The sequence below is a fragment of the Cucumis melo genome, chromosome 7 (assembly GCF_025177605.1).
Source record: "Cucumis melo cultivar AY chromosome 7, USDA_Cmelo_AY_1.0, whole genome shotgun sequence".
In the NCBI taxonomy this organism is placed as follows: Eukaryota; Viridiplantae; Streptophyta; class Magnoliopsida; order Cucurbitales; family Cucurbitaceae; genus Cucumis; species Cucumis melo.
In genome coordinates this window covers 28,068,586-28,178,015 of record NC_066863.1, presented here as the reverse complement: position 1 = coordinate 28,178,015, position 109,430 = coordinate 28,068,586, and the positions used below count along the sequence as shown (strand labels likewise).

Genomic DNA, 109,430 nt, shown 5'->3' with positions numbered 1-109,430 from the left:
TTTCTGTAAAGATAAAATTAGTTTTATTTATCTTTTAGAAGAGAAAGTAAATTTGGTTCCAAAATTATATATTTTAGTTCTTATGTGTCTTTTTCTGTAAAGATAAAATTAGTTTTATTTATCTTTTAGAAGAGAAAGTAAATTTGGTTCCAAAATTATATATTTTAGTTCATATTCAGGGAGTTTTGTTTGATTAAACCATACACATGGATTGGATTGGATTCTATATGGAGATTAAATTTTAACTTTTGTCTAACGAATAAGAGCCAAATGTATGATTTAATGTTTCTTTTTTCATTTCGAACAAATAGATTATGGAAGATTGATCTTTAAAACTAATTATAAGTAAGATTATTTTGGGATGTGACCGAAGTCTACATGAGTATATAAATGAGAACAACGCTATCTCCATTGGTATAAGGTCTTTTGGTCTGGAACCAAAATCGAGGTCAAGACAAGGGTTTATGTCCAAAGTAGATAATATATAAAAATAAAAAAAACCTAATTTCCATTAACAATTCGCTTAATTAAACTTTACTATTTATTTGTATTCATATTCTTCCAAACGTTATTTCATAAATATTTCAAAACTAGTTTCTTTAGAGTCAAAATGGTAGGACACGATATACCACACACTCGTCTGGAACGTAACTTTAATATCCATCGAAAACTCTATCAAATTTTGATATTAAAGATATAGTTTATGTATTGACGAAGAACCAAAGATAATCTAATTTAACGATACATTTTAAGCAAATAGCAAAAAGTAGCTCGAGGGTATTTTTTTTTTTTTTCCTCATAAAATTGAGTGAAAAGAAAAAAGAGGAAAGGGTGGTGTTGTGTGGTGAAAGGAAATTAAAGAGTGGGTGTAGGGCATTTGTGTTGCAAAGAATGAAAGAGACATGCAACCCTCCGGGAACAAAGTCAAAGGCCAAAAACACACAACTTTGCCTTTTTTATAACATATTATTACACCTAAACAAAAACCATCCATCCAATTCAATCCAATCACACACGTGTGTCTATTCCCTATTCCCAAATTTTCTTGCAGAAACTTTTGGAACAAGAAGCGAGTGATTATAGTCTTAGATAATTATCGTAGTATATGTGTTTGAAGTGTAAACTATTTTAGTTTCACTTTAACAAAGAATAAAAAGGCGATAAACCTTAAATAGTAAATACCGTAGCAAATGAGGATTTTGAGATAGTACTTATAATAGCTAATTGAAAATTTTGAAGAGTATTTACCGTATCAGTAAAATGTGGTTATTGTAGTTTTACATCAAAAAAAAAAAGTCAAACTTCCAACTAAATGACTAAAAGTATAACATTTTGAAATCGATCGACTCAAATTGGACAAGACCTAAATGATCTATTATATGGATTTTGGTCAATTATTTTTCTTATCTAGTGTCCAATCACTCTTCCCCACGTGGGGAATACCTACAAATTCAAGTTTCTACCCAATGCTTTGGAACACTTTTTATTTCGTTTTTTAAATAATTCAGCAATCAATAATTGGATTCATACTCAATTTATTTGTAATTAATTTATATAAATTTGACCTTTGAATTAATTAAGAACTTCATTTTGTTTTTATAATCCAAAGATCAAACTTGGTCAATTTAAAAAAGAAATTCATTCAGTGTGTTTCTCTGGTTTTTGTTGCATAATTTATTAAATACATATTATGTAATTAAATTTATTTTTACTTATTAACCTAAACTTTTGGATTAATTATCTTGTGTGTATATATGGATGACCCTAACTCTACTCAAATTCTAAATGAATTTTATTAATATAACTTTACACATATTAATGTAACATGTACTCTTTTTTTTAATATTAAAGTACTTAATTAATACTTTGCCTATAAATTTGATTATTGTTTTTCTTTCAATATAATTTATTTATAATTGAATCTTAAGAATATATATATATATACACACACCATATGCTCTAATGATACAAATTAATTAACAACTTGATTTTGTCAATTACAAAATTTGCTCCGCTATGAGCAAAAGAACACAAACACTTGAGAATCGACAACAAAGAATTACGTTAACGTTGTTGACTAACAATGATTAGCTACATCTATGAGTAAAAAGAGAGAGAGATCAATTTTACTATTAAAGAGGAAAATTATTTCAAATTACATATGAGTAGACACTTCTAGAGTCAAAGAATTTACAAAATCGCAAATACCAAAAGTACTATAAATACACGAATACAGTTTACATTTTGAAAGCAGTCCCAAATTCGATGATTATATATTCTAAACAATTAGATAACAGATTCAAGACATTTCAACACAGAGATAAAAAGATATATAATAATTAAATAGTAGATCAGATTGGTGGATATATAGGGTACGCTTCGTACACGATACATGTTTAGTTTGCATTAATGTGAAAGAGGAGGGGAAATGTAGGGAAAGAAGAAAACAAAAGGATGTACTTTAGGGGTGAAATGAGAAGGGGGAGCCACAAGTAATAAAAGGAGGAGGCAATGGATGGGGGAGAAGAAGAAGAAGAAGAAGAGGCAAAGGCAGCCCAAAGGGTTGGCCTAAGCTTAGCTTAAGCCCACGTGCTACACATAAATGCTCTTCAGACAAAACTAATCCCACACTCTGCCCCCTTTCACCTATTTGCCTTCTCTCAAATCTTCTTCCCCTTTCTCTTCTACAGTTCTTCCTGTCTCCTTTTTGTTCCTCTCATTGTCCCCCCCTCCGCCGTGGCCTCTCCTCCGCCTCGGCCTCCATCTACCGTCTTCTCCCTCGGCTTTTTTCTCGATTACTGTTTTGTTACTGATCTATAGTGTTTTTTCTTGGGTTGGGTTGGGTTGCAAAATTGAGCTCTTGAAGAAGTTATGTACATAATAATAAAAGTACAGTGGTGGGTCTCAATTTGACTTAACAAAACTGACTTTGACTTTAGAACAATCAATAAAATAAGCAAGACTAAGATTAAGGACGTGTCCAAAATCCCTTTTCGAATTGGTAAACTCGAGATGCATTCCTTGAGTGGTACGAGGAGAAAACTTCCCATACGTTTTTCTTGGAGTTTTGTTCATTTACATCTATCTTAATGACTATTTATGGAATCATTTGTTAATTCAATGTTTACAACTATTCTAAGTTTGAGAACTCAAATTTAATATTAATGTAAATGGGGCTCAATTTTTACAATTAGCGATTTAAAAGTATAAATACAACTACTATTATATTCGACAGTTTTCGTTTTTGTTGTTCTCTTGAAACAACCAATTGAGTTACATTTTGGTTTGCGGTGATTTTAAAGTTGCAAACTTTTTAACATAAATGATACTAAAAGAAAAGGAAAAAAAAAACTATTTCTTTGTAGTTTGTTCAAATAATTCCCACACAAATCTGGCAAAAAGGAGAGAACAAATAAACACAAAGTTTCTATAAAAGAAAAAACAGCATAACAAACTCTGGCTCTTTTACACAATCAATTCAAATCTGGGAAGAAGTAGAAGAAGAAGAAGAAGAAGAAGAAAAAGATTGAATCCATCCATCTCTAGAACTGTTTCCCAGAAAAATGAGTCAGAAGCAAAAAGGAAAAAAAAAAAAAAAAGACATAAAACACACTAACAAAGATTGATTGTCAATGAGAATATTGACCTCTAAAAGGCTCCCAAAATGGTGTTTTCTTGCTGAAATATCTTGCCACAACTCTAGAATCCAGAATCTTTATAGCTTCTTCAGATTTAATGCATCTTGGTGTCTTGTATTGATTAACAGAAGAGCCTTGTGAAACACAAAAATCCATTAGAGCATCAAAAGCTCCGTGTTTCACCACTCTAATCTCCAATGGCCCAATTGATTTATCTTTGCTTCTACACCTTCTATAAACTGAATCCAATGATTCTTCAATACTTGAACAACATTCTTCCATTAAATCCACTTCAACAAGTTCTTCAAAATTCTCATAATTACTTCCTGATCTTCTCTTCATCTCCCAAAACAAAACATAATGCCCTGGAATTGATTCTGTATCTGCATAACTTGTATACTCTGTTAACAAAACCCCAAGTGGTTCAACTAATAATTTTGCCTTTGTTATTGCATTCAACAAATCATCTTCATTTGTTTTGTCTGTATCAATACTTAATACCACATTCCTTCTATGAATAAACTTGAATTGCGGTGCTTTGTTGTGGAAGCCAGTTACTTTTAGTATATCACCAACTCTATATCTGTATAAACCTGAACCCACCACCACCAGAAAAAAAAAAAAAAAAGAACAAAACAAAACAAAAAACAATGTGGGTCAGATCTAAAAATACAAAAAACAAAAAAGGGTTTCTTTTTTTTTATTTCTTTTTTTTTTTTTTTTTTGCTTACCTGTGAAAGTAGTGACCACCAATTCATAATATTGACCAAGTTTTACATCAACAAGATCAACTGTTTTGAATTCATCTTGAACAGAGGTGTTTGTTGTTCCATTGCAATGGGTTAATTCTCCATCATTTTTCTCCACAGGTAAGAATTCAAAAAAGGCCATATTTGGAAGGAGTGTATAAGAAACATCACTAGGTTTACTCAAAGGATTAAAATTAATCCCAAAATAACACTCAGAAGAAGCATACATAGTGGAAATTAGAGGAAGCCCACCACTATAAAACTCAAGAGTAGGAATATATTGAGCCATTGACCCAGTTACAATGACTTCAATATATTTAGTTTTAGGCCAAAGTTTCTTAATTATACCTTCCCATGATTTCTCACCACATAACCCATCAATCAAATCAGCCAAAACAGGATTTGATTTTGTAAGGATTAAAGAAACAGAAGCTCTACAATTTGGGTCACTAATCCATTGACTCAATTCCCCTTTTCTTATGTTATCACTCAATTCTTTCCAATAATCTTCTAAGAATTTGATAGCTCTTAAAAAAGCAGAAGCAAAAACTGCACCAACTCTTAAAACTTCATCTCTTTGTACTAACCCACAAAGCAATTGACAGTACATACTTTGTTTACTGTCAGAACAAAGGATTGTCTCATCAGGACTGGTGTACACATTGTACTTATTAAAAGGCCTATTTCTGAAGTTTTTGCTTTTGTAATAACTTGTCAAAACTGGCCTTGCCATTAACCCAGATGGGGTACTCATTTCTGGCTTTATAAACAAAAGATACATCCCTTTTCCTTCTTCTAAACCATCCACATACCTGAAAAAACAAAATTTCAACAATTTTGTTGTCTCTAATGTTATAAAAAAAACAATCAATCAATCAAAACAATAAAAGTTTACTGTTTTATTCATACTTGTTTAAAACAGGTACAAGGAGATTGTAAAAGAATGTCTTTCTGTCCAAATCTTCAGCTGTTGATGGCATCATCTTGGGCTGTCCTCCAGAAGTTCCTGAGCTGCAAGATTTCAAATTTTCGTGACGATACAATAACAAAGTTTATCAAAGAAACGAAAATGGTGGGGGGTTTTGGTATATATACCTTGTGAGAAGCTCAGTGATGGGTTGAGATGAAATGATGTGAGAAGGTTCACCATTGGCAATTCTTTCAATATAAGGCTTAATGTCTTCATAGTTGACAACAGGAACAGAGTGTTTGAAAGTTTGGAGATCAAGAGAATGGGAATAATGATGATTGTGGAGGAAAGATTTGAGATATTCTGTGTTGGAATTTTGTGTAAGAATCTTCCGAATCACTTGTTCTTGAATTTGCTTTGCATTTGTTGTAAGATCTTCAAGCAGCTTCAAACCAGATTCATTGTTGTTGGGATCAAAGTTTGGCAACATCTTGACACAGGAAGAAAATTTAGAAGAAGAACAACAACAACAAAAAGGATTGACTTTTAAATTTTGAACATTGCAATGAATGAAACAGCAAAAGGAAGGTAGCTTTCTTTTCCTTTTTCTCAATCAGTTCATAAGTATATAACTATAAACTGACAATTTTCACTATGCAAATTTTTTCTTTTTTCTTAAGGGGATTCATAAGTATCTGTAATGGGAGGGAGGCAGAAGGGGAAAGGATTAAATAACAGACTCTGAAGGGGGTGTGTTTTTTTTATATAAATAAAAATAAGGGGTGAGAAAAATTTACAAAAACGAAAAACAAAAAGGAAATGTAAGGGAAGAAGAGGCTATGGAGGTCCTACACATGTGGCCTTGTCTGCTAAACTGTGAATTATTTAAATATGTTTTAGAAATACAAGAATAATTATATACACACACACACACACACATATATATATATAACTACAGGTCAAAACTACCTATTAAGTGGCTATATTTGCAGATAGCCTCATGTTTCAATGATTTAAACAACTATATATAGGTGTTAGTGTATATAGAAACAGTTTTTGTGTAAGTTCATTCACTCCATTGTTAATCACAATTTTACTATTGATAAACTCTTTTTTGGTGCATGAATTTTTTTATCTAATTATCTAAGTTTAATCTTTTAAGTTCTTCAAATGGTTACAATAACAGATTTTTTACTTATTTTAATACTTACTTTTGTTTTTGGCATTAATGTAAAATAAATTCTAATCATTTTAGTAACTTAAAACTTTAAAACCTAGAGATTAAATTTAAAATAAAATTTAGTAAAATTGCAAACACTTTTTAAACTTAACTAAATTTGAAATTAAATTCATAACTTAATGATAAAAACGGAACCTTTTGAAACGTAGAGATCAAGAGATAAAGGAAGAATTACTAACAATAGCTAGCTTAGTTCAATTGACATCTCACAGACTAATAACCATAAGGCATTCATGGGGTTTAAATCTTTCTATTCTCAATTATTGTACTAAAGAAGGAAAAAAATAAGACTCAAAACCTAAGATCGTTTAAGAGAGTCTAGGTAAGTTTACAAGAGTATGTGACTTTTCTCGGGTGGGGGTTGGATCTCGTAGCTTTAAGATGTTGGGAAATAAATGTTGATTGAGTGAAGAATTGATCAAGTATAATTCGAACAATAAATGTGAGAGTTAGGTTAAAGGTGTTAGTTCCTTAGAATACTTGAATTTATAATATGTATGAATATAGATAGATAGATATATATATTATATATAGAGAGAGAGAGAGAAAGAAAGAAGAAGAAAAGGACATGATAAAGAACTGTCTTTTCAACCAAATAATCCAAGAAGAAAAAACGTATGCATATTGGCAATCATGGACATATCACTTTACAGCTCTCTCCTGCCTTCAATAAAACATACCACTTTTCTATTTCTTTTTCCATTTCCTTCTTTCATTTTGGATATTCACATCAATAAATACACTCCCAATATTTCGTATACAATAAAATAATAAACAGAAACTTGTTCTTCTTCAATCGAGAAATGATGAGGAGACTTTAGGGAGGGAAAAAGGAGCATTATTTTTGGGTCTGATGTGGAAAGGTTTACACACAGTTACATGTGAGAGATGAAAAATATAAGACCCACAAGAAGGAGTTGTTGTCTGCAAATTAATTAGAGAGATCATTTTGAAGTGCTTTATAAATATTAATTAGTATTGAAAAGTTAGTTAGATCGATATATGTTTGGTTTAATTGAACTGCTTAATTGTGATTAGGATTTATGAAGAATGTATGAATACTAGGTTAGGATTAGGTTGGGTTCTAATCACAATAACAGTGTTCCAAATATATATTTAAATCCAAAAACTGAATTCAATTATGATTAAGATCATAATAATGTTTCGACCAAAATATTCAAACCATCAGACAGACAATCCTGTGGGTTTTCATTAATTAATGAAAACTTGTTCTTCTTCAAGTCATCCCATTGTTTGGAACCTTGTAATTAAAGATATATATAATAAAAGTATTAACAATATATATGATAGTATAATTCAGCAATTCCACAAACTAAATCAATGGGTTTTTCTTATTAACTAAATTCGATATCATAAAAGCATCCATATGAATCAATCTCGACGATGAGACTAAACCCTAATTTTTTTCGAACTATAAAGTTCAAATTTGCCATTTAACCTTTTTTTATATATATTTGGATCGTGTTTTTCGGGTGCCCCATTTTATCCCTATAGTTTGAGATATTTGAAGTGCTATCTCCTAATTCCTCCGATGTTTTAGGTTCAAAAAAGTTGTATATAATTGGGTTGAACTCATTTTCAAGAATATTGTGGTTGAGTTAAAGAGATAAATGCAATCTAACTAACATAAAAGTATTTTTTTTTTTAATTATTTTCAAATATAAGAAAACAAGTCAACTTATTTACAAATACCAAAAAAAAAAATATCATTAACGTTGTCAAATGATAGATAAAGATCGAAACTACAATGACATTTTTTCATATTTAAAAACATATATTATTCGTAAGATTTATTTCTAGGGATTTTTGAGCGTGTGCTTTCGTGGTATATATAGAATGAAATGGGATTTGGTTAAAGAGAAATGAGAGGAAGAATAATAAATAACATGTGAATGCCAAAATGAAAGCTTCACAAGAAAGCAAAAGAGTTGCAATCTTTTACCATGAAAAGAAGAGAGATAGTATTGTAAGAAATGTTATATGCTTTTTTGATCATTTCTAAAAATATTTAATACGTAGTTTTTTTTTTTTCTTTTCTTTATTTTGAAAAGAAATAAAGAAATAAAGAAATAAATTATTTATATACAAAAGAAATAAAGAGGAAATTATTATTATTAAATATAAAAAAAGAGAAAGTCCAAAATGTACTGAAAACGTACGGGAAAGTGGAAGAGTTTTGGATGTTTATTGGAATATGGAAAATTAGGATTATACGATCACTCTCACTCTCTCGACATTTCAATGCTTTTTCTTCTCTCCCACATCACCATTTTTTTTTTTTGTACTCTTTCCCGCTTTCTTTTTCCTCTCCTTTCTAATTTTCAACACAAAATTGAACTCTTCAATCGTACTAATAAAATGCACCTTTTTTCGACGGTGTAATTATAGGAAGTCATTGTGCTTAATTTGAACAAATATTCTACGTCGGGTGGATGATTTGATCTCTTGGAATTTTTTTAAGAAGCATGTTGACTTCTTTGTGTAGGGGAATGCTCTAGGACCATCGGTTGTCCAATTTGGATTTTGAATCTTGATTTTGAATTTTGGATCATTGTGGTATTAATTTACCCTTTTTTTCTTTTCTTTCTTTCTAGATTTCGTTTTAAAATCGTTGTATATGGGTATGCTCTTACCTCTTTTAACACTTCAAATGTTGGATTAATTAAATTGATGATTAAGTTTAATGGTGGATGGTTTTTTAAAGAAAATTGATCTTACTAACTAAGAGACTAAATTAATTTCTTTATCGGAGTTTAAAAGTTTAATTGATAAAATTTCAAGTCTTGAAACGAAATTTATCCAAATGAAACGTAATAAATGGTGTAAATTAATAGACTTGCAAAATTTTAAAGTTTAAATTGATATAATTTTTAGTTTATAGTTTAAAATTGATTCAATTCCCAAAAGTTTAGAGTTATAAATTGGTATATATATATATATATATATATTTTTTGTTAAGAAACTTTTCTTTTTACCTCAAAAGCACTTTTCAAAATGTTAAAGAGTTTTGAATTTAGCTACTTTTCAATCTGTCCTTAATTTAAAAAATTTCACATATTTTACCTTTGAGTTTAAAATAAACTTCATTTAAAATAATTAAATTAACAATAGGATTTTTTAGGATAATAAAAAAAATATTTATACTTCAAAGAAAAAAAAAAGAACAATTAAATGATAACAAAATCATTGCAATTGGTTTTATCATGAATGGTAAATTTTAATTGAATTTTAGTGTCTTTCTTTTGAAATGCTAAATAAAATTATTAAAAAAACCCAACAAATAATAAAAAATAAAAAAAAATCCTCCATCTTTTTTTTTTTATATTATTATTATTTTAAAATTTCATGTCTAATATTCACACAAAATTAAATTTGTTCTGCCTTACATATTTCAATCTATAAAATCATATGTTTCAAACATTATAATTACATTTATCTCAATCATATTCATTACAAATTAACTCATCAAAGAATTTATATTATCTCTTTTATGGTTTTTATTTTTTTTAAAAAAAAAATTGCAATTCTAAAGATTTTAAACCACGTGCAATCGTGTCATGACCTAGATAACTATATGTGTGTGTGTGTGTGTGTATGATGTGTGGTGTTAGTTAAAATAAAGTTAAGAATCGAAAGGGTGTGTAGGAAAGACAAAAGAAGAAGCTAAACAACAAAATGAATAGGAATTAATAAATAAACTAAGGGGATTTCATTATTATTATTATTATAAGAAAATGAATATATAATGAAATTTCATCATTCAAAACGGGATTTGCTAGATTTTGCTTCGTGGGTGGTCTTCCTTGTTATTTAATTAAAGCAAAAATTTGCACAAAAGAACAAAAGTTAGAGTGTTATTAATTCAAAAAATTGTTTATATTATTAATTATTAATTTGAAAATAATATATATATATATATATATATATATATATATATATATAATACCACACAATAAACCCCTTGAAATGGGCAGAGAAGAAGGAGCAAAACAAGGGCTGATCCATTGCCAAAGTTTGAGGAATGCTTTCATCAAACTCTCTCTCTCTCTCTCAACATTTTACTCTTTTTTTTTTTTTTTTTAAATTTGATTTTTTAAAAAATTTTGAATAATAAATGAGAAAAAAGAAGAAGAAGAAGAAGAAGAAGAAGAAGAAGAAGAAGAAGAAGAAAAAGCAATAAATAGGATCTGGAATGGAGTTGACCCATAAGAATATAATAAGAAAGAAACAAAAATAAATTAATGATCCATCTTTCAATTTTTGTTGATTGTTCGTCGCCCTGTCGACAACCTTTATTATTAATCCAATTTTAATTTTTTTTTTTAATAATAATAATAATAGTAATAAATTCACTTTACATATTATGAAAAATAATTATAAAATCCCTCTCTATGTGTTTCCCTTTCAACTTCTCTTCCAACCCTATGATATCAATTAAACTCCTTACCCTCCATTTTTCATTTTTCTTATTTATTTATTTATTTATTTATTGCAACCAAACATTGTATAATTTTTATATTATTATCTTGTGTATATGTATTTAATGGTATTGTTAAGAATTTTTAGATTTATTGTCAAGCTCGTAGATTCATCGATGATGTCAAAACGAGAGGCTTAAGAGATTTTATTTGTTCAAATCGTCTTATCGTTATTTTTTTTATCCAATTTAGATTTTTTTGTATACTTTCGAGTTAACGGTGTGTTGATATGATTATTAATTTTACCTTTATTGTTATAAATTTTGAATATTTTGGTAATTTAGAGAGCTAGAAGCGAGTCTATATAAGTTTAAGAACGGTACACATTTATCTTGAATTTTGAATTTATTTTCTATATATATATATATATTTTTTTTTTTTACCTATCATGCTTGATTTGTTACTAAATTCATTTTGGATATTTGAAGTTAGCTTTCAAATAAATAATTTAAAATAATTAGGATGCGAAAATTTTTAAGGTTAAAAATAACTTTTAGTTCATAAATTTTTGAACAAGTGACAATTTAGTCTCTAAACTTTAGTTTGTGATAACTTATTCTCTGAACTTTCAATTTTGTAACAATTTAATTCCTAAATTTACTATGCAACAATTTAATCCTTAGATTTCAAAATGAGAAACGATTTAGTCTCTATCGTATATAAATGGGGTGAAAATTTAATGAGATATCTTTTATAAATCAAATAATAAACCGATTAAGAACCTGATTATTTTATAAGATAAAATAGGAAAAGACTGAGATTAAATTTTGACGAATTTTGTTTATATGTCCGAGACCAAAATTGTTACAACATTTAGTTTAATCTTTAATGAATTATGGGGATTGATTTTATTCTTTTGAAAATTGTATCATGGGTTTAACGATATAATCTTTTTTTATCGATGGATATATATTACCTTTTTCTTCTTATCTTCAACTTCAAGCAAACAAATTGACTTTTTTTCTTTTTTAGTAACATTTGATCTGATTTTGCTACTTTGCATGGCCTTATGAATACACATTATCAGTCTCTTTTTCCCTTTTGATTGGACTTTAATTTAACCCCAATATATATTATGGTTTGTGATATGACATTGTGTGTGGATATGGTCTACTCTCCTTTTGATTCAAGCCTTGGGAAAAAAATAAATCCTCTTGTCATAATCTAAACCACAACTTCTATATTATAATATGTTGATTTGTTATTGCATGTTTTGGAAAGATTAGAACCAACGATTAAGGGTTCTTTTAACACTTTTTTTTTTATTATTATTAATACGGTTTCTTTTAAAGATTTTATATAACATGTTTGAAAAAACCAAACACATTTATCTTTCGTTCTCGAGATATAATATTCCTACATCCTCTAATAATAAGACTTTGAAATAAAATGACTCATTAAAAAGAGAGAGAAAGTGAACCAGAACCAAAGCAAAGTATGAGAAAAAGCTCATAAATAATTGTAAAAAAATGCTTGGTGATGTCAAAAAAACTAAAAATGGAAAGTTTTGTTTTGAAAAAATCAATCAAGTGTAATTTTTCTAAAAAAAGATTAGGTCATCCATTCACAAATATCATTCCCTATAAAGACTCAATTTCATCCTATTTTCTACAAATTTCAACTCTCATCCTCTTTAATTATTTACTTATTTTTCTCATAGTCCATTAATTGGTCTTACCATTTGTAAATTTAGTGGGTAGAACATATCATAGTTTCAAGTTGTTAGATAAAAAAAAATAGTATCCCAATGTATATTTTCTCTCCAAAAAATAACAATAATAACAAAATAGCAAAACTATTGAAATTGAAGTTATGTATAAAATATAATAAAATTTTAGATTTCATTGATTGCAATCACTAAATAGACTTTTATCAATAATTATCAATGCATTAGTTATGGGTTCAAATCCCCAACTCAAAAAACATCAATTTTAAGAAAAACTTTGGAATTTTAATATTATAAGAACAATCAAAACTAAATAGGGATTAAAATAGTAAATTAAAAAAAGTGATTTTAATTAAAAAAAAAAAAAAAAGAAGAAGAAGAAGAAGAAGATAGTGATTATCCATTTTAATTCCAATTGCAATAATTAAATAAGTATTATTAAAGCCTAATCACATGGGGGAAGTCAATAAATAAATGACAACATAAACAATTTCTTTTCTTAAAATTTTGTGACAAATGATGAGAGTGTGGTCCAAATTATATATATATATATACACACACACACACTTGCATCCAAATTTCAAGACATTGACAAAAATCTCAAGATCCAAGACCCCAATTACATGGTTTATATATATATATATATATCATTTGATCAATAAATTTATGTATTTTATAGCAACATAAAAACCTATGTGTTCAACTATATATAATATGTGTATTAATTTGAGGAATTAATTCATGTAAATTTATGTATGAATAGTGCATTGGATCACATGAAATAATTAGGGCTCTATACTCTAATTAAATCATGACATATATTGATATATATTATTCTATATTTGGAACTTAATTTTGTGCACATAGAGGTCTCAATATGATAGTTAAATTTAAGGTTTTTTTTATTTTTTTTTGCACATGCATGGGGAAACATTTAAAAAGATTATTGATCTACAAAATAAATGTTGGGATGTGTACATGTGATACACATCAATTACAAACACCATCACATTCATGATATATTTACGAGGACAATATATGTTAAACCAAAAAGAAAGAAAAAGTCGTTTAGGGGCTCTTTGCTCCTAACTTCCGACGGGTTGAAGTAGATTAATATATTGAATCTCATTTCACGTTTAGGATTCAAATGTTTCCAACTATTATAACCTACAATTAATTTAACTTCAAATCTCTTTTTGTTACATTATTTACTAATTTTTATCAATTCTTTTTCATTTTTATAATTTTAATCTCAACGTTTCATAAATGTCATCCAATTAAAGTTTTTGTTTTAAGTGATCAATAAATCAAATCATATATTACTTAAAATAAAATTTATTAAAAAGGGTTTCTTAGTTAGGGAGAGAAAAATTGTTTAAAATTTAAAAGTAAAAGTTTATCATTAAATATAACAAAAATTCTATTATTTGAGGGGATGTATATTATGATGGGAAAGGGAGTCAAAATTGTCCATGGTTGCATGTGATTGATACAATGATAGATCTCTCATGGTTTTTGTAAGATAAGTCAAAAGAGGGTGTGAAGATCATTAATTTAATTTATTATAATTAGTTTAATTAATTAAATGGATTATATATTGAAATCATTATTTAATTTAATTAATTATTTTATTTATTTATTAGGTTTAGGTTTTTAATAATTATTTTATGTCATGGGGTTGACGATAGAAAAGAAATTTAGGTAATGTCATCCATTTGGCATATCTGCATGTTCTCTTTGTTTAATAAAACCCTATTTGAAAAATCTCATATACCAATAGGAAAAAAAAAAAGCATATTATAAAAAAACTATATGTGTGTATATATATATATATATATTAAAGTTAAGTTTCGTGGTAGGGTGACAATGAGAAGGGATGATGGGAATTCACATGGAAAGCTTAATACAATATAACTTTGGATAAAATAGAAAATACAAGTTTTTCTTCAACCTAATTAACATATTCAATTCAAAGTCACACTCACATGGAACTTATTATAGGATTGTTATTTTCTTTTTATGTAGCAATATGAAAATGAATTTATTGATAACATGTAACTTTATTTTAATTTTCAAACTTTGAAATCCTTAAAGTTTGAATATGGAATCCTATTCATCTTTCAAATTATATTATTTTTTAAAAAATAAATTAAAATTATATTAGCATTGGTTAATTAGTATTAATAATTATGTATTTATATTTAAAAATTGTGTACTACATTCGAGCTCTTGGGTCCGGTCTAACATGTCAATTCAAAGATAGCTCAAATGAGCTTGTCCTATGCCAACCCAAATTGAAAAAGAGAGATTTATATCCAATTCAATTTATGAAAAGGTTAGATTGGGTCGGATTAGTCAACCGTTAACCTCAAGTTGAGCTTGAATTAGCCTTTGGGCTTTGACCCTAATGATGAGACTAACCCATGAGTCTTCTTGGGCGAGTCTTCATGGTGTCAATACTTTGATATATTAGGGCCATTGTTGACATAGATATACTAGAGGGTGTCAATTAGGATTCTCGGGTAATGCACTTATCGACCCATAGTTTCATTCTCTTAAATAACTGGTAATGAAAAGAGGAACTCATATTGTCAATTATTTAGATTGGAAAGTTTTCTCATCTTTTCAATATCGAATCTCCTAAATTAAATACATGAGGTTTCATCTCAAAACCAATTAGCAGTTAGATGAGCGACCTACATAAATGTTATAAATTAAAGTATTGACACCATAGAAACTCTGCCAAAACGGTTCAAACTTTTAATCAAAATTAAGATCTTTAAAGATATATAAGGGTAGATTATGAAATTAAAAAAATTGTAAATTAAGCTTATTTAAAAGAAAAATAACAGTTATGGAACTAACTAAAAAAAACATCAAGAATAAAACTTAATCTTCGACGTCAAAGACCATCTAAATTTCAATCTCATTTTAAATCACTAATTCAATCCAAAAGCTTTATTTTTAGCTATGTCCTCTCCTTCCATCTCGCCCCCTGTTCATTGATCTTTTATTAGGCGGAATTCGGTAACCAGTGATTGATTGGAGTTTCTATGAAAGACAGGTACCAAGGAAGGGGCTTAACTTCTCTTATGCTAAAGACATAAGGATTGGCTTGGTAGGGTAAGAGCAGCCCTTGACTCTGTTCCTTCCTATAGGCCCATGAAGCCCAGCTCAGTTAGCTGGGCTAGAGCTATACAGCTTGTAAATGTCCAATGACACTAACAATTGTGTACTTATTTGATTTTTTTTTTCATATTTATAATTATTTTTTCTTAATTTATGTGTCTATTATAAAATTTTGTTTTATTTTATTATATTTAAAAAGATCTCTATTTAAAATATGATATGATATTTAAATTTAAAGTTGTATATACAGTAAAACAACAAGAGATAAAGTATTTATTTAGTTGTTGTAACCAAAATCAAAATTTGTGTGTGATTTTTAACCAAGTCCAAAGCGAAAGTAAATAGAGTACGTTAAATGTTTTTCTTTCAATTAAACTTGAGAAATTATTGTTAGCAAATTGAAAACCTATACATTGAAATCTTTGCTAATGGGGTGGCTAGCTGTTTCCAAAATAACCAAGATCAACTCCATAACCAAACTTTATGAATTGTTTGACTTTGTTTAAAATTATAGAATATTCCAATGGAATTGTGCACCTCGTGTGAGTCGGGTGAGGTTGCTATTGTACTCGGGGTGTCCAATAATTAATGTGCGTGGAGGTGAGTATTAAGGATTTCTAACTAATAGCACTTGAAATGTATTACACATTGCGTAACTAAATTCATGCTCATTATTAAGTTTAATGTGTTTATTTGATGATTATGTAGGTTTTGAGCACCTAAGAGATACAATCAAGTATTATGATGAAAACTAAGTTAAAACGGACGATTTAGTGTTATGACAAACCAACGAGGTTAAAGAGAATATAAAAATTAAATGAGAATGCACTGGTTGAATCATCACAACGTTGTAGCTCGCTACTGGATACTGAAAGACACTAGTTGAATAAGTGCATAGTGTTAGACATTATGCTATGGTACCACGATGCTACCAATGAGAGGGATTAGTGCATCATGACGAATTGATTGTAGGCATTTTATTTTTATTTTTTGTTAATAATGTTTTGTGGTTGTTGAATGTATTTAAATTTTTATGCTTAAAATTTATGGTTGGATGGATCACTCACCACCTATTCTTTGCTAGGAGAGATATTTGCATATGCTTTATGTGAAATGTAATTGTATGATAATGGCTGAGTAGCACAAATCGAAGCTGCTTGTGCCCCAATTGATAGACTAATTTGAATGGGCCAATTTAATTGAAGAACTAAATCAATTAGTATCGATTAGTAACTTAAGCTATCTAGGTTCTAATCATTTTAGTGAAGTCCTACTCTTAATGCAATTTTTAGTTCTTAAGTAATGAATTCAAGTACTTGTGAGCAAATGGGCTAAACATTTACATAAAAAAGAAATCATCTTTAGATATCCTACGATCAATCAAACAATTTGGTACCTCTAAACTTTGAGATAGGTTACTTTTGTGTTCCTTGTACTTTTACTTGCGAGACTTAATTTTTTTTTTCATATTTTATTCTCAGTCGAAGTAGAACTCCTCTCTACCGTTACTTTACATAGAAACTTAACTCATTCAAAACTATCATCCAAATTCTTTATCAACCAATAAATATAATTTATTTCGTTGTAAAAACATTAGACAAGTTATAAGTTAAAATAAGAATGTGTGCGATCAATTATGAGATTCCAATTGAATATGCTTTGGAAGTCCAAACATTACCTCAATGTGGTGCTTTTAAGTAGTCTAATGCGTTGTTTTCTACTCATATGTCCACGATAAGATATAATTATCATATGTATGTTTATATAAATATATATATATATCTATTTAGTACAACAATAGTGGAAAAGAAGGATCGCACGTTCTTCCTAGGTTAGATATGGTATATACATTTATATAAAGTTTAAAAGATATAATAAAAAAGTGGATTAAGGGTTTAATAATGTCCATCAATTGGGCATAAATTTAATAGGGAAGTTACATTAGAAGGATGTTTTAATGAGTATTTGGAAGGATATTATCAATTTATATTTAAATAACAAAAATAGGGATCGAAGTGGAGAGGAAACAGGTGGCCCCACTGGAAAACAGATCGGACGGATGAAATTTGTCCGAACACGTCAGAATTAACCCTCCAAGGAAGGCCATCGCGGCCGCGCCTTCCCAAAGGCCAAAGACAAGACTGAGATCATTTCCGTCTACGGCTGGCGCTAACGCCTTGACGCCCACTAAACTCTCACCACCCTCCTCCTCCTCCTCCTACCTCCTCCGTCAATATGATCCCGCCGGAGCTTCAATCCCGCTCATTTCGCCCTTACATCTCCGCCTCTACCAGCGCCCCTTCCTTCTCCTCCATCACCAATGGCACCACCTCCTACGACCAAAACCCTAGTCCCTTTCTCGATCGTCGTGCTTCTTCTTCTTCCTCTTCTTCAGCTTCTTCTTCCTCCAGATCCTTCAAGAATTCCCGTTTCTCCCCTTCTTCTTTCATCTACAACTCTCGTATTGCCATTGCTCTTGTCCCTTCTGCTGCCTTCCTTCTCGACCTCGGCGGTACTCCCGTTATTGCTACTTTGACTCTTGGCCTTATGATTTCTTACATCCTTGATTCTCTCAATTTCAAGCCTGGTGCGTTTTTTGGTGTTTGGTTTTCTCTTCTTTTTTCTCAGATTGCTTTCTTCTTCAGTTCTTCTCTTAATCTCACTTTTAATTCCATTCCTTTGACTATCCTTGCTGCTTTCCTTTGCGCCGAGACTAATTTCTTGATTGGTGCATGGGCTTCGCTTCAGTTTAAGTGGATTCAGATCGAAAACCCTTCTATTGTTCTTGCTCTTGAGCGTCTTTTGTTTGCTTCTGTGCCATTTGCTGCTTCGGCTATGTTTACTTGGGCGACTATTTCAGCTGTTGGTATGGTTAATGCTTCTTATTATCTTATGGTATTCAATTGCGTCTTCTACTGGTTGTATTCTATTCCTCGTCTCTCGTCGTTCAAGAATAAGCAAGAAGTGAAGTTTCATGGTGGAGAGATTCCTGATGATAATTTGATACTTGGTCCTTTGGAGAGCTGTATTCATACCTTGTATCTTTTGTTCCTTCCTCTGGTTTTTCACATTGCATCTCATCACTCGGTGGTGTTTTCTTCTGCTGCTTCCGTTTGTGATTTGCTGCTTCTCTTTTTCATTCCGTTTGTCTTTCAACTGTATGCGTCGACGAGAGGTGCACTTTGGTGGGTCACTAAGAATGCCAATCAAGTACACAGTATTCGGGTCGTCAATGGTGCTGTTGCTTTAGTTGTAGTAGTTGTCTGTTTGGAAATTAGAGTTGTTTTCCACTCCTTTGGGCGATATATTCAGGTGCCACCGCCTTTTAATTACCTACTTGTTACTATAACGATGCTCGGAGGGGCAGCTGGAGCTGGTGCTTATGTTATGGGTATGATCTCGGATGCTTTTAGTACCGTGGTGTTCACTGCTTTGGCTGTGATCGTCAGTGCTGCCGGAGCAATTGTTGTGGGATTTCCAGTAATGGTACGTCATTAACTTTCTATGATTTGAATATGTTGCATTTTTTTAATCCGCATACTGGGATGGATGGATTTTATTACACGTTTTGTGGTTGCAGTGCATCGAGATATATAAGTTTGATGGTGAATGTAGTTTTGCTGATACTTTTAAAAGTTATGTCGTTATTTCTTGAGGCAGGAAGCAATCTTTGGTTTTCTTCTCTAAAGGGGGAAGAATAACTCTGATTGAGTCAGTGGTGAGTGGAATTTCATTATACTACCTTTTCCATTTTAAGATGCCAATCTCAGTGAGTAAGGACATTGAAAGGTTTATGAGAGGGAGGGGCTCACTTAATGAAGTGGGAGGTTTTTTCGAGGTTTTTTCAAAGCCTTTGGAGAATAGGGGCTGGGCTTAGGTTTTAGTAATCTTCAGTTATATAACGAGGCTCTTTTGGCTAAATGATTGTGGTGCTTCCACTTGGAGCCTAATTCTTTGTAGCAAAGGATTATTGTAAGTATGGCCCTCGCCTTTTCGAATGGGCATAAGGTGGTAGCTTTAAGGTTTCTTGTAAGAGCCCCTGGTTAGTTATTTTTCTATGTTCTTTTAGTTTGTTAAAATCTTTATCGGGTATGGGTTGACTACTTATTTGTAACTCTCCGAGTTTAGGAGGGCTTGTGGATAAACTGAAAACACATCCAAATGAGAGGGATCTAAGGATATAAAAGTATGGTTAAGAAAGGTTTAAAAGAACTGAAAGTTATTACCTATACCAGCCAGGTGCACCATCTTTTTTGGTGGCTTAATCATAAAAACTTCATAGTTAAGCGTGCTTAGCTTGGAGCAATCCTATGTTGGGTGATCTTCTTGGAATTTTCTTAAGATGCATGTGAGTGAGGACAAAACATGCTAAGAAAACTTATTCCTTCATGCTGTTGCTGTTTGTTTGCTTTTATTTTTATTTTTATTTTTATTATTATTATTTTAAATGTTCATGCATCACCATGGTGAAATTGTTTAAAACTAGTCTTTCCAAAACAGTGGTCTATTCCTTGGTTTCAGTTCTCTCTATTAATCATGCCCCTTATGATCCATGTTTAGTTGACATTATTTGGAAAGTTAAGGTGCCAAAGAAAGTGAATTTTTATTTATTTATTTATTTTTTTTGGTGTGTCTTCTTGGGAAGTTGAATAACGAACTTTTGCCTCTGCTTTTCTCCTAGTTGGTGTGTTATGTGTAAAGGAGGGTTGAGAAAATCAAGTGCGTCTTTTTCTCCATTGTGCCTTTGCTTGAGACATTTGGGCCAGAATATTTAAGCTCTTTGGTATTCATTGACTTCTCTGAATGGAAATGACAAAGGTCTCAGTTCTCATACAGCCAATCTATGGGAAACCCATTTAAAGGAGATAGAGTGCTTTTTGGTTTTATGTTGTCATGTTTGCATTCTGGAGGATTTGTTTCTGGAGAAATTTGAGGGTCATCAAAGAGAGTTGCTCTAGTCTGAAGGAGTTTTGAGGTTCAATCTACCTGTTTGTTGCATCCTTTTGGCGTTTACTTTAAAAAAAAAATCATATTTATGATGCCATATATATCATGATCAATTGGGACTCCTTATTGTAAACCCGTTGGTATACAAGTGAAATCTGTTTCATTCAAGTAAATATTGCTTTTGCAGTTCATGTTTTTCTTAGGTTTGTGTGTTTTGTTTCAAGCTGGTGTGTTGTTGCTTGGTTCCTCTTTTGCCATTTGTGCATTTCATCTTTATTTTATGTTCAATGAAAATAGAAGGATGTCTTCTTTTCATAAAAGAAAAAGAAGAAAAAAACTCCTTGGTCTTTTGGGGATATCTCATTTCTTTCTTTCTTTTTTCAACTGTCTCTCTTTCTTCAATAGTCTCCATTTCTTATAAAAAATGAAGGAGCATCAAAACAAAATCTTTAACTTCTTTATGGCATGTTTGAACTACCAATCTTGTGCTTTCTGAATGTCATTCTTGACCAGGATGACGAAAGGGAAAGAACAAAAGAAAATGGGGCAAAGAATGAAAGATCATAGAAATTAGCAATGAGGAACATGAAGTGGTGTAATGTGAGGGGCAAGAAAGTGAAGTAGGCGGTGAGTGGGTGATTAAATTTAGGGGAGAAATAGAAAAGGCTGTGAGGAATAATGTTGTTCAGCTTGTCCTCGGGTTTGCCTTACCTCCAAGATCAAATTTATCAGGGGCCAATGTATTTGAAGTGTTGATTTTAAAACTATGTACACAGCTTCAAAAGACTTCCTTCAAAACCATCTTGTCTTAAAAATCTTGTGATTCTTCTCTTTCCAAATAAGTGAATGAGTCAAAAGGAGGGCTTTAATCGCATAGGTGAAAGTATCTTACCATTGCCTTTGATTCTAATGCTCATCCAAAAGCCAAGCATGCTCATCCAAAAGCCAAGCGTCCACCCAATTAGGATTTAGGAACATATTACTACAAACAAATTCCTTAAAGGAGAAGAAATTCCAAAAAGGGTCAAGGTTTCACCTGACAAGTTTTACTTGGTAGAAGGATCACAATGGTGCATTATTTTTAGGAGGCATCAGGATGATTTAAACCATTTGTTATGGGACTGCTGGTTCATGACCTACCTTTGGGATCATTGGCGGAGGTCATTTGTTGTTATGCACAATAGAGATGAGTGGTTCTTGTGTGAGCAGGTGCTCCCTCATCCTCCATTTATGGACAAGGGCAAAGTGTTGTGGCAAGCAAGTTTCTTTGCTATTCTTTGAGATATTTGGCTGTGGCAAAAAAAATAAGATGTTCAGAGGGGTTGAGGAATTGGGGAAGGAGGTTTCGCATGTAGTGAGGTTTAATTCATCTCTGTGTGCGTCAATCACTATGCATTTTTGTGATTATGTTATTGATCTCTCTTTTGAATTGGAGTCCTTGTAGTTAGTGTTGGACTTCTTCTATTTCGAAGTTTTTGTTTTTTCTTTTGTCATTGTATTCTTTCATTTTTTTTTTCAATTAAAGTTTGATTTCAACTTGGATAAGAAAAAAAATATAAATGAAGAATAATGTGATATGAGGTTCACCATCCATCCTGGAAAAGCAGCAAATCTAGGGGTATAAGGTCGAGTTAGGGAACTTTCTGCTGTTTCTAGGTAGTGCTTGAACTTCAATAGGAAAGCAACCAAAGAAACACCTCAACTCTCTCAGTGATTTTGAATTACCAAATGGAGTTTAGATTTAGTAAGGTGCATAAAAGTTGAATCAGTGGAAAACGTGTCTTTAGACTCTAGGAACCAACTTGCTCCACTTTTAGTTGGTCCAAATCAAGTTTTTTTAATAAACACAACTAACTGCCTAGCTCTTGATCAAAGAAGTCCTGATCTCACCCCAAATCCCAAACTTGGTGCTCGATATGCTCGCAAGTTGCTATGGAGGACTTTTTTTAGATGAATGAACATAGATATTGAGGAATATTGGGGAGAAAGGGGCTGAATCAGCCCAGGAATTCTCCTGGGAAGTTCATAATATTGAAGAATTGTGGGTATTGCTATTATTATTTATAAGATGATTCAAAAAATTCTTTAATCTTTTTGGCATTACTTTGAAGTTGAACCATTGGAACTCAGTGAAGGGGTTCTCTCCGTTTTCCCCCCTTGTATAGTCTTTGAGTACCAAATTTATGCTTTGTTCCTTTTTAACCTATACCTAAGGCCTTGGCTTTTTTTCACCTGCAAAGTGCATAACTTTATTTTTGTTGCCTGTATGCCATGAGATATTGAGAATTTGACATACATTTCTTGTTTGCTACCCGTAATCTTGCAGTTTCTCCCACTACCATCTGTGGCTGGTTTTTATCTGGCTCGGTTCTTTACAAAGAAAAGCTTGCCATCTTACTTTGCTTTTGTCGTGCTTGGGAGCTTGATGACTATGTGGTTTGTGATGCATAATTACTGGGATCTAAATATTTGGCTGGCTGGCATGTCCCTCAAGTCTTTCTGCAAACTCATTGTGGCTGATGTGGTTCTTGCCTTGGCTGTTCCTGGTCTAGCTATATTACCCTCAAAAGTTCAGTTTTTGACAGAAGCCTGTTTGATTGGCCATGCATTACTACTATGTCATATTGAGAACCGCTTTCTAAGTTACTCCAGCATATATTATTATGGCCTTGAGGATGATGTGGTTTATCCAAGCTATATGGTTATTATGACTACATTCATTGGCTTGGTCCTGGTACGCAGATTATTTGTTGATAACAGAATCGGACCAAAGGCAGTCTGGGTTCTCACTTGTCTGTATGCTTCAAAGCTGGCAATGCTGTTTATTGTTTCCAAATCTGTTGTATGGGTGTCAGCTATTCTCTTACTGGCAGTTTCACCCCCATTGCTCCTTTACAAGTAATTTACTGAACTTATTCTTAAAGATTTGTTCTTGATTCCATTTACCTTGATAATATTAAGACTTAAAACTTTCAATTGGGATCTTGCAGAGATAAATCAAGAACAGCCTCCAAAATGAAGGCATGGCAAGGTTATGCACATGCTGGAGTCGTTGCTTTAGCAGTATGGTTTTTCCGTGAAACAATATTTGAAGCCCTTCAATGGTTTAACGGGAGACCACCATCAGATGGTTTGCTTTTAGGGTGCTGTATTTTTATGGCAGGGTTGGCTTGCATACCATTAGTTGCTCTCCACTTTCCTCAAGTCCTGGTATTTATGTCTAATTTATTTCATGCCCTCTTTTCTGTTTACTCTGTAATCTCTCTAACGTGAACTTAATTTCAAATGTTTAAACAATGATGTGATTTGATGCTCCATATAAACAACTGCTATATATTATTTTTCCTGTTTTAAAGAACATTAATCAATCTAATATATATTACGAATTTGCATGTGTAAGACTGTTATTTCTGAGTTTGAGGTGGCAACTAAGTTCTTCCAAGTCTCGCCAGGTGATACTATCATAGTCGTTTTAGTGGTTCTTTGCTGTTTTTTGTAAACCATTTGTGAATTTTCTTGAAGCTCCCAAACTTTCTTAATTGGAACAGACAGTTCTTTTATTAGGAAAAAAACATTAGTCATTACTTTTTTGCTTTTGCTTTGAGCTGTTTGCCAATTTGTTTTTCTACGATACAACATTCACTAAGGAAATAATTGCCATTTTGCTACTTCCTTTTTTGCAGTCAGCGAAGAGATGCTTAGTACTAGTTGTGGCAACTGGTTTGCTATTTATCTTGATGCAGCCACCAATTCCCTTGTCTTGGACGTACCGTTCTGATCTTATTAAAGCTGCCCGTCAGTCCTCTGATGATATTTCCATCTATGGTTTTGTTGCCTCAAAACCTACTTGGCCTTCTTGGCTGCTTATGTTAGCAATTCTGCTCACTCTTTCAGCCATCACATCCATAATACCCATTAAATATTTTGCTGAGTTGAGAGTATTGTACTCCATAGCTATGGGTATTGCACTTGGCATTTACATATCTGCTGAGTACTTCCTTCAGGCAGCTGTTCTGCATATCCTTATTGTTGTCACCATGGTTTGTGCTTCAGTGTTTGTGGTGTTCACTCATTTTCCATCTGCTTCAAGCACCAGGGTCTTACCTTGGGTGTTTGCGTTGCTTGTTGCACTATTCCCTGTGACATATCTTCTGGAAGGGCAAGTAAGGTTAAACAGCATTTTAGGAGACAGCGTTAGAAACATGGGAGAGGAAGAGCAGATGATCACAACACTATTAGCAGTTGAAGGAGCAAGGACATCGCTGCTTGGCCTTTATGCAGCCATCTTCATGCTAATTGCATTAGAAATAAAATTTGAACTTGCGTCTCTCGTGAGAGAGAAAACTTCTGAAAGGGGTGGAATGAGGCACACAAAATCTGGTGAAAGTAGCATTGGTAGTCTTAACACAAGAACAAGATTTATGCAACAACGACGGGCTTCTTCCATGTCAACATTCACCATGAAGCGAATGACAGCTGAAGGAGCATGGATGCCAGCAGTTGGCAATGTTGCTACAGTGATGTGTTTCGCTATATGCTTAATTTTGAATGTCAATCTCACAGGTGGTTCAAACTATGCTATATTTTTTCTGGCTCCAATCCTTCTGCTTTTGAACCAGGACTCTGATTTTGTTGCTGGATTTGGAGATAAGCAAAGATATTTCCCTGTTACCATAGTGATATCAGCATACTTAGTCCTCACTGCAATATACAACATAGGAGAAGATGTTTGGCATGGAAATGCTGGATGGGGTCTAGATATCGGTGGTCCAGATTGGATATTTGCTGTTAAAAACTTAGCTCTTCTCGTTCTTACATTCCCAAGTCAGATCCTTTTCAACAGATTTGTATGGAGCTTTACGAAGCATACGGACTCAACACCACTGCTAACAGTGCCCCTTAATCTACCATCTGCCATCATGACAGATGTGCTTAAGGTTAGAATATTGGGGATTTTAGGAATTATTTATTCCTTCGCCCAATATATAATCTCCAGACAACAGTATATGTCGGGATTAAAGTATATTTAGACAGATTGTACTCTGTAGATTATGTGGTGCAATTTTCGAACGAGCAGTGCAATTAAGGTTCGTTACTCCAGTCTTTGCTGCTTATGGTATTTACTATTGCTTTTCCAAGGCCTTAATGATTTTGTTTTTCTTTCATTCTATAGGAGGCTAGTGATTTTTAAGAATATTCCCAATTGTCTAACCTCCTTGACGCATCAATGGTATCTCTCTTACATTTATCGGCCCAGCTACATGTTTCAATTTTGATTGAGCATGTTATATGATAACAATGTACTAGAATCGGGCCGTGCGTATTATGTCGGGGAATCTTGACATGCAACGCCACTAGGTTCTCAATTTATCGCCTGGACTTCGGGTGATTGGCTGATCTTTATCATGGGACACTTAATTTTGTTTCATGTATAACACATACGGATTCCATCTGACTGCTTGTTTATTTTCATTTAGAATCTGTTCATTCAGCACACATAGTTCAATTCCCAATTTTCTTTCTTCTGGAAGGTGACTTGCTTCCCTCATGGTTAGTTCTTAGGACCAAACTCTACATTTTTCAAGGAATAGTGACCAAACTCTTGCAATTTTTACCTTGCAAATAATAATAATTAGTTATGTAATTTGTACGACTGCGGTTAAAGATTGTTTTTCTTATTTGACCTTGAAATAACGCTGTACGTAACGATTCTGATTAACTCTTTTTCCGATAGATTAGGAAGAGAACAACGCGCAGTCTTTACCCGAATTGAAATAACACAGGATATGGCTTTGTAGTAAGTAGTAATGTTCATGTAGTTTTCTCATATTATGAGGACATCATAGATTTACTCTGACGACTTGAATCTGGATAATGAATAATTCTTAGCTTCATTATGCTTATTCCCGTTTGATTTCTCTTCATATTATGAACAATTGAAGGGACAAATACTTCGGTTATTATGATTATTATCCCAGGTGAGGGATATTAATTTATTGTCAAGTTCGGTTCTACTCATTATTTCTTTTACTGGGGTTTAAGTAGAACCCTTCGTTGTAGACGTCGCGACAACCTCACCCTCATCCTCACATTATCTTTGTGAGCTGTTCGTTCTCAACATCATTGTCAAAGGCTTGAAAAGTAGAATTGAGGAAAAATCTAATAGACCTAAAACTAAGAAGCAGCCGATCGACCTGGTCAATTCCACGTCTAACAGGACGATAGTTCAGTTCCGCAAAAATCAAACAATTGTGTCCAGCTCTAATGCCTATGATCTGATGTGAGAACAACTGATTTAGAATAATGGTTACCTATAAAGTCTTGGTAAAGTTTTTGCAATATTAAACTTGCTTTGCAGCGAACCAATTTGTTGGTTAGTTTTCTATTACGATCATCACCTTTTGTTTTTGTGGACTTCGATTATGTTAACGATAATGAGATTTTGAATCTTATATATATATATATATATATATATATATATATATATATATATATATATATATATATATATATAAAAGAAAAATAATTATAAATGACAATGCCCCTATATATAAGTCTAAAATTATTTTTTAAATTATGGATATTGATTAATTTTTCAATTATATGTTTTCATATAGAATATGATTCTTTTTATTTGAAAATTTGTAATGTTTTCTTAAATAGAAATTTGCTTCAAATCTTGAAAATTTTGAGAATTTTATTTGGTTTAAAATAAACAAAAGTGACTAAAAGGGAATTGTTATGGACACAACAAAAATTTAAGATAATATTAAACTTAAATTTGACTAATGAAAATTTGATGAATTTTTCTATATTTTGTAAGTAGTTTCAATATTTTTCTATTTTTGAAAATGTCAAAAAAATATATTAAAAGAAAAATATTCTAACGAGAATCCATTCTCTAATCTTTCCAGGAAAGAAGGGGGTGGGAGAGCCTTCTTCATCCCCACCCTACTCGTGGACATCTCTTATATCGAGCACGTTGCCCTTTGGATTGACTTATTTTGGCTGTAGGGTATTATCTTTAGCTCGAATTTTGCTAATTCTTTGGCCATGTTTTTTTTTTCTTCTTATCTTACGTTATTTACATCACTTGATCCAAAATCGTCTCTACTATCTATTAAATCACTTTTATAATACAATTGCGTTTTAGTAGTGCTATTATATACCAAAGATATTTTTGTTATTATTAGTTATCATTTAACAGTTCTCTATCAATTAAGAAATATATCTTCAACTAAGGGGAGAATACTTATTTGTTTTTGAAACGGTACTGTAAAAATTACTTTTTATAGAATATGTCTTGTAGTTTGGCTATGAAAGTGATTAGAGTATAATCTTTGCATACGATTAGGATGGTTGAGTAGTTACTCAAATTACGTCTCTACTAGTTTATTGAAGACTTGAATTGTCCATTTTGCTAGACTTTTCTTTAAGGGTCACCACTGAAATAATCTTCCTACTTTGATTAGTATGTGATTAATATTAGTAGTAGATAGATTCTCAAATTACCTCTCTACTACGACAAATTATTCTCACTCTATTCTCCACTTGATTTGGCTGCAAATGGATATATTGTCATTTACCTATAGAAATAAACATGACTTTCCTAGTAACATCGTTTATGAATATCATGGTTATGTTTACTTGATTATCGGTTTGCTATCACGTGGAATTTTGTCTATAGATTTTCGAGTTTACGTCTTCAAACGTCTTTGAATTTTTTTTAAATACTTTTTCTTTATTGAAAAGGATTGATCCGTAAACTTTTAAATATTTTATTTTAGTTACTTACGACCGTTTGGTAACCATTTTATTATTTTTTTATAAAAATTAAATCAATGAACTCTACTTCTTATTTATTTGTTTTTCTTTGTTTACTTCTTACCGATGGTTTGAAAAATCAAGTTAAAATTTGAAAATTAAAAAAAAAAAGATTTATAAGTTTTTCTTTGTTTTTTAAAATTTAATTAAGAAAGATGTTAATCATTGTAAAAAAGAACAAAATATGCTTAACTTTCAAGAAACCAAAAAACGAAAAGCGAAAAAGTTAGCAAATAAATTTTAATATATTAGTTTCATAACTTTCTAGTTTCCATTAATCATTTTACAATACTCAAATTCATTTAAATAATCTAAGATCAAGTATTCTAGCAAAAAGAAAAGGCTACATTAAGTTTTAAGATTTTCTTTCTATGAAAATTCTCACTATTTTAATCTAAAAATCAATAAATAGTGAGAATTTTCATAGAAAGAAAATCCAGAGACCAAACATCAATTTAAACTAGTTTTATAACTATTTGATTTTATTTTACTTTTACTCCTACATTTTTACATTACGTTCATAAGTTTCTCAATGTTTTCAAAAATCAATTTAAGTTTTGAATTTTTTTAAAAAATAATAATAAAAAAAAGAAACAGTTTTTAAAAAGGAAAATTGTACCAAACGACAAAAAAATTTAATAAAAAAGTTCAGAGTACCTCTTTTTTGCATGTTGCGAATATGACAAAGATGACAAGTAATTAATGATATCAGACGACCTATAAGAGGCCTATCTACTTTTAAATTTGTTATTTTTGCAATTTTTAAAAAATCTAGTGATATGAGCTTTATTAATATAATTTTCTTTTACTATTTTTCCAAACACCCCTTTTAAAAATCTGTTTTTGTTTTCAGATTTTGGTTAAAATTCTTCAATTTCTATAACAAAAGTGAAGACAAGAAAATAAACATAAATCTTAAAAACTAAAAACAAAATAGTTATCTAACTCACGAACTAAACAATAACTTTAAAGCAAAATGGGGATGGAAGTAAGGTCGGTGAGTATGATAAAATGTCGAAAGGTTTAGGTCCTTATAAAGAGATGTCATAATAAATATTCAAAGCTTCGATACATTAGGAAGTGATGCCCATGCAATTCCACATAATGAGACATCAAAATTCAAACCAAACCCACATTTTTAAAGTTCTATACTGCTCCCAAAATTTAATCCAAAATTTTAATACATTAATAAAATAAAACTTTGTAGTAGCAAACTGCTGTGAGCAATTAATTTCATCATAATTATTGCCAACTATATTTGGTTGGTAACAATAAATTCCAATGCTCTAACTCTGCTTCCAAACAGCTGCATGATCATGACATTTTATATTCTTTCTCGAAAAATCGATTCTCTTTCGTCAAGGTCGAACTCCTAATCTCAAAGTTGATAATACATTTTTTACTATCGTAAAAACGGTCGATATAGAAGAAGAAGTAGGTTTGATTTCTTTTCTACATTTCTAAAAATCAACTGTAACCAATTATATGGATGAACAATCTCACATTTTATCATGCATTCCATTTTCCATTATTCCTTCTCCAACCTCATGATCTTTCCTATATTTGTACCTATGAGCTGAGTACAAAAAGATGCAGAAATTGATGATACTCATCACAGTGAGAAGCCAGTAGAAGTAGTCGAATCGTCCAGTGTTAATATTTTGCGAAAGCCAAGAGGGATTCCTTCCGTTCGTACTCCCCGTGACAGATTTTATAATACTATTCAACAACGACGCTGCAAAGCAACCCAAACCACCTGCGAGAGCAGCATACGCCGATCCAATGCTCTTCATCGCGTCCGGGGCTTCCTCGTATAAGAATTCAAGCAAACCAACAATGCAGAACACTTCAGCTATGCCAATGAGACAATACTGAATGAGCAGCCAGTAAGCACTCAAATTAGGCATAGGAGACAAAAAACTTGCCTCATATCCACTTCTTACAGCAAAGTTCCTTCTATATCTCTCGAATGCCCCAGCCCAAGCGACCGACAATATCGAGATGGCTAGACCAATGCCAACCCTCTGGAGCTGAGACGCGCCATGTGGGTGCCCCGTTATGCGTCGAGAGAGCGGAACGAAGACCGAATAGTAGAGAGAAAGTATGAGAAATATGCTGAGGCCAGGGAAAACTGGCATACATGTGACAGGAAGTTTAAGACGGCCTATGTGAGTGTTCATTGTGTAAGCTTGTTGAACCGAAAGAGTGAGATATTCTGTTAGGACTAAATTGAGCATTATTGTGCAAGCTGGTATTGGAATTAGTTTCAAAAGAATCTTCACTTCTTCAACTTGTGTCACTGTGCAAAGCTTCCATGGACTTGGATTCCCTCCATCTTCCTTTAATTGTAGTGCGGCTTTGTCCAAACATCTGTAATCCATCGTTAAATAAACATTAAACTTTTAAAAACTTTTAACTAAAGCTCATCTGTAATCCATGTTAAATTGTGATATTGATGTGTTTTGAATAACGAACGGATAGTTTACCTGAAATCATCGGTGTGAAGGATCTTTCCACTACCTTTGATGGCGGATTGCTTTCCGGGAACCTCATACAAGCCAACAAACTCGCTGTTAGAAAACGAGGCATTTCTCTTCCTATATGCTGCTACAAGAACTTGAGCAACTCGCGTGAGAGGGCTACCTCCCGGCAACCGGTGGCGATACAGAGGAGTACCGAGAAAGAAGACGACATTAGAAAAGCCCATAGCTATGGCTAAAGAGCCAAAAGCAGCACCCCATCCATGCTGGATTTGTATGTAAACAACAGCAGTGAAGGCTATAATGGCTCCAACAGTAACAGAAAGGTAAAAGAAGTTGAAAAAACGATCTAAATGAGATTTGTAATCTTTGCTTTTTTCATCAAATTGATCAGCCCCAAATGAAGAAACACATGGCCTTATACCAGCAGCCCCAAATCCTGTCAAATAAAGGACTGTGTAAAGGTAAGTCATTTGCCATGATTTTGCTGGCTCACATCGGCCTAAAAGCAGTGATAACTGATCACATTTCGCTTGATTTGGTACAAATGTACTAATTGTAGCACATAGAGTTATTCCTACTAAGCCCTGCATTAGGTACAAAACCAAGGGTTTGATCAATTGAATATCTTCTCCTTATTATTATAGCTTTGAATGGAAGTTTATAAGATTTCGTATCATACCCCGAGATAAATGGTAGTAAAGATCGCAATCGTCCAATATCGACCAAGATATGCATCGGCAAGGAAACCGCCAAGAACAGAGGAGGCTTGTGAGATACCAAGGAAATTGTTAACTGCATCTGATGAAGAAGTGAATGGCATATGCATTACATAGAACATAAAAGCTACCATGTTCACTGAAAGCCCAAAATAAGCCATTCTCTCCGCCATTTCATTCCCTTGTAAACACAAACAAGATTGAATTCTTACATCTTTTTCAAATCAAAATAGTAAAAAGCAAAACAAGAAGTAGACTTATTTACTTATTTTGCAACTTTACTTACCAAAAATAAAGAAGGCTGCAATCCAACCACCAGTCTTTGAAAGATCAACAATAGGTTTGCCACGGATATTAACCGGAGTCGTTCCTCCGGTATAACCGCGGCCAAACGCCGTCCTCCGATCGTCCGATTCGATGAAAAACATCCCAAGTTTCTTCCTTTGAAATGATTCAGAATGTTCATCTAATCTACCTAGCACAGGTGTTTCATTCACCTCTTGAAGTGATTTTATTTCTCTACTTCCCATACTTCTAAGAAACAAAAAACACACACTTTCACTCACTATTTTGACACTAAATATAAGAATTGAAAAGAAGAAAAAATTTCTCCAAACCTTTTTGTGAGATTTGTCAAAAGAAGAATCTAATATCTTGCAGTAGCATCTGGCAGCTTCATTTCACATAGTGAAGAAAGAAATATCTTTGGTTATAAGGACATATTCCTTGACAGTTAGTGAGTGATTTTGAGTGCACAATTAATAAACATCCAACCAAACAAGTGTAGGCCACCACACAAGAAAATCAGAAACCAATCAATTTCTTTAGCACAAAGGAAAGAAAAGTCATCATTAAATAGGCCTTGATTTAAAGACAAAACCTCTCTCTATCTATAGGATTAGGATAGGAAGAATTGTTTCAACTGTTGTTGGACATTGGTTGGTTGGTTAGAAATTGATTTTCCATAATCGCAAACTATGGTATGATATGTTTTATTAGTCTCCCAGTGATCTTCAAATCATTAAAATTAATTTATATTCGATCGAAATCGATTTCATTTTAACTTAAAATTACTTTTGTCTACTGTTTCTTTTCCTTTCTACAAAAATATATATAGAAAAAAACGACGTATCTTAGTTTTCTAAATATTTATGAATCGTTTTCAACCCAAACATAGACTAAATAATAACCAACTTAGAGAGTTTGACATATCTTCTTACAAACAAATTATTTTTTCTAATGACTAAAATCGCTCTTACACACGTCTTTAGGGCAAAAGTGTAAACGGGTCGGGTAGTTTTAATTTAAATATAATGAGTTTATTTTGGGTATGGGGGGTGTTATGGAAGTGTTAAATAAATAATTAATGAACTAAAAGAGGAAAAAGGGAGGAATTGGAGAGTGCATTTATGGTTTGGGTAAAGATGTGGTTGAAGAAATATGAGAATTTATTAGAAATTAAATAACAAAATTCTCTAACAAAAGCTTTTATAGGGTGGAGGTTGGAAATGTTCATTTAATACCGACTTGTCTGTTAGCTTCGCCTCATTATTCAAACATCTCTTACACGCGCACACACACCTATACCCTATATCTTCACTTTAAATTCTTTCCATTACAATATATATCTCTCCCTGTATTTACTCTATATATTTTAGAAACGCATCGTAATAAATGTAATGGACGAGATTTGAACCCGAATCTCTTGTCCATATGTACATATAGGTGTCGCTTAAGCTAAGTTCATGTTAGCTATATATAACTATTATATTTGAAAAAGAACAAAAATGACTTGACACACAAACACATATGTTAAACAGAAAGCATAGATAATGACGGTAAGAAGAAAATACTAACAATCAGTAAACAGAGAAAGAAACACAAAAGTTAGTAATCAAGTTCGACGATAAATCATTGCATCTCAAGGTAGTGTGTGTCTAGAAATTTAACTTCGTTAAGTAATTTATAACGTGGTATTTATCTATTTTCTATTTTTCTTTGTTCAATTTTTATATTTTTAAAAATTCCTATATTATTTTAAATAATTTTGAGTCTTAAATTTTATAAGGTGTATGTTTATGTATTATAGCAAATTATGGGGCATTTTAAATATAACTTAATGAACCAAAATATTTAGAAAATATAGCAAATTCTTAGTTATGATCCAATTTCGGTCGTTTTTAACTTCATAAAACATTAAAAAGAAAAAAACTATGGAAAATTTCAAAAATTACGTATCAAGATTATTTATCAAATATGCTCAAACAATTTTTTTTTCATTTTCATGAGATCCATCCCTAAATTAGGTCAAAATTATGCAATAACTTTAAGTTAATTTTTTAGAACCAAAGTAAACCCATAGCTTAATAGAGAGTTAATTTAAACTAATAGATTACACAGTACCTAATACAAATGAATGCTAAATAAAGTCACACCCACAAGTAATTAAAGAAGCTAATTACAAAAGGGTGTAATAATCATGTACAAAATTAAATGACAACTAGAGAGATATATTATGTCTTGATAGGGAGTATTGGCTAAAAGTCTCACATAGATTCTTTCAAATATCATAGATATTATATGAGTGAATGTTGAGATTTCTAATAGTATGAAACATGTAGATATGTTTAAGGTTGTCGTTAATCATGAGTATGTCTATGCGTTTGCAAAACACACAAAGAGTCTAGTTAAATTAAGAAAGGAAAGAGAAAAATCGAATCTCTAAACTGTCAAAGAGATGATTCAACTACAATGATTTCTATGTGTTTGCAAAACTACAAACCTTATATTTTATTAAAAAATGACTAAAAAATGTTCGTTCTAACTTTTTTTGTGATAGATTATTTATGTAACATAAAATTTGGCCCCAAAATTACATTATCATCTAAATCGTCCACTAATCCTCTTTAGGATTTCGAAGATTTAAACCTCTAACGAATCGGTTTAGTGTATGTCTTGAAATGGTTTAACATTTCTAGAATCTATCATATTTGACTTAGGAATTATAACATATGGTATTAGACGTAAAGGACTTTTACTTTATTATATATTCATCGATATTTGGATTTTATTGATATTTTCTATACATATTTGTGGTCTACTTCTACCTTGTATTTTTTTATATATAATATTTTATTTATCTTTTTGATGTATATGTTCTCATTGAATTTTATTAATTAATTTTTCACCTATTTGCAAACCATGGAAAAGGCCTCCTAGAAGAAGCCAATTAAAGGGAACTCATTCAACTTAAATATTTTTGGACAATTCGTTAGAGTTTATTCGTTTAAGTACTACAACAAATTATTCTACCTCATTACACATTGATAATTGATAAAAAGAAATTAAGTACAACGTAGAAATGAGCCGACTGAATTAAGTTTCTATCTTTAGAGATGAAGGTCGTATCGCTAAAGATGAATGTCGTGTCAATACCACCAAGTCAAGTTCACTTCACAAGAAAAATTATCTAAAACAATTTCTTTTCTTTAAAAACGGGGCAAACCCAAAATGTATAGATGAGTTTTGGAATTACTTGAATTTGTTATTAAAATTACTAAAATACTATACTATGAGATTTAGATATGATTGTCACCAAGAGCATAACTTACTTGATACAAATATGTATACCTTTAATCAAGATGTTTGAGACTTGAGTTTTCCCCATCACACACTAGTAAACTAAAAAACACAATTTTGTTTACAATGGGCATATTTTGCTTTCTAAAAACATTTAGTTAAAAAATTAAAATGTTTAAGATGAAAACTATAATTAAGAAAGTGCGACAAAAATACTACAAATCAAATGATGTATTGAAACAAAGCTTTAATCTATAAAATCCAAAGACACATAGTTGAATATGACTAATAATTAAATATTATATCAGTGAATGATACGAAAACACGCAATAGTATAGTACTACAAACTTTTAGAATGAAACCAAAAATAAAATCACGAAATCATTAATCTTATTCTTAAAATAGTCATGCAAAAACATTTTCCAACCTTTTAGTTCAAAATTACAGAGACCTTGACATGAACCAATTTTTAATGTTGAATTTTTCAGCTAATTATTACATTTCTTCTTACTTTTCAACCGTCTCTCATTGCACCAATTACGTGCTAATTTGGAAGACATTAATTATAATTTTAATTAATTTTCTTTTACTAACATAGCGTGTTAGAACTGCTAATAATGCGTTGAAAACTTTGGTCTCATGAACTGATTTTGATTATGATCTCTATAAATTGAAGAACTCATACTGTGTTTAATTAAGGATTCATAGGTAAATTATATTAAAAAGTAAGAGTTAGTTATTAGAGTTTAATTAAAATTACAAGTGATCAAAAAAGAGATATCAAAATGGAAGCATTGATGAAGGTTGTGGTGGTAGTGGTGAGTTTGGCTTTGGCACTTTCCTATGCTCATGCAGAATCAGGCACTGCAACATTTTATACGCCCCCTTATGTTCGTGAGTACACATAAACGATATTATATATTCTCTCTCTTTTCTTCATATATATATATAAAGAAGAGTGTTGGAATAAGAATGAGGAATAATATGGGAAACATTTATATATTTTTGTAGCATCTGCATGTTATGGGTTTGAAGAGCAAGGCACAATGATAGCAGCAGCAGGTGATGGACTATACAACAATGGAGAAGCTTGTGGGAGAATGTATACAGTTACATGCACTGGGCGAACAAACTTGGGAGTTGAACAGCCATGCACAGGCAATTCTGTCACTGTTAAAGTGGTTGATCGTTGCCCTTCTCCTGGTTGCCAAGCCACCATTGATCTCTCTCAAGAAGCTTTCTCCATCATTGCCAACCCTGATGCTGGAAAAGTCATCATTGACTTTACTCAGTAAGCTCCTCCCCATCCATCTTGTCTCTTAACTCCCTAAACATTGACATATATATAACTTAAACGCGTTATGTTTAAGGTAACTTATTTTAGTGGGAGTCACCGAATTGCCAATTCATTCGTGGAAGAATAAAAAGAGAGAAGAAAAATCGATTCGAAACATGTTGAAACTTTGTAAATACAATTTGCTCTTGTGTAGATATATATATATATATATCTTTTTTATAACCATCTCTCCTCTCTAGCCCTAGTAGAGTTTTGTTATATAACTCAGCACCTGTTTTTTCTTGACTATTTTGTAGGGTTTGAAGAATGTCTTCATATGACATATCTATATCTACTAATGAGCAAGGAAGGAAATTATAGAACACATTTGCCTTCAATTTGATATTGTAATTTTACCAATAAATATAAGAAGACTATGTTTCTATGTAGCTTTATAAAAAAAAGGACGAAATAAATGCAAAGACCCTTACAACCGAATATATACTCATTTTAATATTATATATATATATATATATATATATATATATATATATATATTATCACATCGGTTTAGGTATTGTGTTCTCTCTAATCTCTCCTTTCATGCATGATTTATATTTTATATAATGATAATTCACTGTCTAATTTTGGAAATGATTTTGTTTAGAAAAGAATTTCAAAGGCTTAAAGTTGAGACTTCAGACACACGTTAGATAATTATTTGGTTTTTTATTTTTTAAAAATAAAATCAAACAAAAAATTGTATAGTAATTTTCTTTTGGTAAAACTAAAAAAAAAGTGTGTTTATAATTATTATCGACCACGACGGAATATAGACTCGGGGGATTTGAGTCCCTTCAACTTCATTACTGATATAATATTATTATTGTTAGCTAGCTAGCTTAGTGGTAAAATTGTTTTTTTCAACCTCTCTAGACCCAAGTTCAAGTCTCACTCTTTGGTCGTTTATGAGAATCCAAAAATATATTGAAGGTTCAATCATCCTCGTTTTGTAATATTGTTTTTACTAAATTGTAAAGCTCTGTCACATAATTTTTAGATCTACTACTAGTTATAATGGTGTTTTTGTTTTTAAAGAATAAAAAACAATTTTTTATGACTCTTTTAGTTTCAATTAATATTTTTTTCTTTGATTTTCTGATTTGCACATAAAGTAGACATTTCGGTGCCATGGGGCACACGAAAGGGTTATTTTTTGGTCTTCTCATTTTTTATTGATGCATTAAAGTTTTATTTTGATCCGTGTTAGCTCTATATCGTCATTAATGCTCCTTTCTAACTCAGGTGTTAGAAACCTATAAAATAATCAAATAACCCATAAAATACAGGAAAATTATTGAATTAAGCTTGAAATTTTGTAATGAAAATTTTCGTGTAAATTGTAAAATGTCAGACAATGTGTCCTAACAAGAATAGTAATAATAGTAAAAATGACAATGTATGAAACAAAGGGATTAAGTTTACTTATTAACTTTTTTTTTTTCCCTCTAAATAAGTATTAAGTAGATCTATTAACACTATATGTATAGAAATCTCCAATTTTGATTAATAATAATTTTTATTAGACGATTTAATTGACTGATCAAAGACTTAGAATTATCTTTTAAACTTAAAAATTACAACGTTGGAAAACTTCACGCCAAATAACACCTAAAATTTAATTTTTATGATTTTTTTATTTCTCAAACATAAATTTGATGGAAAAATTATAATTTTTCAATCATTGAATTTAAGATTAAATTATTAGTTTATTTCAATTTGAAGTTAGCATATCATGATAAAAAAACTACTACTTTTTTCAAATTAGTTAAAATGACAAAATTCTATGAAATTTTGTTTTAAAACCTAGTAAAATGAAAATATCAAATTATACCGTTATAATTGACAGTATACTAATTTTCATCTCAAACACATACTAAAATAATTATTACCACAAACATAAAGTGTAAATGTCTGTCTATGTTTGGCCCAATGATTTTAGAAGTAGGGGTAGGGAAGTATGATGTTACGAACTCTATTATTTGTTTGGTCTAAGGAGTTAGTGAGTTCCACTACTTTTACGGCATCAAAAGTTCACAACTATCAATGAAACTTTAGAACTCCTTGATCCTCACTATTCTAACTCCTTACCCCAAATACCATCTTAGAGTCTATACTTTAAATACAAATTATAGCAATACACAATTTATTATAGCTCACAAACTATAATAGCCAATCGAACTTTAAATAATTTTGATGTAATTATTGCCCAAACATATAGAGATATTCTTAAAACAACAATTTAGTCTTTAAAATAAGGGATTTTTGCAAAAAAAATATTATGAAAATAGAGGCAATGTAACTAAATTTTCTAAATTACAAAAGTATCAAATTTATAGCCCGTAGCCCTCTAACAGTCATCCGATGAAGAAAATAAAAAAGCTATGAACTGTTTTTTCCTTAATTTTTTTGTTGTCGTTTCGTCTGATTTCCGTTAAAATGAATGAGAATTTTCCATAATTCAGAAAAAAACACAATTTCCCTCAAAATCTGAAGGGCCTTATAAATATATCCTCTTTCCTCCGGTCGACACCGTCGATTCATCTCTTCCCTTCCCGTCTGCCGCAACCCTAATCGTCGCCAGCGGCGTTTTCAGAGGCTACGTTTACGGGTATTTCGAAGCTTTCTTCCATTAGTTTCGTGTTATTTTTCTGTAGTTATATCAATTTTACCATCCGTGTCGTTCTTAGAATCATGGGTAGTTAGTCTCTCTTCTGCTATTTCATTTGAATTTTCTTAATTTTCTCGAGTTTTGATCTTCGATTTTTTCTTTCTTTTGGTTCTTTTTCAAAAGAAAATTTCATTTATTGAATTGTTGTTCTTATTACTGATATGAAATGGCTGTTGGAATCTTTATTATTTGTCTGCTGCAGCGATATGTTGTCGAGGGATGATTTAATGATGTCAAACATATATGTTTTATCTTGATGGCTATCGTGATTTAACTTTTGGTTTTATCACGTTAAAAAGATCTATTCTCACAATGGCTACCCTCTTTCCATCTTCCTTTCATTTTCCTTGAAAGCATTTTATTCCATTTAGCAGCGCTGCATTTGCAATAACTTCATCTGAATCCTACCCTGTACTACATGAATTGGTCCTCTGAAAGTTTCCTGGCCAGTAGTCATCTTTTAAGCGTTCTGTATACATTTATTCATCCTTTTTATTTACTGATGTGATTTCCCTTAAAATCTAGCTTGCTAAAGTAAATGTTCTTGGTGACTGAAGGCGGTTGTGGGGTTATCCTTTTTTTTTTTTATTCATCAAGTTTTGGGGCAGTCACTGCTCAAATATGCGAAAATAGTTACTCCAAGTATGTACTTCCAATGGTGATCTTCAAAGAACTTTTAGGTGATCTTTTTGGGTGTTTACTGTTTAGTATTAAACTATTGAGTCTTTTGACTGTTTAGGTAGAGGACTATATTTATATAAAATTTATGCGCTCTATAGACATATTTTGCATATATCTATCTATTTATTGCGCCTTGCTCTAGTTAGGTGACACATTTTTGTTGCCACCTGCTGAAGACGCACCTCGTGCTTTGAAAACACTACTTTATGATGGTTTCCAGCAAACATCATTTCTAAAATTGTTTATCTTCATCAAGTAGGAAGAGAAGAGGCTGAAAAATAAGAATATTAGTGGCAAGCGAAGAGGAGAAGAATAAAAAGAACAAAAGACAAGAGAGTGAAGGAGAAAAGATGAGAGAAAATGATGGGTAATGGTCTACCCTCACCTAAAAAACAATCGGTAGAAGTAGAAATGAAATATTTGTGTTGTAGATCTTATGATTAATAGGGGTTGTATCACATCATTGCTTTTGTTATTTATTCTAACTTTTTCATGAAAAGGATGTAAGATATGAATGAATGGTGGGCAGGCGTTGTTTGTATTTTAAACTAAGGAGTCTAATTAAAAATCTAAATAAGGTCTACTTGTGAAGAAAAGTTCAAATACTTGGCTCTTTTTATTTGGGTGAAATACACTTTTAGTTCTTTAGTTTGAGGATAAGTTTCTACTAGTGCTTAAGTTTCGAGACGAATTGTTTAGTCCTTAATTCTCTCCTTTTCAAAGGACCAGTGGTTGACTAATCAAAGGAATGATTTGGCAGTTAAGTTGATTTTTTATATATGAAATAGAAAATAGAACACACCAAAAGGAAAGGGAATTAAAGAAAAAGATGGTCCCTAACTCCTTTCATGGTCAAAGGAGGTAAGAATGTTCATTTATCTTCTTCCTCAGATCGGAGTTGGATTTTCTGTTTTTGCAAGGGTATGCATCACCAAATTACATTTTCTACCAATATGCTTGAAGGTGATATCCATGAAATTTGTTGCAAGCCTTGACTCACACCTATTGCTCAAACAAATGGATTTCTTTGAAGTCTCCATCTCTCCATTAACGTCGCACCAATGAAGACTATCGACTCGACCCAAATGGGTTGGTTAATAACATCATTGTTGGTAAAACTTTCAAGCCTTCAATAACAACTTTAATTTCCAAAAGCTCATTAACTTTCCATTAATATTCATTCATTAATCTCCCCTTTGTTCAACTTGGGAGCTTTTACAAAGTACTCCACTTTCTATCCAATGTGCGTTTCAAATCATTAAGTAGTTCAATTTAGTTATGAGCTTCTATTAGAAAGTGATAATTGCTGTCATTAGTAGATAACCAAATTTCTTCATCACTAGATAAAAGCATAAATGTGAATTTACTACGTAAATCGTGAATGTAGAGAATAAATTATTTCTACTCAATCTATTTTGGTTTCCTTCACGAGTTCAAGAATATCAATCTATTGTGAATTTGTACATGTTACAAGATCTGGGTTTCCAAGTCTTGAAACAAAATGTTTCAATTCAACATTCAAACAAGGAAAAAACCAAATGAATTAGGTCATAGAAATTGAGTACTTGATGGATTAACGAAAGGTGATATTCAAAAGTACAAGAAATTTGAGCTATGCGAGACACGCCTAAATGTCAAGTACTTAAAGAAAATAATTGGAAGGATTGACTAACCAATGGAACGAGAGGAGAGTGAAAAGTACCTTGAGGTGCAAGGAGAAGGAGGCAACAGAGATGTCATGGCTCGTTTTGGAGGTGGTGGCGGCTTCAATGTTAAGTGTTCAACCCAACATTGATGCCCTCTAATGGCATAATCATTTCCACGGAAAAAGAAAGGGAAAAGCAAGGTAGTCTACACATAACATAGAATAAGATCTGATTAGCGCAAGTTGATTGCCAGCTCATGGGACCTTTCAGAACCATATTGCAGTGGTTAGGGAGTAAGTTGTCAAATTTTGGAAGTTGGGGACTACATAGATATCTATCTTGAGGGACTAATAGAAACTTATCCTCAAACTTACAAGACAAAAAATGTATTTTACTTATTATCTTAGGATCTAACATTGGTTTAGCTTCACGTTTTGACTATAAGACTTCTGTAATATAGCTTAGAGTAATGTGATCCATGTTTAGAGATTAATCATGTGTCAATGTTCCCCTCGATTGAATATCTTGTTGCATGATGGAGGGGCTAAAACAATGCATGATGTCCTTTTTGGCATTGTTTTGGTGTGACATGAGGTGTTTGAAATATCTATTCTAGGGTAGAGAACATATCAAGCTTGATGTGTTTCGCTCCTGGCGATCTTTTGGTGTGAATTGGCGATGCTTAATATATATCTAAGATAATTTAGATCTTTTAAATACTTAGAGGTTTCACACCATGGTCTTCAAAATGCTTTGGAGTTGCTTTTGCCATTAGCTTTCCGTTTGCTAAGTTGAAAAAAAGATGATGCAACCTTTTTTAAAATTGATTTTATACTACTTCAAAGTTCGATTGCCAAGGCCCAAAAGCTTAATGTTACTTTTTAAGGTGGAGCAAAGCTAATTAAAAATAACATGTGTACACTCTCCCCTTTCTTTTTTGCTCTCTCCTACTTCCATGCCTAGCTGCTCTACCTCATCCCTTTTCTTACCTAGTTGACCTTCCCTTTTCTTGCTTCTTCTAAACTTGAAACGACTGAGCACAGGAAGTTGTTATCTAGCATTTGCTCGTCGTACTGGTTTGAGGTTGTTGCTTGGTCTTTGCTTCTAATTTGGTTCATCACTCTTCTAATTGTCTCGTTTTTGGCTACTGGATTTAGTTTTTCATGCTTGAGCGGTGATAGAATGTGGAGACATAGAACAATATGGGAGGAAGGGAAGATATGAACAAGGTGGCTACTAAAAAGCTCTTAGTGTTGCTATTTGTCATTGTTCGTGCTCTAGCTTTTCTAAGTTGCTATTCAATCTTGCTTTTGCTTGATTGTTTGCTAAATGCTCATTCGTTGCTCATGTTGCTTGTTGTTCTCCAATATTTCTTCAATATGTTTGAAAAGGGGATGAGAGGTCTAGTTTGTTGTCCTTTAGAGGTAGGAAGAGTAGAGAATGATTAGTAAGCCGAAGGGATGAGGAGCGACGAGGAAGGTTATCCAATGGAAATCTAACAATAATTATCTTTAGCACATAAATTTTATTGTGATCTACAATCGTCTTAAAATGCCTTGTCACCTTTTCGTTAAATTAGCTAGCACAAAAAAGTTATCATCACATTAATTTGAAGCATTTTAGAAATCTCACGGGTTTTGCTATAATTTTTGAAGATCTAGAACAAGTTCATCATAAATAAATTTGAATCAAGTTCATTTGTGAAACCTCATGGGTTAATAATGTATCCCCAAGCTCTTTTTCTAAAGATATTTTCTTGTAAATATGCAACCGTTTTGATTGTTTAAGCTATGGCAGTCATCAATGACGAAGAGGAGAGGGAAAGCGTTGAAGGGTAAAGAACGCTTGAATCATTCAAAAAAAGGTGCTAATAAACTTATTAATAAGAAGAAGGCAAGGAAGATGAGCAGAGCTTCCACTCTAAAAGTTGCCCATACTGCTTCAAGAGAAGATCTTGTTAATGGTCCAACTTGTGCTTCAGTTTCAACTTCAATCCCTCCTGTTGATGATCGGGAGAAGCACGAGAAAGTAGAGGGGAACGAAGGCACCTCTGGATTCATTTTTATGTGCAATGGAAAAACGAAGCCGGAATGTTATCAATATCGTGTTTTTGGCTTACCAAAAGGGAAAATTGAAGTTGTAGAGAATATTAATCCTGACACGAAGCTATTTTTGTTTGACACTGACTTAAAGCTTCTTTATGGAATCTACCAAGCTACCAGCAATGGTGCATTGGATTTGGAACCAACGGCTTTCAATGGGCAATTTCAAGCGCAGGTAAGAAAGACTACCCTTATTTAGATTTAAAATAAGATGGGTAGTTTTTTATAAAACTGAGATTTATGCAACCATTCATGCTTCTTTTCTTTATTGAATATCGAAAAACTTGAGTGTATAACTCGATGTGTGCAAAATATGCTAACTTTTGTCTTCAGCAAGGATGGGGAGGTTTGAAAACTCAAGTTTACAACTTGATATGTTATCTTATGGTGGAAACCCTCGTTGTTTAGTGGCAAGGGTTCCTTGACTAGTTCAAACATCTCACTTGAGAGTTTTGAACCAAGCATATCATTGGAACTATTTAGTTATCATGTTAGGCAATACTTTTTTGCCTTATGAATTAAGCATGTAGTGTCTGTTTTGCAAACATTTGTGTTTCATTATGCATTGGAGACACATCAATTGGTTGGGAGCTCTCCTAGATCTACAACCTTGATCAAAATATCCCATAGGGTTTTTTCTCATGTTATCTTGGGCTTCCTTTAGGAGGTCATCTAAGGGCTATGACGTTTTGGGACGTTGTTTATGAGAAAATCCGTAGGTGGCTTGCTACGTGGAAGAAAAGCTTTTTCTTTAAAGCAGAAGGTTGACTCTGATCAGATTCTCGTGTTAAACGACATTCATGTGTACTACTTTTTTCTTTTTTGGGATTCCTAGCTTGGTTTATAAGAGTTCAGAAAAACGTATGAGGAACTTCCTCTGGGAGGGTATTAACGGAGGGAAGGGGTCTTACTTGGTTTACGAGGTGGCGGTGGGAAGGCTTGTGCGTCAGGGTAACAGAGCATTGTTGGCTAATTGGTCGTGGTGCTTTACCCTTGAGCTTGAGGCTTTGTGGTGTAAGATCATTGTGAACAAGCATGGTAACCTTCCTTTTGAATGAGTAGAGAAAGGGGTTAAAGACATACATCGAATTATGTGGAAAGATATTTTGTTGGAGTGTCCTACTTGTTCTCGTTATGGGAGATGGTAAGGACAATTTTGTTGGAAGGATCATTGGGTGGGGGATAGAGCTCTTTCTTTTGTCTTTCCTCATTTGTACTACTTATTTTCCTTGAAAAACCGCATGATCTCTGATTTTCGGGGTTTTGAGAATTTTGTGTCTATCTCCTTTGGGTTCTGTCGTCATCTTTCCAGTAGGGAAACGACGGAGGTTGCCTCTCTTCTTCCTTTATTAGATTATTAGATGCGTGCACTTTTAGGGCGGGGTGGAGGGATGCTCATATTTGGGAGTTTGAATCCTAGCGAAGAGTTTTCTTGTAAATCCTTCTTCAGGTTGTTGGATCCCTTTCTTATAGGGGAATCTGTATTTGATGTGATATGGAGGATCAAGATACCTAGGAAAGTTATATTTTTTATTTGGCAAGTCTTGCTTGGTCGTGTGAATACTTTTGATCGGCTTGTTAGGAGAACTTCAATTGTGGGGCCTTTCTTCTGTATTCTCTGTCGGAAGGCTGAGGAAGACCGAATCATCTTCTCTAGGATTGCCAATATTCAAAGACTTTATGGAGCTTCCTCTTGCATGAGTTCGATGTTAGATTTGTTGGGAAGAGAGATGTTTGTGTGACGATTGAGGAGTTCCTCCTCCATTTGCCTTTCGGAGAGAAAGGCCACTTTCTTCGGTGGGTTGAGGTGTGTGCGATTGGTAGGGATATTTTGGGGGAGGATTGATAAGAGTTTTAGAGGTAGGGGCAAGGATTCTGGTGATGTTTAATTTTTTGTGAGATTTCATGTGTCCCTTTAAGCTTTTGTTTTGAAGCTTTTTTTATAACTATTTTCTAGGAAGCATATTACTTAGTTGGCTCCCTTCCTTTAGTTGGGGTATTTTGTTGGGTTTGCTTTTTGTATGTCCTTGTATTTTTTTTTTCTTTTTTTCCTTACTTATTTTGTTCCTATAAAAAAAGAATGATTTCTAAAATCAATATACTATAAAATTAAACAAGGCCAAACATGCTTTTTATGAATTAAAAATAGAGATTGAATACACTAGTGTAGGTGACAGGCAAGTGGGGGTTTTATATGAGTTTGCATAAGACCAGATCATGAAATAGTAATCACTAGATATAACTCTGTTGACTAGTTAAGTTTCTATTTCATTACACACACAGTTAAGAAAAAAAAGGTGTGCGATGTGTCCATTTCTTACATTTTCTGAAATAACTGTCTCATGTTTTGTTGTGTCATGCGTGTCCATGTCCATACAGCATGTCCGCGAAGTGTGTTTCTTACATTTCTAGAAATTACCATGTCATGTCGTGTTCGTGCTTCCTAGATGAAAGTTATGATGGGGGAAGGTAACCCTATCCAAAGGAAATTACAAAATATTTTCAATGGCCCATAGGAGAAAATAGGCTGTAGTTGTAAAATAAAGGTGACGATTTGCATGAAATTTTTGTGATAGATTCAAAAGGTAGTCTGGAGCATGAATGGATATGTTTTGAGGCATTAATAATGAAAATGAGTGAAAGACAATTCTATCTGGTACTTTCGAAATAATTCCAACTTTATTAACTGGAAACTTGGTGTTTGGATATCCTTTATCTCATACACCTTATTTCTTATTGATGGAGGATTGAGTAGGCTAATTTAGCCTGTCTAGGCCAGAAGGTCTATGACTTTCTTCCTTCACTAGGGTGCAAAAAATTGAAGTGTGTCTGACTATTGATCCGGGTGGATGTGATTTCCATTGTTTTGTTTGTTGCTATTGGTGGGCAGTGCCTTGAAGAATTGTTAATTTAGTGCTTCAAGTCTTATTCTGGGTTTGTATCACGTGGCTGTTTATGTTCCTTTTGACTTTTAATGGATGGGACGTATGCATCAAAATATCAAATTGATTATCTATCGTCTTGATGTTCTCATTGACTTGTTTTTTTTATTCCTTTGGTTTTTCTTATGTAGGTGAAGTTTAAGATATTCAAGGATTGCTTGCCTCTTCACGAGAGTGCTTTCAAACATGCTATTAAAGACAATTATGAGGGTCATCGAAAATTTAAACAGGAGCTCAATAGTACACAGGTTATGTTATCCAAAAACTCTATGTTTTATTGCTTTCGGATCTAGGATTCATATAAATGTCAAGCAAATGTTTATTTTTATGAAGGAGAATGCTTATTATAATTTGCTGAGGCTTTTTCTTATAATGAAGGTGAAAAGCCTAATTTCCTTGTTCCGCCCAATCCCCAAGAAATCGTTTGCTAAGAGATCATATATTCGTCCAAATGTGGGGATCCAGTCATCATTTAAGTCTGCACGATCCAAAGAAGTGGCTAAATCATATCCTCTTGAGAAACCACCGTTTGGAGTGCATTACCTGCCGATCCTTGAGACAGGACCTCAACATGATGTCCGTGGGCATGACGTCCATCTGGGGAAGTACAATCCATTTGAACCAGGATTGCATGTCTCTCAGTCTCATTCACAACTGCAGCCTAGACTTCTAAGAACAGAAGCCCCTACCCGTCATGTAGAACCGTATCATCCCCGTTCAATTGAACCTTATCATCCTGAGCAGGCACATGAAGCATATTTTCCTGAAGGATCTTTTAGACACCCTCCAGAATCGTATGCAAGGTAATCATTTTTTATTGTCTCAAATATTTTCTTTGCTTTGCTTTGCTCTGGGTCACTCTGCGCATTTCTTGCTGCAAGTTGTCCAATTGATTCAGAATTCCTGCAGATGACAATAATTAGTGTGTGTATGAAGGTGCGAGACTGAGGGGCAATGATACTATTTCGAGTTTCTCGTCCACTTAATTGTTATCAACCTAAAACCTTGAGTGTTTCAAGTCGTATCATTTACATGCTGTCTGATGGTGTAGTATTTTTGGTTTTGTTAGATAATGTTTTGGTTTCTAATTTCGTTGGGGTACTAAATGTTTAGCAAGTTTAATGATGGTTTTTATTATATTATTTTTTTAAAAATATATTTGTAACTTCAGCAAAATATCAATAAATAAACCAAATGAATCAAAATATTTATAAAATCTCTCAAAATTTGAGATTCTATCAATGATGGACATCGTTTATAAGTGACATTGTTATATACCAATGGAAGTTTATCATTGATAGAATCTGAAATTGTGTTATATATTGAATATTTTCTAACAGTTTTGTCATTTACCATAATTTTCTGCAGATTATATAGAAATCGTTTTCTCATAAAATCAGAAAAACATACCAAATGGGTCTTTAAGATGTTTGATTTGGTGGGGGTAATATTGAATTCTTTTCTTTTTTATTTAGAACACTTTTTAGTGGAGTTTCTTGAGGCGGTCTAGATTTTTATTTAAGTAATTATTGTGCACAATGATTATTTATTATTTATGTCGTTGATTGCTTTGATCGTGAAACTCCTGTTACTGAATGCTGAATCATGTGGGGTTTGGGAAGACACTTTGCATCTTGTATATGAAAGATGGAATTTGAGATAACTTTGAGCAAGGTGTTTGTGGTTATGCTGCTATATGCAAGTGGGCAACTTTTTTAGCATTTTCTTCCTACCTTAGTTACCATCTATATAAATTGATATGTTTTTCTTTTTTAACTTCAACAGTATTCGCAATACAATTGAGACAAATAATGCAGACCATCCATTTGTGTATGGCCACCAGTATCATATATCACAGTTCATGTTGGATCGAGATGCTGCTCGCACAGATTACATTCCTGGTTACTATAGCCAAAGGCCGTCTTCTACAACTTTGCATACTGCTCCATTGTCACAATCACAGAGCGATGCACCATCTCCATATCGTCTACAGGACAGGTTGACATCTCCACATCTTTCTTACTATCCGACGGTGAGAGGCGGCTTGTTATATGCTAGTGTGCCACAAACGACAGCTTATAGTGATCTTAGATATGGTGAATCAAATTTGCCATCTTATTATTACTCTTCAGCTGCTACGAGGCTAAGCTATAGATGAGTAAGCCAGCCAATGTCAGAGCCTAAATTTAGTTGAAACCAAAAATACGTATGTTCATATTAATTCCATGTAATGAGAAGACTTGTTAAGTATACTCGATATTTTAACATACGTATTTGTGATAATGTGATTGGTTGTCAATTCTGTGTAGCGATTTGTTTTTTTTCTTTTCTTTATCTCTTTTTTTATAGAAAACTTTTGGTTGTGAATGATTTGAAATTTGTCATATTGCTAACATAGAGATACTTGAATCCTCATATTCTGTTTTTATCAATTTGTAGTTATTATCATTCTTTAAAAAAATAGCATCATATTTTTTCTTAGTTCGACAGTCGTCAAACCGAAGTTGTCACTTTTGCAACAGCTATCTATTGGTTGTGTATGAATAGTTTCTACTCAATTTAACTACCTGTATTGAGGCAGTTTGTGCATTTGTGGTATGTATTAAATTGAAATTAAATTTTAAAAAGTGAGATTGTATCTTAATAGTTTCATTATTTTGCTATTTTTCAAAGAAAACGGAAATCAAATCTTATCTTTTGTACTTCACAATAAAAGAAAGAAAAATAAAATATAGTAATTGGGCAGAAGTAAAAAATTATAATAAATGTATCAATTGGTTAATTATGAAAATTAGGTACCATTTGTGGAATTATGCCATAATCTTCTGAATTTCTTTCTTTAAGAAAATCTATGCCATTGACGTCCAGTGCATGAACGGAATTTTGAGTCAACTAATTTCCATATTAGATAAAAGGCTCAAACTTTCTTGTAGGGGTGCAAAAAACCCGACCGGGCCAACTCGGTCGGTTTGGGTTGAATTGGTTTACAACAATAATGGTACCGAACCGGTTCGGTCTGTTGGCGGTTTACCCTATTAGGTTAAAATTAAAGCAACCGGTTCTACCATCGTTCATTATGTTGGAAGCCGTCGTTCGTTCTCCTTCGTTTATTCTCCTTCGTCTGTCCGGCGTGGGTTTCGTTTTTACGGTAGACTCCGGCGTCGGTTGAAGATTTTGAGGTATTTTCTTTATTGTTGACGCGATTTAGTTTAATATATTATACTGTATTTCGCGATTCAGTATAATATGAAGCAATGTCACATTCTTTATTAGCTCAAACTAAAACAACTGAAGTAGGGTCTTTGTGTGAGTGATCTAATCGAAGTGGGGAATGAAATTTTAAGAGAAAGCCAATAAGCAGTAGTGAGGCGTGGAGTTATAGATACTCTTCATCAAGTTTTCTTTCAGATGAAATTTCAGTTGATGCTTCTCCTCCTCTGACTTCATCAAGTTTTCTTTTTGTCAGCGTTTGATTTAAATATGCTAGGTTTTTTACTTTTAAATAGTATGGTGAATGGGCTGCTTTCCTGTTTGGTATGAATTCCAAAGAATGATTAATAGGTATGGTTATTGAGTTCTTAGATACTTGGTTCTAGGAAAAATGACTTGAGGGTTGTATCATCAAGAATAGTGGAATATAAATTTTCGAAGCATCTAACAAATGCATTTGTATACAGAGGGTTTAGAAACCATTGAAATAAAGAACTTCATGAAATTAATTGTTGAAATCGTGTTATATAGAAATTGTTGAAATACCATTGTAATTGTAGAAAATCTTATGTAGAGAGAGTATAACTATTTAAATCTTTTTATGATCACCTTTATTTTAGTCACCAGCGGTAGGAGATGACCTGTGTATTTCTTAGTTAAAAAGATCCCAAATTGATAGATTTGGAAATGGTTGCTCGGATTAAGTTTGACTGTTGTGTATTATGTTCATCTATTCTCGTAGTCTACATTCTCTCCCCCTTACAATTTCTGTGAAAGCTATCGTCTTGGCTTGTAGTTCCTTTTCCATTTACTCTATAAGGGGTCATGTTTGGCTTGTTACGTCTAGTTTTTATTTGTAATTTTAATAATTGGGCTGATTAGGTTAAGTATCTTATAAACTTTAGAATACAATTTTGTTGCTTCTTATGGACAAACTTTGCACCACATTGAAAGATTGAGGGTCTTACCAATTTAAAGTCTGCATCTTTTTTGGCATTATACATGTAGTGCTCAATATGTATGGTACTCATGAAAAATCCTAATTTGAAGTATTTTTCTTGTTGCAGAGACAATGGGTCTACGATTATTTGATGGAAGTGATTCTGACAATGACAACTCAAAGATAGAAATTAATCAGGATTATGCTAAAAGGTTTGAGTATAACAAGAAGCGAGAGGATATTCAGCGTTTAGAGGAGCTTAAGAAGAAGGGTCTAATTGAAGACTCTGAATCAGAAAGCTCGGACTCTGAATCATCTTCTTCACAGGAAGAAGATGGCCAAAATTTTAGGAAGGACTTGAAGTTCTTCGATGCATTAATCAAGGTAAAGAAGAAGGATCCAACACTCAAACAAAAAGAAGCCAAGCTTTTTGATTCTGATGATGACAGCCATGGCAAGGAAAGTGATGACGTCAAAGGTAGTTTAACAGAAAAGAAGAAAAGCGGTATGTATTTGAAAGATGTGGTAGCGAAGCATTTGATTGAAGAGGGTCCTGAATTCAATGATGAGAATACTAAAAATGTGAAGGTTTATGATAAGGAGCAAGAAGAAATACGCAAGGCATTCTTGGAGGCAGCCGAACAAAATGAAAATGATGAGGAGGAATTGTTAAAAGTGAAGGAGAGAGGTGCAGTGGAAGAGGAAAAAAATGAAGAATTTGAGAGGAAGTTGGATGAGTATTTTGGAGATGGGGATGACCAGTTGGATGAAAATTCAAAGTTCTTGAAACAATATTTTAAGAATAAACTGTGGATTGGTGAAGATGCAAAGGTTGAGGAAGAGGAGTTGAACATGCTATCAGAGGATGAGGAAGAGATTGAGAAACAAGAGGAATATGAATACCGGTTCCAAGAAAATGCAGATGATACCATTTGGGGGCATAGTAGGACCATTGAGGGGTCAGTTAGGAAAAAGAAGAATTCAAGGAAGGAGCAGAGAAAGAATAAGGAAGAGAGGATGGAGATTGCAAGATTAGAGAGAGAGGAGGAGTTGAAGCATTTAAAAAATTTGAAGAAGGAGGAGGTAAAGCAGAAGCTTAGGAAGATTAGAGAGACGGCAGGACTTGGGGAGGACGAGAATTGCTTATTAGATATTAAAGATTTAGATGATGATTTTGATCCTGAAGAGTATGACAGAATGATGAAAGTGGCTTTTAGTGAAGAATATTATGAGAAAGAAGACATTGATCCTGGTTTTGGAAGTGATATGGATGACGAAGGCAATGGTCAGCATGAGAAGCCTGATTTTGACAAAGAGGATGAATTGCTTGGATTGCCAAAAGGGTGGACTTCCTCTGAGTCAGGTGATGGCTTCTTTGCAGCTAGGCAAAGGAGTTTAAGCCATAAAGTTGATAATGATATGAGCAATGAAGATAATGAAGAAGATGAAGAACGAGGCAATGAGGATGAAAAAGGCACAAGAAAGAGGAAGCGTAAATTATCACTGTACCAAAAAGCTAAGGAAGCCATGATGGAGGAGTATTATAAATTAGATTACGAGGATACAGTCGGAGACTTGAAGACGAGGTTTAAGTACGCCAAAATACAACCTAATCGTTATGGATTGAGTACTGCTGAAATCCTGGCAATGGATGACAAGGAGTTGAATCAGTTTGTTTCTATGAAAAAGTTGGCCCCTTATAAGGAAGAATGGAAGATGCCAAATAGTACTAGACAGCGCCTGAAAATGCGGTCTAGGGAGCTTCTTAGAGGCAAACAATCTGGTGAACAGAAAGATATTGGGAAGAGAAAGGCGAAAAATTGCTCCAACAAGAACATTTTGGAAGACAATGAGAATGACAAAGTAAATAATGTTGACAAGGACAATTTATCTCGAAAAGCCAGGAGAAAACAACGCCAAGCGGAGCTTAAATTGTCTCACTTTAGGAATCTGGCATATGGCAAGACAACCTTGAACGCGAAGAAGAAATCAAAACACTGATCATCGCCAGGTAATTCTTGTCAATCATTGATGAACTAACTTCTGTGCCCGTCGGAGCAAAGACGGTTTATGTAAATATTTAAATGCAGATTCATTTTATTACCATTTCTGAACATTAATTTGATGTTAATAACAATTTTGATGCAAAATTTGTTCATTTCGAACATATTAGGGTTTCGCACATTTAGAACTCACTTGTTTTTAATTAAGAACATGTTGACTGATTCTTAGTTTGGACTTTCTGATGTTGATCCTCAGAAAATCTATTGGTAGAGGTAGAGGCTCAAATTTTCCAAGAGCCTGGCAATGACTAATGAGCTTGTATCGAAACATATTAAGAAGTTTAGTTGCCTCCCTTTGATCTTTTTGCGTATGCAGGATCAAGAATCAAGTTCTTGTTTTTAATTTAATTTTTAATCAAGAATCACACTTTTAACTTATAATTCTACTAGGGGAAAGCATCACACCTCAATAGGATAAGTGAAATTATCTGACAATGTGCTGTAATAGTTCTTGCTAAATGCTCATCTTCTTTTTTTTTTTTTTTTTTTTTTTTTTTTTTTTTTTTTTTGCTTTGGTATTTTCATAATGATTACCGATGTTGACTGCAGGGGTCTATACTTTACTTCAGAGATTGATGGTACCATTCAAATGAAGGAATATCTAACGTGTAACCCAGAAATTCGCCTTGCACTTAATGAGGACTTGAGCATCGGAAGAGGGGAAGGTCAATCTATGGTAACATTCTGTATTCTGTTAGGTCATTGATGTATATCCAAGAAGTGATTTAAGGCTCATGAAAATGAAAACTTACGTAGAAAAAAAGAAAAATGAAAACCAATTACAAAAGGTCTTTTGAATTTCTTCTTTCTGACTGCTAGATTTTTTTGAGATAGAGCAAAAATGAAGCATATTCACTTTCTTTAATGATGAGATTTATGTTATTTCTTTTGATCCTAAATGTACTCTGTTTACTATCCATAGAAATTATGACTAATGCATTGCAGCTACAAATTAGTTTTTCATGTCCGTAGGATTTTAAAAATTGGATTTCTTTTACAACATATTTAGACACATCTCTCTATTCACTCTCACTTCGTACATCTTTGAATAAGATCATCCTTACAACTTGGAAGATTGTAGATAGCATGAGAATCCTTTATCGGAGGCACCGGCGGAATTAGCATAGGACCGGGGCTTGAATTTTATTGTCTTTATATAATATAGACAAAGAAAACTACTTAATTTTTATTATTTATAGTTAGTTTAGTTGTTACTCTCACTGTTAGCCTCTCTTCCAACCCAAGTTCAAATCTTACCTATATAGTTTTTCTATATTTTTCTTTTAGCCTTCTGTCAATATATTTTCTAGATCCGTCACTATTCGGAGGTGCTGTTTAGCATTTGTCTCAAGGTGGATATGTATATGCCGGAGTTTTGGCTTGTAAATATGTTAAAAAATCAATAAATTTGATTTGTACCCTAAAAAAAAATAAAGGAATTGGGCACGAAATACAAAAATAAACAATTATAATAAATGTATCAATTGGTTTAATTATGAAAATTACATACCATTTGTGGAAATATGCCATAATCTACTGAATTTTTTTCTTTAAGAGAATATATACCATCAACGAGTATAACGTGAACGTAATTTTGAGTCTAGTGAATTGCATTTTTTTGATATAAAAATTTAAAGGTTATTTTTAAATATAACAAAATAAACTATAAAATATTTATAAGATATCAGATCATATAGTCGATCTATATAAATTGCAATAGATCCGAATATATATTATGTTATTGTTTGTGTCTATCTTTTAAACACAGTAAATCTATCTGATTATAATATTTTGTTGTATTTATAAATATGTTTAGTATTTGATTGTAATATTTTGTTGTATATATAAATATAGAAGTGTTATTTAAAATAATTTTTTTAAAAAAATTTAAATGTCATATAAAATAGTTTCCTAAAATTTGGAGGTTTGAACATGTGAAATTATATATATTGTATGTATGTATGTAATTTGACCATTTCTAAGTTTTTGAAGCGAGTTAATCATGTTAAATGGTAAGAAAGTAAACAAATTAACCCATAAAATTTAAAATCAAAATTCTGCCTGGTCTTTGGTCTTTGAAAAATGAATTACTTATTCCATCTCTAAATTTCATTCTCTGTTGTCTATTTCTTACTTATATTTTCAAATAGATACAAATCAGAGTAACATAAGTCTATTCCTCTTCATTTCCTTCTCTAGTTTACATATATCTTGAATTCTTAACAAATTCGAAAAATAAAAAATAACTAATTAAAAGTTATTTTTTTAATTTTCAAATTTTGACTTCGTTTTCTAAAACATTGGCCAAAAGTAGATAAAAATAAATAAACTTAAAAGTGGAAACACGTAAGCTTAATTTTTTTATAAAAGAAAATGAAACAAAAAATTAAATGATTATCAAACGAAATCTAAATAAACCGCCCTAAATGAACTCTTACAACAGAAGTAAGGGGTAATCTCAACAAGATCTCAACAACAATGATTGGATTAAAACTTATTAGTCTAATATATTAAAACTTCAAGAACCCTAATCGAAAACGAAAGAAGACTTTAGGAACCAAACTATAGTATGACCATTATTCATAAAATTGGGAATAATAAGAATAACTCATCTTTGAGTTCAGTAGTAACATAGATAGGAGTATGATTTCTACAATAGAACTTCTGTAGTAGAGTTATTTCAAAGCTTATACATACTATTTTAATTAAACCTTAGAAGCATAACTAGAAAACAAGTAAAAGAAAGGTAGAGAGAGAAAAAGAGAAGGGTAATGAGTATTGACCTTAAAAGATTTTTGATAGAGAGAGATTGGATTGCATCAGTTACGTTGCAACTGTATTTGTTTGATGGTCATTTATTTAGCAGTCTTGGATTGGAACTAGTGAAAGTTTGCCTCCATATGCATCAGGGAGTTGGCTCTCATCGATGTCATTAAGTAGTGTGGATCTCAGCTTTTTGTCCTCCACAAAGCATATCTAAAAATGCATAGTTCTTAAGTAAATCGGTTAAAAGTACTTTTCACAAAACTCAAATTTTTAAATTCTATGGGAAAGAGGAGAATAATAAGAAGTGGAAAGCGAGAGGCAAATTTGCATGTATGTATGAGGTTTCGTTTTGATGATCTCATAAAACGCGAATATGAAACCTCAATTTTGAAAAATACGGCATGTTTCATTTTCAATCAAATTTTTGGTCATCCACAAGAGAATGTCCCCATCCATCATAATGTGTGATAGAAATTTTACCTTCTTCTTGGTTTTCTTGTCAATAAATGGGTAAACCATCTTCCATGCTGTCATGAATATGTAAGGAACATGTACAATATACAACTTGCCCAGCCTCTCAGGGTAGCAATCCTGTGATCAAAACAATCAAACAACTGTTTAAACACTGTTTGGTATGCAATTTTATAATCTTTCTTGAATGTTCAAATGTCAAACCTGCAAGATTTGTAGAGATGCTCGATATCCACGAATATCACTGTTAGAGTATCCCCATCCTTGAAGGTCACCAATACACACAAACTTTTCCTGCCCACTTGGCATCCTGAAAAGCATAGAAGAGGTTTGAACTTTTTCAAGATTTCCCCTAAGAAAGAGGTACTATTCTCCATTGGAACCAACTAAAATGCAGGGAAGTGAAATACTTGAGGAGCAGAAATTACCTGGAACTTATTTTCTCTAGAATAAAGATTACATAACCTGCAAAAGATTAAAAGATAAACTGATCAGAACCTTCATCTGTGATTTTTAAGTGAAATAACTAACATCAAATTTGGATTCAAATCACATGAGCTCAAAGTCATAACATACGAATAAACTCGTCTAGATTTCCCTGTTTATGCCTGTTACCATAGCCAACTACAATTGGACGTCCCTTCTTATCAACACCTTGCATAAACAACTTGTTGTGAGAAAGATTGGTTGATATCTCAGACGGTGATATAAATCCGTTAGGAATAGCAGATCTTCTCCAGCTCAAATACTTTAGAAACATGGCAGAAGCCTTCTCTATATCTAAATCACGAGCTCGTAAAAACCTTCGGATCATGAAATCATCTACATCCTGCCAATATGCAGAAAATGTTCAAGATCTTTACAAAAACAAAGTCATCAAGAGGTGTTTGCATGCACATAATTAATGTTCTTAAGCCATAGGAAATAGTAAAAAGTTCTAAGAATTCTATGGAAAAAAAGTTAATCGCACAATCGCAATTCATCCGAATATCCTAACAAGTTCTTCAATGCAAGAGACAAATGGCTTGTTAATCTAAGTGGTATGCGTTTAGTAAAATTTACCCTCTCGATTCTCCTTACAAATATCCCTACAACAACAAATGAATTAGTCGACATAGATTTTGTTTCACAGGATTTTCTTACATACGCTAATTGCTCTTGAAGGTTTGGATATTTTAAAAAGATATGGAAAGTCCGCAAAATATGCAACTCTACCAAAATATTTCGAAAATGGTTCTAAAGAATCCTATGGTTCAATTTCTGTGGGCCAATTGAAGTAAAAGCAACGGAGAATTCAACATCAGGATTTAAAAATGACTTCTAACAACACAATAACACGAATTACAGATTTGGACAAATCCAAAGAGCGTAAAATTCATATTAACCTCCGAAATAAGTTAAAAGGAGGAAAAATATCGATCCAACAGAAAGATTGGACAAGAACTGATCAACAAATTGAATTCAGAACCACAGGAAAACAGAACAGATCGAAATGGAGCAATGAATACAAGACATAGTAAAATGTATCACGAGAAAAACAATCCTCGAGATCTCTCCAGTAAGAACAACCAAAAAATTCAAAAGAAACACGAGAGCACAAATTTAAACATTAAAACGGAACAAACACGCAATCAAAACAGCCGAATCACAAGAAATCGAAGAGAAGTAAGTATAAGTAACCTTAGCAGAGGAGTCTTCCTTTTCAACAAAAGCTCTCATGATCGCAACCTTCTGTTTCTCAACCTCATTCCAATCCAAGTTATCATTGATCACAGGCGTTAAAGAACCATTCGATTCTTCAACACACTCCTTGAAGTCATCTTCTACATCTTCGTCTTCCTCCTCCTCCTCCGTCCACTCTGAGTTTTCCATTGACTTTCCGTTAAGCTCTAGAGGAGTCGAATGGTGAGTCGCCATGAATATGAAAGAGAGTGTGATTTGAGACAGAGAGAGAGAGAGAGAGGAAGTTGTAATAGTACTAGATCGTCTCCATTTTTACAGAGTTGAAGAAGAAGAAGAAGACGAAGACGAAGAAGAAGAAGACGAAGAAGAAGAAGAAGAAGAAGACGAGTTAATTAAATGCGTGTTGTTATATGCGCCGTCTCCAGCGATTAAACCGGATTTCTCCCTCGGGGAATCGTCATGAAGCTTCCGTTTTTTTCTTATTTTCTTTTTCTTTGCAATTTTAGTTCTCTTAAGGTTTCAATAAAATCAATAAATTTTGTAATAACATACCACTTTTAGTTTTTCTACTTTTAAATTTTAGAATAGATTCTTTTTTTCAAAATATAACCAGAGAGCTGATTAATTGGTCTCACGGATGCATCGTCTAGACGATCATGTACTAAACAAATGATCTAAGATCGTTTAGCATAATTCTTTTTAACAATGAGAAAAATATTTCAATTTTAATTCTTTTTAAACGATAAAAAAAGTCTTTAAATTTAAACGATTTTGTTGATCGTGATAAACGTCAATGTCAAAAAGATATTTAAACGATTTTGATATTCTCGAATATGCCGAAGATGAAATAGCTTCAAAAAAAACTTTGTCGAAAATGGGTGAAAGAAATTTAAAAAATTTAGATCATTTAAGAATAGAAAAAAAAATCTAAAATAAGAGAGAGAAAAAAAGAGAAAATAGGGAAGAAAGAAAGAAGAAGAAAGAGAAATGACGCAAAAGAGCTTTTAGAATTTTAATTTATATAAAAAAAATTATAAAAAAGAAATATACTAAATTTTTGTGTATACTATATTTGAAAATGATGGCACATTTTATTAAAAAATAAAGAAAAAAAAAATCCGACTAATCCAATAGAATTAGATTTAAGAATCCAAAATGGTATGTGACTAAGACTAATGATGTAATATAATTTACATAAAATGGTCTAACATTGAAAGCCCATTTTTCTGCTTATTAAATTAAAAAGCAATAAATTTTGGTAATCACAATGAATAAATTACAATTTAATTTATTAAAAATGGATTAGGTTAAACTAATTAAATGATTCCCCTATTACAACAACCTTCACTTAAATTAAAATTTGACTTTTTGTATTGAAGTCCACCAAATTCAAAATCTGTATTATTGTGAGTGTAATTAAAAAAAAAAAAAAAAACACTATTCATTTTATTTATTTTTTTAATGAGATCGAAGGTCATATCAATTACTACTAAATTATGTTTGATGTTAGCTAATTATCATTTTTTAATATAAATAATAAAATAAATGTTATGTATTTTTCCCTTTATAACATTTTCTTTTCTTAGTTTAAATTCTCTATTTATAAGTTTGTGTCACATACATATACATATAGAAAGAGCACTAAAATGCTATATATATATATATATCTTGATGTATTATTATTAGATTAAAGAATGTTGGTTGACTTGGCCACGTTGTAAAAAGATTGTTAAGATCTTTTTATTTAGAATGTGTCTTTGTTTTTATTTTTTAAACTAAATTAATAATAAATATGAAACTATACATGGTTGGATGAACGTGTGAATCTAAGTTACGATTTGTTTGGAATGATTTTCAATAAGAAAGAAATAAAATGTTTTTAAGTCTTGAAATGTATCTCTTTTGTCTTTCTGAAATTATTGTGTGAAGGAAGATCGAAGATTTGAACTATAGAATGAAATTAAGATCATGATAACTATCATTAAGCTAAAACTTATTTTGGTTTTGAGTGACTAATTGATCTTTATTTTGGATTTGGTGGTTTTAAAACTTGTTTTGGTTTTGAAATATATCTCTCTGGTTATAAGTCCTTTGTTTGACTAAATTTTATTTGACACTTTTGAGAGTTTTTGAGAAGGTTATAAATACTACAATTTTTTTTTAGTTGTTTATTTTGTTTTAAAAAACCAATTCAAGTTTTGAAAAAAAAATCGTTTTTTAAATAATATTTTTAAATTGGTTAAATACAATTCAAAGTAATTATTAGAAAAGTGAAAACCATGTGGTTAAAAAAGATGGAAAAAATCAAACATAATTTTTAAAAATAAAAAATCAAATGGTCATCGATCCATAAAATTTTTTTCTTCGAAAATTAAGTTAATAAACATTATTTCATTTATAAGTTTGGTAAATTACTACAAATCATATATTCAAAATAATTAAAATTACTTGGATAAGGTTAAAAATCCCTCCAAAATATGTTTGCCTCCTATTTAGTCTTTTTATATATACATACACTAAGAAAGTTTTAAAAAAATAATAAAATATTAAAATTATTTACAATATATATTAAAATTCATTAAATTTTCTATAGTCTATTTAAAAATTTTGTTATATTGTGAGAATAAATTTATTTTTTAATGCTATTTGTAATAATCTTCTATATAATTATTTAACTAAGGCTAGAGAAATAGTTAGGTGCAGGCAGATACTCAATTTTCTATCACATTTAATATCATTAAATTTTTTAGAAGTATTTAATAGGAAGGATGCAAGTTGAAGCTTTTAAAGCAACTTATAACTTTAGAATTAAAAAATATATATATATATCTAAAAATATAATAGTGAAAAAAACTTGTACAAATTTAAAGTATATGGAAACAAAATATATAAATTTGTGAAATTAATTATCTCAAGTTGAAATTAATTACAGCCCATAGTTTTTTTTTTTTTTTTTTCTTTTGTTTTTAGGAAAGAATGGATTGTTTTCTTCGTTCAGAAGAAATTGATTTTCTTGGTCATAATAATCAATGAAGGTTGAATTAGAAGTACAATATTTAATAGTAATGTAAATATTTTTCCAACGCTATGAAGACAATAATTTGCTGCTCTTCAATCATGCAAATGGTTTAATTGAATGGAGCATTTTCGGTTCGATTTCTAATATAAAATTCATTTTGTCGAAATATTTTTTAATCGAGTCATTGTTCTCACTGTTTTGATGTTTTATGAGATTTTGTTTTCGTTTCGTCTTCGATTGTTTACACTTTATAACACTTATCTGATTCTTAGTAATTCTTGTTAAATTCTAGCTAGATCTTCAAATAATCCTAAATATATATTTTTTATTTTGTGATTGTAAAATGGTAGGTGAATGAGAAATAAATGTTGTGCATTTGAATTCAAGTATTTGCTTTATTAAAGTAATTGTTTGAATATTTAAAGACTCTTTCGAATTTATTTTAACCTGAAAAACTTGATAGACACTATTTTTATGGTTTAATCTTTAGAAAATTGTCAAAAATAGCAAGAAAAATCAGGTGTAATGAATTTTTGTCTCTATTTTTTATACAAAGCGTAGATAGTTTTTTTAAAAAGAAAAAAGAAAAGAAAACCCTTTTGAATCTTTTCTATTAATCACAAATTTATTTTTTTATTTTATTTATTTTTGCCTCTATTCTCTTATGAAATTTTTATTTATTCAATTTCTTTTCATAATAATTACTGTTATTAAACTTTTATCAAATAATTTAGATTAGTTTTCCCAGCTTAAAATTGAAATTTGCCAAATATTATTTTTACTCGATTGATTATTAATGTAAAGTATAGTTGCAAAATGTTATTTTAATATTGAAATGAAATTAAAAGAAAGATAGTGATAGTTTGGTCGATGAGAATTGAAATATCGACAATGAGAACTTAGCTCTCAATTTTTTGTATTCGTATCCACTTACGTTTTAGAAGAACAAAGTTGAGCATAATTACTCAAACTAACATACAAATAAGTGGTTTGTACTTCAAATCTCTCCATCCATATTGTACTCTTTAAGTTTTTAAAAACGCTACCTATATGTTTCGAATTTTTAATATCCTCTTTAGAAAGTTTATAATCTTAATGTTTTAAAAACTCAAGAATCGATAATTTTAACCTTACGATGAATATAAAGTATTAAAAGAGTAACAAACTTTATTATTAGTACTTATCAATACCAGATTATAGATATGTCTTACGATAATGTTCACGACTTCAGGAGGAGGAGTATACAAATGTTACGTAGGACATTATGTATATATCAGAGCACATAGTTGGAGAAGTCAGTTTATGACTTTATGGGACCTCACTTTTTTGTGTTGTTGGTGGTGACATTAAAAGGGTGAGGGGGGGTTGCAACAGAAGAGATTGTATTTGAAATTAATTGGGTTTGTTCTGATATTGGTAAGTGGTTAGTTGCGGCTATTAATTTTGAAACAACAAAGAGTGTATTCATGTTTTCCAAATTTGATGGGATTGTGGCCACATGTGACTCTTGAAATCTTCTCTTTGTGGCACATCTCCATCCCACTTGTTCACAATAACCTTCACACCCTTCATCACATTTATTTAAATAATTATGAAGACAATACATTATACATTTATGATATAGAATTATTGAAAATAGGTAGGAACTATCTAGCAAAATATTTTATTATCTTTTTGAAAGAAATATATGCTCTTTGAGATTCGTATCCGAGCTAGTTTCAAATTTATGTAGTGTAGTCGATGTATTTCGAGAGTGTGTAATCTATGTTAGGCTGAAAAAGTTCTTCCGTCTATTATTTTGTCTTATAATACTTTTAAATTTTCAATAATAAAAAAGTTTTAAAATATAGGAGAACGAACGATTAGTTTTAAATAGAATGGATATAATCTCATGATTTTTTAGTCAAATGTATTCTCTAAACTACCCTGAAGCTTATAAATTTGTATGTTAAGGTGCAATCCTAAAAATATGTGAAATGGTCGGATTCGATTCAATATAATTAAAAAGAGTTAGGGAAGGGAGAAAACGAGAGAATGACGATGGACATAAATATTAGAGTGGCGGAAGATGGAGAGTTCAAATCGTCACCAAACTTTTGACAGGTGAAATTCAATAAAGTCGATTGTCAACTCCTCGTAATTATATCACATTGGCTACCTATTATCAAGATAATTTCAATATACTTTCTGAAATCAAACATGGTCTCCTTAAGTATTCATTACCCCTAACGTTTTGTTACAATTAGTTAAAAGAAAAAAATTATTTATTTACTTTAATAATAATGGTTTAAAGTATGTTATAAAAGTTATTTGGAGAGTAATTTTATAATTTCTATATATTTTGATGTGCACGTATCACTGACCCTAGCTCATATCTCTCTCTTTAATATAGTGTTATTGGAAATGCACCACTTTGATGGTAGGAAGCTAGGATAAGAGATCACATCTTATAAATACATAGTCTTATTATATAGTATTTACATATATATCCAACGATCTCATATAGTAGATAATGTCATGTTAATCGGTCTTGAAAAAACACATGCATAATATATCATAATAATGTAAACTGATCTAGGACATTTTGCTTTCCATACATGTGAGATCCTTAAAACATGTACATAACAAATGTTCGTAATTTCATAACACGATATACATTCATGGTTTCATAAATATCAAAGTAGTAATGTCACTTTAATTTGATATAAGTCTAAACGTGATATTAACTGAGTAAACTAATCTCTCCATAAATCTTGAATCTAACCACTAACATAACTAAAATTTAAATTAAATGCTTAAGACCTAATTTCAAAATTCTCCTTGAATTTTATAAATTTACAAATTAAAAAAATAATTATTTTTCTATAAATAATGATTCAACAAAATGAAAATTGGAAAAAAGAAATATGAAAATGATTGATAAGAATTTGAAAAATGAAAAAAAAAATTGAAAACAGTTTCAACAAAAGAAAATTTGTGAGAAATGAAAAATTTTAAATTTTTTGTGTAAAAATTTTGGGCGGAATAGAAAAATAAAAAAATTGAAAGTTTACTTTGAATAAATAGTAAAATCGTAAAAATGGAAAAAAATTACTGAAAAATGACTTAAATGGTCCTATTCTAGTGAAAAAAACTAGCATTCCAAATACTAAACGATACGATAATCGAAATAATAGAAGATTCAATTCATCTACCATTCAAAACAGTCTTTTGTTATAATTCTATTAATATCTTCGCAAAGGATGTGATATAAAAAAACGTCATTAATAGAAAATTGTTTTATTTATAAAATTTATTAGATAGTCTTCATGGGCTTAGGCTTGGTTGGTCATGGACCTAACCCTTTGACCCAACTAATTGGATCTTATTTGACATATGGGCCAAAGTTAGGCCTATTTTCGGACTCAAACTAATCTAATCTAAATTCTAATCTTTAATTGTACCAAAATAATTAATTTAATCACCGATAAGACAAAAAAAAATGGTATTATGAGATTTTCCAATTAATTGTCTCTACAATTTCAATTTGGAACACGTGTCTTCTTTTAATTTGTTCTAAATTAAATTAATTGTAATTTTTTCATTAATTTAGTAAATGACACGAGAATTTGTATTTGGTCTGACATTTCTCATTCAACACAGATTATTTGGATCATTTTTCATGTTTTCTATTAAAAAAAAAAAAGACACTTGCCAAATTTGAACTTGCACTTGTCACCAGTGACAATTTTAAAACTTAACTTAGTTTCGTAAACTTTTAGACTTGCGTCTATACATATACCATGGTTTTGAAATATATGGTTGAATTCAAATGCTATGCTATGTATTGAGAGTGATTTTACTTTATGTTTTTGTCATTATATCTTCCTATTCATTTGCTACATTGTTTTGTTATTTTATGCATTCTCATGTGTGTAACTTTTGTTCATCCTTTACATGCTTATGTTTTAGATCTAAATATTTCCTTATCTATTTATTTGTTTTTTTTTTCCCTTTCTGATTCAACCTTTTTTCTCTTGTCTTTTCATTCATCTTCTTTGGTCCTTCTTGCCTGTTTTTTAAAAGGAAAAACAATGAAGGAAAAAATGTATGGTCGAAGAAAAAGGGAATTTGGAGTAAAAGAAAAAGAAATCCGTAAGAGTGTGGAGAGAAAAATAAAACTTTTAAGATTTATTTTTCAAATATAACAAAAAATATATTACTCGTATATGTTGATAGACTATAAAATTTTGCTATATTTATTAATATTGTGTAACAATTTTGTAATTTATTTAAAACAAATTTTCAAAAGAAGAAGATATTTGAAAGAAAAAAATATAAAGATGAAGAGAAGTGAATAAATAAAAGTTGCTTTTGAGGTTAAATTGTCAAATTTGATTCTTATGGTTTGAGAAGAGTTGGAGTTTAGTCTCTGTGATTTCAAAAATTAGAATTAATTAGTTTATATGGTTTGATAAAACCTTGTAAATACTTTATTTGTTTTGATAAAATTCTCATAAATAGTCTTAATTTATCAAACCATAGGGATCAAACTATGAGGACCAAGTTTGCAATTTAACCAAAGTTTACAAAGTAAAATATTATTAGTTCCAACAACAATAAGAATAATGATAAATTAAAAAATTATTTTAAATGACAAAAGCTGCTAAAAATGTTGACAAATATGTATAATAGAATATCAAAATCTATAATTGATAGATTATTATCGATGTCACAACGACGAACGACGATATATGTGACACGACCTATCAACTTAATATTTTGATATATTTGTAAATATTTTTGTTTATTTTATTATACATGAAAATAATTGTAATAACTACTATTGTTCGTATTATTTAATTTATAAACGTGACTATATAAATAAGAATAAAAAGAAAAAAGATATTTCAATTAATAGGGGATTTCAAATCAATTCCATTATTTGTTATTTGTTATGTATATTACAATGATGATTTAAAATTCAAGATTATTTTAAATCCTAACTTTAATTTTAAATTCCTAAATTAAAATTTCATAGAATTTAAAAGCAAATGAGTTAATCTTTTCATAGTCTAATTTTCAACGTAGGCATCGATGTTCCAAACTCAAAATAGAGAATCGTTTCTCAATTTTCATGGAGTATAAATTCATTGTCGAAAGATGGGTATATATAAATACATAAAACAGGATCTTGCGATTCTCTGCCAATAGAATAGAATTTTCTGCTCCAAACTTACCTACCACGTAGATGGGGAAGAAGAAGATGATCAAAAATGTTAATTGGGCAGGGAATTGATACAGAAAGCGGACCTGCCGAAGGTTGAGAGACCATTTTCTGAAAGCAGGAAGATGGGTTTCGCTCTTAAGCCATCTTCCATGGCTTATGAGAGATTTGGACTTTGTATCAACCTACTCCCTTCCAACTTTACTAAATTTTCCATCTCTTTCCCATGGAAGATTCTCCATTCTTGCTGTGATTTCACTGTTCTTTACCAAATCAACATATCCCTTCTCTGTTTCTTCAAGCAATTCCATTTCTTTATCTCTCCCCATCTCTTTAAACTCTTTAATTTCCCCATTTCGTCTCTAAACCTATTTTCTAAGAAACCCTTCTCCTTCCAACAACCTCCCTTTCGACATTCCAACCATTTGGGTTTTCTAGTTCTTCAAATACACTCTGCTCTTTGTCCTCTTCTCCAAAGGAAAACCCAACCATTTTGGTTTTTGCTCTTTTGTAACGCCAACTCTCTGATTTTGGTTCTTCCGGTGGGAGATGATGAAGCTCTGCTTGTGGGTTTTCGCTATTCTTTTGGTTTCGAGGATTGCAGCTGTTCCCAATGCTGTTCCCACCGAAAGAATTTCAGGTTTAGTATTGTTCTTTTATGCTTTTGCTTTAACTTTCCATTTTGTTTTTGTATTGATCTGCTCGGTTTTATTACTGTTATCTTGATCCTCATTTCTGATTAGTATTGGGATTTTCTATGTTCTGTAATTGTAAAACTAGTTGAGTTCTTGTGAGTCAGATTCTGCTTTAGTTCAGTGATTACGTAGATTCTCGCTGGTATAGCAAGAACTTCATGTTCATATTCTGCAAGTGTTTTTCAACTCTAAAACCTCTGATTTTCAGTGTGATTTGCAGTTTGATCTCAATCGTTGGTATATTTGGTAATGTGGTTTGTTTATGGATTCAGGAAGTGCTGGTGATGTGTTAGAAGATAACCCAGTTGGAAGATTGAAAGTGTATGTTTATGATCTTCCAAGCAAATACAATAAGAAGACTCTTCAAAAGGATCCAAGATGTCTCACTCATATGTTTGCTGCTGAGATTTACATGCATAGGTTCTTGTTGAACAGTCCTGTCAGAACACTCAATCCCGACGAAGCAGATTGGTTTTATACTCCAATTTATGTTACCTGTGACCTCACCCCCAATGGCTTGCCGTTGCCCTTTAAATCCCCACGAATGATGCGAAGCGCCATTCAACTTATCTCTTCCAATTGGCCTTATTGGAATAGAACAGAGGGCGCCGATCACTTCTTTGTTGTGCCTCACGACTTTGGTGCCTGCTTTCATTATCAGGTAACTTAACATACTTTTCCATTGCTATAGTATGTATACAAGATTACATATAGTGATATCCTTGGTTAAATATGTCATGACCTGCCAATATAAACGCTTGGGCTTGGGAGTTATTGAACATTGTATGAGAGCAAGTGGTCATATGTCAAACTACCATGATAACATTTTCGTTCTAATTAATGTTGTTGGTCACTTGTGGATCTTTTATCAATTTTCAAGCTTGCAAGAGAGGACTATTACAAAATGTATTTAAAACTTAAATACAGTATAACCTCTTAAATTTTAGTTCATTGAGTATGGAATCCCATCTTGAAATCTATTTCTTCCCCAATTAGTAGTGGTAATCACTTGTTGGGTATGTGCTCATTTTCAAATCCACAAAATAAGTGCATTAAGAATATGTATAAATGATTGTATATATCATTTAACTAATTGAACTTGTTGATTTAGTGGTGATCCAATATTTGAGCCATGAAATTAATGGTGTTTAGACTATATATTTCTTCAAGTATATGATCAATATCATCCTTTGTTGTGGCTGAGAGAAAAATTCAATGATCCTTGTTCTTGAATCTTGATTGTTGTAATGTGTAGGAAGAGAAGGCTATTGACCGTGGAATTCTTCCCTTGCTCCAACGTGCAACTTTGGTTCAAACTTTTGGACAAAGGAACCATGTTTGCTTAAATGAGGGTTCCATCACTATTCCTCCATACTGTCCTCCCCAGAAAATGAAAACCCACCTGATCCCCCCCAAAACTCCTCGTTCTATCTTTGTCTATTTCCGTGGATTGTTTTATGATGTTAACAATGACCCAGAAGGTGGTTATTACGCAAGGTGCGTGTCGGTTATACCATTATTTGTTTTTTACATTCCTATTATGGAACAGGATTGAATACAACACTAATAGGGCATAGAAGTTCGACTTTGTGTTTTAACAATTTAATTGAACCTACAGAGGTGCAAGAGCAGCTGTGTGGGAGAACTTCAAAAACAATCCTCTCTTTGACATCTCTACCGACCATCCAACGACATATTATGAAGATATGCAGCGGGCAATATTCTGTTTATGTCCTCTTGGGTGGGCGCCGTGGAGTCCAAGGCTGGTGGAAGCTGTGGTGTTTGGTTGTATCCCAGTTATCATAGCGGATGACATTGTGTTGCCTTTTGCCGATGCTATTCCGTGGGAAGAAATTGGTGTGTTTGTAGACGAAAAGGACGTGTCCAACCTCGACACGATCCTCACATCAATACCACCTGACGTGATACTGAGGAAGCAAAGACTGCTAGCAAATCCATCAATGAAACGAGCAATGATGTTCCCACAACCAGCTCAATCAGGTGATGCTTTCCATCAGATTCTGAATGGCTTGGCTCGAAAATTGCCGCACGATAAGGGTGTTTACTTGAAGCCTGGTGAGAGGATTTTGAATTGGACTGCAGGACCTGTGGGGGACCTGAAGCCTTGGTAGATAAGAGGTTTCATAATTTTTGGATGCTGTTTGTAATTCATACAAAATATGTAAGAATCCTTCAAAATTTTGATTGATTATAGGTACATAGTTTTTAAGTGTCTCTTAGTTCTATGTTATAGGCGATCCATTTGATTAAGAACATTAAAAAGTGTAACAATCCCTGACGAATATTCAACTCATTTTATTGTTGTCCAAGGGCCAGAAGAACAAGGTCTCTTATGAACTGCAGGCAAGAAATCCCTTACTAAATTTTTAAAAGACCCTCCCAATCCCAAAATGATTCTTGAACTTTGGCATTTTGCTTATATCATCGGCCATCTTTACAAAATTACTGTTAGTTTTACAAAATTATCCTTTAGTTTTTCCTTCTTCCTTCTCCTTCCTTGCGATTACTTTCTTCTTCTTCTTCTTTTTTCTGATTCTTCTCTCTCACTTTTCATCTCATTTTCGTTTTCTTCTCCAGCGAGAACACATGGTCAGCTTTGACGAAGCGACCGATTCCGATGAGCTCACATGTTTCTTCTCCATTTATTCACACTTTTATTCTCCAGTTGACTTAGCGAGATCAAATGCCGAACATTTGAAGTAATAATGTTCAAGAGAAAGGGAGAGACGAGAGCTAAAGTAACACTTTGGAGTAATAATGAAAATATAATGTCTTATGGGGGAGTAGAAGACAGGTGGGTTTTTGGTCCTTGATTGATGACTATTTGGTTGGCTACATATGAATACAACCTTTGGTTTGGAGGGAGGGAGAGGGCACAATGGAATATATCCCTTCGTATACAACAAAGGTTGGGGTCATATTGACTACTACATTGCTTCACATTTAAATGTTGACCCACCATATCTTTACCTTTCTCTAAAACAAATATTAAAAATTATCCATCGGTGGTTTATTCGAAATTTTAAGGAAAAAAAAAATGCTTTTAATTTTATCAACTTTGATAGAAGTAAAGCCCTGAGTAAGTTTTTACACTAAGTAATCCTATCTTTTAGCTAACTCCTCGTATTAAAGTTTGTGTTATTTATCACTAAGTTAAACTCACTTTCTAGCTTATGGAATGATAGATAATCGACACCTAATCTTGATAATGTCATCTTCGGGATGAAGATTATTTGTTTCAAATTTAAAACACTAAATACTATTTAAAAATTCTCAATTAGATGCTGTAAACATTATTTCAAAACCCCTGTAATTTACTATAACTACACTAAATACTATTTAAAAATCTCTAATTAAGTACAATAAATACTATTTCAAAACACTAGATTTGTTTCACTTTTTACTATTTGACATTCATCAATTTTTTTTATTATTATTTGCTATAATTTTTTTTTATTTTTTATTTTTCAAACTAAACTAATTTACACCACAAACGTCTGCTATTACAACTCAATCTAAAATAGTTTACACTTCAAACACAAATTATTGTAACTCTAACTATAATAATTCACTTTTTCACTTTTTACCCTAAACACTCTCTAACTTGCTACTTTATCAAATTTCAGTATTCAAACTATTTTTTTAATTGACAATTAATAAATAAAAAACTAAAAAAAAAAAAAAAAAACATTTTGCCTTGTTGGACTTAATTCGATATTTAGGAAATGGATATTTGATACTTTTCGTCACTGTCACCAAAAAGATGGAAAAAGAAACATTATTAGTCATTGTTGTCATTACCATATTTGAACTTTGCTTTTATTTATTATTCAAAATATATATATACTCTTATCTTTATTTCGTAAAGTCTCTATTTTTATTTTAGCAGTTTATTTTATATATTTTTCATTTGTATTATAATTTAATCCTTATATTTTAAAACTCCTAATGATTCGATATAATTATCAATAACAAAATTATGAAAATAGATTTAAAATTTTACTGTGTTTTTGTAGATATTTTATTTTATTTTGTAGATATTTGTCTTTCCTGCCTCACTAGGAATGGTTGGTCATTTTTTAATATCGTAATCCAATTAATTTTTTTTTTTTATCTCTTACTCAATTTACAAATATTTAAAAATATTTCGTATTTGCTTCTAGGTTTTAATAAGTATTTAGTATAAAAAGCGATATAGAAAGAAATTCGAACCTCTACATCGAAATAAATATATTTTATTAGGTGAATAAATTAAATTGGAAGAGATTGGTACTAATGGCAATACTAATTTGATGAACTTGGTGTTCAAAAATAGAAAATTAGTTGTCCTATGAATTTGGTTGATATACTCTCAAGAGGGTTTAAAACCGTCACAAGAACCATTAAATATAGACTTTGTTTCAAAATTAACATCATAAATCATCAAAGATTTTGTTAATACCCTTGAACTTCGTTGAAGTTTAAGAATCAAATTTTGTTTCCTTTTATGATATACAACAATTTAAAAGAGGTTAGTTCCACTCGCTTTACTCTATATTATAATAAAAAGGAGAATATATTATAATGTAAATGTGTTATGGAGGAGGTTGGTTGGCACCTACCGGCCGCCACAAAAGAAATCTCAAAAGAGCAGCTGCTTTGGGTCAAACTCAAACCACTCTTCCAATTCAATTCATGTCCGAAATAGACATTTCATCCTCTTTTTTAATCTTTATCCCTTCCTTATTTTTTCATCTATTAAAATAATAACTAATGGCATCCCCTCTTATTGTGTATGAATCACTCAGATTTAACTTACTCTTTTCATTGTTAGAGGTTTGAATCATTTTAGGTCAGTAGTTCGAATCTTTGTTGCAAGAGCTTAAACACATAGTTCTGCCTTTTCATCGTTTATAACGAGTCTTCCTTTCTTTCAACAAACCCACCAAAAGCATCTCTCCATTTCACCAACCATCTTCTTCCTCGCCTTGGCGGCTCTTCCTTTGATCGCTTCCTCGCATGGCTTCCATTTCCAAGCTATCCACTTCCATCTCTTCTCCCACTCTGTCTTCCTCTGTTAACCCTCGATCTTCCCTCTCCTCCAAGTCCTTCGTCGCCTTCCGCCCTTCTTCTGACTTCTTCACCAAGTTCTCTGCATCTAGATTGTCCGTTCAGAGAGGCTCCGATTTGAAGGGCTCCTTGGTGTACGTCTCCTTTTCTTTTTCTTGGGTTTTATGTGATTTTGATCGGTGGTTTGACGATTTTTCATTCTGGGCTTTTTTCTGTTTTTCTGGGAAGATCTGTTTGATGCTTATGTTTTGTCGGTTTCTATGTGTTTGGTTTTGTTTATGTGGCGATGGGTTTTTGATCATCTTGTTTGAATTTTGTGTTCTCTCTTTCTGGGCTATGGATGATTCATTTCTTCCTGTTTGAAAGACTGGTGTGCTAGAACTGCATTAGAAGGATCTGTATTTTTTTCTTCTTCTTCTTTTTATGATTCTAAAATTTTAGTGTATGATGCATCGTCTTGAATTGTTGGTTTGCTTTTCAAGTTGAAGAATTTTAGAATAGGATTGTTTAATCTTTCTGTAGATGTTACCTCTTGGATTTTTATCTAATTTCTTGCTGTGCTTCAGTGTGTTCAATTCTATCATAATCTGAGAAATATAGGTAGTCATATATTTCATCTGGATTGGACTCATTCAAGAACTTGCAAGTCTCTGATAACAGAGATTGGGTTTTGACTTTGGAGTTGAAAAGAAACCTACAGAATTTTCTGATTTATAATGATTATTTCGTTTGTATTATTGTTATATAAATTTCAATGGTGAGATTGTTCTTGGCCGTTTGGACAATCCGTGCCTCCAAGTGGGGTCTGTCTGAATGCTCGAGATGAATTGAATAACACTCTAAACTTTGGAGGATTATCTATGTTTAACATTTGGTTATCTCTGATTGTGTTTAGCTACTTATGTGAAACTATGAATGTGTTGTTATTGCAGTGTTAGGTGTTCTCAAGGTGATGGAAATGGAATCCCGGTGAAGAGAACAGTGCTTCATGATCTCTATGAAAAGGAAGGACAGTCCCCATGGTATGATAATCTCTGCCGCCCTGTCACCGATCTGCTCCCTCTTATTTCTAAGGGTGTCAGAGGTGTAACTAGCAACCCAGCAGTAAGTGTTAAGATCTTACTCTTTTCATGAAAAGAAAGAATATGAACATGTAATTTTGGAATCTGCGATGCAGATTTCTTGTGATTTCATTGACAATTTTTTTTTTTTTTTAACTCTTGCCTTTTGTAATCTAACAGATTTTCCAGAAAGCAATTTCTTCTTCAAATGCTTACAATGACCAATTCAGGTTTTTTTTAAATCTTTCTTACCTTATTACACTATGATCACTTCTACATTACATGGATGTTGATCGCATTCGTGGAATTTTCAGAGAACTCGTTCAATCAGGAAAAGATATTGAAAGTGCATATTGGGAGCTTGTGGTGAAGGATATTCAAGATGCATGCAAACTTTTTGAGCCTATCTATGATCAAACAGATGCTGGTGATGGCTATGTTTCAGTCGAAGTGTCTCCAAAGCTTGCTGATGATACTGAAGGAACCGTTGAGGCCGCAAAGTGGCTCCACAAAGTCGTTAGCCGCCCCAATGTGTACATCAAGATCCCTGCTACTGCTGCTTGCATCCCATCAATTAGGGATACTATTGCAAATGGCATAAGTGTCAATGTGACTGTAAGTTTTTTCTCTACGCAAGATGCATCCTTGGTTGTTTTTATGAATGACTGTTGCATACTTGAATGTGTTTGTCACAGCTGCAATATCCATTGACGCTAGAATTAGAAATCTAAACTCTGCTTGGTTGACTTTTTTAAGTGTTAAAATTAATTTGAAGTGGAAAAAGGTATTTTTGAGTATTTAGAAGGTTGACGCTCTTAGTCTTTAGTCTTTTTGCAACTTCTGGGAAGTGATTGGTAGCCTGACATCCGTTTTCATGATTCTTTACACAGCTCATATTCTCCATTGCTCGATATGAGGCAGTCATTGATGCTTACTTGGATGGGCTTGAAGCTTCAGGTCTCAGCGACCTTTCTAGAGTCACAAGTGTTGCTTCCTTCTTTGTAAGTCGAGTCGATACCCTTATCGACAAATTGCTTGAGAAAATTGGAACCCCAGAGGCCCTTGATCTGCGAGGAAAGGTGAGTGCATCATTATTTCCAGAATTTAACTTTTCACTTATACAAACTTGCGGTAAGATTCGCTGACCAATATTTGGAATGCTGAATATTTTAGGCTGCAGTCGCTCAAGCTGCCCTTGCTTATCAGCTCTACCAGAAGAAGTTTTCGGGCCCAAGATGGGAGGCTCTAGTGAAGAAGGGTGCAAAGAAGCAAAGGTTACTCTGGGCATCTACAAGTGTTAAGAACCCGGCATATCCCGACACTTTATACGTTGCCCCACTCATTGGACCTGACACTGTAAGTGACTAACATCACACGCTGTCGAAATTGATTAAACACATGTTCTCTTTTCTTATCTGAATCCTGACACTTCCCTCTCAGGTTTCAACCATGCCTGACCAAGCTCTTGATGCATTTGTTGACCATGGAACCGTTTCAAGGACCATCGATTCAAATGTGTCCGAGGCCGAAGGAATATACAGTGCACTCGAGAAGCTTGGAATCAACTGGAATGAAGTTGGTAATCAGCTTGAAGTTGAAGGAGTGGATTCTTTCAAGAAGAGCTTTGACAGCCTGCTTAATACTCTCCAAGACAAGGCCAACTCTCTTAAATTGGTAAGCCATTAAAACAAACTTGTGAGTTGAGGATCAAAGTGTTGTGATGAGGAGAAAGTTAATAAAAAGTGGCGGGTTCTTATTTGCTGCTGTAAAATCGATGTTTATATTCAATGTCTTAAAAAGACCTTGATCTTGGATGTAATATATATATATAATATATATTATATATATATGTTGGTTAGTGCATGTTTTTAGGGATTGAAATTTTGAGTTCTTAATATTGTTGTTTTTGAGTTTCAGTTCTCTTTAGAATATATTTGGTGTCGCCATTTTTCATTTCTATGGAACATTTTGTATACAAAATAATGCTTTTATTGTTTCTCAATTAAGATTACGAGAGAACTGAATTTCTAACACAATCTATGAAAATTATAGAAAATAAGAGTAGGTTTCTTCGAATGAGACTTATTAAAAGGCTATTTCGAAACAGATTAAGAGTTCAACAGCTTTTCCAAAGTCTAAAAGGCTATTTTCCATATTTGTCTTATTATTTTTAGTTGGAATTTAGTGTGGTAATAATTATATATAGAGCATAAAAATTAGTATAAGGTTAAAAAGATCCTTGCCACACTCACTCTTTTGCGTGTTTTTCACCATTTTGTTATTAATTGTTATGCTATTGATATCCATTATAATTGTCAATCAATATAGTTTAGTAATGTGTTATCAGTTGTTAGTCGGTATTTGTTATATTTGTAGATTCTATATTTTATTATAGAAAAATGCTTTTTATGACTTAGAATTCTTATTATATAATGTGCAACAAATATTTGTAAAATGAATAAATATACTGATTAGTGGCGATGATGTAAGTGAAATACATAAGTGAGATCTAAATTATAACATAGAACAACTTTAAAACTATAATCGTTGTTTCGTAAATTTTTAAGATAAAACTTACATATATTTGATATAAACTTGGTATATATATTTAAAAACTAATACTTGGTTGGTATGATTATGTTTCAAATGCAATCAACCAAATTTGAAGATTATGAAATTCAATTAAAATTTTAAAAACTGTAAAAAGAATAATTTGTTATAAGAACAAATTAGGAATGAAATAAAATTTCCTCTACTAAGACAGATGATTTCCATTCTTTTCCATATTTGTGTCTTTTAAATATTTTTAAATAACAAAAAAAGCTAGAAATTAATAAGGCTATCGCCGAGTTTAAAGTAATATCGTAACATATTAGGCTATTCAGTATTCATAACAAAAAAATGACCCATCTAAAATCGTTAGTGTAATTTGACCCATTTGATAAGGTTAGTTTGTGGAAAGATCAAGATTAAGATATATGATATATAGTATATAATCAATTTAAATTTGTACTTGCTTTGAATACATTATAATTAGGAATATATAATAAATGTAACATATTTGATAATGAATGAAATAAAAAATTATTAAATAAATATGTACGATGATTGACATACAATTAGATATTATTTTAAAGGACAAAACGTGAGAATATTTACAAATATAATAAAATATTACAACTATCTTGATCGATTGATTGTAAAATGACAGTAATATTTTACTATATTTTGTAAACATCTTAGTTAATTTTGTTATATTTTAAATAACAAATAAAATTAACTGTGTTTTAAATTTTTCTTATCGTAAATATTTTAGTTTATTTTATCATATTGAAAAATACCAATAAGAAATTATATCTTTAGGATTTTATTATTTAATTTATAAAAAAAAAAGAACAAAAGTATTTTATTATTTCATGATAAACTACATTTTTAATCTAAGTTTTGATGAATACGAGCTTTTGGCCCATGAGTTTTAAAAAATGACTTTTTTAGTCCCCTAATTTATAAAAATAGATTTATTTGTTCTTTGATTTTTTAAAAATAATTATATAATATTTAAAATTAGAAAAAAAATTAAGTTTACGAAATATATAATTTCTAGGAATTATTATTCTAATTTAAATTACCATATAATTATTTTAAATAAAAATATAAAATTATTTGGATGACTCTTAAATCTATTTTTAAAAACTCAAATCGTCAAAAGTACGTTTTTAAAATTCGAAACAAAATAGATATATTCTTTAACCCACTAAATAAAAGGGGCTAAGATATTCATCAAAATTAAGAACTAAAAAGTTAATTTTCCTTAAATATATATATATGTGTGTGTGTGTGTGTGTTTCCTACATCTAAATAGGAAAGGATTTCTAAATTTGCGCACGTGTGATTGGGCCTATAAATAACGATCAAACCGAAACCGTCGCATTTATGCTCTCTGCCCATTCTCTTCCTTTTCTCTCTAAATCTTCTTCGCGCCAATTTTAGTTTCTAAATCCTCAAAAACCTTCATAACTCCCCGATCTCTTTTTTGTTTCTTCATGGCTTCTTCCCTAATCGACAATCGCAACTCCGCAGACGCGATCGACGACGTTAGTGGCGCCCAGACCCTTTCCACTGTCATTAATGCTTCCGCTAATACCGCTGATGCAGGTTCCGGTTCCTGTTTGGTCATTAGTGATGACAGTGACGATTCGTTTTCCCATTCTGTTAACGTCTCTAATCTAAAGAGGAAGTACGTATCGGAAAGCGGAAACTGTAGTTCCAGTGAGGAAGATGATTCTGTTTCGATTTTGAAGTCACCTAAACTCAGTAGTATACCGCTTCTTGTTCAGCCGATTAGGTCTGTGAAAGCTTCTGAGTACGAAACCCCTGTTTCGCCAAGTTCGGTGAAAGTGGAGAATCTGTCGTCGTTTGAGGTTGTTCCTTATAAGATGGAGGATTTGGAAGATGAAAGTAAGGATAATCTTCCGAATAAAAGTTGTAGACAGTTTTGGAAAGCAGGGGATTATGAAGGAAATTGCAACTGTGATCCTATTTCGAGTTCAGGTATTGGAATAACAACTGTTTCTCTGTTTTATAATCCTTTGTTTCTTGATCAACAATGTTATTTACTACCTGTTTTAAGAGTAAGAACTTTTCAACTTCTATAGATTCATAAATCCTGTTGTGGCTTAGAGTAGTGATGATTAAACATAGCTAAATTAGTTGTGACATTGAGTTTTATATTTTTTTTGTAGTTGGTATGGATCATGTTAGAGTTCATCCAAAATTTCTACATTCAAATGCAACAAGTCATAAGTGGGCTTTGGGAGGTAAAATTAGTAGTTTGTTTTTTAATTTTATTATCCTCTATTTTTTTGAGTTCATAATATATTTCTAAATTTGACTTGTTCAATATATATCTCTCTTTCATCAACAGCTTTTGCAGAGCTCTTGGATAACTCTTTAGATGAGGTATTGAGAATTTGTCTCTGATTTAGGTGAAATACTTAAAAATTTCTTTAGTTTCATGTGTTTGATGTTAATTTATTTATTATTAGGTCTGCAATGGGGCTACATATGTTAACATTGACATGTTGATAAACGAAAGGGATGGAAGTAGAATGTTGCTAATTGAAGGTAATGTAATTATTAATATGTAAATGTGAAGCAAATATATAATTCCTTTATGGACTGAGTTTTAATGGAATAAAACCGCTGTTGTCAATCAATCAAATAGTTACATTATTATTGCTGCAGATAACGGCGGTGGGATGTGCCCTGATAAAATAAGGCGTTGTATGTCTCTTGGTTATTCTTCAAAACGAAATATGCCCAATACTATTGGTCAATGTATGCAACTCTGATCTTTCACTGTTTTCTAGCTTTTGATTGATAAACTTTTTTTCAATTCTTTAATCTCTATATAATGTAATCTGACATTACATAATTTGTCTTAGATGGTAATGGGTTCAAAACAAGTACCATGAGGCTTGGAGCAGATGTTATTGTGTTTTCCCGTTGTAGTGGAAGTGATCAAAGAGGGTGAGTTCTTTGTATTTTGAAAGCTTATTATGAAATGGCTATTTAGTGCATTTTATTTATTTGTATTTTTTACTTAGGAGTTAGTAGAAAAGTATTGTTATTAATATAACATATAATGGAATGATTAGAATTTGATTTGTTTGTTTCGTTCCCTTGATGTGATTAATTTGTAATTTTAATCAATTAGATTATACAATAGTATAAATTTATTTTTACCTATGAACTTAAGTTAACTTAAGGGTGAAACAATGATCGAAGATATAACTTCTAATTGACATTTGTTGATTTTCTTTTTATAGCCCAACACAAAGCATTGGCATGTTGTCATACACATTTTTGAGAGACACGGGAAAGGAAGATATTGTGGTTCCCATGGTAAGGGAAAGTAGTTGCAACTACTTGCTCATAGATAGATTGTACACATCAAATGTAATATTTCAAAAGAAAAAAAGAATGATGGTTTAATGACTTTGCTTTTTTGCAAAATTATGTTAAGGTTGACTTTGAGTTTAAAGATGATTGTTGGAGTAAGATGATGCGCTCCGAAGATGATTGGAACAAGAATCTAGAAATCATAGCTCAATGGTCTCCTTATTCGATTGAAGAACTATTTAAACAGGTAAAATAAGTGAGAAGTTACAAAAAAAAAATATTACCATTATTGTATCTATATACTATAGTCTTTTCTTAATTTAAGACAATCATCATCTTTCTTCACTTTTGTTTTTTTATCTCTGCTTAATTTTTTATATTTGATGTCCTTTTTTAGTTCAATTTTGTGAAAGATCATGGGACACGCATTATTATATACAACCTTTGGGAAGACGATGAAGATCATCTGGAACTCGATTTTGATACTGATTTACATGTAAGATTTATAATTTATTTCTTTTTTGATATTGATTTAGAAAAAAACATTATTTTTTAATTGTATAATTACGTTTTATTTTGAAATGTCATACAGGACATTCAAATTAGAGGAGTGAATCGAGATGAGAAGAACATAAAAATGGCACAACAATATCCTAACTCACGCCACTACTTAACCTACCGACATTCACTAAGGGTATGCTTAAGTTAGACATGTAGTTTGAATTAATTGTCTATTCAAATTTATATAAATATTTTTTATTTGGTCACTAACATTTTTTTTTTGGTGATGGTAGATTTATGCATCAATTCTGTATCTCAATCTACCACCGAAATTTAAAATTATTTTAAGAGGAAAAGACGTAAAACATCATAATGTTGCGGATGATCTAATGTTTACAAAGGAGATAATCTATAGACCTCATCAACTTCCTGAGAAGGCAATTAAAAAACAATCAAATGTAACCATTAATTTTCCATTCTTTTATTTTCTTTTATATATCTATGGATGGTGTTTGGAGTAACTTATACTCACCTCATAATTTTACAGATGTGTGTAAAGGTGACAATTGGATTCGTGAAGGATGCACGATCTCATATCGACGTTCAAGGATTCAACGTTTACCACAAAAATCGGTTAATAAAGGTTAGGGTCATTCTCATTTTCTTAAATTAGATCTTAGAAGAGAATGAAATAAAACAATAATTATATAATTTCTTAAACTGCCTGACTTTTTTTTTTATCGCCAGCCATTCTGGAGGATATGGAATCCGGCTGGTAGTGACGGTCGTGGAGTTGTAGGTTAGCTCTTTTTGCTCATTCTAGAATTGGTAGAAAAGGTGGGATGATCATATATTAAATTTCTTAAGTATTTTTTCATATACAATTATTAGGTGTGTTGGAAGCTAATTTTGTGGAACCCGCTCACGACAAGCAAGGTTTCGAGAGAACCATCGTACTTTCGAGGCTTGAGTCTCGATTGATTCAAATTCAAAAAGATTACTGGTAAATCCTTCTTTTAACTCACCGGTTATATTTTGAAATATGCCAAATAGATTAAGGAGCTACTAATTACAAAATTGAAAATTTTAGCAAACTTGGTTATTGAATACAAAATTAAATGGGTAAGGATTTATTAAATGCTTAAAGTTTTAGAACTTAGTGACCTAAATTGGAAGTTTAAATTACAAATTTTTAGATTAATGAATCTATTTGATTGAAAATAAAAGAGTTTAGTACTGTGTTTTTTTTTAATTATTTTAGTTTTTGAAAATTAAACCTATAAACATTCATCTTTTGAACTTCTTGATTTCTAACAACAAAGTCCATGTCAATACGTAGGAGTCAAGTTCATTCTATCGAGAAATAACCATATTTTAAAAAAATTATTTTTTTGTAACTCTTACACTTAAATACATAAATTACATTACAAGTATACAAACTATAAGGAATTGAGAAGATACAAGTTTGCTTGGTTGTCCAAATCGAAAAATAAAAAACAAAATGGCTAGCAATATATAAAACCTTAAAAAACTCATGAGGATGTTTAGTTTAATCTGACCCACATAATGGTTTGTTGATGATTTAGGACCAAAAATTGTCAAGTGGTGGGTTACGCTCCAAGACGACGTTTAGTAGAATCTAATAATAATATGGATAAAATGAATGGTGGAGCAAATGTGGGTAGTGGTATAAATCTCTCAAGTAGTACTAGTAGCACTACTCCTCCTCCTACTTCTTCGACGGTCCTTCCTACAACTACAACTACAACCAAGCCTAATGTGATTTTTGAGAAACTAGTACTGCCAAATGTAAAAGTTACAGCTCAACCTGGAATGACTCCCGGATCAACCATGTACACTTACACATCTCATCAATCTTCTCCTCCGTCCACTGGTATGGCCAACCCCGTCATCCGACAACCACGACCTTCTGTACAGGTAAATACTCAATTGCTATTAAGTTTTAATAAAAATGAACTATTTTAGTCTCTTAATGAAAAAATGATTATGGACCTAAAGTGCGAATGTGTTAGAAGTACAAAAATTGGAATAGAGACAAGCCTAACTTGTTAATAGTTTACATCTTTAGAACTTAGCACTTGTAAGATTTTATATTGAAATCACGCTAGATTTTAGTTATAATAATTGATCACATGGGCTAATTAAATTGATAGTGATGTGTATAAAATAGGTTTGAAGAATAAAAGCACAATATATATTTACTTTCAAGTTGTGTGTCTTTTGATTTGATAATAAGAGTACTGTGAAATTAGAGTTTTTCTTTAATCATCTTTTTAGTCGATAGATGCAATCAATTAAATTCATAAAGGCATTCAAATATTAAACCAAATGTCATTTTTCCAACTTGCAGTCACCCACCGTCAACTCAAATGGAATGTTATTTGGTAATGCCGGTATAACATCAAGTTTGAAAAGGGGGAAAGAAGAGTTAATTGATCTGCTCAGGCCGGAAAGGTGACAAAATAAAATCATCAATACATTATATTTCGGTTTTGAAGACGTTTCAATTTTTGTTTCATTGGTTTGTCCAATACTTAATTACTTTAATTTTTCTTCTTCAATTTGTCTATAGGTTAAAGGATCCATATGTCAGCAGTTTGATGACTTATTTCTCGAATGAAATAGACAAGTATAGATGTCTGGAAAGCACAGTAAGCATATCCATGATTCCAAAACTTTGTGTTTTACTTTTTTGAATTTGTATAAGATAATGTAGGTTTATGAATTTGATGGTATGATCATATTTTCCTCATCAAAGGTTGCTACTCTTAAAAACCAATTGCATGAAGCAACCCAAAAGCTAGAAGAGAAGGAGAAAGAACGTATGCTTCAGATTGATTTTAGCTCAGCTGAAATTATGAAAAAAGACAAGGAGATCGCTACTTTGACTGAGAGATTATGGGTTAGTAACATCTATATATATATATATATATATATATATATATATACACATATGTATCTGTATGTAAAATCGTAGTTTACAATTAAGTTTGATTCATGTGTTTTGTTGTGTCGGGTCTCTTACAGGATGCAACTGCCAGTATTAACGAGCTACGTGGGAGAATAAGCGAGCTCGAAAATAGTAACAACGTAACACTTTGAACTTCAGGAGCTATTTAGTTAATTAGAGCTTATCTTTACTTACAATTAAGAATTATTGGTAAAGATCATGTTTTGTAAATGTCTTCGTTATTAAATATGTTTGATGTTACTACGTAATTATTTAATTACTTTTTTTTTTTACCAAATGTAATTATAATTTGTAGTAGAGGAGGAAATTATTAGGCACAATTAAAAGGAAATTAAATTTGTCACCTTCCTTTTTTTTCCTATTTGTAAATTATCCAATGCTTATATTTGGTGGTTGTTTTTAGTCATTTTCTTAATTAGACTCTCTTTTCTTTGAATTATTCTTTATTTCTAGATGATAATACATTTATAAAACCTTAAAGTCTCGATTCATTTATAATTTTGATGATCTAAGTCTAAATTAATTGTAACTAAATGCAAATTCCTTAAGTTATTGAAATTATTAAAGTGCAAATGTTTTCCACAATGTATCTAACTGTTGCATTTAACTTTTTATCCACTCAAAGCTATATCCTTATATGTATATATATATAATTAAACATACAAAATAAATTAGATCTTGTTCTTTTTATTCCAATGATTTTACTATTGAACTTTAATCTAAATCCAAAATCAAACAATTTGCGTAACGTATTTGCTATTTCATACAAAAATATTTATTAATTATGTGACAACTCTTGGTGTGTTTAGAAGTGATTTTAGCCATTTTTCATTACCTAAAATTACTTTTGCATAAAGATATGGTATTTGACAACCTAAAACAAACGGTGATTTTAGAGAAATTGACTATTACTCAAAATTGATTTTTGAAGCATCCGAGATAGTGGAAAAGTGATTAACTCGGAATCACTAACCTTATTTTATATGATTTTTTAAATATCCAAAATACTCTTTTCTAAGTAATGTGGTAATTTTAAAATCATTTTTCTTATCAAACATGATGATTGGAAATTAATTTTAAAATACCCTTTTCTAAGTAAGAATTTATTACCAAATATAAAATCACTTCTTCAACTATCACAACGCATCCTTAATTAAAAACAAAAATAACTTTGAAGAACTATCCCCCTTAGTTATATAAATTAAAATACTTTATATAATGATATCAAAATAGAATATTTAAAACAAATTTAAAAGCATAAGTTTTATGTAGAAACCAAAATAATAAACTAAATAGTAACAAATAGAGAAGGCGAAGGGGGCAATTTGGTCCAATTACAAATGTGAGGCCGTTATCTTCCCGCGGACCTCTCTACACTTAGAGACCCTTCTTCTTCCACTGATCAACAATGGCATCCATCTCCGCTACTGGCTCTCTTCTCAAATTCCCCACTTTCTTCTCCGGGAAGAAGACTCTCAACACGGTACCTTCTTCACTCTATTCCCTATCTCTTCAACACTCCGATTCCATGTGCTTCCTAAAGCATTTTGCTAACCTTTTTTTTTTTTTTTTTTAATTTAGAGCTGCAGCGGACCCCATTTCGTTCACTTTCCCCACGATTCTCACCCTTCTTCATCTTCCGGTACTTGTTTCATTGTTGTTTCTGGAGTTGGGTTTGCAAAGTTTTGTTGATTGGTATTTTTTTAGTAATTCTTGTTTACATTTGTTATGTATAGGTGGTGACACTACTGAGGGATGTCTCAAGGTTGTATTTGATCGAAGGGCTGTGGTTTTCTCATCCTTTGGCCTACTTGCTGGAGCCTTGTTGAAGGTTGCGGATGACGGAGTAGCTGTGGCATCTGAGTTTGCTGATAGTAATTTCCTGTGCTTTACCGCTCGTTCATTTCTGTTGATAATTAGGGATAGTGGGTGTTTGAGTTATCCGTTACCTGCTCCTTCACATTGTAGTTTTTTACTTTGGCTATCCAAGGTACAACTGCTCTTGCCACATTTGATGTGATTTATGAATTTAAATCTTCTACCCGCTTAGACAAGGCAATTAGCTACCTTATGTTCTGAGCCTGGTTTGTATTGATTATCAAAATTGTTGTCCAATAGCTTGGTGATCCAATTCTAATAATCCCCTGAAATTACTTGCTGTTCTTGGAGAAACTTTAGAGCCTTTTGATCCACACGAACATAAAACTTTCATCCCACTAAATAACTCTGCCATTGCTTAATTCCCAACACAATCTCCATCGATTCTTGCTCATAAACGGGTATAACCTTGAGGTAGATCATGATCATGATAGGGGTCAAGATCTTTTTGCATTGGTACGATCCTCAGCTCATGAACCACAGTATCTATCTCTGTTATGAACGGCAATTGAATTCTGGAAAAGCCAGCACAGGTACAGTTTTCATGGTTTTCAGTTGTTAAAATGTGGCTTTCACTTACTCCTTCCACCCAAAATTGTCTCTTTTGAAATGTTAGGTAAGGGGCCAGGCAATTACTCAATTGGTCATAAATAAACTGCAGCAGTATGGTCAACTTATTTGGGATTGTTCCCTTATTGAGGAGCCTAATAATCTACACAGAAATCCCATCTGCCGTTTTCTCCTTTTCCATCAACACAGGAGTAGAAATTGGCTCATACTCGGTCCAGTGACCCCTATTGAAAGCATATCACTGAGCAGCAAATCTATCACAATCTTTTTTAAACTGAGGATAAGGCATCCCACTGACCTGGGTCGAACAACTTTGTGCTCCCTCCTTCTGGTTGGTAGTAATACAACAATAGCTGAAACATGGGCAAATTGTTGTAGAACGGGTGAAATTTCATGTGGTACTCCCTCATTCCTATTGGTGGACGTGTCTAGGGATCGGGTTTCCATCTGCAGGGGATTGAGATCCATTAGAATATCCTTCTGTTTTCATCATTTTATCTCAATATCACTTCCTCCTTACATCTTGAAACTTTGTAGCCAACTTTCCCCTGTCCACGCTCATCTATCCCATGACAACTTTTGCACTCTTAGCATATTGTGTGTTGCCTAGTGGTTAGGAGAAAGAAAAAGGTCTCAACAACTCCTTCAACTGTAATCCTTATGATCCACACAGCCAAATGCATCCAGCTAAGTTTTAGTCATCCAGCTAAGTTTTAGAGGCTGGTGATTCTAATGTGAGTGAAACCAAAATATTTACTCTACTGACCAGTAGTGGGTTCTAAAGGTAATAATCTTGATATTAATATAGCCGATTAAGTTGATCTAATTAGAAGATGGATGTCTAGTTAGTAGCATTTTTCCTATTAAATTTAGTGACTTGTAGGAGGAGTTATTGGCAGCAAGGTCAAATCTTGGGGCAGAGTTCTAGATCTTGACTTGGGTATTATTGAACTAAATTTATCTCAAATATGCTATGCAGAAAAGAACCGCTGAAGTCCTACATAACTATCATACTGTAACAAAAAATACTATAATTTTAGCTGTTACTTTGTGCAGTATGATTGAACAAAGTATGTGGGAAACTAGGCAGTTTTCAAAACAAACTCTTATGATGCTAATAGCTTATTATATTCAGTCTGAACAAACCTTCACTTTGAAGAACTAAGACTGAGTTAGGGAAATTCTTGTAGGACAGAACAGGGCTCAAGATGTATGGTAGCATTTGAATTTGTTGAGACTTGAGATTATAGGAATATTTCAGTCAGATAAATTCTTTTTTGCTTGCAAATTTTTGTTTTTGTTCTATATCTTTTTTCTTTATCTTGTGACTTGTTAGTTAAATTTTATCCTTTATTTGTTGTCCAGTTTAAGTTATGTTCTGAAGTTTGAATAGACGTTAGTTCTTTATCAATTAGATTTGAATAAATTGTTTTTTTTTTTTTTTTATCTTAATGCAAACTTGGTTTTCCATTACAAAAAGGAAAAAAAGGGAAAAAAAAATACTTAGGATAGCCATCTTTTCATGAGACAGAAATATTTGGGTACTTTACCCTGGTTTCATTATTGATATTATGTACCTTGAAGTATCTTTTTATGGTTTCGCTTTGTCTCAATCCCTTTTGGTATAAACTTTTGCTTAGAATAAAAATTTAGGCACCTGGATGTGTTAATAGTTGGTATATTTGCACACACATACAGTGCCAGCTCTTAGGGGGAAGGATTACGGCAAGACTAAAATGAAATATTCGGACTATACTGAGACAGAATCAGGTCTTCAATATAAGGTCACGCATTATGAAGTTATAATAAAATACTATATTTTTGTGTTCATGCTCTCACAAGTCTTATTTGTTTTAACTTTACTTGACAAGGCTGCAGGATCTAAGGAAGGGTGAAGGCCCCTCACCAAAAGTGGGAGATACCGTTGTGGTAAGATAGTGCAGTTTATGGATAACTAAAGACTCTGGAAAGAAATTATTTCTCAAATATGTCAAATTGATGGCTTCCATTACATGTTTAATGCTTGATGGTGTTATATTTCAATATTATATCTTTTGATTAAGAATAAATAATTCTCACAAACATAAATTGATATGCAATTTATAATATTTTATACTTTGAGTGGGAGTTTCCAATTGAGGATTGAGCAAGAAGCAAAGTCAAACTGAAAATTGATATTGCCTGCATCTTTTCAAGGCCTATATGTTTATTTTAGGTTGATTGGGATGGCTATACAATTGGGTATTATGGCCGCATATTTGAAGCCAGAAATAAGACAAAGGGTGGTTCTTTCGAGGTAGGCAATGCTTTGGCTTCTCAGATTTGGAGTTTAAGAATGTTCTCAACCGTTTTATTGAATCTTAATATATTATTGCCCAGGGTGACGACAAGGCCTTCTTCAAATTTAGGTTAGGATCTCAAGAGGTGAGAAGTATGTTACCATTTGGAAAGATGCGCCTTTCTTTACTTAATTGTGATGATTCGGAAACTTACTGTACTGTTTTTATGACTTGTTTTCTATTTGTTGGTGTATTAAATTAAACTGTAGCTATTGTCTTTTTCGTGAAATCTCTAATTGTTGTTTGTTTGTTCAATATGTTAAAAAATTTGGCTGTTGTTTAATTGCGTGGTGTTATCATTGCTCATACTAATTTTCTTAACGTGTTTTGATTTAACTTTAAATCTTAGTGACTTGTTTCTTTTAAAATTTAAGCTTCCTTAGGTTTTCCTCTATTTCAGGTGATTCAAGCATTTGAGGAAGCTGTTATGGGCATGACGTTGGGTGGTGTTAGAAGGTTCTGCCTTTTCTTTTATTAACCTTGGATATTTCTTGCCAGTGTGGATAGCTTAACTGACGCATTCTTAAATAAAATTAGTATTAGTTATACTTCATCGCTTATCGATTGGTAAAATGTTTGATGTAGTTTTTCTTTACTGAGATAAAGTTGCGTGGCCTCTGACATTGTTGTACAAACTATATACTATTTGATCTAAAGCAAGTTGTTAATAAATTAAAATGTAATGAACTATATTTGTACATGAATGCCAAGTGCATGTGCATTTTTCTTTTCTGAATCCATGCACTATATTTATAATCCATATGGCCTCGAGCAGGATTATAGTTCCACCAGAATTGGGATATCCTGATAATGACTATACTAAAAAGGGTCCAAGACCAACGACATTCTCGGTAACATTTCATTTTTCCATACTAAACCTATATACGGTTGCATGAACACATGTGGGTTTTTTTTTCACTATTGACTGCAACACTTTCAGGGCCAACGAGCATTGGCCTTTGTTTTGAGGAACCAAGGATTGATAGACAAGACTCTTTTGTTTGACATTGAACTTCTGAAAATCATTCCAAACTCATCAGTTTAAGGTTGGTTGACGTGTCTGCAAAATTCTGCTCAGCAAACATGATTCCGTGAAGGTTTGTTTTCTTTTTTATCCTTTAGTATATATACATATCACGATTTGATTGACAGGCTATATAGCCTTCTCATTTACTACTGGATTCCTTACATTTTACAGGGGTTTCAGAGGCAACAAAAAACTGTTAACAGGAAGCTGTGAGATTCTTTGCGAATCATTAGTTTATCCCCGTTAAAAATGTATAGAGGAATCACGTGCACTTGGTCTGTATTATAACAATTTTTAATATACTCCAGTTTTCTGATATGATCTTGGTCTGAACACTTTTTTCAAGGAAAGATAATGAAGAAATAATAATAAAAAAAAAAAAGGTATATTTGCGATGGACTATGATCTTGTTCCGCCCATCAAACTTGTTCTGAATGGCCATGAAAATTCGATTTGATTGTATTATGTTCTCTCATCTGAGCATGCAAGACACCCTGTATTTTGAGCTTCCGCTATGGAGAGAAACTTAGAGGTTCTAATAAACTTAGAATGCAGAAACACCCATTTTAAATGGTTCCAACAATAACAAAACGATATTACAAACTAACATAAATTAGATTTAACACTGAAAGGGACCTATGGTCAAACTCGATGATAGAAACCTCCTAGAAGCACAAACGGTTGAAGAATTGCATAAATGAAGTTGGTGGAGGTGGGGGAGAAAAAAACAAACATCCCAGCAATAATTAAATACGGTTAAGTTTACAAAGACTTGAACGTTCTTCCCATTAACTAACTGAAAGCTTCCTTCTCTTGTACCTGACCATAACTTTCCCTTTGACACCCACAACCATAGCATTCCAATCAATTTCAGGAAAAGGAGATATTAGCTCCAGTTCGAAATTTCTTAGCAACTGACTCCATATTGCTTTTATCTGTAGATAAGCGAAGGGTTCGCCGAGGCACCCATGCCTACCACCTCCGAACGAGATGTAGGAGAATGGTCCAGCCGCCTTGTCTTCATCTCTCCCAGGGGCGAACCTGTCTGGATCATACCTGTCGGGATCCTTATACACATGAGGAAGTCGGTTAGCGAAAGCTGGAGATGTGGCAATTATATGACCCTTTGGAATATCATATTCTTTCCCTTCTCTGGTTGTAACACTAAAATCACTATGCGAACTTCGCATCAACATAATCAGTGGAGGGTGAAGTCTGAGAGCTTCTTTAATGCACCTATAGAGATTGTCCATTTCAGACAAGATATCATGATCAATCTTGTCGCCATGCTTACCCATCAGTCTTTGCTGTTCCTCTAAGACAGCAGACATGTACTCTTTGTGGCATAGGAGATAAGCGCCAGTCCAAGTTGAGGTAATAGAACTAGTATGTTGACCTGCAAAAAGAGCAGCTATGAGCAAACCAGTGACTTCGGAATCTGTTGTTGACCGCCCATCTTTGTACTTTGAGTCGATAAAACATTGCAACATATCATTATCTGAACTCCCATTGCATTTTCTGGAAGCTATGATCTTTGCAAAGATATCCGCAAGCTTGCTGCGTGCTTGATCACGACGACGATGAGCCGGGATGGGAAGGTAGGGAAACATAACACTGATTGGGAGCATTCCATTGTCAAGGTCATGAAACAAAGCTGAAACATCCGCGAAAAGCTTATCACGAACCTCACTTCCCAAAAGGCATCTACTAGCTGTTAAGATGATAAGATGTTCCAACTCATACTTGAGATCCACCTCCCCACTGTCACCCCACTTAGAGAAGAAATCCTGCTCAAAATACCCCACCACATCCCAAGGTTACACAGATTCTAAAGAATAATGTAGAAACAAAGAGACTGGAAATCAAAGATTTGGACGTAATCATCAGAAAAGTAGGATGGATGTTGAATTTAGCATGCATTATCATTAGCAAGGAGATCAGTAAAACTAGACAGAGCACAGGTTCTTAGAGAATCCTAACATTTACAATCCTTATCTGAAGCTTGCATTAAATGAATATGAATATTATAGTCCTTTCACTTTCATTCTTAAATTCCTATCAATTTATTAGATCTATGATACTGACCTCTGCTTCTCTAACCATCTGATCTACGTATCCTTTCAGTTTTGTGACTCTGAGAGCCTCAGTGAAGAACCTGAACTGTTCTTGACGAATGGAGTAATCCACATCGAACACAACGCCAGGGCCAAAAGTTGGGACATTAAACTGGTAAACTTCCTGCTGGCTAAGATCAGACTCGGATGCTTTGAAGAAATGTGCAGAAACCTCAGGGCCAATCAAGAAGGTAATTTTTTTATGCAATAAGTTAACGGTGAAAACACTCCCAAGTTTGGGGTACTCCTTCCTCAGCATCACAATCGGACCTTTAAGGAAACGGAGCAATCCCCCAATAAAGGGGATGCCTTTAACAGTGGGAGGAGCCCGTTTGTTAGATCTGGAATTGAGAAGAGCGGAAATAAGCTTTGCGAGGAGTAAAGTGGCGAGAAGAAGAAGACCCACATTGAAGAATTTGTTGTTATCAGGTTCCATGGCAAAGGACCTGGGAAAGATCTTCCCAGGAATGGGGTTGAGATTGAAGAAGAAACAGAGAGAGAGAGAGTAGGAGAGGGAATTGATAGGAAAGTGGAATCGTAATTCAGAGATTGAAGATGGAGAGATTAGGAGGAAGGCATTTGAAGGGGAAGAAGAGGACAGAATCAGACAGCTGGGGAGAGAGAGTGAAGGAGAGATTTTAATTACATGTGTGTGTGATTAACATTAAAGACTATGCCATAGTGGGGGCTTAAGGGTTTATCCCTCATTCTGCTTTTGGCTTCACATGTGTAAAACAGTGGGTCTCATGGTTTTAACCTTTTTAAATATATTTCTAAATTTTAATTTTAGTTTTTATTGAAAATTTGTCCAAAAAAAATATAACATTTCATAAAATATTTAAACTCCATCGTTCTTAGATAAAATAGATGTAATCAATTTTATCTTTAATGATTTTAATAAATAATTTATCATTTTTTTTATTTTTAAATATGAATCCAAATTAAAATATAGCAAATTAGTATTGTCTGTTTATAAGTAAAATAATAGATCAATATAAACTACTACCTATATCATGATAGACACCGGTCTATCTTGATGACTAATTGAGATATTTTGTTATATTGTGAACTTCAAAAGGTTTATCATTTAAGATAATTTCTTTCTAAAGTATTTTTTTGTATTTTTTTGAGTTTGATTTTATTGTAGGTTCTAAATTTCTTTTTTAATTTGAATTTTGTTGCTTGTTGCCTCTTAACAAATTTTAAGATTTATACCCTTAATTTTAATTTTGTACTAGATAGTCGTTTTTCCTAGATCGTGTAATTGTTTATTAATTAATTTTAAAATTAAAATTAACTAAGATTTATTATTTTTCAACACTGCTCAAATTAAAATTAAGATTTCACTTGTCAGTTATTTTTAACTAACTAATAGATATTACAATGTTGAGGTTTTAATCGTAAATCTTGATATTTTAAAATTTAAAGACTCAATCGAAACCTACACAAAACCTTAAAATCTAATGCGTAATATTTTTAAACTAAAGAAAGAAACGAAGGGTAGATTCAAAGTTTAGAGATCAATTTTTTTTCATCCTCTGCTCATACCTTTTTGATTTATAAAATCAGAAAATATAGCCATGAGCCCAACTTGGGAACTTTTTTAGGTTTAAAAACACAACTTTTTTTTGAGTATTATTTTTGGCTTTAGCTGATTTTGGTGTTTATAGTTTCAAAATGTTTCTTTTAGATCTAATTTATAATATATACAATTTGGTTATAGAATATAATTTTTTGTTTCTACATTTACTCTCGATCTATTAATAAATTTTCGAATATGCATTTTCATAGATCTAAAGAGGAGAATCTTTCGTTTCCTATGCTACCTTTTTTTCAGATGAGACACAATTGTTCGAGTATAAGCATCTGATTTGATTTTTTCATCCAACCTAAAATGAGTCTAAATAATAATAATATCTAAATTATTTTTACGTAGCAATTAATTTACTATTTATTATCATTTAAAAACTCAATTACTTAAAGTGAATTTTATATAAAAATAAAAATGAAACGAAGGTACGAAGGATTTATTAACTATCTTTTTTACCAAACACATATTTTAAACATTTTAGTTATACACAGTACTCTAAATTTTCAAGTAAGTTTTAATTATACTCTTAGACTTAAAAAAACATTAATCACTTTGAGCTTTAAATTTTTTTTCATACACACTATATGTATAGAGTTAGTCATGATTTTACAATCGAGTTATATTGACACGAACAACTAATTATTAAGTTGTAAGAAGAAAAAAAAAGCTAAAATTCGATGGATATTCGATAACATTCCTTGTAAACAATTTAAATGACTTTATTTGATTGATTGTGTGTGTTTATGCCTAAATGGTAAACTCCACCCACATATTTGCTTGCATGAATTTTATCATTTTGACATTTACTTATCATTATGATTTCCATGGCAATTGAGATAAAAGGGGTAGGGGGAGGAAGAGAAAATTGGACAAAAATTACTTTACATCAATCAATTAAGAAGTAGCCAAACCTATTTCCATCAAAAAATTAACTATTTGCATTGGAATGATTTCAATGAGCATATTGAATGGTTTTCATTATGGATCCATTATCATTTATGTTTTGGTTCATTTTTCTATTTTTCTTCCTATTTCGATATTTTATTTTGTTTTTCTCCAATTTTGCTTTTTTAGGTCATTCAATGTTTCCATATCAATCAAATAGTTCTAGTAATTCTCACACAATTTACAACAAATTAAACATCTTGTTTATCGTTTTCTTTCATCTCTTACACAAATTAGGCATGAAGATTTGACCTCCAAATTTAAACCAACATTCTACTATAAAATGATCCAAAACATTAGATTGGTTTGGTTTTTTTATATCACTCCTTAATCGAGAGAAATATAAATGTTTTTCGATAATATATCATAAGTTTTAAAAATTATAAAAAAAAAAATAAAACGTTTGATAGTATAATAAATTTATCTTTTAATAGTTTTATTTATTTTTTTTTAAAATGTAAAGTACAGATAATTTTTCTATTTTTTTATAATTTTGAAGAAAAGAGAAAAACCAAAATTGTTGTCATGAATCATAATTTTATTTTGTCATCTTTGAAACAAAAGAAAGCTGGATTGAGATTCGTAGGAAATTTTAATTTTAGTTTTCACCATAGTTGACCTCTTTACATCTTCTCTTCTTCTTCTTCTTCTTCTTCTTCTTCTTCTTCTTCTTCAGCCCTAATCCCTCTCACCACTCTCCACCACTTCGATTTCTCCCTCATTTCCCATTCCAACGCTTCCTCCATTTTCACTCACCTCAACAATGGTTATCTCTCTCCTCCATGGCGCCCTTTTCCCCTTTACTCTTTTAGTATCTGCTTCCCCCAACCTCTGACAACTCACCTCTCCCCTCATCCTCTGTAAGATTCTCTCTCTCTCTCTCTCTCTCCCCCTATTTGATCCTTGCTTACTATGTTTTTTTTTTTTTTTTTTTTTTTGATCATTATCGGATCTGGATTCTGATTTACCCGTTTATAGTATGGATGGATTTAAGTTTCGATGTTTGCATCGCTTTCTTGGGTTTAGCCTCTGTGCATGGGAAATTATTTTTGGGTTTACCGTATAGGCTGAGGGAATTTAATAATGTTGGATTTCGTTTTCTTTTTCCTTATAGATCAAGTTTGAATTAGTGATTTATTACTTTCATTTCCATGTTTTGGGGAAAAAGAAGTAATTTTAAGTTCCTGTTGTTTGCCCTAATTTCTGATGCAAAGTGCTCAATCTAATCACTAATGCACATTGAGAAGCAATGTCTGAAGATGAGCAGTTTCTATCTCGATTTTTTATGTTTCGTTTGATAAGCGAACTGGAACCTGACTTTTCTCGTGTCCATTATAACTACGAGCAATTTCTAGTTCTTTAGTAGTATGGCTTACTTTCTTGCATCACGAACGATATTTAAGACCTCGGCTAAGAAAGTGGACGTCGACTGTATTAGGTTTTTAAAGATGTGTTTGTTGAAAGTGTGGAATAAGTTATTTCGCTGGTTTGATATTGATGTGCAGTATTTTCTTTCTTTTTTTCTTTTTTTAATTACTGCCCTGGTCTATATTCACTGGCATTCAGTTATCCGTATCATATGGTTTGAGAATGATCGAGTTGTAATTTTGAAGATGAAGAAGAATGCTATTGCTACACGTTTATTTATTACTAGATAATGTTTTTTCAACGCTCAGCAGGTGGCCTCCTAGTAGGCAAGTTTGTGAGCTGGTTGGATCATTACAGGGAAGTCCCAAGGGAAATTCTTGCATAGGTTTTTCAAACCCGACTTCACTAACAGAAGAAACAGAAGTATTTCGTTAAAAGAATGCAGAATCAGGAAAATCTTGATACAGATGGGAAAGCGGAGTCTATAATATCCATTCAAACATCAGAATACGATAGTTGGGGCAATTTGGGTGATGACGATATCATGCTGCAGAAATCTGCAATTTTTGTTCAGGAAGCTGAGAAAGTTCCATTTGTCGGTGACAAGGCATGTTTCACCTAACTAAGTTTTAATCTCCTGCATTTTCCTGTCTTGATCTTGCCACACCTTTTCCCTCCTCTTCTTCCATGTGTCTGTGTTATTTATGATTCTATGCATGTAGGCAACCAAATTTTACTCTTTAGTCTTTCCTTCTTTTCCCACAAATTATGCTATGAAGTAGTACTCTTATTTTATTTGTTGCAACATGTTTGGGAAATTCTCAAAACGTCTGTCTAGCAACATGGTTGCTAATGTCTAGCCTAGGTATGGAAATTATTTAGAACTTAGAAATATTTGAGGGATTCTCCGTTGCTTTTTGCTTCAAAAGCCACCGCTTCTGTATGTTTAATGGCGTTTTTGGTGTTAACCTTTGGGCCTACGGTTCTAAAACTTTTTGTAATGTTGTTATTTGTTCTTAATTCTTATCTTAACAATTGGAGGTCCATCTTATTAGTTATTATTTTCCCTACTTTATTTTGGCTTGGCTCTATTTTTTCATTTTCATTTCTTGTAAGTGAATCTGTATTCTCTGTTTTTTCCACCCTTTTTACTCCTTTTGGAGTTTGTATTCTTTGAGCAATAGTCTCTCTTTTCGAAGTAGTTCTTTCTCTTGTTTTTTAGGGGTGGAAAGGGACTCTTGTGATGTTTGGGCCTTGGTGAAGTTTCAAGTTTCCCTTTGGGCTTCAATTTTGAAGACTTTTTGTAATTTCTCTTTAGTCAACTTTTCACTTTCTTGGTCCCCTTTCTCTAGAAGGGCTTTTGTGTGCTTGGTTTAATGTATGCCCTTGTATTCTTTCACTTTTTCTCTATGAATAGTTTTCTACAAAAAATTTAAATTAAAAAAAAAAAAGTGAATGACTCTTGAAAGTTTTTATACCCTTTTTAGCGTATGTTTTGAATGCCTTGCAACTGTGGCCTTATAACTCTAAGATGTTTTTATCAGTTAATTTTTCTTCTACTCCGTAACGAATCTTAGTGGCAATGGTGTTGCAGGAACCACTTTCTTCTTTAGAAGCTGAATATAAATCGGGAAGTCCAATTTTGCTGGAAAAAATTAAGGTTTTATTTGTTGCTTATTGTTATTTTAGTAGAGTTGTCCTTGGAATAATTATTTATATTACATGGTATGCAGGTGCTCAGTGGCCAATATGCTGCCATTCGTCGAACACGTGGTGATGGGAATTGCTTTTTCCGAAGCTTCATGTTTTCTTATCTTGTAAGTTTAATTCTTTTAATTTATCCCAATGACTTTGCTATTATACTTTTTGTGCATCAGCTGTTACTGACTTGGCCTCTCAAATCAGGAACACATTTTAGAGTCGCAAGACAAAACTGAAGTTGATCGCATCAAAACAAATGTTGAAAATTGTAGGAAAACACTTCGAAGTCTGGGATATACAGAATTTACCTTTGAAGATTTTTTTGCGGTAAATTCCTACCATTCCTTTTGTTTTTAAATAATTAATTTTTTGCAGACATATTGCCCTCTGCTCTAAGCAGTATGGCTTATTTCTTCCATTCAACTGGAATCAGTGAAGTTGAGAACAACTATTCTTACTAGTCTCTAAATGTGTTATTGAACATACCATATATAAATATTGTGTAAGATACCTAATTAGGGAGATTAGTCTGGTATTAGTAAGGGGCATAAGGGCAATTTGATCGGGAGTTGGTGTATCTTGTTATAAATAGGAGAGCCAGTGAGGGAAGGTGCCCGGCAATTGTCGAGTGTTTTAGGGCTTGGGATGCCATACGCAAGAGGGAGGTTCCAATTGCCTTTATACTTGGATTATCTCGTAGTTTCTTCTTTATATCTTGATATATTTCAGATCCTATTGTAGTTAGGAAGTATCCTGACCTATCAACACATCAATGTTACTGTTGTCGAGATGTTTTCTTTGCAATTTATGATGGTATAGTAGGTTTATTTTCCTTCTTCTGAACCTTTTCATCTGTATGTGCTTTGTCTCCAATTGATCGATAGGAATTAGGAAACTAGACCAAACTAAAGAGAATATGGGGGGCTGCAAGTTCAATAATGGAAAAAGTGGTGATGAGAATCTATAATGAAATTGACCCCTCCTCTTTGTTATTTCATCTATTAATGAAATTGTCTCTTGACAAAAAGCAAAAAAGTGGTGATGAGAGTATTTTTTGTGATGACAGATTTAACTTTAACGTCATTACAATGACATCTCACATCTCATATTGAATTAACTTTGAATGTGAACATTTTATATATTGTGTCTTTACCTTATCAAAGTCTAGTCTTTTTCATAACTCACATATAGACTCTAGAGCTATTCTGTTTCAGTGTGTGGGCCAACTTTTAAATACATAGTTCCAGATTTATACCACCTTAAAGATGTCTAGAGCCTAGACTCGTCCTTTTTTATTATTGCTATCTTTATTTCATTTTGGTATAAACTGGCTAGATATCCTTGGTGGTTAATGATGGGTGCCATAAATATAAATTTTTTATTAATAAATATGTTTAAAATATCTTTACAGCTATTCCTTGAGCAGCTGGAAAGTGCTCTTCAAGGAAATGAATCCTCTATAAGGTGTCAATGACCTGCCCTTCTACCTTGGAATTTTGATTCCTGAATTTTTATTTGATTGTGCAATTTTCTGTTGCCATCAATAATGAAATTTTGCCATTCATGATTGCATTTGACTCTTATTTTTCTTGGATGCAGTCATGATGAACTTGTTATTAGGAGTCGGGACCAGTCTATCTCTGATTATGGTCAGTGATGTTTGATATTCAATATTGAATTGTCTCTTTCTGTTTCTACTGACAAAATTGTTTTGCTAGTTGTTATGTTTTTCAGGTTTGTTACATCAGGTGAAATACAAAAGCGTTCAGAATTTTTTGAGCCTTTTATTATGGGATTGACAAATGGAACGGTTGATCAGGTTTGCTAAATTTTAACCCCTATAAGTTTTGCATTATGTGTTGACTTTTATCTTTAGATTTCTGTTGGAAATTTAACCAGACAAGATATTTGAAATCTAAGCTGATTTGGCTAGGGTAACCCTTTTATAAGTGTTATTATGCAATAATGATGATTTAGACTTTGTATACCTTGGACAGGAATAAGAATGGATCTTTCCGATTTCCGCTTTTGTTTACTTCATCTTGGGATTGGAATAAGTACAACCCACTTAAGAATGTAGAACCTTGCTCTTATTTTGGAGCAACATCTTTACTTCATAAAAGATAACCATTCTCTCTCCCATTGCTGTTCTATGGGTCCAATGTCTTTTTTGTGGGTCTGTTGACCATTTTTTCTCGGTCTAAGAATCTAAATTTAACAAATAATATTGTATTAACCACGGTTTTCTTATTCCAGACTCCATAATAATTGTAGTAAACAAAGTTTCAGAAATTCTATTTCAAATCCATATTTTTCTTTTGAAATCACTTTAGCCTTATTATTTTCCTTTTTTTGAGTTCACATGTGGGGATCTAAACTTTTGACCTTGTTTCCATTTCAAAAGAAAAAAAAAAATTTAACTTTTGACCTTTTGGTCTGCTATTATTCCCTTTTTGGTGGATCAGAATCCCAAACAAACAGTAAGCCTTAGTCTTTGTGTTTGGGGGTTAACTTTTCCAAGGGTTGGTCACTTATGATGATAATTTTTAGTTTTTGGTTTTTGTGGGAAACTAGACGTAGACCTGAACATGATTGAATGTGTATTAATTTTGTAAGAAGTCAAATGAACATTTAATTTTTATTTAAGGAGAAAGAGAAACTATTTATCATTTCCAATCTCATCCTCTTTGGCACAGTTCTGCAAGACAGCAGTTGAACCAATGGGTGAAGAGAGTGATCATGTACACATAATTGCCTTATCTGATGCTTTGGGTGTGCCGATTCGTGTTCTGTACCTTGACCGAAGCTCCTGTGATTCTGGTGGCCTCAGTGTAAACCACCATGATTTTGTTCCTGCTACTACTGAGGTCTCAAGTGATAGTGCTGCCTCTGAGATAAAGATCCCTTTCATTACTTTGCTCTATCGTCCCGGTCATTATGATATCCTTTATCCAAAGTGATGGTAAACTTCTCATGAACTTATTGGAAAATTTTCCATAGAAATATCACTTCCTCCCCACCTTTTATATGCAACAGATTAAATTTATAGTCTTTATAAAATGTTGATGTTTAAATATCAAGAGTATATTGTGGCTGCCATATCCTCATTCCACTTGCAAAATTATATTTTCATCTATAGTTGTCTACCATTATTTGCAAATTTGTTCAAGTCTTTGATTTACTTGAGGATTTTTCTTCTGGGTGGTTCAGCTTGAATTATATGTTGTTTATTTCAGGCCTTTGGCAAACCCTGGTGGGGCTCTCAGAGTTGAACTGCATCCACACGACAGACATGGATCCAAGCTTCGACAAGATTAAAGGTTGGATCTTCATAATTGATGCTTGCTAGATGTTCTGTACTGATTTTAATTACTGATGAGCTTGTTTGAGTAAAAAAAAAAAAAAAAGAAGAAGGAATTATATTCACCAGTTAACTGAAATTTGAAATATACATGTGAATCGGTCATCTAGTTTTTCAGTCATCTTACAAATAGATTTCCTTACGCAGTCTCTTAGAATGTTTGAGAATTGAGATAATAGTATTTCAATCCAATTTCAATACAGGGACTATTGCTTGGGGTGAGGTTCTTAAATTCTAGAAACTTACAATTCAACCCTAGGATTTAGAGAAGTTTATATTTGTCTTTGTACATTTTGAGTCAAAATCGATGCATCTTGCTATGATTTTTCTCCCGTATATGGTGATATGAAAAATATAAAATTAATCATTTTCCTTGCTGTTGTATATCTAGTTTGTACACATCTTTGTTTCTTGAGCCTATAGTGAGTTTCAAAAAGGTCAAATCTTTGATGATTCCATCGTACATGATTGAGTTGCAAAAACTTCTAGATAGATATCCTACCATAGTTGAATTCTTTCTAGTTAAAGAATCTCTCTTAGTTGCTCTCTAACAATTAGGAGAGTGGTATAGCATGCGATGGATGCCAGTCCCGCTTATGGCGTCAAATCAATACATTTGAGGAAGAAAGGTTGGAAAGTCAATCTCATCGATCTCATAAGTATCATACCAAATCCCATCTATCAAATTGTTTGTTTTTAAACATATTCATTGGTAAGAAAAGAAAAAAATGTGAATGGTGATTGGATTGGTGAGAAAATAGAAACCTAGGCCTCGAACAGGAATTAGATTGATGATAAAGAAGGAAAAGGATTGAATAGAGGAACTTCATAACATCATTTTGATGAACCATATCATTTCTTAAGATTGAACAAGATCATCAAACACCTACTTGAAATCTCAGATTCCATCGTTCATATTCTTTTAAAATTGCAGGTGATGAAATTGCTCTTAATCTACACAATTTTAGGTTTTCAATGTCTGGTTGTCTAACGTCCAAAAAAATTACTATTCCAAAATAGTTTTGAAAGGTTAATTGATGATAGATTAAGAGTAGTATCGTATTATCAACTTCGAAATCAGAGTTCGATAAAAAAAAAAACGTCGGTTATTGATTAGAAAAGTTAGATATATATTATTCTCTTTCTCTACCGATTTTTTGTACTTGTATTCAGTAAGGATTTTGTTGCAAACAGCCATTATTTACACGAAGAAAATTGCATTCAAGGTTTTTCTTTTTTACCAATACAATCAAGGAGTTTTCTATCAAAATATCATTGTCCACTCTTGCTTTTTTCTTGCACTTGTATATTATTTGGTTGATATTTTATCAATTATGCAATTTTGTTTTTACATAATTCAATAGATTAAGGTATATTGTGTCCTATCAAAAAAGTTGCAAGTTGTAATCTTTAAGACAAACAGTTAGAGATAAAAAGTAATTGAAGTTTCGTAGTTTCAACCTCACCATGTTTAAATAGAGGCCAACAAACTTTTATATATGAGAAATGAACATAAGTTAAACAACATATTATAATATGCTATAACATAAAATATTAAATATTCTAAAAATTTCTTAACCTTTACATGCAATTGAACTCAACAAAAGAATTACACAAAAATTTATTGGTCACTGTTAAACTGAAAATTGTAATCTTTCAATTTATACTGGATCCAGAAAGGTTTAGTCATTTCATCAAAATAATGACAATAACTAATAAAACTAAACGTCTTTAGTTACATCTTTACTGTAGTAAACTTCTCCTAACATGATGATATCGAGTAAATGTAGTATTATCAATTTTAAGGTTCAGGGTTCAATTTTTCTCGTGAGAAAAGTCGGTTTTACTTTTTTACTCTTTTTTCATTAATTCTCTTATTAATTTCGATTGATGCTATTTTGTGTATTATTTATGTTTTTGTAATATTAGGGTTTGTTTTTTTCCTTTTATTTTAATCATCGTTTGTTTGTTTGATTGTTTTGTTTATTAAAAGAAAACATACACAAGAGAAATTGTCAAATGGGTAGATTTTTTTCGGGTAAGTATATTTTTTGGAGTAATTTTGAAATAGTTAAAAATAACTTTTTAAGGTTTAAAATCATTCCAAATGATATGTATGAACCGTTTAAACATTAATTATTTATTTTTAATTTACTAAAATTAATGTAATGGATTAGTTTTGCCTTTTTGCGTGCTATGAATTATGGGTATTTAAAACCTTGTCTTTATGTTGTTTGGATCAATGATGTTTTACTGTAAATTGAATCGGTATTTAAGCCCTCTCTTTCAACCTTGGCTAGAGAATTTTTTAAATTTACAATTCATGTGTTAAATTTTTTAGTCCATTTGTGTTTGTCCCAATCCTTAGGATTGAAGTCGAGTTGATAGGTGAGTTTTTATGACTAAGATTTAGGGATTCTTATTTTAAAAAGGCTTCAAATTCAAATTTTCTTAGGTTTTCATATCACCAAATATCTTTTTAGTCACTCAAATTTGAATTTTCTATTTAATTTTCACTATTTTTCTCATTAATTCAAAAACCTATAAGAAAAAAAACATCAAATTAGAACTCTAAGACCTTTATATTGAATAATGCAGTCTCTTTTTCCCTAATGTCTACTAGAAAAGTTTTAATATTTGGTGATAGAAATTGAAAATGACTATTCATAGAGTTTAAAATGAGCATTTTTTTTTCTTTTTTTTTTTTTGGGTAAAAGAGTATGGAAATTAGAAACGAAAGTGTTTTTTGGGAGAGAGTAGAAGTGTTGTAAGGAAGGATTGTATGTCTAAAAAAGCAAAAGTGTTTGATCCAATTTACATAGAAAGAGATGCAAAATGGTCAAAAAAGTGGAAGAACCATAGCCCATAGTCTTCATCAATCATCATAAAGTTCCACTCCCAATTCTTCTTTTTCCTCATTTTCTTATTAACTTTTTCCATCTAATACCCACTCTTTTTCTCTTTATGTTTTCTTATTTTCCTTTTTTTTTTCAACAATATTTTAGGCAAATGTGAACATTATTTGGATAATAAGTTTAAGAAAAAAATATTAATTACTTACCCGTTCTAAACTATACGTTTGATCCAATTTAAATGGTGGGTTTTCGTGAGTGTATTAGTTTACGCTCTTCATTGTGTTCCCTGTTTGGATAAATATCATTTGAAACTTATAATTTTATTAATTAAGTTTAAACGCTTTCGCAACTTAAACAATTTAGACTACGCATCATTTCTAAATATACATATAGTAGGAATTTAACTGCACTTATGGTTTTTAAATTGCAATCTTAATAACTGGTTTAATAGATTCACCTGTAACAATTTAAATGGTCAACTTGAAACAACTATATGTTTTCCACGGTAATCTTTAAGCTAAGTTTGGAGAGCAATATGTTGATGTATACACTCGTAAAGTTCAGGGTTAAATTTATACGGTTCAAACTGTAGGGAATAAATATTTATATTTTAACAATGCTCTATTGTTCCCTCTAGCTTACCCCTAAATAAATAATAAAGGTATGTGTGTATAGATATAGATATATATATATATATATATATAATGAATTATTGTTTTTGGTATCAAAGTTGTGGAGTCAAAATAGGTATTTCCCTAAGTCATATAGCAATCAAGAGTCCATCAAAGACCTTCCCAACAAATAAAACCCTATTTCCATTTTTCTCTCTCATTGTGTATTCATTAATACTTTTTTGAAAATCATGCACAAAAAACAATTTTTCTTCTTCTCTTTTATATTTAAAGCTAATTTGGTAGGATACTCTTCTAAAAATAATAATGAAAAACAAATTATTTTGTTGTTTTCATATGTTTTCTTTTCTTTTCTTTTCTTTTCTTTTCTTTTGTTATATTTATATATTGTTTGTTTGTGACCTTTTTTGTTTGTACGATTGATTCAACAAACTTATATGTTTCCAAATTATTTTTCTTAGTTCAAATATGAATATATTTGATTACAATTTTGTTGTACTCTCTTTTCATGCATGAAAGCAAAAAAAAAAAAAAAAAAAAGGAAAGAAATAAATTAAAATTTAGGGTATGCTTTTTGGTAGCATAAAGGGATGATTGAAAGAGAAATATTCCTCAATCATGTTGGAGAGTTGATGAAGAAGCTATAAGGAACTTTACCCCACAATTATGATCTTTGTCTATTTTTCCAACAACCCTTTCATTCATTTCTTATCTTTTCATCTCTCTCTTATATTTATATATATATATATATATATATATATATATATATATATATATATATTACCATCCACATCAAAATTACTCTATCTATACTCCATTTTTAACACTCCATTTTCCAATATAATATATCTATTCGTATCGATTCTTATATCAAACTATCACTGCTTTAGAATATAACGTTTATTTTAGGTTATGTTAGGAGTACTTGAGAGTTGGAATGTAATCAAGATTGTTAGAAATTAAAATGATGTTAAAATTTATATTGAATATTTGAAATGGGAAACAAAAATGGTACCGTAAAACACGAAAATGATGGAAAATAGAGTTAATTTGAAAACTGTTAGAATTTTATGAGTTTGGTATTATAATTTGAGTTCAAAATATTTGATCCAAACGTGAATTTTAGACTATATTACATTTCATTTCAATTCCATTACGGGTGTCATTTAAACACCCGTTTAGTGAACTAAAAGATAACCCAGAATATGCAGATAATAAACTAATATCAACTAATTCTATGTAAATATTTAAGGTTAAGTTGCAAAAAGCATCCATAAAAATACGGTCCATTGTATAAGTTTGAAGGTTCAATTCTTATAATTAAAAGTTTGAGGGTGTACGTTGTAATTGCAATTACCATCATATTTTTTAGGTGGTTTTTCCTTTTCTCAATATATTTAAGAATTCTCGTTTGAATTATTTTAGTACAACAATTAAAGACTTGGGGACTCGAACCTCCCACCTTAATTATGAGAGATCATATCAATTATTACTGAGTTAAACCCACTTTGATTTTATAAAAAGTTATTTAGAAATTATTACGTGGTCGCTGTTTATAAGAATATAAAGTGACAACAAAAAAAATGTTTAGTTCTAACTTACATTCTAATAAGTTCTATAGATTTAAATCACATTTATAATTAGTGTTATAAATAATTATTTAAAAAAAAATAAAAGAGAGAGAGAGAGAGAGAGAGAGAGAAGGAAAAAGGGAAAGCTTTATAATCTATGTTGTACATTAATGATTGTAATGATCAATCTAAAACAGATATTGAATGTATTTTTAATAGAATAAATCATATCTTCTTTCATGGATGAAATAATGAATCTGCTACTTTGCTTCTCATTACTTTGGATTCAAAACTATATAATAGAAAGAAGAAAAAAAATTGATTCAATATATTAAATAAATTATTTGACTTAACAAATACTAATTGGCCATGCTTATGTTTTATTAATTATATATATTGTGTAATTGAGTTGAGATTTCCACCATATTCATTATTTTGAGGTTGTTTGGTGATTTTAGCAATTTTTGACCATTTGTTGCTATCTCTAAATTGTCTTTTCTTTTTTCTTTCTTTCTTTTTTATCTTTTTAATTCCATTCTAACAATAAATTTTTAAAAAATATTAGTAAAATATAGTAAATTTTTAAATTTTATTATAAATAAATTTTTATCGCTATTTATCGATATTACTGACGGACATTATCATCCATATAATCTAATTTATGTTTGAATATATATATAGCAATATTTAAAAAAAATGTAAATATAGCAAAATCTATCAGTAATAGGCTTCTATCGTTGATAGACTCTTATAGTTTATCAGTGATAGACCAACATTTACTACATAGTCTATAAGTGATAGACTCATATCATTGATAGATTTTGACAGATTTTGTTGTATTTTCAATTTTTTAAAAATGTTGCTATATACTTAATTATTTTGAATATAATTGCTACATTTGCAACTATCCCTTTAAAAAATGTTATTATACATTTAATTATTATCTATTATAATTATATTTCTACGTATCAATTAACTATAATTAAAACATGCATACATATGTAGATATGTATCGTATGTGTAGGAAATAGACAAATACGAACAACAAACAATGTGATGAATTTGAAATGGACCAAAATCCTAAGTTTCCCCGTCTTTCATCAATTATATTAAATTTCTCTTTCATACTTAGTGAATTAAAAGTACCAAAAAAAAAAAAAAAAAAAACCTCTCTTTTCCATCTCTCCTTTGAATTTGAAACTCATTAAGCCATCGTTGATCTAATTTCTACAACAAAAAGTATAAAATGAAACAAATAATAAAAAAGGAATATACTTTTGGTGTATGCTTTGCTTTGGACCATCCTCTTCCTTCTTTTACAAACGTAATATCAACGGTTTGGATCTCTTTTAACTCAACTGGGCCCTTCCCTCTATATATATATATATATTTCTTTTCTTTTCTTTTCTTTTCTTTTCTCTTTATAATTTGTCCTTTCTCTCTTTCTCCTCCGCCTTTGATCACTCAAAAAAATAAAACATTTATTTATTTATTTTATTTAGTGAAATTGGGGCCCACAATAGAGTGCATAGAATGTGTGCCACGTTGGAATCTCTCCCCCACTTCCACGCGCTTCTACTGCGCGTGTCTCTCACTCACTTCCTTTAATCATTGTTACACTCCCCAACACCTTTTTTTTTTTTTTTTTTTTTTTTTTTTTTTTTTTTATTATTATTATTATTATTATTATTATTATGATATAGTATTGTATTCACGTATATTTTACTTTTATCAAAATTGTATGTTCAAATTTTTCAAAACCATGCTACTAAACACAACAACAACAATAATAGTAGTACTTGTCAAGTAACGAGATTTTGTCGTATTTTATCTCTACTATACTAAAAGGGCTATGTGCGGAGATCTTTTACATGTTCTTTACGTTTCCATAAATTCCCATATTACCTTTTATGTTGAGTGGTTATGACTTTTCGAGTGTAGGTATCTGTTCGAAGAGATGGTGGATGTGATGTGACTCTCTTCCAATTTTTAGTCTATAAAATAAATTTATATATTTAAAAATAAAGTCATCTTAGGTTGAATAAGTATGTTGACAAAACCTGACTCTCTGAGATGAGATACAATAAATGTCAAGATGTATTTGTTCTTAGTGGAAGTGATTACACATATTAAATTGGTACATTGGTTCTTCTAATTTATGACGTGCATATAAAAAAACCAAAATGAATACTTGCATCGGAGATCCAAAGTTTTGGAAAAAATATAAGAAATAGAGAATTTAATTAAATGAAATTAATAATTAATACGGTGAAACAATACATCATTTTTGTGTGACTTTATATATAATACAATGGCAAGATATTAATATATACTTTGTCAATTTAATTACTATAACAAAATTTTCTTTACTTGTACTCGAATGAAGATTTAAAACAATCTCACGAGAACATTGAAATAAAAAAATATTTACCTTCGATAATTTTTAAAAGTCGATGTGATAAAAAAAAAAAAAGATTATTTTATGCATTTTATTTAGTCAATCAAAATTTAAAATGTTTATGTTTAATCTAATGTATTAAATATTATGTCGCAGATCTTCAAATAAAAAAAAATGTGCACACGAAATATTGATATGCCATTAAATTGGGGCATTAAGTTATAACATACTCAACATAGGTAGGTATGTCATATGAACATGTTACTTGAAAAAATTAATGTTTTAGGGGTGGGTTAGACTTCCCTATGGTTTTGATAGAATTTAAGTTACATATTCATGATCTAAATATGTCAATAGAGCAATAATTTAAATCCGTTCAGTAATTATTTGATATTTTGTTTTTATATTTTTAAAATAATTAAAGTCTATAAACATTCGTTTTATTTTTATTCTTTATTTGTTTTTTTTTGTCTATTATTTATTGTTGTTTTTTTAGAAACTTTCTAAATTTTACAAACTTAAAAACTTGTTTTTGTTTTTTCAATTTGACTAAAAGTTCGTTATTTTCTTTTGTTCATATAAGATAACGGGAGATGGTAATTAGTAAAAAAATGAGATAAAATGAATTTAATTTAATTTTCAAAAAACAAAAACACAAAATGGTTACCATAATTAACGAAATACAAATTTGTAATAACCAAAGTTAACGTTTTTAATAAGAATACCACAATTCAAGAAAAATAAGACTAAATAGAAAAAACAATAATAATTAAAGTTTCATTAGTGAAAATCTAATCTCAAACTTCATGTTGACAATTATTTAATAACATAGTTTACTAGTTACATCGATATATATGTAAGTAAGTATTTCATTTTGCTATATATACGTGTATGTCTAAAAATATAAAACGAGCATTTGACTTTCAGATAAGCAGGTAAAATACACGTACAGTTTAGTTCACTTTGACTTACAAATTCTAAAATTATTTACATCAAATTCTTTTAATTATTTTCAAGTCTATTCTATATTTTATATTTTGTAACTATTTTACTCTAAGCAACGTTGAATATCATTAAAACAAAGAAGAAAAAAAGGGGTTGAATAAACGAGGAATAGATAATGGGGGTTTTGTTTTTGTTTGTTTGTTTGGTTTATGTGTTATGTTTGGAAGGACATCGCTCCTACGGCTTTGACTATGAGGTTGTCGTTGGCGCTTTACGAACACGCGCCAAGAAAGGGCGGTGAGGTAACTCCAACTTCAACGGCTCTCTTCCACTCTTATTTAATACTTCAAAAGCCGATAATTAAAAATACGTCTTTTATACGGCACAAAATACGTTCAAATATCTATCGATACCTATAAAAGTCGGATATATGATACCGAATATTGATTTATCTTTTACAAACCGTACTCGTAAAAGATAATATGTCATATATTATTATAATAGGAACAAAAATATCAATAACTTAATTATTAATCTATTTTTTTTTTAATTTTTGTGACATAAATATTTGTTGATGATATTTTATCGACGAATTTTAATGTCATTTATGTCTTAATATTTGGTGTTGGATGATTATTTTAAATAATCAACTATGTGAAGATGTCTATAAAATGTAGGAAAATATTATTATTTATATTAATTATATACACTGTTAATGATATTTTTCTATATTTATAAATATTTTGATTCATTTTATTATATTTGAAAGTAATCTTAGAATTTTTATCTCTATGGAATTTTATTTTGGAAAATTATAAAATTGTTAAATAATAATGTAGGGTATTATTTTGTTCTACGAAATTTCTCTATTTTGTACCTTCCAATATTTTCAAATATATTGGGGCCATTTAATTTACTATTCTAGAAGTAGACATCTTCTCATCCTCTTATATTTATATACAATTTTTATTTTGTTAATGTTCGGATTAAATCTCTTGTAAACATGTGTGTTTTTTTTTTGGATGTTCATTTTGATATTTGAATTTTTAAATTTGTTTCATTTTTATCCTATATTTTTAAAAACACATTTTAGATCGATTTTATTTTTGAAAATTAAACTTATAAACTCTGCTTCTACTTAAAATTTCATTTGTTTTGTTAACCAATTTTCATCGATTTTTAAAAAAAATAAAGTCAATTTTAAAAAACTAGAAAAAAAAGATTTTAAAACATGTATTAAAAAAAACCATTTAAAATTATAAAATTAAAAGCAAAATCTTACATATAGAACTATAAAAATCATTTGATTTGGTCCTTGATGTAATAATATAGTTCATTAACTAAAGAAATCAACTGCTTAGGTTATTATTTTGTTATGTTTTCACCTAAAATCTAGGCACCCAATAATATAATTTCAATCAACATTTTTTTTTTTTACTCGAAAGAGAATTTGAATCGTTTAACTTCTTAGTCGATGATTTATATATATATTATATATATATATATATATATATATATATATATATATATATATATTAGTTTGTTTAAACTATACCCACATTGAGTCACGTACGTTATTATTAACACTATGTCACATGCATTGGAAACTGATCAAAAAACTAGAGTGGCGTAATGATGACTAAAATTTACTTGGTTTGTTTGTGTTCCTAAATTTTTTGTGTATGTTTGTTTAATCTATGACCTTTCAAGGTTGTCGTAAACTTTCAATTTTATATTCATAGATACACAAACCCCTTCGACATTGAAATTTAAAAAGTTTAGAACCTAACTCCTTTTAG

General features: G+C 31.5%; 13 protein-coding genes across 19 annotated transcripts; 9 read left to right on the top strand and 4 right to left on the bottom strand.

The window, feature by feature from the left end:
- Nucleotides 1–3,406: 3,406 nt before the first annotated feature.
- Nucleotides 3,407–5,995, bottom strand: LOC103494645 (indole-3-acetic acid-amido synthetase GH3.17-like). Its single transcript, XM_008455936.3, has 4 exons — nucleotides 5,483–5,995; nucleotides 5,297–5,398; nucleotides 4,370–5,199; nucleotides 3,407–4,231 (listed from the first exon to the last, which is right to left on the bottom strand). Exons 1-4 carry the CDS (start codon nucleotides 5,785–5,787, stop codon nucleotides 3,630–3,632), a joined length of 1,839 nt encoding a protein of 612 aa, XP_008454158.1. The 5' UTR covers nucleotides 5,788–5,995; the 3' UTR covers nucleotides 3,407–3,629.
- Nucleotides 5,996–17,940: 11,945 nt separating this feature from the next.
- Nucleotides 17,941–26,428, top strand: LOC103494644 (uncharacterized). Of its 2 annotated transcripts, XR_007822282.1 has the most exons (5): nucleotides 17,941–19,317; nucleotides 23,105–23,676; nucleotides 23,769–23,988; nucleotides 24,462–25,865; nucleotides 25,952–26,428. XR_007822282.1 is itself a non-coding variant. In XM_008455935.3 (4 exons), exons 1-4 carry the CDS (start codon nucleotides 18,067–18,069, stop codon nucleotides 25,806–25,808), a joined length of 3,390 nt encoding a protein of 1,129 aa, XP_008454157.2. In that variant the 5' UTR covers nucleotides 17,941–18,066; the 3' UTR covers nucleotides 25,809–26,233. The 2 variants fall into 2 exon arrangements, 1 of the variants encoding a protein (XP_008454157.2); XM_008455935.3 differs by having other exon boundaries at nucleotides 24,462–26,233.
- Nucleotides 26,429–29,895: 3,467 nt separating this feature from the next.
- LOC103494642 (protein NRT1/ PTR FAMILY 6.1) lies at nucleotides 29,896–32,565 on the bottom strand. 2 transcript variants are annotated; one of them, XM_008455932.3, is made up of 5 exons: nucleotides 32,419–32,565; nucleotides 32,088–32,335; nucleotides 31,765–31,982; nucleotides 31,089–31,669; nucleotides 29,896–30,972 (listed from the first exon to the last, which is right to left on the bottom strand). In XM_008455932.3, exons 2-5 carry the CDS (start codon nucleotides 32,329–32,331, stop codon nucleotides 30,102–30,104), a joined length of 1,914 nt encoding a protein of 637 aa, XP_008454154.2. In that variant the 5' UTR covers nucleotides 32,332–32,335; nucleotides 32,419–32,565; the 3' UTR covers nucleotides 29,896–30,101. The 2 variants fall into 2 exon arrangements, with proteins under 2 accessions (XP_008454154.2, XP_008454155.2); XM_008455933.3 differs by having other exon boundaries at nucleotides 32,088–32,536.
- A 3,511-nt stretch (nucleotides 32,566–36,076) lies between these two features.
- LOC103494641 (EG45-like domain containing protein) lies at nucleotides 36,077–37,183 on the top strand. The gene is made up of 3 exons (XM_008455931.3): nucleotides 36,077–36,274; nucleotides 36,392–36,671; nucleotides 36,974–37,183. Exons 1-3 carry the CDS (start codon nucleotides 36,166–36,168, stop codon nucleotides 36,978–36,980), a joined length of 396 nt encoding a protein of 131 aa, XP_008454153.1. The 5' UTR covers nucleotides 36,077–36,165; the 3' UTR covers nucleotides 36,981–37,183.
- Nucleotides 37,184–39,162: 1,979 nt separating this feature from the next.
- LOC103494640 (uncharacterized) lies at nucleotides 39,163–49,066 on the top strand. 3 transcript variants are annotated; one of them, XM_008455930.3, is made up of 5 exons: nucleotides 39,163–39,327; nucleotides 43,512–43,991; nucleotides 46,890–47,006; nucleotides 47,137–47,561; nucleotides 48,544–49,066. In XM_008455930.3, exons 2-5 carry the CDS (start codon nucleotides 43,518–43,520, stop codon nucleotides 48,914–48,916), a joined length of 1,389 nt encoding a protein of 462 aa, XP_008454152.2. In that variant the 5' UTR covers nucleotides 39,163–39,327; nucleotides 43,512–43,517; the 3' UTR covers nucleotides 48,917–49,066. The 3 variants fall into 3 exon arrangements, with proteins under 3 accessions (XP_008454152.2, XP_050943345.1, XP_016901558.2); XM_051087388.1 differs by having other exon boundaries at nucleotides 39,184–39,327; nucleotides 43,503–43,991; XM_017046069.2 differs by lacking the exon at nucleotides 39,163–39,327 and adding an exon at nucleotides 42,902–42,943.
- A 718-nt stretch (nucleotides 49,067–49,784) lies between these two features.
- Nucleotides 49,785–53,954, top strand: LOC103504374 (uncharacterized). The gene is made up of 3 exons (XM_051087387.1): nucleotides 49,785–49,937; nucleotides 51,036–52,919; nucleotides 53,521–53,954. Exon 2 carries the CDS (start codon nucleotides 51,041–51,043, stop codon nucleotides 52,907–52,909), a length of 1,869 nt encoding a protein of 622 aa, XP_050943344.1. The 5' UTR covers nucleotides 49,785–49,937; nucleotides 51,036–51,040; the 3' UTR covers nucleotides 52,910–52,919; nucleotides 53,521–53,954.
- A 1,566-nt stretch (nucleotides 53,955–55,520) lies between these two features.
- Nucleotides 55,521–58,431, bottom strand: LOC103494639 (uncharacterized). 2 transcript variants are annotated; one of them, XM_008455928.3, is made up of 6 exons: nucleotides 57,889–58,431; nucleotides 56,785–57,037; nucleotides 56,637–56,673; nucleotides 56,413–56,518; nucleotides 56,218–56,328; nucleotides 55,521–55,947 (listed from the first exon to the last, which is right to left on the bottom strand). In XM_008455928.3, the coding sequence occupies exons 1-6, from the start codon at nucleotides 58,123–58,125 to the stop codon at nucleotides 55,831–55,833; spliced, it is 861 nt and encodes a 286-aa protein (XP_008454150.2). In that variant the 5' UTR covers nucleotides 58,126–58,431; the 3' UTR covers nucleotides 55,521–55,830. The 2 variants fall into 2 exon arrangements, with proteins under 2 accessions (XP_008454150.2, XP_050943343.1); XM_051087386.1 differs by having other exon boundaries at nucleotides 55,521–55,963; nucleotides 57,889–58,404.
- A 7,556-nt stretch (nucleotides 58,432–65,987) lies between these two features.
- Nucleotides 65,988–69,294, top strand: LOC103494638 (probable beta-1,4-xylosyltransferase IRX10). Its single transcript, XM_008455927.3, has 4 exons — nucleotides 65,988–66,756; nucleotides 67,084–67,472; nucleotides 68,067–68,308; nucleotides 68,430–69,294. The coding sequence occupies exons 1-4, from the start codon at nucleotides 66,666–66,668 to the stop codon at nucleotides 68,941–68,943; spliced, it is 1,236 nt and encodes a 411-aa protein (XP_008454149.2). The 5' UTR covers nucleotides 65,988–66,665; the 3' UTR covers nucleotides 68,944–69,294.
- A 2,138-nt stretch (nucleotides 69,295–71,432) lies between these two features.
- Nucleotides 71,433–74,858, top strand: LOC103494637 (uncharacterized). The gene is made up of 7 exons (XM_008455926.3): nucleotides 71,433–72,015; nucleotides 72,814–72,985; nucleotides 73,123–73,172; nucleotides 73,257–73,557; nucleotides 73,833–74,021; nucleotides 74,116–74,298; nucleotides 74,383–74,858. The coding sequence occupies exons 1-7, from the start codon at nucleotides 71,831–71,833 to the stop codon at nucleotides 74,626–74,628; spliced, it is 1,326 nt and encodes a 441-aa protein (XP_008454148.2). The 5' UTR covers nucleotides 71,433–71,830; the 3' UTR covers nucleotides 74,629–74,858.
- A 2,036-nt stretch (nucleotides 74,859–76,894) lies between these two features.
- LOC103494886 (protein MICRORCHIDIA 7-like) lies at nucleotides 76,895–82,721 on the top strand. Its single transcript, XM_008456266.2, has 19 exons — nucleotides 76,895–77,493; nucleotides 77,685–77,759; nucleotides 77,867–77,901; nucleotides 77,988–78,066; nucleotides 78,187–78,279; nucleotides 78,387–78,471; nucleotides 78,771–78,846; nucleotides 78,968–79,090; nucleotides 79,241–79,339; nucleotides 79,436–79,537; nucleotides 79,638–79,802; nucleotides 79,892–79,987; nucleotides 80,092–80,143; nucleotides 80,236–80,347; nucleotides 80,931–81,282; nucleotides 81,716–81,819; nucleotides 81,938–82,016; nucleotides 82,124–82,267; nucleotides 82,393–82,721. Exons 1-19 carry the CDS (start codon nucleotides 76,986–76,988, stop codon nucleotides 82,465–82,467), a joined length of 2,454 nt encoding a protein of 817 aa, XP_008454488.2. The 5' UTR covers nucleotides 76,895–76,985; the 3' UTR covers nucleotides 82,468–82,721.
- A 931-nt stretch (nucleotides 82,722–83,652) lies between these two features.
- Nucleotides 83,653–88,552, top strand: LOC103494636 (peptidyl-prolyl cis-trans isomerase FKBP19, chloroplastic). The gene is made up of 11 exons (XM_008455924.3): nucleotides 83,653–83,819; nucleotides 83,918–83,978; nucleotides 84,073–84,210; nucleotides 86,483–86,568; nucleotides 86,663–86,713; nucleotides 87,000–87,080; nucleotides 87,164–87,208; nucleotides 87,524–87,579; nucleotides 87,899–87,974; nucleotides 88,064–88,220; nucleotides 88,322–88,552. Exons 1-10 carry the CDS (start codon nucleotides 83,745–83,747, stop codon nucleotides 88,166–88,168), a joined length of 774 nt encoding a protein of 257 aa, XP_008454146.1. The 5' UTR covers nucleotides 83,653–83,744; the 3' UTR covers nucleotides 88,169–88,220; nucleotides 88,322–88,552.
- A 148-nt stretch (nucleotides 88,553–88,700) lies between these two features.
- LOC103494635 (sterol 14-demethylase) lies at nucleotides 88,701–90,956 on the bottom strand. The gene is made up of 2 exons (XM_008455923.3): nucleotides 90,236–90,956; nucleotides 88,701–89,937 (listed from the first exon to the last, which is right to left on the bottom strand). Exons 1-2 carry the CDS (start codon nucleotides 90,698–90,700, stop codon nucleotides 88,939–88,941), a joined length of 1,464 nt encoding a protein of 487 aa, XP_008454145.1. The 5' UTR covers nucleotides 90,701–90,956; the 3' UTR covers nucleotides 88,701–88,938.
- A 2,385-nt stretch (nucleotides 90,957–93,341) lies between these two features.
- LOC103494633 (OVARIAN TUMOR DOMAIN-containing deubiquitinating enzyme 1) lies at nucleotides 93,342–99,462 on the top strand. Of its 2 annotated transcripts, none has more exons than XM_008455921.3 (10): nucleotides 93,342–93,660; nucleotides 94,480–94,775; nucleotides 95,763–95,828; nucleotides 95,902–95,985; nucleotides 96,074–96,196; nucleotides 97,281–97,333; nucleotides 97,469–97,518; nucleotides 97,588–97,688; nucleotides 98,566–98,831; nucleotides 99,106–99,462. In XM_008455921.3, the coding sequence occupies exons 2-9, from the start codon at nucleotides 94,608–94,610 to the stop codon at nucleotides 98,827–98,829; spliced, it is 909 nt and encodes a 302-aa protein (XP_008454143.2). In that variant the 5' UTR covers nucleotides 93,342–93,660; nucleotides 94,480–94,607; the 3' UTR covers nucleotides 98,830–98,831; nucleotides 99,106–99,462. The 2 variants fall into 2 exon arrangements, with proteins under 2 accessions (XP_008454143.2, XP_008454144.2); XM_008455922.3 differs by having other exon boundaries at nucleotides 93,365–93,660; nucleotides 94,477–94,775.
- Nucleotides 99,463–109,430: the final 9,968 nt, after the last annotated feature.

Excerpts from the sequence above, each read along its gene's own strand:
- LOC103494645 (XM_008455936.3), bottom strand. The coding sequence starts at position 5,787 with ATGTTGCCAAACTTTGATCCCAACAACAATGAATCTGGTTTGAAGCTG. Across the intron at positions 5,399-5,482 it reads ATCACTGAGCTTCTCACAAG|CTCAGGAACTTCTGGAGGAC; the intron begins GTATATATACCA and ends GAAATCTTGCAG. Across the intron at positions 4,232-4,369 it reads GGTGGTCACTACTTTCACAG|GTTTATACAGATATAGAGTT; the intron begins GTAAGCAAAAAA and ends TGGTGGGTTCAG.
- LOC103494644 (XM_008455935.3), top strand. The coding sequence starts at position 18,067 with ATGATCCCGCCGGAGCTTCAATCCCGCTCATTTCGCCCTTACATCTCC. Across the intron at positions 19,318-23,104 it reads TTGTGGGATTTCCAGTAATG|TTTCTCCCACTACCATCTGT; the intron begins GTACGTCATTAA and ends GTAATCTTGCAG. Across the intron at positions 23,677-23,768 it reads CCCCCATTGCTCCTTTACAA|AGATAAATCAAGAACAGCCT; the intron begins GTAATTTACTGA and ends GGGATCTTGCAG.
- LOC103494642 (XM_008455932.3), bottom strand. The coding sequence starts at position 32,331 with ATGGGAAGTAGAGAAATAAAATCACTTCAAGAGGTGAATGAAACACCT. Across the intron at positions 31,670-31,764 it reads TTACTACCATTTATCTCGGG|GGCTTAGTAGGAATAACTCT; the intron begins GTATGATACGAA and ends TACCTAATGCAG. Across the intron at positions 30,973-31,088 it reads CTTCACACCGATGATTTCAG|ATGTTTGGACAAAGCCGCAC; the intron begins GTAAACTATCCG and ends GATGGATTACAG.
- LOC103494641 (XM_008455931.3), top strand. The coding sequence starts at position 36,166 with ATGGAAGCATTGATGAAGGTTGTGGTGGTAGTGGTGAGTTTGGCTTTG. Across the intron at positions 36,275-36,391 it reads TTATACGCCCCCTTATGTTC|CATCTGCATGTTATGGGTTT; the intron begins GTGAGTACACAT and ends ATATTTTTGTAG.
- LOC103494640 (XM_017046069.2), top strand. The coding sequence starts at position 42,917 with ATGGGAGGAAGGGAAGATATGAACAAG. Across the intron at positions 42,944-43,511 it reads GAAGGGAAGATATGAACAAG|TCATCAATGACGAAGAGGAG; the intron begins GTGGCTACTAAA and ends AAGCTATGGCAG. Across the intron at positions 47,007-47,136 it reads AGGAGCTCAATAGTACACAG|GTGAAAAGCCTAATTTCCTT; the intron begins GTTATGTTATCC and ends CTTATAATGAAG.
- LOC103504374 (XM_051087387.1), top strand. The coding sequence starts at position 51,041 with ATGGGTCTACGATTATTTGATGGAAGTGATTCTGACAATGACAACTCA.
- LOC103494639 (XM_008455928.3), bottom strand. The coding sequence starts at position 58,125 with ATGGCGACTCACCATTCGACTCCTCTAGAGCTTAACGGAAAGTCAATG. Across the intron at positions 56,674-56,784 it reads AAATCTAGACGAGTTTATTC|GTTATGTAATCTTTATTCTA; the intron begins GTATGTTATGAC and ends AATCTTTTGCAG. Across the intron at positions 56,329-56,412 it reads CATCTCTACAAATCTTGCAG|GATTGCTACCCTGAGAGGCT; the intron begins GTTTGACATTTG and ends TTTTGATCACAG.
- LOC103494638 (XM_008455927.3), top strand. The coding sequence starts at position 66,666 with ATGATGAAGCTCTGCTTGTGGGTTTTCGCTATTCTTTTGGTTTCGAGG. Across the intron at positions 66,757-67,083 it reads TCCCACCGAAAGAATTTCAG|GAAGTGCTGGTGATGTGTTA; the intron begins GTTTAGTATTGT and ends TTATGGATTCAG. Across the intron at positions 67,473-68,066 it reads GTGCCTGCTTTCATTATCAG|GAAGAGAAGGCTATTGACCG; the intron begins GTAACTTAACAT and ends TGTAATGTGTAG.
- LOC103494637 (XM_008455926.3), top strand. The coding sequence starts at position 71,831 with ATGGCTTCCATTTCCAAGCTATCCACTTCCATCTCTTCTCCCACTCTG. Across the intron at positions 73,558-73,832 it reads GCATAAGTGTCAATGTGACT|CTCATATTCTCCATTGCTCG; the intron begins GTAAGTTTTTTC and ends TTCTTTACACAG. Across the intron at positions 74,022-74,115 it reads CCCTTGATCTGCGAGGAAAG|GCTGCAGTCGCTCAAGCTGC; the intron begins GTGAGTGCATCA and ends TGAATATTTTAG.
- LOC103494886 (XM_008456266.2), top strand. The coding sequence starts at position 76,986 with ATGGCTTCTTCCCTAATCGACAATCGCAACTCCGCAGACGCGATCGAC. Across the intron at positions 79,340-79,435 it reads ATTTTGATACTGATTTACAT|GACATTCAAATTAGAGGAGT; the intron begins GTAAGATTTATA and ends AATGTCATACAG. Across the intron at positions 79,803-79,891 it reads CAATTAAAAAACAATCAAAT|ATGTGTGTAAAGGTGACAAT; the intron begins GTAACCATTAAT and ends ATAATTTTACAG.
- LOC103494636 (XM_008455924.3), top strand. The coding sequence starts at position 83,745 with ATGGCATCCATCTCCGCTACTGGCTCTCTTCTCAAATTCCCCACTTTC. Across the intron at positions 86,714-86,999 it reads AAGTGGGAGATACCGTTGTG|GTTGATTGGGATGGCTATAC; the intron begins GTAAGATAGTGC and ends TGTTTATTTTAG. Across the intron at positions 87,580-87,898 it reads ACGTTGGGTGGTGTTAGAAG|GATTATAGTTCCACCAGAAT; the intron begins GTTCTGCCTTTT and ends GGCCTCGAGCAG.
- LOC103494635 (XM_008455923.3), bottom strand. The coding sequence starts at position 90,700 with ATGGAACCTGATAACAACAAATTCTTCAATGTGGGTCTTCTTCTTCTC. Across the intron at positions 89,938-90,235 it reads AGATGGTTAGAGAAGCAGAG|GATTTCTTCTCTAAGTGGGG; the intron begins GTCAGTATCATA and ends TATTTTGAGCAG.
- LOC103494633 (XM_008455921.3), top strand. The coding sequence starts at position 94,608 with ATGCAGAATCAGGAAAATCTTGATACAGATGGGAAAGCGGAGTCTATA. Across the intron at positions 95,829-95,901 it reads TTTTGCTGGAAAAAATTAAG|GTGCTCAGTGGCCAATATGC; the intron begins GTTTTATTTGTT and ends CATGGTATGCAG. Across the intron at positions 96,197-97,280 it reads CCTTTGAAGATTTTTTTGCG|CTATTCCTTGAGCAGCTGGA; the intron begins GTAAATTCCTAC and ends ATATCTTTACAG.